At 50.6% G+C, this 104,134-nt stretch overlaps 3 protein-coding genes across 7 annotated transcripts; 2 read left to right on the forward strand and 1 right to left on the reverse strand.

Annotated features, from left to right (window-relative positions):
- Nucleotides 1-2,054: 2,054 nt before the first annotated feature.
- Nucleotides 2,055-27,819, forward strand: LHX6 (LIM homeobox 6). 4 transcript variants are annotated; one of them, XM_072748712.1, is made up of 11 exons: nucleotides 2,055-2,114; nucleotides 2,280-2,434; nucleotides 3,583-3,654; nucleotides 4,062-4,244; nucleotides 4,601-4,722; nucleotides 13,546-13,766; nucleotides 16,545-16,645; nucleotides 16,857-16,952; nucleotides 17,256-17,430; nucleotides 20,772-20,875; nucleotides 25,605-27,819. In XM_072748712.1, the coding sequence occupies exons 2-11, from the start codon at nucleotides 2,351-2,353 to the stop codon at nucleotides 25,623-25,625; spliced, it is 1,179 nt and encodes a 392-aa protein (XP_072604813.1). In that variant the 5' UTR covers nucleotides 2,055-2,114; nucleotides 2,280-2,350; the 3' UTR covers nucleotides 25,626-27,819. The 4 variants fall into 4 exon arrangements, with proteins under 4 accessions (XP_072604813.1, XP_072604811.1, XP_072604814.1 ...); XM_072748710.1 differs by lacking the exon at nucleotides 20,772-20,875 and having other exon boundaries at nucleotides 2,067-2,114; XM_072748713.1 differs by lacking the exons at nucleotides 2,055-2,114; nucleotides 2,280-2,434 and adding an exon at nucleotides 2,573-3,267.
- Nucleotides 27,820-29,523: 1,704 nt separating this feature from the next.
- MORN5 (MORN repeat containing 5) lies at nucleotides 29,524-58,018 on the reverse strand. Of its 2 annotated transcripts, XM_026009247.2 has the most exons (5): nucleotides 57,870-58,018; nucleotides 54,491-54,638; nucleotides 52,768-52,879; nucleotides 49,670-49,801; nucleotides 29,524-29,724 (listed from the first exon to the last, which is right to left on the reverse strand). In XM_026009247.2, the coding sequence occupies exons 1-5, from the start codon at nucleotides 57,914-57,916 to the stop codon at nucleotides 29,645-29,647; spliced, it is 519 nt and encodes a 172-aa protein (XP_025865032.1). In that variant the 5' UTR covers nucleotides 57,917-58,018; the 3' UTR covers nucleotides 29,524-29,644. The 2 variants fall into 2 exon arrangements, with proteins under 2 accessions (XP_025865032.1, XP_072604815.1); XM_072748714.1 differs by lacking the exon at nucleotides 52,768-52,879 and having other exon boundaries at nucleotides 57,870-57,979.
- Nucleotides 58,019-58,035: 17 nt separating this feature from the next.
- Nucleotides 58,036-71,422, forward strand: NDUFA8 (NADH:ubiquinone oxidoreductase subunit A8). Its single transcript, XM_026009246.2, has 4 exons — nucleotides 58,036-58,237; nucleotides 63,499-63,662; nucleotides 67,105-67,270; nucleotides 71,104-71,422. The coding sequence occupies exons 1-4, from the start codon at nucleotides 58,082-58,084 to the stop codon at nucleotides 71,239-71,241; spliced, it is 624 nt and encodes a 207-aa protein (XP_025865031.1). The 5' UTR covers nucleotides 58,036-58,081; the 3' UTR covers nucleotides 71,242-71,422.
- The last annotated feature ends 32,712 nt before the right edge of the window (nucleotides 71,423-104,134 follow it).

A 104,134-nucleotide genomic window follows, 5' to 3' on the forward strand; every position in this document is an offset into this window, starting at 1 on the left:
CTGGCTCAAGAGTCTCTCACTATTGACATTAACACCTCTTATTCCAATTTTGATTTCCTGCGTACCTAATCTGAACTCAGGAGTGGAACTGCATAGTAGGTGAGAGTTTGGTTTCTGGAGTCTGAGTGCTACAGTCTGAGATGGGGCTCCTGCACATTTGTTTCCTCAACTACAAAATACATATAATAACAGGGGGATCTGGCTGACTCAGTCAGAAGAGCATGCAACTCTTGATCTCCGTAGTGAGTTCGAGTTCCACATTAGGCATGGAGCCCACTTTTAAAAAATAAGTATAATAACATAACCTCCTTGTAGTGCTGCTGCAAAGGTTAAAGAGAATAATATAGTAGTTGAGTTTACTCGGTGCAAAGAGATAACTAAGGGGGAGGCAATTATTCATCTGTGGTTATGTGGATGTTTAAGGGCGCATGTGTATGTGTGTGCGCATGTGTGTATATGCACACATCTCACTAGCTTTCACACTGCAATCATGCTCTTCAAATAAAGATTAAGATTCAGAGAGAAACTCCTCACTCTAAATTTCTGGGTCCGAGAGCACTAAATCACTAGGTGGGAGTGGGAGATGGCATTGGATGGGGCTGGGGCTGATTCTGTGTATATTGGTGTCTATAAAGGAACAGTATTTGCATCTTTCAGGGAGACAGCTGTGGGTCTTTAGTATGACACCGGTGTGCAGATACCCTTGTCTGCTATTTGTGCCTGTGTGTGTTTGCATGACTGAGGCTGTAACTATCAAGAATCCTGTGCCTGCAGAGCTGTGTATACTGTTTCTGCCTATAAACGGTAATTTTTCTATCTGTAGGGATGTGTGGGCATATCTGTGGGTGTCTGAGTGGAGGACATGAGGTTTTACATGGGTTTGGAGCTCTGTAGGTATCTGTGCTCTCTTGAGTACACTTGTGAGTACAGGTGTAAAAACAGTTGTGTGGGGGTGCACATCTGTAAATGAGGGCAATCAGGGGTTGTGATGATCCGCGTGATGGTAGGGGGTGAGGTGTTGTGATGTTTATAAGGTTGGATCTAAGTCTGAGTGTGCATATTTGTTTTTCAAAGATGATGTGTATTTACATGTGTCTCTCTAGGCTCAGTTTGTGTGTGGAGAAGGGGGCTGGAGGCTGTGAGTGTCCACTTGTGTGTGTATAATGTGGAGTCTTAGTGTGGGTAAGCCTCTGTATTTGAGTCTGAGGGGTGTGTGTGTGTGTGTGTGTGTGTTTAGGGGCTCTGTCCCCTAACCACAGGCCTGGGCTCCCCCTGCGTCCTCAACTTGTCTATCAGTAGAACCCTACAGAAGGTGAGGTGTGCGTTAGACTGGATGGCTCAGCAAATCCCAGAGGGAACCTGGATATCCCAGGCAATCCCTCCCAGGAGAATTGAGGGAGAGAACCGCCCCCCACCCATACCAAATAACTCCCCATCCCCCACCCAACCCAATCCCATTCAGTCCTTCGGAGCCAGTACGCTCTCTGGTTGTTATGGAGCAGAGGCATTTGTGCAGGTGTGTAGTGTGGATGCCTTGTGCTCCTGCTCCTGTAAATGATGTGAGCAGGTAATCACTGGCATCACTGTGTGCACAAATGTACCAGGAGTGGGACCGCATAAACAGAGCGTAATGTGTGACTTTATATGGACTCCATCTCCGCCCGAGGTGTGACCGTGGGTTCCTCTTGTACCTGCGAGTGGGGCTGTGCCCTAGGGCTGTGGGTGCCCCTGAGGGAGGGACGGTTCCAGAGCTGAGTGGAAGTAGGGGTGTTGGTGCCTTTGTACGTCAGCTCGGAGTCTCTGTCAGCAGCTCCCAGGTTGTGTGCGTCTGTGTGTCTGTGTGTGTGTGTCTCTGGGTCGCTGCCTCGCTGTGTGTGTCTCGCTCTGCCTTGGCGGGGAGGGGATTGGTCACGCATGACTCATCTTGAACCGAGCGGGGCTCCAGTGGCAGGGGCGCCGCCACAGCTGGAGGGGGAGGAGGACCAGGAGGAGGGAGAGGAGGAGGAGGACTACCAGGAGGGGGAGGGGGAGGGGGAGGGAGAGGGGGAGGAGAGGGCGGGGGCCTCTCCAAGTTTGTCGGGACCTTCTTCCGAGGCGGCGGCAGCAGCAGCCAGGCAGGCCGGGGCTGCGCGCGGGCCGGGGCCGGGGCCGGGGCCGGGGCCGGGGGCGGGGGCGGGGGCGGGGGCCGGGGCCGGGGCCGGGGCCGGGGCCGGGCCCGGGGCGGCGGGGCCGGCGCCTCGGCCCTCCTAGAGCTCCTGCTTCGGGCTCTGCTCCCGCAGTGGCCGTGGCCCGGCTCCGCGCGGCTCTCCGCGCTGCGTGCCCGCGGAGCCCGCCGCGTCCCGGCCCATGCATGTACTGGAAGCATGAGAACGCCGCTCCGGCGCTGCCCGAGGGCTGCCGGCTGCCGGCCGAGGGCGGCCCCGCCACCGACCAGGTGAGCGAGCGAGCGGGCGGGTCGGGCAGGGGCCGGGCCGGGGCCCCGCTGGGCCGGGCGGCGGGCGGCGGGCGGCGGGCGGCGGGCGGCGGGCGGAGGAGGGGTTCGGGGTGCGCCCGCGAGGGTGTGTATGTGAGTGTGTGAGCTCGCGCGCGTGCGGAGGGGGGTCGCGGAAAGCGGGAACACATTATGCAAATGTTGGAGGAATTTCTCAAAAAGCGATTTAGCAAAGACACAGGCGAATCAAGAGGAGGCGAGGCGGGTATTGTCCGTCTGAATAGGCGCTGATAGCGCCGATGCGCCGGGGGTTGTGCTGGCGCAACGCTGAGAATCCCGACGCGGGGCCGGTCCCGGGCGCGCCGAGGGGCTGGCGGGCGCTCGTCCCTCTTCTTGGACGCCTCTTTTCTCCTTTTGGCCCCACTTCCCCCCGGACCTTGCCCCCATTTTGCTCGGGGTTTCCCTCCTCCTGGCCCTCGAAAGGCGCCTGAATTCGTGTCAATCTCGCCGCATCCCTCTCGCAGCGCTGGGCTGGCGAGCTGGTGCTCCCAGCACTCCGGGTTTTATTTTCCTCAAACGCCCCCTCGTCTCCTTTTTATTTTCTTTCTTTCTTTCTTTCTCCCTTTTCTCCTTTTTGCATTTTGTGTCTAGAGGAGGAGAAGGGAGCGAGGAAGGGGGGTGGGTGGAGGGAGAAAAAATTCGATTTTTAATTACTACCATTAAAAAATCAAATTTGCAATTCTTTGGGCGGCCTGATGGATCTCACTGATTGACAGTTGGAATTGACACTCTGGCTACCTCTTATCTTGGGCATTCACGACAATTTCTAATTGCAGGTAGTTTGTGTGTGTGCGCGTGTTTTTTTTTCCCCCTCAGAGGCTTGGATTGCAAGGGAACTAAGCGATTACTTCAAGAGCCACGGGTTAAGTGCAGGGAGAGGGGGAGAGAGAGGGAAAAAATCCAATCCAAATTCAAATTGCTTCATTAGAGAGACACCGCTTTTGTGGGGAAGGGCTTTAAATGCCCACTACAAAGTTAAGACTCATTGTTCCGCGCCGGTTTATATAACAGGCGCGGGGAGGCGCTGGGCTCAGGCTGCGCGGAGCCAGTTCTGCAGCCGCCACCGCCTGAGTTCCCTCCCCCTCCCCCAGGTGATGGCCCAGCCAGGGTCCGGCTGCAAAGCGACCACCCGCTGCCTTGAAGGGACCGCGCCGCCCGCCATGGTGAGTTTGTCGGGTCCTGCCTTCGCCCCCCGTCCGCCCGCTGCCCGGCCCCGGGGACCTTGACCGGCTTTCCCGCCCCGAGCCGCTGCCCATGCGCCGGGGGCGACTGCGGGGAGGCGCCGCCCCTCCCCGAGCCTCCGTTCTCCCGCCCGGAAATGTAGACTTTAACTGTCCCCAGCACCCGGGACGCGCAGGTTGAAAGTTTGGGCCGTCCCCTCCTCTCCAGTAGGCCCTTCCATCCCCATCCTGTAGCCCAGTAGCCCACGGCGCGGCGCCTCGGGAGAATTTCGTTGTCGACTGATGCGCTGGGGCCCCAGGTTTGGCTCGAGGCGGAGGCAGCAGCAGCGCGGGGCGCCTGGCTGGGCGCTCAGCTCAGCGTGCGGTTCTCCCTCTGCCCCCGACTGCAGGCTCAGTCGGACGCCGAGGCCCTGGCAGGCGCTCTGGACAAGGACGAGGGTCGGGCCTCCCCCTGCACACCCAGCACGCCGTCCGTCTGCTCACCGCCTTCCGCCGCTTCCTCCGTGCCGTCCGCCGGCAAGAACATCTGCTCCAGTTGTGGCCTCGAGATCCTGGACCGATATCTGCTCAAGGTGAGACGGGCGCGGGATGTTGCCTGTGTTGGCGGGGTGTGGGTCGCAGCCCTGAGGACCCCAAAGGCGGCGCCAGGTCCACTAATTTCCTAATCCTGGCTCAGCCGCTGCCTGACTGTGCAGTTTTGGGCAAATCTTAGAGCCTCTCTGTACCCCCCCCCCGGGGTTTCCGTCTGGAAAATGGGAAAAGTTTAATTCTAACTTCCTAAGCTCCCTTGGTACAGAAGAAAAGTAGGGAAGTCACACGCACCTTTAGACCTCCAGCTACTGTATCAGCAAATGGGGCCGGGGAGGCTGGGGCCGGGCGGGGAAAGAGGCCAGCTCTGAGCCGTCTTCTACCTCTGCCCCCTCCCCAGGTCAACAACCTCATCTGGCACGTGCGGTGCCTCGAGTGCTCGGTGTGTCGCACGTCGCTGAGGCAGCAGAACAGCTGCTACATCAAGAATAAGGAAATCTTCTGCAAGATGGACTACTTCAGGTAGGCTGCGGCCGCCGGGCCAGCAGTGTCGTGGCAGGCAGGCCGCCCTTGCGCGCGGAGGATGCCTGGGATGCGCGTGGTCTCTGGCGCTGGAGCCCGCCCGAGCGCACTCCCTGCGCGGCCCGCGGGCTCGGCCTGCGGCTCTCCGCGCCCGGAACGAGGAGCTCCAGGCCGCGCGCTGGGGCCGGCACAGGTCGGGGCCCGGGGCCCGCCCTCCGGTTCCTGCGGCGCACTCGGTTTTGGTCGCGGCTCTGGCTCCGTCTCTGGTCTTGCAGTGTCTGGCTCCAGTTCCGACATCAAGCGCCTCGGTCGAGCCCTGACATCCTAGATTCTGGCCCCAACCCGCTCAGATCCCAGCCGCCGTCTGCACCACCAGTGCACTCCAGCTCTGGGTTCCAACCCTACTCCGACTCCAGCAGTGCCGGCGTCTCTACCGGCCGACCCTGACCTGGGCTCCAGCCTCCTGCACCGGCTCTGCCCTTGGCTCCTCCTTGGGTCCGGTCTGGTGAAGCCCCAAGCGTTAGCCTCGCAGCAATCAGATCCTGTCCCATAGCCAAGCACCTCGCCCTAAGCTCCAACCTCTCAGGCTCCGCCGCAACTCAGAGCCCCGCGCCGGTCGAGCGTCGCATTTCCAGTCTGGGGTCCTGCCCGGGTCCCAGGCGCCTGTTTCAGCCTCCATTCCGTCATCATCTCCGTCCGGAGCTTCAGCCTCTTCGGGGTCCACGCTCTGACTCTGAGCTGCTGCGACAGGAAGGGGAGAGGGAGGGAGTTGGGCCCAGCAACCAAGGCCCGGAGTGGGATTACCCTGAGCTGGGCTCTCCACCCTGCGGAGCCTCTTCCTTGCACCTCTCCACAGCTGCCAGGCTCCCCCTCCGCAGCATCGCTGCCTCTCTGCCTCCTGCACCAGCTCCTAAACAGGGCTCCGGCCTGACCTTGTCATGGAGTCGAGGTCAGGGGCACAGCAGGCCACAGGCCTGATACTGGTGGGAAGGGTGAACCTGACCTGAGGCCATGCCACCAGGCTTACGGAGTCCAGAGAGTGGAGTGGGACTGGTTTCTGGAAGGGATGCTTGTTCCCAAGGGCTTTGTCAGGAAGTGGAGTAAGCTATTCCCTTATAACAGCCCCAAAACCCTCAGACATGCTTCTCACCCTTGCCTCTGCAGGGATCATGTCTTCAGTCTTTCTAGAAAGACCCCTGACCCAGAAAGCTCCTGAGAGTCAAGGAAAGTGGTGGAAGGTAATGCCTGCCGCCTTGCCTCTGGCTTTGAGTCTCCTGGCCCTTGAAAAGAGAGGATCTTGAGTCTAGGGTGAAGCTTGCAGTGTTTGGGGCTGGAGTAACTCTGGGGAAACCATAAGAAGCCTGGTTTCAGAAGTGGATTCTTCTTTTGTGTATGGATGTGAAAGACTGTGCACCTGGGATGTGAATGGAGAGATGGGGGTCTACCAGGTGGCCTGGGACTCAGCATGCAAGGAGTGTCTGTGTGTCTTGTGTTGTCTGGATCTGTGCAGTGGCACTGGAGGAATGTGTCACTGAGCAAGTTCAGGGGTATGAGGACAGCGTGTGTACTCCTTTATAACAAGTATTTGTCTTAGTTTATGTGTGTCAAGAGTGTGTCTCTCTGTGTGAATGTTGCGACTTTGTGTGTGTGTGTGTGTGTGTGTGTGTGTGTGTGCAAGGTAGTCGGGACAAGATTACATCTGGACAGGAACCCAGAGGTGACAGGGTGAAAATTCTGAAATCCCATAATTCCTACTCCACTTCTTCTCTGAGGGGTCATTGAGGAGCCAAGGGTATGATCTGGATGTGGATTTGTGGATGTGGACTGCTACATGCGTGCGTCAGAGGGGGTTATCACTGTGTAGTGGGTATGTCTTTCTCCAGTGTTCCCTCTGACTATTGGCTGGCCAGGGCAGGAAGTAGAGGTTAAAGCCCCTGTCTTGCCACCTCCCTGTTCTATGCCTGCCTCCATTTGATTAAAAACAAAATAAAACAAAACAAACCAATAAGAAAAAAACTAAAACCAAGCCAACTGCTGTTTTAGGGGCTCATCACTAGCCAGGAACAGGGCTCCAGCCTGAGGAAACCAGCAGGATAATATCTAAGCCTCTTTCTGCAGAGTAGGGCAGGGGGTAGACCCCTCTCCTGGCCGTCCTGGTGACGGTGGAGCTGGCAGCTTCCTCCCTGCTTCTCCAGCCTCACCTCATGCCCAGGTTGTACCTAGCCTCCTTGGATGCTGTGCTTTACTAGACTTTCAAGGATTCGTCAAAATTTAGATCCTGATCCCATTGTTCAGAGCCTCCACTGGCTCTGGAGTCCCGCCTCCCACTGCCGTGGGGTGGAGGATGGGAAGTATAGCTATTGTGGGGATAGGCAGTAATTGGGCTCTATCTGGCCAACAATGAATCACTGTGTGACCTTGGGCAAGTGACTACATCTCTCTGCCCTCTATCTCCTACTTCCAGGGTTGTCTGTCTGAGATGCCAAGGAGACCAGTATAGGGAGGAGGGCTCAGTAGTCTCCCTAAACGGCAGGTGCTATGGATGCGTCTATTATCTCCATTGTCGCCCTTGGCAGAGTGGATGCTGGGCACAGTAAATCCCCTGACGGCATTTCCTCTGGCAGTTTGAGGAGCAGTGTTTCCCTGGAGGGATGGGCCAGGCCATTTCTGGTCAGCAGGTTCTGAGTGTAAGTCCTTTTCCAGTGACAAAAGCTCCAAAAGCAAAACTAAAACAGATTTTGGGTTAGGAAAATGGACAGGATAAAAGCTCATATTCCCTGGGATGAGGGAAGACTTGTGGCTTTCCTAATCATTTCTACCCCAGCCAGGTCTCCCTGCAGGCATAACCCATCCCTGGCAGTCCCACCTGTAACAAAAATAATAAAGTCCACAAAAAGGGGAAGAAAAAGCTTCAGAGTGTCAGGCGGGGATTATTGTCTGCTCTCAGCAGCAGCCCAGGCTCTAGGTCGCTGCTTCGAAGGAGCTTTTCCTGGGGAAAGCATGAATGGTGGCATGTGAGGCAGAGCCCTCCCTCAAGATCTGGGGCTCAGAGAGAGGCCATGCACTGAGTTTCTTACTCCTCTGTTTCCTGAAGACCAAGGTCAAGGATCTGGTGGGATGTAGACTGGAGCATTTTGCCCCAGGAGAGGCCAAAATCTCCCAATAGGGTAGGGAGAGGGAGGAAAGAGCCAAACCTCATGGAGGGGACACCAGGGGGCTTTCATGGTCCTCTGGTCTTATCCGTCAGGGAAGGGTTTCTCTTCTGTTCCATCCTTTATCTTGCCCCTCCTTGACACCATCCTGTAGATCCCCCATAGTCTCCCTTGGCAGAGCCTGGTGTTGCTGGCTCCAGAAGTTAGAAGTTAGGAAGGTCCCCCAAACTCAGCAAGGAGGGAGGCTGCAGAGCATAGGAGGATGCCCTTGGCAAGACTGCTGGGCCTCTCTCCTTCAGTCTCTTCCAAAGAGGGATCCCATCAGTCCTGGTGGTTTCAATCAGATTCCAGGTAACCCTTACTCCCTGAGTCCTAGCAGGCCACCAGGGAAAATATGATACTGCTTTTAATTACTTTGCTTTTTGGGTTAAGACCACTTTTCTTTCTGTTTTCTTCCAAGAAGTGAAGAAAAGTCCTGCGGGGCGGGGGGGGGGGGGGGGCATGGAGTTCCTTTTTTGGCCCACTCATATCCCTAGTGCCCTCAGCAACCACAACCTTAGACAGCTTCCTCCCACCCACTGACCTGCAGCAGCTGCCCCCCAAACAGGGCACAAACTGATCTGCAGTGCCTCCTCTTTTGGTGCCCCCAGCATCATGCCCATTGTATGACTGGGGAGACTGATGTCCTGAGGGAGAGGAAAGAGGAGCCCCCGCCATCACTCAGTGAGAGAGTGTAAGAGGGGCTGGGCAGGGGTGAGGATACTGCTCACCAGAATGTATAGAGCTCTTCTCAAGCTCTATACATGATAGGAGGGGACCTGATGTCTTGAAAGGTGAGGTCATACAGCTACTAAGTGGCAGATCCTGGGTGAGGCTCCTGGCTGCCTGACTCCACCATCCCTGAGTCTAAACATTCAGTACTGTTTTATAGGTGAGATATGTCAGCAGCTGCTCTCTACAAGGTGAGGTCCATGGAATGGCAATGACTTCTCTCTCCCTGACCTGAGATTCCTTGCCCAGTTTCATTGGCTTCGCACAAGGAGAAGCCACTCTGTGCTCTGGTGTGTGACCTGGCTGGGTCCTAGGATCACTAGGACAGGAGGGACCTCCTGTGGGGGGGGGGGGGGGCTGTGACTAGATCAACTTTGCCAGGATCAGGTCGCCATGGTCCCTGGCCCTCTTGCCTCTGGCGCATGGCAATGGGGAGTAAAGGGTTAACTCCTGCTCCTGGCGTTTGTTCGGGTGGGGTTCAGAGAGTGTCCTGGGCTGGGCTGAAGGGCAGCAGCAGGCCTAAGTTCCTGGTCCCGAGCTTGGCCCATGTGACTTAGGGCAAGCCCTCAGCTTTCTCTGGCCTTCCTCCTAGAACCCAAGCTCCCAACCACTGGGTCTAGCGGGAGAACCCCACCCCCCTCCCCCAGAGCGAGGGTCCCCTGGGAGGCTCAGAGCTGGGAAGCCAGAGGCCCCCCACTGCGGTAGAGGTGGGGGAGGGGGTCCAGCGGCTGCCAGCTGTTGGGGGACAGATGCTGGGGGAGCGGAGAGAGGAGTTCTGGGGAGGGGCCTCCGACTGGGATCTCCAAGGAGCTCCAAGGAGCGGGGCGTTTTAACCTCATAATTGCTGGTTCTGTTTTTTCTGGATTCTTCTCCTAAGAGTTTGCCTAGAAAGAAAGGAACAGAGGGGATAGGAGGGGCTCCACCACCAATCCACCTTGTTGGCTTCTTAGAATTTCTCTAATGCAGTCAAGTGAGTGTCTTGGACGCAAAATACGTGAATTTGAGTTTGAGTTTCTGCACTGGCTCTCCAGCTTCCTAACTAACATTGGCCTTTCCATTTGTAGCTTCGATTTAGCTTCTGGTATGGTAATAAGGGGGAACGGAGAGGTAGTGAAACTCCAAAAGGCTCTTTCGTTGAGGTTCATTCATCTAACAAATAATGAACACCAACTCGGTATCCAGAGGAAGTAGGCCAGGAGAGTGAGCTCGACCTGGTGGAGCACGCACAGCTCCCTCCGCACAACCACTAGTACCCAGATGCCTCTATTCCCTACTGGGGAAGAGAGGGCAAGGAGATGCATGGTGGCCACCCCACTCCTTTCAGCTGCTGCCAGGATGCGTGGCATATGACAGATACCTCTCCAAGCCCAAAGCCTGTCGGTTTTTTGCGCCTTTACCCCACGGTGTACACCAGGACCCAGGGAGGGACGCGCACAAGGCTGGGGGTGGAAGGGCAGTAGCCGCGCCCCTAATCCCTTTGGCGCTCCCTCCGCAGCTCCCGAACACCCCATTCTTGAAGTTTCGTTGTCTCGCGCCTATTTCGCTGCTTCCGGAATCCGGCGGCTCGGGCCTCGAAGCCCGCCTGGGAAGGAGTCTATCGGTTTGTCAGAGAGCCTCGATCGTAAGCCTCCTCATGCTCCCTTGTTTGTGTCACTGACCCCTGCCCTGGGTGGGGGATACATTTCTGAAGCGGCCGGCAAACCTATCCAAAACTGCTTAATGACCCCCTCACCCTCATCCCAGGATCCATCACAAAGGTGATTTCGTTGACTGGGCCGAACTGCGGGGAGCCCGGGGAGATCCTGGGTCTGGGAACAGCTCTTGTCATTTGGGGTGACACGTGGAGGGAGAGCAAGTTGGTGAGAGATCACTCGCGGGGTGCGCTTGGCAGCAAGGCGGGTACGATGCACTGTGTAGGCGCAGAAGGCGCCCGGGCGTCCCGGACTCGTGCAGCGGGAAGATCAGGGGCGTGAGGGTGTCTTGGACTCATCTCCGGTGAAAGACGAGGAATCTGGCACAGCTAAGCGTGAGGATCGCGGGTGGTGTACTCTGGCGCGGAACACGGGCCGGCGCTCGGCGCCCAGAGCACAGGTTGGAGACGCAGCCGCTCTCATCCCGCCTCTGAAGGCCGGGACCTTCCCTTCCCCGCTCTCCCCTCTCCCTGGGAGCACTCCTCGCCTTCCTGAGTCTGCTGGGCCTCAGGCCCTATGCGTGGGACTTTGCAAGGACCCGTGGCTGGGAGTAGGGACACCACGGGGGCAGATCGGGCCGGTTACCAGTTAATACACCTGGGATCCAGCTCTTATCAACTCTCGCCCCGCTGCTTCCGCAGGTTCTAGGTTCCTTTTGCACCTCAGAACGGACCTCAACCCCAAGCCCCACGCTCTTTGTGGTCTTGGGCAAGTCACTTGTCCACTCCGAACCTCCCATTCCACGGGTGCACAATGGGTGCCGGAGTCTCCATCTCACGGGGTTGCGCGGAGCCGCGGGTGTGCAGTGAAGACGTTGCGCCCCGGGAGCTGGCGCGCCCTGCCTGCTCCGCACTCGGCTGCCGCTCCCTGCCCCCCGAGGCCTGGCGGTGCCCCCAGTCCGCGTACAGCCGGCCGGGCCGCGGCACTCGGGGCTGCTCCTCGGCGACAGTGGGCAACACTGGGCTGGGCGATCCCCTTTACTGAGCGATTGGGAAGGAAACCACGGGCTTCGCTAGGCTGTCCCCTAGGGAAGCCGAGTTTCCGAGGTCCGGAACCGCCTGAGTGTAGGGGGCGGTGGCCCAGCAGAGGCGCGCAGCGCAGCCTCCCTGAACAACCGCGCCGCCAGCGACAGGCTTCCCTTGCGCTCCTGGTCAGAGACCGTGGCGTTGGCGTTCGTCTGGGGCCGGGCGGCCGGGGCCTCCGCGCTCCCGCACTCGGCTCAACCCAAGAGGGTTTATGCAGTTGACAGTTGCCTGCCTTTGCCAAAGCAGGCGAGGCTGTAACCAGAGCGCGTTTGCTAGGCTGATCTTTGCACACACTCACAGGCATTTCCGAGAGCTCCTCTGGGTGGAAGTGTGCCGGCCGGTGGATGGCAGAGGCACATCTTCTTGGTCCTCTCCCAGGAACGCAATGGAACACAGCGGGTGGGAGGGAGAGCCAAAGAATCTGACGGGCTGACGGTCACTGCCAGCCTGGTGCAGGGACTGAGGGACTCTGCAGGGAGGGGTGTGTGTGTGTGTGTGAAGAGCACACAGTCTGTGCAAAGGCCTGGGCTGGGAAGGTGCTTCAGAGGGGGCCATAGAGATCTGGCACTGACCTTAGATATTAGCTGCCTGGGACTCCTGCTTGGGAGTGGGATGGGGAAAGTTAGGGAGGAGATGAGTCTAAGAGATTGTGGTTTGCTGGGTATTGTAAACGCCAAGGATCTTGGACCAGATCCTGAGGGTAGAGTGGAGTCAGCAAAGGATTTTAAGCAGGGCAGGACCAGATTCACGACGAATGTTGGAAACTGCTGGGGCCACTGTGTGGAGGAATGGTTGTTGGCTGGGGGTGGCACTGGAAACAGGGAGAGCAGGGCATATACTGGCCTAGGAGAACAGCAAGTGGCACTAGACAGGGGAGGATTCCCAAAGATACTTAGGGAAAAGAACCAAATGCCAGATGATTGGTTAGATGTGGGGTGGAGAGGAAGGAGTGCATGATTTAGGTTTCTAAGCTTGAGGGGCTGGATGAGTGGTGGCATCATTCCCTGAAATAGAGTGTGCACAGACTGAGGGTTGGGACAGAGTCATCTACTTAAAGAACAAAATTTCCCTGGTGCTCAGAGGTCAGGCTTTACGTTGACTTCTGCAACAGGGTTAACCAGACTCAGCTGCTTCCTGGAGGGGTTCCCAATTTGCTAGTGGAGGCAGCCACACCCAAGTAGCCACACTACAAGTGGGGAGATAGATGGGGGAAAAGGCCCAACAAGGAAGGCTTATGGGGGAGGGGACATTTCATCTGGGTCTTTTGTTTATTTGTCTTTGTAACATTTACTGCTAGAATGTCCTGGGGCTCTGGAGTTGAGAGTCTGGGACTGCCTGGTTCTTAATAGATTGAAAAGTACTAAGCAGTAGTCACTGCTGTTGTCACGGAGCTCAGCTCATGGCAGGGAAAGTGAGAACTCTGAGGGGTTAAACAATTTGCTCAAGGGCACAGAGCCAGCAAATGCATATCCGTCTATGCTTCCAAGAAACTCTGAGCATGTCTACAGCTGGGGTACAGTTTGTTCATCTTGTTTTTTTTTTTTTTAAGATTTTATTTATTTATTCATGGAAGAAAGAGAGAGAGAGAGAGGCAGAGACACAGGCAGAGGGAGAAGCAGGCTCCATGCAGGAAGCCTGACGTGGGATTTGATACAGGGTCTCCAGGATCAGGCCCTGGGCTGGAGGCAGTGCTAAACCACTGAGCCACCCGGGCTGCCCCTCATCTTGGGTTTCTATCCTTGCAAGCTATGTGACCTTGTGCAGGTTACTTTAACTCTCTGGTCCCCATTTTCCTCATCTGCAAAATGAAGATTAATTGAGATAATCAGAATAAAACACTTAGAGTCTTTCTGGGCATGTGGTAAGTACTCAAAAACTTGCATGTTATTGTATTATTATATTTTCCCAGCACTTAAGATACATTTTCATGAACAGATTCATTACATACAAATATAAGGGATCACTGTAGAAAATTTGGAAAACTCAGAAAAGCGCCAAGAAGAAAATAAAAACCACCCACCAGCTCAGCTTCAGATGAGCTGGTGCCTGCAGAGGTGTGGAGTATGGGGTGGATCCAGGCAAAGAGAACTGTATGGGTGCTGGCGGGCCACTGGGATTTGGTGGGGGGAAGGGGTAGCCTGTCTGAGCCTTGCCACCCCCCTTTCCTGTCCCGGTGTCCCACAGCCGATTTGGGACCAAGTGTGCACGGTGCGGTCGACAGATCTATGCCAGCGATTGGGTGCGGCGGGCACGCGGCAATGCCTATCATCTGGCCTGCTTCGCTTGCTTTTCATGCAAGCGCCAGCTGTCCACGGGCGAGGAGTTTGGCCTGGTGGAGGAGAAGGTGCTGTGCCGCATCCACTACGACACCATGATCGAGAACCTCAAGAGAGCTGCTGAGAACGGTACCCAACCCGCCCCACCCAGCACCCTGCCACACCTTTGTGCCCAGCCCTCTCCCACCCCACCCCAGCACCGGAAGGCACTGACCGCACTCCTCTAGGAGCAGGCACTCCCTTTATCACTTGGAGCCTGCGAAGGTGTGGGGCTGTGCATGGAGCATGCACTTTGGGCTCCATTCTTTGCTTGGAAGTAGGAAGTCAGTCTGCCTCTCCAACTGTTTCCTCATCTGTAAAATGGAGTTAATGATAAGACACCTTCTCAAAGATAGATGAGCTGATGTGTTGTAAAGCCAGGAGGCGCTCAATGAACCCTAGAGATGATTCTCATAATGGGGGCAGCTGGCTCCACTTTGGCTAGCTCTGGTTGGCCTGAGGACTGATCCCCTTTGGCTGCCTGGAATTGGCCGTAGGCCAGTCCTGGAGAGATAATTCGACTCTGTTCTCCCAACTCAAATGCCAGCAGCTCCAAGCTAGAGGCTTGGGGGTGGGGGTTTCATCCTGGATTGTAAGGAAAAAGGCCTTTGAGTCTGGAGATATGAGCTCCAATTTTGCTTCTGGTATGCTGTGCTGACATATGGGGTTTCCTTTCTTCTCTGGGCCTGTTTCCCCATCTGTGCAAGATAGATGGTCAACTAGAAAGATCCCTAAATCTCTTCTGGCTCCAATACCTTGTTTCCCCAAGACACACAGACCAGCAGACAGGGTTCATATTTTGCACGGATTGTGAAGGCTGAGTCACAGTTGGGTTGGCGGCTAGAAAGGGGTAGGAGTGGAGGTTGGATGAGGGCAGAGTCAAGGATCCTTTCCATAATATTCCTGTCTGGGTCTTTGGAAGCTGCTAACTTCTCTGTAATGTGCATTATTTTGTGTCATCCTTACAAAAACCCTGAGAAGTAGCTGGTGTGTCCCCATTTTACGGATGAGGAAACAGGCAGAGGTTATCTGCAGTATGTGATTTACCAAAGGTTACATACTGGCAGGACAGCTTGACTCCAAAGCCCAGGCTTTTAACCACCATACAATACCACCCCATTCCCAAGCTCCAGGGACCCTCAATCAGACCTCATTAAACAAGGGAGGCTGCTGAGATGTGGCTGCCCCTCTAAGTTTCATTTTCCCATTGAAAAAGATGGCACATCAATCCTTGTCCTGCCTGCTCACCTTTGGGACATTAATAACACAAAGTATTTGTCCCATCTTCAGGGCCTCTCCGGAGGTATATGGACCACCCTGCCTCAATTTCTAGCCTGGGAACTAGTCAGGAATTCCCTGAGAGTTCCAGCCCAAGGCCATCACTTTTTCCTGCCAGGATCAGGACTAAGTAGCCTAGGTGGGAAGCAAGTAAGGCTGGTGGTGTAGGAAGTTACCTGCAGTGGTGAGCAAGTCAGTAGTGGCACTGGGATGGAATCCCAGAAGTCAGGGCTCCCCTATACCATGGCTCATCAGTGACCCTAGGCTCCTTCCATATCTAGACCAATCAGGACCACCCCTAGCTACAGCCTTGCCAGTTACAACTCTTGCTCTCACATCCAGGCCAACCCCAGACTCCTATCACGCGGGGGAGCTTGAAGGCCTGGGACCTCAGAACTCCTTTACTGAGCAGCCCTCAGTTTGGATTACTGTTTTACATTTATCTATTTATTTGTTATTTTTAAAATTTTAAAATTCAAGTCCCATGCCTAACATGGGACTTCAACTCAAGACCCCAAGATTAAGAGTCACATGCTCTACCAACTGAGCCAGCCAGGCTCCCCTACTGTTTTACCTTTAAACTGAAACACACACCCATCCATCATAGAAATTTTAGAAAAGACAGTTAAGCAAAAAGAAGAAAATAAAGATCACTCTAAACGTCACTACCTCTCATATTTTGGTGTCTATCTTCCCAGATTTTTTTTTTCTCTGTATATATGGTGGCATATTTGTTTGGTTCGCCCCCAACATAGTGTTTTTCCCAATTAAAAACAAATACAACTAATTGTGAACAGTGGTGGAATTACTGGTCATTTTTATTTTCTTCTTTGTGCTTATCTGTATTTTCTGAGTTTTTGATAAGGAGCATGTATGACCTAGAAAAAATGAGTCATTCAAAATGAAACGGTATTGTACTTGGTGTGATTATAAAAGTAATATAAGCGGAAAGAGAAAGGCTAACATATACTCCAGTTAACAAAATTAAATTTAGGGAAATAAAGTGACATGATCGTTGCAAAAACCTCAAAAGTAGGCTTTTGCAACAATCATGCAATATTTCAAAAAATTGAAAATAGAGTCTCCCTAATTGCACTCCTCAGAAGTAACCACTGCTAACACCTCGGAGTATATCGTTTCAACCTTTTTTGCTTCCATACATTTTTATAAAGTTAGGATCACAGTTCTGTCACCTGCTAGCACCTTACCTTCACCAGCCTTTGGTTTTTCCAATTTAAGCTAAGAGGGACTCCAGTTTGGCGCCAGACAGCTGTAAGCCACTAGGCGCGAGCATGCATGGTCCTGGGCAGAGATTTTTCTTTGAGCCTCAGTTTCTTTCCTCTGCTGTAAAGTCGGGCTGTGACACAGCCACAAAGGACACGCCAAAAGAGCAGTGTCTGGTACTGAGCAGGCGCCCAGAAATGACAGCCCCTTTTCTCAAAGGGCTCAGGGACTAGGGCCCTGGGATCCCCGCTCGGAGCCAATTCCGCTCCCGACCCTTCCAGGGACCAGCTGCCCCCACCCCCGTCCTTTCCAGGATGCCACTAGAAGAGATGGGGACGCGTGGTCAGCCACTTCTGTCACCCCCAGGGAACGGCCTCACGCTGGAGGGGGCAGTGCCCTCGGAACAGGACAGTCAGCCCAAGCCGGCCAAGCGCGCGCGGACGTCCTTCACCGCAGAGCAGTTACAGGTACCGGGCGGCGGGCGGCGGGCGGCCAGGGGTGTGGGCGGGGCCTCGCGGTGGGCGGGGCCTCGCGGTGGGCGGGGCCGAGAGGGCCTCTGGGGGGCGGGGAGGGACCGCAGCTCCCGGGGGCGTGGCCTCCGGGCCGGATCCTCTGATTGGGCCGGGTCTGGGAGGCCTCGGCGGGTTCCGGCTTCCCTGCCCGCTTTGCTCCGCGTAGGTGATGCAGGCGCAGTTCGCGCAGGACAACAACCCGGACGCGCAGACGCTGCAGAAGCTCGCGGACATGACGGGCCTCAGCCGGAGGGTCATCCAGGTGGGGCCGGGGCCGGGGGCGGGGCCTCCAGCGGGGGCGGGGCCTCCAGCGAGTGCGGGGCCGGGGGCGGGGCCGGGGGCGGGGCCTCCAGCGAGTGCGGGGCCGGGGCGGGGCCGGGGGGCGGGGCCTCCAGCGGGGGCGGGGCCGGGGGCTCGGGGCTCGGGGCCAGGGCCAGGGGCTCGGGAGCCCGGCGTGGGGCGCACGTGCCGCCGGTCCGCGGGAGGCGGCGAGGCAGGCCCTCCTGGGCCCCGCGGCGGCGCGGCGACGGTCCGCAGGCTGAGGCTGCCGAGGCTGTCGTTGCAGGTGTGGTTTCAAAACTGCCGGGCGCGTCATAAAAAGCACACGCCGCAGCATCCCGTGCCGCCGTCCGGGGCGCCGCCGTCCCGCCTCCCCTCCGCCCTGCCCGAGGACATCCACTACTCCCCGTTCAGCAGCCCCGAGCGGGCGCGCATGGTCACCCTGCACGGCTACATTGAGAGTGAGTGACCCACCGCGACACCGGGGCGGCCCGGCCGGCGCGGGGAGGGGCCAGGAGCGCGGAGGAGCGCGCGGGAGCCGCAGGCGTGGGAGGCCTTCTGGAGCCTTCGGGAGAAGACGTGGAGTGTGAGGTGCCGCGCACCTGCGGGCTTGCGGAGAGGGGCTGAGGTCCCACTCTCTGCTTTACTGAGTCGGGACCGTCATAGAGAAAAGCCGTTGGGCCATTCAAAAGATACTTTCCAAGTAGGCACTGTGTGCCGGGGCTCAGGGACCAGGGAAAGAACAGGATGGGCAGACTCTTTGCCTGGGTGGAACCTACGTCCTAATGGAGAGGCAACACAGCACGATAACCAGACGGACGAGAGCATGGCTTATTTATTTATTTGTTTGTTTGTTTGTAAAGATTTTCTTTATTTATTCATGAGGGACAGAGAGAGAGAGAGAGAGAGAGAGAAGCAGAGACACAGGCAGAGGGAGAAGCAGGCTCCCTGCAGGGAGCCCCATGTGGGACTCCATCCCCAGACCCCAGGATCTCGCCCTGGGCTGAAGGCAGGTGCTCAACCGCTGAGCCACCAGGGCATCCCGAGAGCATGGTTTAATGGTGATGATGGCTATCAGAAAGGAACTGGATGCGAGCTTGTGGAGATGCTGCCTCTCAGCAAGCTGAGACTGGAAGGATGGTCAAGAATTAGTGAGATTCATGGATTGGGGAGGTAGGAGTGCAGGGCAGCAGAGGAGCTGCATGCAGGCAGGCCATAGCTCTGGAAGCATTGTGGCATGGGTGCATTTAGGGTTGTTGAAGACAGCAGTGTGGCAGGAGTATGCAGAGCTGGGAGGCTGTGGGCAAATTACCTGCCCTCCTTGAATCTCAGTATCCTCATCTGTAAACTGGGACATTAATAACGCCTGCTTCAGGGGGTTAAAAATCCATTCTTGTGTTCAGTAAATACTCTTGAGTGCCTTCTGTGCTGAGCACTGGAATACAGTGGAGAACACAGTAGACCAAAATCTGTGTGCTCCTGAGGCTCACATTCCACAGTGGGACATGGGTGGAGAGATAATCAACTAATAAAGGAAGGAGGAATGGCATGTCAGTGGGGAATGGGTGCCATGGGGATGCTGGAGTGGGTCATGATAGAGTGACCTTTGAGCAGAAGTCTGGTGGAGAGAGGGAGGTAGCCTTGTGGATTTCTGGGTGAATAAACATTCAGTGAATCTGCTATTGAGCAGGTGCTTATTGTGGATTTTCATCCCATTTGAGTGTGTTTGTTTCCCCAAAGCTGGGCATGACCAGAAAAATAGAAGTGGCTGCAACATACCCACAAACACAAATCCTCCCTTTTCTGGCTCCAAGTAAAAGGGAAAGAGAAAGGGGAATGGGTCAGAGAGAGCCCTGCTGCTTACTGGGCCCCTGCCATGTGCCAGACACTATACTAAGCATGTTTGTAAACATCAGAAACCACTATCTCATTGTACAGATGAGGAAACCAAGGGTCTGCAGCAAGTTAACGGGAGCCAGTATTCTTTAATGGTTGATTGTGGTCTTTGAGGTGAGACTGTCAGGCTTCTAATCCCATCCCTGTCACTTACTAGCTGGGTGACATCAGGCAAGCTTCTTTGCTTCCCGGAATACCAATTTCCTCATCTGTGAAAATGAGGACGATGAGAATACTTATCTCAGAGCAGTGTGTTAGCAGCAGATGAGATCACTGACTTCAAGTCTCCAGCATTGAGTAGATGCTGGAGAAGTATTAGCTGCTCTTGTAATGGTGGTGGTGGTTCTAGCTGGCACAGCTGGGAGTGCAGAATCCTGCCTGCTGCACCAGGCAGCCAGTTGGAAACCCTGTCTCTTTGCATGGTTTCATTTCTGAACCATCTGCTCTGTAGGAGGGGCTTTTCTTCCTTTCTTTTCTAAATAATGACTTATGTTGAGGCTGCACAGAGCCCACTGAACATCTAGATCATCTGTTAAAGGGGCCAAGGACCAGGAACTCTCTAGGTACCAGGAGTCTGGGCCACCAGCTGTGGAGTTGGTAATGCATCTAGGTGACCCCTTTGGGAGTCATGCCAAGACTCTCCCTACATACTTTGTTGATGAAGCCTGGGTGTGTCTTAGATGCTTAGAGATGGGACTGAGGTGCAGGTGCCCTTTCCTCTTGCCCTTGAGGTGGAACCCAGTGTGGGGCAGGAAGTGTCAAGGGTGTTTGGACCTGTTGCCTCTTGCTGCATGACTAAATAACACCTCAGCAGTTTGCTTTGCAGTTAACTAACATCACAGGATTCTGAGTTTCCTGGGGCCTTGGGGCTTGGAAACTGATAGAAAGCTGTGGAACCAGAGCCCAGAAAGATGCACGTATGCACATAGTTTTCAGTGTAATCCTAAGATGTTCATGGACTCCTAGAATACCCCAGGTTAAGAATCCCTAATTTAATACAACTGCCTTATTCTACAGATGAGGGAACTATGGCTCAGAAAGGTGCAGTGACTTGTACTAAGTTACATATTAATTGTAGGTCTCTCTATAGGCTGTTTCCCCTGTGACCATGTGACCTAAGAGAAAGAAGTGTAGGAACAAGAGAAGCCATGGACTTTTCCACTGTAGTGGTGAAGCCCTGAAACAGGAAATTTGAGTCAGATATAAGGATGGACTTCCCAGACAGTTTTAGATGTTGGAATAAGGTACAGTGATTCATGCAACCAATATTCAGAGTGCCTGCTAGGTGTCATACCTCATTCTAGGTACTGGAAATCCATCAAGATCTAGAGTCTGGAAAACAGACAATTCCTGCCCTTGTTAGAGCTTGTATTCTAGTTGGCAAAGACAATGCCAAGTCAACAATAAAAATATACAGTAGGTCAGATGATGGTAAGCACTAAGGAGGAAAAAATAAAGCTGGGAAGGAGGATAGGGAGGGGAAAGGTGAGTGTTGGGCTGCAGTTATGAATAGTATGGTCAAGGACAGCATCATTAAGGTGAAAAGTGCCAGACCCTCTAGGAGGTACAGAGTAAAGCCCGAGAGCTACCTAGGAAATAAGAAGGTACAGGGCACCAAGAAGGATCCTAATAATGGGGTACATTTTTGCATGTCAGTGTTAAATACATATTTGCTTAGGAGTGTTTATCAGAGAGCTGGGCAGTTATAGAGTAGCACTTTATAGACTATAAAGATTTTCAAATAGAGCATTTCAACCAACCCTGTTGGAGTTTGGTGCAAGGCCGCACACAGCCATTAATGGCCCAGGTGAAACTGGTCCCAGGGCTCCAGCCTGCTGAGCACGGGGCAGGTGGGCTCCGGCATGGAGGCTGCAGGATGGGCTCCAAGGCATCCTCTCATCCACAGGTCAGGTACAGTGCGGACAGGTGCACTGCCGGCTGCCTTACACCGCACCCCCCGTCCACCTCAAAGCCGACATGGATGGGCCACTCTCCAACCGGGGTGAGAAGGTAAATGGAGCCAGATTGGGTGTGGTGGGTAAGAGCCTTCCTGCCCAAGGATGGGCTTCTGGCAGGCAATGTGCTGCCCTGTGGCATACCCCTCTGCCCAGCATGTTTCAGCCCCCACCGCGCTCCCAAGGCAGTGGCTTGAGCAGCGTGTTCTATGTACAGGGGCCACTTCAAAGCCTCCCTGTAGGCCCCACCCTCACCTTCTCCCCAATAGTTGGCCTTCTTTTTTTCAGATTTGTGAATTTAGTTGCTTTGCTCTCCTTTTGTGGTTCCAAGTAAGGCTTACATCCCACACCACCCTGCAACCTAGCCTGTCACCTATTCCTCTCCCTTCCTGATTTTCATCCCTGTCTGTTGAGTGAATACCCCTATCTGATGGGGCCCTGGGATAGCAGGTGAGCAGGTGACCTTGATCAACTGGCAGGGTCTCCTTTGTGGAAGCGGGATCTCTGGCTATCTCAAACATCAGAACTGAACAACCAGAAGGGTGCTTAGACACACACTCCCCCGTGCCACCGGCTTGAAAGCTTTGTATTTAAGCACTGGCCCTTTTAAAACATTTTTTTTTTTCCGTGACCCATAAAACAGATAAAAGTAGTTAGAACTGCTCCAGGTGAAAACTCTGAGTGGGTAGGACCCACTCCCACTTGGCTCCCTCTCGGTGCCAAGACACCTTTCAGTTAGCCTTGCAGACCTCTGTCCTAGGAGGACCCTTTGTTTTAGGAGCGGAGAAATTGAGGTACAGTTTGCGCTAGGTCCCAGAGCCTGTATGGGAACCCATGTACGTCCTAATTTATTCAGCAGACTGACTTTGCTGAGCAGCCCCGAGTCAGTTGCCAGGAACATGGGGATGAGGAAAGAAGGGTTCTTGCTCTGTAGGGGCCACAGTCTGGAGGAGGAAACACAATACAATCACAACACAGTGGGATCAAACTGACAGAGGAGCCCAGGGAGCTGGAGAGTCGGGGCACACAGCTCAGGAGAAACCAAAGAGGACTTTCTAGAGGAGGGCACTGTCTGCGCACATGCCTCATGGCTGAATCAGAGATTGTCAGGGAAAGTGTGAGCCACATTGGCTCTCAGAGAACCCTGATCAGTTCAACACTGCTGGCACGCAGGCTTGGGAGGAACAGCGAGGGGGGGAGCTCAGGTGGAGGAGTCTGGACTTTGTCCTGGGGCAGCTGGGAGGCCCTGGAGGCCTCTTTTGTATTTTATTTTATTTATTTTTAAGGATTTTATTTTTTGAGTACTCTCTACACCCAATATGGGGCTTGAATTCACAACCCTGAGATCAAGAGTCTCCTGTTTTACCAACTGAGCCAGCTAGGTGCCCTTATTCTATTCTGTTCTATTCTGTTCTAATTTTTCTAGTTTTATTGAATGGATGCCTCTTTTAGAATAATCGCTGTAGCAGTCCTCAGAGACGCAGGGAACCCCCAGGAGTCAGCAGGTGTAGTGGGCCAGGAAGATTGGGCCAGTTCTTCCCAGCTGGAAGGGCCTCCAGGGACCTTCCAGGCCAGCAGAGCACAGTTTTGGCATGCCTCAGAATCACCTGGGAAGCTTGTAAAGAAGCAGATTCCCCAGCCTTACCCCTAGAGAGTCTGCTGGGGAGGCTTGGGGTGGGGACCACTCCCGTAGGATACCTCTGCTTACCCTGCATGAGCACCTGCTGTGTGCCAGGCTCTGCAGGGTGCTGTGGGGCAGGTATATGGTGCAGACAACCGAGTTGGACAGATGGATTTCTAAGTAAGCCGTAGTGTGCGATACAAAATCCCACAGACCTGGTGGTGGGTGAGCATGCCCCAGGAACACCCAACAAGATTGTCCTGCTTAGAGCTAGAGCTGCTGTTGCTCCAGCAACTCATCCATTCACAGCAGGTGCTTTACACAATTTGTCCGATTGATGCCTTCCAAGCACTTTGTGGGTGTGGGGATGGCCTTTCTCATAGTAAAAACAAGGGAACCGAAGCTCAGAGAGGTGATGTGACTTGTGCAGTGATGCTGCCTGTCTGTTGGGCTCTGAAGTTCCAACAGGCCACTCATCATTTCCTTTCGGAGCACTTTATAGTTGACACTGTGCTCTCTCTGACTTCACCCTTCACAGCCTCACTGGGAAGGTGATTCTTTTTTTCAAAGATTGTATTTATTTATTCATGAGAGAGAGAGAGAGAGAGAGAGAGAGAGGCAGAAACACAGGCAGAGGGAGAAGCAAGGCTCCATGTAGGAAGCCAGATGTGGGACTCGATCCTGGGACTGAGATCACACTTCGAGCTGAACCACTGAGCCACCCCGGTGTCCCTGGGAGGGTGATTCTGATTGGCTCCAAGTCACACATACAGAAACCTGGGCTCAGAGCAGCAGCTCACCAGCATCACACAGTGAGTGGGGGTAGAGCTGGCCTCCGCCTTGAAACCGCCCATCTCAGAGCTGCCACTTGTCCCGTCAGACCAGCACAGGGACTGCACAGGCAAGCTGGCATCATCCCTGTCCTCAGGGAGCATGTGAATTAGAGCAGGAGGTGAACAGGGTGACAGAGCAGGTGAGCTGAGGGATGAAAGTGGCCTTTGAGGACCCAGAAGAGGGGGTAATGAGCTCCAAGAGAGAAGCAAGGAATGGGAAGATGGGTGTTCCATGTCGAGAGAAGAGTGATGCAAAGGTACACAGGCAAGAGGAGCCTGGGTGTGAGGGACCACAGGGCAATTAGTGTGACTGAGGCCCAAGGAAGTGACAGGGGTCACAAAGGAGGGAGGGAGCCAGGGCTTCAGGCTTTATATGAAGGGCAGAGGGGAGCCTCAGAAATGTTTAGGGCTGGGCTCTGCTCTTGGAGCTGAGCCTTGTCTCCTAGTTACTCAGCAAGGCTTGTGGTTATGTCTGGTTCAGTTATGTCTGGTTCAGTCTGAAGGATGAGCCAGTCTCGGGTCTGGCAGCTTTTGCTCTAGAGGTTTCTGGCCCCTGGGTTTGGCTGCCTCACCAGAGTTTTTCTCTTGCTGGGCCTCATCTCCAACTTCACATCCAGCAGCTCTACAAAAAAATGTCTCTCCCTCCTTCATGACCTCCCACTTTCTCACTGTCACTCCTTCCTGCCAGCTTCTGGGGACCTTTTCTGTCCACTTCTTGCCAAACCCACAAGGATGGCCTGGTGGGTTGTGTGTGATCAGCACAAGACTGTGTGTACTTTCTCCCAAATCCCTCCAGGCCTGACTGGCCCAGCTGTAAGGAGACACAGTAATCCCTGGGCAGGCTCCTGAACCCACTCAAGACCAGGACTGGTCTGGCCAGTAGGACAGAGCTCTGAGCATTTGCAGGGAGCACCCCCTGCCTCCACCACATCATCATTTGGCCACACCTGCTTGAATGTTTCCGGAACCACCTTTCTTCTTGGCCATATCCTCTGATTCCACAATTTCAGAAGTTGGAAAGCTCTTAGAAACCAGGGCCATACTGTCATTGATCAGACCTGGAGAGACTGAGGCCCACAGAGGGTAGGGTCTTACCAGAGTTTTATCTCTTTTGAGGAAGCTTCTCTTGATAAGAGCCCAAAGTCAGGCATCCCAGAGGTCAGAGAAGAGCATTGGCCAATGTTGGGTGAGACAATGTGGTGTCAGCCCTGGAGTCGGGCAGATTCTGAATTCCAGCTCTGCCACTGTCTCACTGTGAGACCTGGGAACACAATCCACTTCTCTGAGCCTCCATTCCCACCCCCACAAAACAGAGATAGTAACTGTTGCCACCACCTAAGGTTGTTGCCAAGAGTAAATGCAATAATGATTGGGAGGCATGTAGCATGGTGCGTAGTACACAGAGTGTGCTCCACAGATGTTGGTTACCATGATTGTGCTTAGGGAGATCATCACCTATGCTCGCCTCCAGCTCCTCCTCATCGTAACCAATCTGGGCAAGGAATATTCCTGATCAGAAAATGGAACAGCCATATGGCCATGCCCACTGGATGTCCCTGGACCCCTTGCAAGTGCCTCCTGATGTATTATTGGGACAAGTCACCTCCCATTGACCAGCCAGCCAGTCATCCTGTGTGGGTGGCAATGAGAAGTCAGCCCATTGCTTTAGGTGGAAGAGGGTGAGGGAAAGGGGCAGACGGTTCCTGATTACCCACTGTGTGTCTGGTACCTGGCTGCCTTCTGGCTTTATGAAGATCAAGTGAAGTGCTGGGCCCATTGCCCAGGGTATAGTAAGCATCCATGACTACTGTCTTTGTGGCCTTGCAGCAGTAGAGGCAATGGGTAACAACAAAGAGAGCTTGGCCTGGGGCCCGGCCTGGGTCCACCGCTTCCCAGCTGTGTGATCACGGGGCCTACTGACTTTCACCTCTCTAGGCCTCAGTGCCCACCCTGTAGAACAAACATAACGGCAGGACACACTGATGGGGCCGAGGCTTCTGTTCCGTAACGTAAGTAAGGCACTTTACGCAGTGCTGGGCACAGGGAATGGTGCAGTGGACATGTCCTGCTGCTCCTGTATCTCACTGAATCCTCACCATTTTGAGAGAGAGGTTTTGTCAATCCCATTTTACAGATGAGGAAACGGGCTCAGAGAGGCACAGTAAGTTGTGCAAGGTCTCACTGCAAGTAAATGAAAGAGCTAGGATTTGAACCCAGATCTGGGCCCCAAGTGGTCCTCATTCTTCATGCCTTCGAGGACCTGGAGGGGGGAGCACTGCCAGGTGTGGCAGGCCCCCAACTCAGCCACCTCCTATGCCCTCCTCTTGCAGGTCATCCTTTTTCAGTACTAATGCTGTCTGTCCACGGGCACCCCACCACTGCCCCACAGCCGCCGAAAGCTGGTGTCCAAGCCACTGCCAGGGATCCACCCGCGACACATCCGCCCCTCACCCGCTGTCCTGATCGCCTCTGGCTGGACCCCAGGGCCTGGCCTTCCCTTCTCCTGCTGAGAACCAGAACCTGCCAAGGCACCACGGAGTCCTCCTCTCAGAAGGCAGAGCTCCCTGAAATTTGGAATCAGGGTGAAAAACAACGGCCTGTTTTTCCATTTAGACAGGAGTCATCTTCAACTTAAGCTGATTACAATAGCAAAAGGCCAAAGGCCAAATTGAATCATGCAGCGCCAACAGCCTTCTAATTTACAGGTTTTCTTTCTTCCCATCCTGGCCTTTATTTACTTCTTCCTTGCAACCATCTCTGAATTCCGAATAGCCGACAACCCCCAATGTTATCCACTCTGTTGCTTTTGTCTGGAAAACTCTACAGTGTTTGTGGGATGTCCCCAAAGGAAAGCTATGTTCTAATTTTATCATTTCCATCTGTCTGGTTATGTCAAGTTAATTCAGAGAGAGAAGAGACACTGACCAACCCTGAGAGGCCCAACGGGGCAGAGATGGAGGCCGGTCCAGACCAAGAGGCAGGGGGATAGGCAGGGGCTGGGAGGGGGGTGGCCAGGACTCCCACTGGAGAACGACGTAGCATTTTGGGTGTGGGAGGCACTAACTATTTTAAGGAGAGAGAAGAGAAAACTCGGGGTATATATGGGGAGACTCTGTTCCTACCTAGTTATCTGGCATCCATACAGGACAGCTGGCAGAAATGTTATTTGATATGTATGAGGGCATTTCTGAATGCTCGTGCGGGTTAGAGTCAGGGGCCCTTGTTGGCTACTTGACTCCTGATGGGGGCACTTGGGCCCCCAAGCGCCATGGGGGATTCCTTGGAGGGAGGGGCCCTTCATGGGGGGAGCTGGGGAAATGGAGCCCGGGGACATGGTGGTAAGAATGCTAATTCTGGACCCATTTCTGAGTAGAGAGAAGGTGCTTGCTGCTTAGGTGAACCTGCTGAGCCCAGAATTGCAGGGGGCACTGGTGGGCTTCCCCAGTACCCTTGTGCAGAGCCAGCCCCTTCCCCCACTCGGAAATGTGGAGGCCAGACACAGCTGTGCTCACGACCACCCTATTCTGCTGCAACTCTTCCACCCCAAACAAAAGGGCTTGGGCTGTACAAGGCCATGATTTATGTTTTCAGGAGACGCCCATTTGTCCCAAGCTTATCCTGTAATTTCAGAATTACTTAGTGTCCTGATGCATTACCTATTAGAGGCTGCTAGTAAGCATGTTCTAGCCCAAGTCCTCCCTCCTGCTTTGGTTAACCCGATACATTGCTTTTGGAAGGAGACTCTAGGACCGGGAAAGCATGTTCATGGCACATACGTATCTGCTGTCCCTGCTTTTGCCCATGGTGGACACCGCTGATTGATTGCATCACTCTCAGAGTCTGGATAAGGTTTCGGAATCCAAATGCCTGAAGTTGGCCCTTAAAACGAATACCTACATGCCTTTCTTGCTCTGGGACCTGGAGGAGGGCGAGGTACAGGTGTAGCCTGAGAAGGGAACCTGCTTCCTTTCCCTTCCAAAGACAGTTCCATGGGACTCAGAGCCAAGCGAAGGTAGCACCGGAATGCAGTCAGCGCAGCCCTGTTCATCCCCTGAATAGCTGATACCTGGCACTGCACAGGATGCTGATGTTAGCAAGAGAAGCTTGGGCCTGATCCCTGGTGAGTGGGGAGCTCTCATGTTTCCTTTGATTTTTGCTCCTGGTGATAGAAGCCCTGAGCACAGCCATGTGGTAAGTGGCCAGCCAAACCCTGCCCAGGGTCACCTAGTTCCCACTCTGCCTTGAGCCTCCCGCCTGAAGGTCTGTTCCTTGCGTGGATCATGTGGTTGTAGCATGTTGCCATTCAGACATGTCTCCACTAGCCTGTTAGAGCAGCCTGGGAACGCACAGGCCACGAAGACTATTTATTTAAATATAAAACAGAGGGAGAAACACACACACACACGGAAAAAAAATTGTAAGCACTTTTTTGGTAAAACCAATGTCTGTTTTGTTACATACCTTTCATGTTGTGCTTTGTAAATGTCCTATTTGTGTAATAAATAAAGTTAATGCAAGTAGAAGTGCTGGCACTTAAATCCAGAACATGATGGGATTCTGTTTCTTTCCTGCTCTCTGGTTAAGGGCTCAGGCCCCTGGCCTGTAGACAAGTGCTTCCTGGACAATCGGTGCTATTTCCCAGTTAGTCAACTGTGCTGCAAAGGCATGACGGTGAGTTTCTTCTCCAGTCTAAGCTTTGTGGGCAGTCAGGTTGGCCTCCTCCATGTCACTCCCAAACAAATGCTTTTTGCCGGGCCCTATGCTGGCTCTGCAGACATGGTGACAGGCCTAGCCCACCAGCCCTAGAGGAGCTCGCATTCTGGCCAATGCTCTAACAGACGGATCCGTCCAACAGGCTGTGGGGGCTGGGATGTTAAGCCAGATCCTATCAACTGAGAGGACAGTATAGGTGCAAAAGAGGAGATGCTGGGGGACTAGGGAAGGAAGCACAGAGGAGCCTGTTTGGAAGATGCAGGAGAATTTTGTCCAGTGAAGTGAAGGGAATATGGGATGGGAGCCAGGGAGCCAGGAGACGAGGCTTCTGCTTTCACACCAGTCTGGGTCTCATACTGGGCCTTACTGGGTTCCAGAGCCACCATAGAATCTGGGGAGTGAGAGAGAACATCTTTCTGCTCATTGGCAACTTTTCTTTTAGTAGCAGAATTGGTGATTAAAGCCAAAGCTCTTGAGGAGGGGAGTGGAGTGGCCAGAGTTGCTCAGAAACCTCAGCTCAGGATGTACATTGTCCTCACCCCTGCAAGGCCCCTGTCTGGATTAGTTGTTTCATCTGCCATCTCTGATCCCGTCTCTGCCACTCCTCCCTCCATTCTTCCGATCTACTTATCAAATGTTGATTTAGATATATGTATATCTTTTTTTAAAAGATTTATTTATTCATGAGAGACAGACACGCAGAGAGAAAGAGGCAGAGACATAGGCAGAGGGAGAAGCAGGCTCCTCACAGGAAGCCCAATGTGGGGATCACGCCCTGAGCCGAAGGCAGATGCTCAACTGTTGAGCCACCCAGGTGCCCCTAGATATATGTGTATATCTCAAATATAGTTTAAGTTATGTGTATGTACTTTTTTACATGAATGTGCCTTCTGTTTCTAAAGCACAGCTTGGAAACCCCTTTGGAGCTCAACCCTGTTATTCTGCAGAGGTGACTGTTGCCCTAGAAGGGAGAGGTAACCCTCCAGGATCCCTCTGTGGCACAGCTGAGTGTGCACAGGCCACCCTCTGACTCCTAACTCTGCCTAGCATGCCAACTCTGGGTCACTGGTTTGAAGGCCACTTTCCTTCCCCCCGCCCTCCCACTACAGACCTTGTCAGAACCTTCATAGGCCTGCCTTCTCCTGGCAGCTCTTGGTGAGCAAGGGACAAAACATGGGGTGGGTGGGGCTGGGCTGGGCTGTGGGATCTGGCAACCTCTAAGGAGGGACAGTTATGCAAAGATCCAGGATGCCTGTGGCCAAAGTGTTGCCCTGGAACATGTCATCCCTTCTCTTCTGGTTTTCTGCTGACATGTGATTTTGGGGTAGTGTTGAGGAACACCTGGGAAATAAAAATGCATCAGGAAGTGGCAGCCAGGAATGCACACTGCTAGACTCCATTCCCAGAGATTCTGATTAGCATGTCTAAGGTGGGGCCCAGAAATAATCTAATTTATAATTTTGCCCAGGTGATTCTGATGCTGGTGAAATGAGGATCCCCTAAGAAATTGTCTCAGGAAAGTACACTTGGGGCCACTGAAAGCTGCAGAAAGACTTTATTCCTGAGTTAAAAGTCAGGGTCTGGAAGTTTAGACTGCCCTCAGGGCCAGCTGCTGCCAGCAGTGTAGAGAAAACTCTGGTGGAGGTGATAGCAAAGCTCACAGCTTCGGTCGGTGACCCACAATCTCGTCCCAGCCCTTGCGACACGTCCTGACGATCCACTCATGCTCGTCATCATCTGCAGGGGAAGAGGAAGAGCTGATCATGCTTGGTGTTCGCCTTCTCTGGGCTGGGAGATCGGCAGGTGGGGTCCAGGGCCTGGGGTGCCTTCCAGCACAGGGGTGTGGCCTCAGTGGCCAGTCAAGCTCTGTGTTGGGAAGGAACCCACTTTTGCTGAACCCCAATCCTTTGGTTGCCTGGGCTTGGGGAAATTGAACACAGTGGGGTGTATAGATGGCTGATATCACTGAGGGAGGCAGGCATGAGGTCACCTGGCCATTCTGAGCTGGCAGCCCCGACGGGCACCCAGAGAGCAGCTTGCTCGGGCCTTAGCCCTCTCTGCCCCCCACAAAGGGTACCCCCAGAATAGCCAGCCCAGGCCTTGCTGGTCATGCCAGGAGCCAGAGCCTTCAGGTCTTCTTCGTTTCCTTTCTGGGTTTTCCACTGTAGACCCTTATAAGAACCCATGGCTCTGCAGGGGAACCTGACTCCCCCATAGACTCAGATCCTTTTGGTGGGGAATAGAGAGGAGTTGCAGATACTTCTGTAGGCCCTGTGCTCCTTTAGCTTCCTTAATTTAACCCTCATGAGCACCTGCTGGCAGCAATCCCACTATTGTACAGATGAACAGGCAGGCTCGGAGAGATCAAGTCACCTGTCCGCAGCCACAGGTCAGTAGGTAGGAGTGCCTAGAATGTGAACCCTGGTTTGTCTGAGTACAAAGCTTGTACTGGTTTATAAGCCTTAGAGAGAGGGAATGGAGCACAGTCTTTAGGCCCCCGACACCATAATCATCTCTCTGGGCCAGGGAAGGCTCATCTGGGGGCTGACTTATTTTCCTCCATTATCCCCCAAACCCATACCCAGGCCCTCCCCTAACTCTGGCAGAGACCCACTTTAATGGTGGGATACATACCCCTAAAAATGCAGGCAGCTCTGTAAAATGTGTGCTGTTGTTTTGTGTGGAAATGTGGTTTTAATTTACCACCATAAATGGCATTGTACTATGAATTTCATTGTGTCTTACTTTTTTCACTCAACACTACATTTTCAAGATCTATTCTTGTTGCTAAATGCACATCTAGTTCTTTGCTTCTTACTGCTGCCTAATACTTGGTGGTGGCTTCTGAGATGTTCTCTTCCCCATTGGGGATGGGTGGAGTGGGGAGGGTGGACATCCAAGGGGGCCACCTCCCCTGACCAGAAGTTCTGCTGGGACCAACATTCTTGGGCATACCCCTTCATGGACTCATGAAGGAGGGTCGTGGAGTCATGAACGCACTTCATTAACCAAGACTCCCAGCTGAGCCCAAGTTCTCTTCATCACACCACCGTAGCTGGCCCTGCCTCGTTTCTGCTTCACTTCACCGCCATTCGTGTCAGGCCCTGGGGACAAAGAGAACTAGCCCAAGCCCCTGCCCTGGAGCGGCTCTCCTCCTGTCTCCTGACCTGCCTCCCCTCTGACGGATGGGAGACAGGCCTACCCATCCTCCTTGTAAACAAAAAGCAGTAGCCAGGGAACCAGTGTACCCCCTGAGAGCTAGCCTGAATCCTGCCCTCAAATCAGCACCCCCCCCCCCCCCGCCCCCTTCCCCTTCTACGAAAGCTCTAGGCCCAGAATCAGAGAGGTGGAGACTTCTTGACAACCAACTGTGTGCCCCATGCTTTACAAACATCCATCTCATCGAGTCTGTGTGACAGTCCAGGAGAGGGGGAGATCACCCCCATTTTAGACAAGTAATGAGCCTTGCCCCACCTCCACAGCCCCTCGAATTCAAACCAAGGCCCATCAGACTCCAAAGCCTGACCATCCCCCCAGGGCTGATGCGACCAGAGTGCTGGAAGGCAGGCCGCCCCCACAGAGCTAGTGTCCTCTGCCTCCTCCCCACTGTTTCTTTGTCCATAACCTAAAGGAAAGAGGCTTGCTGCCCAGCATGCTCTTGCCCTTGAGGACTGCCGGGGAGTCCACGCGTGGCTGTCAAGCCCTGGGGGCGGGGACAGCAGCGGCACACAAGGAGTTAAGCGCTGGTGAAGCCCACTTTTGCCACACCGCAAGCAGCCTGGTTGATAATTACAGTTTTGAAGTCTCTGGGCTATTCGAATCTGTGCAGCTGCAAGCTCTTCAGTGCTAACCCCTGAAACCAGACAAACTGAGTTTATTGTGCTAAACCAGCCCTCGGGCCCCTCCCTGATCGTTACAAATTGACAGCAATGGACTTAACAGCCTCTTCACTACCCCTCTCGCACTCTACCTGGCGGCACAGCCACCAATTTGAATCACAGATGCCTCCCCTCCAGGCAGCTGCTCACCAACCCTCCCTCCACCTCCTCTGCGCTGCTCCGCTGCTCCCCGAGGCTCCCGTGGCCCCTCCACGCCAGGGTGAGGCTGCCGAAGCACATTTCATCAATATTTAAAATGGAATTAAACCTGCAGCTTTGATTAATGCCTCCCAGATTCTGGGAGTTGTGATTACTATTTTGCAAATTGCAATTGTTGGAATATGTTAATATGATTGTCTGAGAACATCTTCACCTTCTTAGATAATTTTACCCCTTTTTGTCAGGAGGGGAGGGGAGAGGAGGAGAGAGGAAAGGGGGAAAAGATGGGGGGGGGGAACACCCCGGCAAACTCTTTAATCAATTGTAAATTATTACCCTGGGCACAGTTGCTGGTGGTTCAGAGGGGAAGGGGAGGGAGGGAGATTTCTGGTTTGGTGCATTTATCTTGAAAAGTTTTGGTCTTGTTGGCTCATAATTCCACTCTGGGACACTGTCCTAAGGGAATAATCTATTTGTCTCACTATTATTTAGAACCAAGGAAACTGAAATAATCTATGTTTCTAAAACAAGAGAATGATTTCTCTGTTGTATATTCATATAACAATTAATTTCTAACCGGGGACCATGGGCCAGGTATTGTGCTACGTTTTATGACAGAGTGGGGGTGGGAGGACAATGGGATTTAGCAGCTCTTGAAAAAGTAGGGCTATGAAGTCTGTATAGCAACACAGAAATGTTTTTGATTTGACAAAAAAGGTGGGAAGAGGCAAGAAACAAAATTACATAATATAATCTGTAAACACTGTGCTCAGGAGAAAAATTGTAAAATAACACATTGAATGTGAATAATATGCATCTCCCAGCAGTGGAACGTGAGAGGTTCTTCTGCTTTGGGTATTTCCCAAATCTTCTTAATGTGTATTGGCAATAGAAAAAATGAAAAACAATTATCTTTTTTTTTCCTACCCTCCAACTTAATGCTTTGTTAATTTCATGTATTTTTGGTCATTGGAAGAAAAATATTTCTCGGTTCCTAGAGACACCAATGGGGTTAATTTCTACAAAGTAAAAGAGCCAGCATTAAAATATTGGTTAAAAAATGGGAGAATAGACAAATTTCCTGAGCAGAAGAAATCCAAATAATTTCTGTGAATGCTCTGCCCTCAGGGAGGTGGAGCGTAATTCCCCTTTCTTGGGTGTGGGCCGCAGAGTGACTGCCTCTCCATCAGGACAGTTTAGGAAGGGAGCAAAACACAGCAACAAAAAATAGTAGCTTTGGCTTGCCTTAATCACATCAGCACTCTTTCCCTGAGAACTGATTTCTTGGCAACCAGTGCACAGCTCAAACATCACTTTCTTGGGGATCCCAGTCTGCCTGTGACCCCTCTTCACCTTCTCTTCATAGCACAGGCTTCTTTCTGTAATTGTCTTGTTTATTCCTGGATTGTCAGTCTCTCCCATCCAAACTGTAAGCTCCAGTGAGACCAGGAGCCTCATTGGCTTGTTCAGTGGTATCACTGGTGCTTAGACAAGTGTGTGGCATCGGAGGTGCTTAGTCCCTATCTGCTCAGTGAATGAAGGAATGAGTGGATCATCCAGTCCTATGGCCCACCCTGTGCCCAGTGCTAGGGGAGGGGTAGTGGACAGAGAGGGTAGACAGAGACCTAGCAGGGGGTGTTTGCCCAGAGGTTTGACTCAGATACACTTCAGGTTCAGGTCTGTTTGCCTTTGGGCGAGAAAGATTTCTTTATTCTGGTCTGAAGCTTTAGAAGTGACCTCACTGCCACATGCAACTCCCTCCCCACCATGTCACCCCCAGGAATCTCACCAATCACTAGGAGAACTTGGGCTCCTTATAGAGAAGAAAATGAGCTTTCGGGGAGAGATAGACCCCAAATCTGACCGTGAACGCTCCTACTGAGAAGCCTTGCCTGGAAAGGGTCCCCACTCTTTCCCCTGGACCCCAAGGCCCTCCATCCAGGTCTTTCTGATCTCCAAACTGCCTCCGACCTTGGACCACCCTGGAAAATGCAGCCAACCTGCTGTACTGTAGTCACCATGTGTGCATGCATACTGGGGCCTCTCCGCCTGTCCATATACCAGGCTGGGGGCAGGGACAGGGCCTCTCAGAGCACTCCCCATTTCGGGGCCTTAGTGTATATAAAAGTGAGGAAAGGACTAGATGAGAGTATAACAATCGCAGTGTGGTTTAAACACGTATAATTAACAAATGCTTTCCACATTTGTTACACACACAACCCAATGCAATATAAATGTGTTATTCCAGGCTGTCGTTCAAGGCAGTGTTAAGCCCACAGCACAGCTAATGGTCGAGTTCTCAGGAAGAGGCTGTGAGGTTGGCGTTGTCTGGTGAACATGGTCTTTCAGTGCCGCCATACTCCGGACTCAAGGCCACTGGCAAATGTGTATGGCTGAGCCCAGTGCCCTCCTGGATGTCACCTTCCCTGACTCAAGCTGAGGTCATGGTTGCCCCCACCAACCTCCAGCAGGTGTGACTAATGTACTCCTGGTCCTCGGAACCTGGTGCAGATCCGGCACTTAAATATGCTGAATGAATGAATGAAGAAAGAAATGTAACGTTGGGGACATAAGAGTAACAGGCTTCCCCTGTGGGATTTGGAAAAGGGGGAAGAATTTCTTCCCCACCCTCAGCAAATGGAGCTCCGCAGAGGGGGCAGAACAGATATGCCATATGCAAGGCCAAGGCTGCTGTTTCCTCTTTTGTTTTTTGAGGTCATAGGTGGAGCAGCTCCACCGCACAGAAAGGATGGGTTGTTTGGGCTCGTTCTGGGGCACCAGCCACAATTTCGAAGCCCAAAGCCCTGGCTGGCCTGGGGCCTGCCTCACAATGAGCAGGGGAGGGCAGGCCTGCACAGGCCACCAGCAGGATCACAGACTGTGTCATTAGTGCAATCCAGGGTCAGATCAGTGCAGTGCAGGGGGAGGAAGAGATCCTGAAAACCTCCCAACAGGTGCAGGGCAATATGAGCTCCCAGGTGGTTGGCAGGAAGGCAGCAGCATAGTGGTTAAGAGCATGGGCACTGAAGTTTGGCTGCCACTGCCACTATTGGGAGACCAAGTGGTCTCACCCCTCTCTGGGTCTCATTTCCTCATCTACCAAGTGCCCCCTGAGAGGTTTCCTATGAGGATCAAGTGAGATCATTCCTGAAAAGTGCCTAGCACAGTGCCTGCTACACAGGGAATGGCAAAAACCAAAAGAAAGCCGGAGGTTGTCTCTTCAAGGTGAGACTTCAGGGTCTGTGCATGTGACAGCACAGCATAGACTAGAAGGAGTTCTGGGTCCAGTGCCCAGCCCTGGTGCCAACTTGCTGGGTGATCTTGGACAAGCCACTCTCCCTCTCTGAGCTGGGCTCCTTGTCTATACAGGGGGTTTGACCAGACCTCCTGCACAGCCAGGATGAACAGCACCATGTTGGCACCCAGGAAGGAGGATCTGTGATCACCACTTTGATGGCTCTCTAATTCCCTTACTGGATCCTTTCAAGAGAGTGTTCTTAAGGGACTCTCTCAGAGCACCCTGGGACTTCTCCTTTCTTGTGGGGAGGAGGGAGGACCAGGGGCAGAGGAGGTCTTTACACAAGGATCAGCATCCTAAGAACCACAGCTCAGTTAATGATTTTTTGTTCAAAGTGAGATGGGCAGGCTGGGGCAGGAGAGGGCAGATGGGTGGATTCGGGTTATCAGGCTCCCACAAGCCAGATTCTCTTACCTCTGGGCGTGCCTTTGGGCTGAGCATACCTGTGGTCACCTCTGCTACGCAGCAGCCTCCCCCTGGGACAGGGAGGGGGCCAAGATGAAACCAGGGAGGGGAAGAGGTTCACACTGGCAGAGTACCTAGGAGGTGCCTGGTTCTGTGGAAAGAAGGTCATGTCTCTCCTCTCCGCAGCAAGTGACACAGGTCATCCCCATTTAAGACAAGAAACTGAGGCTTTAAGGGGGAAACAAGTTGCCCACTTCATCTGCCAGGGCAGAGGGGATGGGCTCATGGTCCTGATGCAAAGGCCACACTCACGCTGTGTGTGCACGGCCACAAATGGGAGTGTTTCCATTCAGTTGTGTGAATGGGCATGAGAACCTCCCTAAGTGTGAGTGTGGGTGTGTGCACAAGTATGAATACGTGTGAACTGTGAGTGTGTAAGTGGCTGTGTCTGAGGTGCTCAGCGTGTGTGTGGCACTCAGAGTGTGACAGTGTATGACTACCTGAAGTCTGAGTGTGTGCTTGAGGAGCTGCCAAAGGAGGCGGCACATTCATCCCTCCGTGACAGCCTAGCGCTCACCCACAACACCATGCCAGGCCTGACTCTATCATGAGGGCTGCCCTCCTTTCCTGGGGTCAAGACCGACTCACACGGCTCCTGTGTGATCTGGGGTTCCAGGCGGGTTGAGAGGTGCCCCAGCCCCTGGGCAGTGCCATCCTCAAAGCCCAGCTCCACCCTCTGTGCAAAGGCAGGGCCGTGTGAGCAGGTGGGGCAGGGCCAGAGCAGAGCCGGTGCCTGCAGGAAGGGCGGCAATGCCCGCACCTCCTCATCACAACTCCTGACAAGCAAGAGGCTTTGAACTTTGCTTCAAGTGCTGGTGGCCAGAGGCCAAGGCTGTGGCATGGCCAATATTGACTAAGGGATAGTTGCCCAGGCAAAGCCTGCCAAGGGACAGGAGGGGAAACTTTGGGGCCTGCTCTTGATTTTCTCTGTAAAAGAGCATTTTCTGGGCTGGGTGGGTGGAGGGCTCGGGGGCAGAAGGTGGTGGGGAGGTGGATTAGGCCAGGCCATTTTACCCACTGGGAACTAGAGGTGCAGGGCTCAGCACCCACAGGTTTCAAAGCCTGTCCAAATGTGAGAGGTTTGGGGAAACCAAACCAATCTTCTGTATTTCTAAAATACAGAAAGGGAAACTGTAAAACTGAAATTAATAAATGTTATAATTAATGCATTCAGACTTAATTATTAAACTTGGAGATCAAAACAATTTCATCACACTTGAAATTAGTTTGTAGGCTTGCTTTCCTCATTTTGCAAGAATTCTCTAGTGTGCATGTGGCTCTAGAAATCACAGCCCGACTGGTGGTAGGCCATTTACCAAGCAAAATTTTAAAAAACCTTTCAAAGTTTTAACAGCAAGAAATTTATATTGAATATGGGAGTGCGGATGCATTTTGTTTTAATATGTTGAATACAACAGGGTTGAGGTCTCCAAAATCAGACCTAGGGCTGGATTAGGGCTGTGCCTGGAAGGAGTGAGTCTGAACCAGAGCACGGCCACCTGGTGTTAGGAAGCACTTGCACGTGCCAGGCGCTGAGCCCTGCACTCCGCACGCCTGATCTCACGCAATCCTTGTAAACATCTGTCATATACACAGCTGGTGTTGTCTCAGGTAGGAGTTTTAGGTGTTCCAGCCAGTCGGTGGAAGGGAAAGTGCCTTGAGTAATAACGCCCCTTGGGAATCTCTTAGGAAAGCCCCATAGTGCGGAAGGACATCCCAGCCAGTGTTAAGCAGTTGGTATTCTGGCGCTGTTGGAAGAGAGAGTCATTTCTGCTGTAGAGGTCCAAATGCACAGCTGGCTTATTAAAAAAGACATATCCCTATATATTAGAATCATCCTGCATGTGGCGAGGTGCTCATACGACAGGAGGCACACACGGCCTGGGGGCCTAAGGATTCACAGCAGCAAGTGTTGAGTGTGGGTGCCAAACCTCACACAGCTTGTAATTCTTTTCTTCTTGCTTCCCCCACTTCTGTTTTTCAAGTACGTACAGTTGAATGTGTGTTCACTGCACATGTTCATGATGCCTAGCTGCTGTACACAGGCAGCTCAGGGGACTAATGTGCCAAGGCAAGGCTAAGGTCACTCAGTTCGCCTGGGCCCTGTAGCCTCTGCTCTGACCGCTGTTCCCTTCTGCCCCAGCTCTCCAGTTGTGTGTGGATGACAGACTGCAGGGGACAGGTCTGGTAGTTGGGACCTCTGTCCTCTGGCTGACAGATGCTGAGGGCTGAATTAAGGCTTTGGCAGTGGGGCCCGCCAGGAGGGGTGTTAGGATGGTAAGGATCTGCAGAACACACTAGCAGACTAGAACCTAATCCTCAGAGGAATCTTAGAAAGTCACTGTCAGCATCCCCATTTCACAGATGAAGGTCCTGAGGCTCAGAGAGGTGAAGTCATCTGCTCAAGCTCATCCAGCCAGCAAGTGGGCCCCAGGGCAGACCCAAGTCTATCTCTAGACCTGCAGCCCTTAGCCACTACCTGTGTCACTGAAAGACCTGTCTGTAACTGCCATGCCTTTAATCCTCACTGCCTGAAGGATGGCATTCAAGGCTCTCTCCCCTCCACACTGGGTCCCTATGCCTCGAATGCCCAGCTAGGATGTACTCCTACATACCTGTCAAAGCCCAGTCTGTCCAACACTGCTTGAGGGAGACATCCCTTGACTCTTCTTCCAACCCCCAACACAAGAGCCGGTCTCAGGAGCTCCACCTTGGGTACCCTCTGTCCCTACACCTCTCTCTGCTTTGTTCCTTCCATCAGCACAATCAATCCACTTCTCATCCTTGACAGCCTAGCCAGACACTACCTTTTCCGGGATAGCATCTCAGCTACCCCTGGGGCATATCCATGCTCTTGTCTTGGCTCCTCCAGCATACTGTGCTTCTGGCTCCTGGCACTAGCAAAGCAGAGGCACTCTCGGTGTTTTGGACAAAGAATCTCCTATTAACATAAATATCTTAGGAATATAGAATTCTGCTAGACTTCTTTCCACATATTTTTGGGGTTGATGTTAATTTCTGAGCTATATTTTTTGGGGTAGGAGGTTCACTACACTTAGACTCCCTGAAGGCCCCATGCTTCTGGCCAGAGAGCACCTGCCCCAGATCCTGTCACTGTGTGTGCATCTGCTTCCCCTGCCCTGCACTGGTGCTGGTTTGGAGGGGCAGATGTGGAATTCGGGCCCCCAGGGAGCCCCTGGGGAAGACCTGTGTCTGGGGGTAATCTTAGAGGTGTTGGGCTCTAGGTGGATAAGAAATGATGAAGATGAGGAATAATGCCAATGGGTAGATAGGGAGATGGGGATCCTGCAGGCCTCCAGCCCTGTCTTGAAGTCCCCATCAGAAGTGGGATGGAGTCCCACATTGGGGTCCCTGAATGGAGCCTACTACTCTGCCTATGTCTCTGCCTCTCTGTGTGTGTGTGTGTCTCTCATGAATAAATAAATAAAATCTTAAAACAAACAAAAGAAGCAGCTGGGGATGCCATAGGGCAGTTTGCCACCATGAGGCCAGCTCCTCCCTTTGGGGCACAGAGTTAAGGAGTTCTCCCCCTCCCCCCACTTCAAAGACCGCCCCAGGGTGTAAGGGATCACAATGGTGATCCCTGCGGTACTTTAATCTCCTCATGGCCCTGGCATTGCTTTCTCTGTATGCCCTGTATCATCTCAATAATGCTTACCACAACCCTGTAACAGAAGTCCTATTTTCCTCCTCCGACTTTTTTAGGTGAGGAAACCGATGTTCAGAGAAGTTAAGAGATTCACTCTAGATCATACAGAGAGCAAATGGCAGAGCCGGGGTCTGATGGGTCTGGCTCTAAAGCCCTGCCTGGAAACCTGCCTCTCTCTCCAGGAGGTTGAGCAGGACTTTCAGCTAACTGCCTCCAGTTCCAGAGCTGGGCTGAGGAAGGGACATGAAGCTCCTGCTCCCTGGACTCTGGCCTTGCATTCACTTCTATTGAAGGGCACAAAACAGGGACTCCTGGGGGGCTCAGTTGTTGTCTGCCTTCAGCTCAGGGTGTGATCCTGCAGTTCTGGAATGGAGCCCCACATCGGGCTTCCCTCAGGGGCACCTGCTTCTCCCTCTGCCCATGTCTCTGCTTCTCTCTCTGTCTCTCATGAAGAAATAAATAAAATCTTAAAAAAAAAAAAATAAATAAATAAAGGAGAAAAACAAACCATTGTACTGACTAGCCCGGGGTTGACTCCAGCCATGGAAGGAGAAAGCTGTGTCCTTTGGATGCTTCCAGGAGACTGCTGTGGGGTTGGGGACATATTGTTACCAGAATCTGGCACAACAGCTGGAAGAGGAATTTCCAGGCCTCTTAGAATTGGAGTGAGGAGCGAGGCAATTTGGGCAGGCCAGGGACAGAAAGCCCCTCAGGCTGTTTTCCCTAGAGCTCAGACTTCCATCTGGGTCTGATTCCGCCCTCTGTAGGCAAAATTCTGTTGGCAGGTAAAAGTGTATTTCTCTGGGGAGAAGTTCTATAGCTTTGCCGAAGTTCTCAGAGAGATTTCAGAAAAGGCAGAGATTTCATCTCTGTTCAGAGCATGGCCTCTGGTGTCAGAGAGGCCTGGATTCAAATCCTGATTCCTCCCTTCACTAGCTGCACCCATCAGTAAGCCTCAGTTTCCCCAGCTGCCAAAGAGAGGCAACAATATATTCCTCAGAAGATCGGGAGGTGGTAAGTCCCTGGCACAGCAGAGGCTTTCAGTGCTCATCATTTCTCTTCCTATCCTTTTTGCTTAAAGCAGATGCCCAAGTCTGCTGGCAGGGATGTGTGATCTGTGCAGGCATTTTATTTGGCAGTTACAAGTGTGATATTATCCCTCCACAAAGCCTCCATTATGGCGCTGCTAACAATGCCACAGATAAGGCAGGGATGCCCCTGCGTGCCAGCCTCCAGGTGATTATCACATTTGGGCAAATTGCCTTTTGTGTCACAGAGAGAAGACGGCAGGAGGGCCTGTGCAGGGGACTCGCTGGGCCATTTTGCCAAAACCACGAGGGAAGCATTGTGGAGAGGCAGCCCGGGTCTGCTGCAGATGGAGGTCTGGCAGGCTGTGCAGGGCCGGGCAAGTGATCTGCCCTGTGCAGGCCTCAGCTTTCTCACCTGTCAGATGAAGGCAGCAGTGGCCTCAACATTAGAGGAGTCTTGGTTTATCGGTGGCATTGAAAGTCTTGTTCTTTGGCCAGCTTTGGAGCAAAAAATGTGGTCAGAGAACTATCCAGGGAAAAAGACCTACCACTGCAAGCTTACAAGGAAGGTTGCCTGGGTCTTTCTTTCTTTCACTGGTAAACTCCAGAACCCACTCGAATGTCATCATTAGCTTTCAGGCAGGTAGACCTGGGGCCAAGTTCCAGGTCTACCGCTTACTACCTGTGTAACTTTGGGCAAAGCATTTCTCCTCACCTCAGTTTCATCATCTGTGAAGTGGGAATAATGAAGACAGCCATTTCACAGGGTTACTGTGAGGATGAGAGGAAATGAAATAAAATCAACCATGCGAAATGCTCAGACCAGTACCTGGAAGACAGTAAGCCCTCAGTAAATGCTGCTGGTTTTTATAATCCTGCTTTTCCCTCTGAAATAAAGTAACGTACCTTTATATACCAATCGATCCATCCCTGGACTGCCATTTTAGGGGCTGCCCTGGGTTTATTATAAGAATACACCCTGTATTATTTATTTAGTTCCCTTCTGTTGGACATTTGGGATATTCCCAACTTTCAGGTGTTTAATAATGCCAGAGAACTTTAGACGACCAAGTGGTCTTTCATTTCTAGATATTCACTGTGCAACTTTTCTAAAGTTAGGCAGCAAGCAGATAGGCGATGTTTGGAAGATGACCTAGGAGCTGGCCTGGCAAAGTGGAAAAACCTCTGGAGGCAGATGAGCCCAAGTGTGAATCCCAGTTCCTGCCATTTCCTGGGGGAAATCCTTTAGCCTTAGTTCTGAGTCTCAGTTTTCTCCTTTGTCAAGCAGAGATCACAGGAACAATACCCCCCCCCCCCCCATTTTCCCCACCACCACCGTCTTAGTTGGATATCTGGTGCATGGGAAATGCCCAGCCAATGTCAGCTCTCACCACGGTGTGAGGGGAAAGCCAGCCAGCACCTCCCAAAGACTTCGAGTCATACCGTCCAGGTCTCTCTCTAGACCCCAATTCATATTCCTTCCCCCGTTGTCCATTTAATTGAAAATATATTCAAATGAGGCTGGCGATCTTGATTTTAAATTCAGTCTGGAACCCACAGGTTCAAATGCAAAGGGGCCCTCTCTGCAAATAATCACTGGTATGTGATATTTTTAAGAAGCCAAACCCATTGTTTCTGATTGAAGGAAAGTTGGTGCTATTTTGAAGAGCAGCACGATTAAGCGGTGGCGTTATCTCTTTAACCATTGGGAATTATACGCTGTTTGAAAGATTTGTGAGCTCTAGGACATTTGCCAGATGTGCTTGATTCGACATTTCAGACAACAAAGAGGATAATGTTGGCGGGAATCTTGACGGCATTTCTGATGATCAGGATATTCTTTGAGGATGGTACTGAGACCTTTCGGGGAAGAATTTCAGCTTTTACATAAACTAATTTGGGATGCTCACTCTCTGTCTTCCACAAAGCAAATTTAGTTCATTGTTAGTTGTATATGTTAAAATGGTTACGAGGGTTTTTTCCTTTGAATATTAATAATGTGCCTTTCATCTGAGACACTCGCATGGGGTGTCATTAATTGCAGGGAGGGAGTAAGGATTAGTGGTGCAGTTATCTTGCAAATTATCCCTACCAGTAACGTTGAGGCAAGCAACCGCTACAACGCTACAACACAACGAAGAGACACACGAGAAACTGCTAACACGAGTCTGGCTTATCCTTCCTGAGCAGAATGAGAGGGCTGGGCAGGAGGGTAAGGGTTAACTTCCCCGCTTCCCACCATATTAAAGATAATTATCCCAAATATCTTCCAAAGCTCCCTTATTGGCCCACAGTATGTAAAGGACCCTTTATCAAAAAAGGTAGCGTCTCATTATGGGGACTGTAGTGTTTTTTTGTCTTAAGACTCTAAAATGGGCCTTTTCATCCATTTAGGAACATCACTGAGCTCCCTGGGGGTCAGAACCCGTGCTTCGTGGAGGGACAACCATGCATGAGGCCTAGCTCTGTGGAGGAAGGGATATGGAGGAGTAAGGAATAAACCAGGATGTGAAGCTGAAAAGAACAGAATTTGGGCAAGAGTTGGGATTATCTCTGACTCTGTCACCGGCGAATGACTAGGGCAAAGTATTGAGACCAGGTGTCCTCTTTGCAAACTGAGGGAGGCACTTGGGTTGGCAGAGAAGAGCAGAGGAGATAAGCAGGCACAGTGCTGAGCAGGGGCCTGGCAAGGATCCTCCGCAATTCATGCCTTTCTCTGCTTCCCTTCTCTGAGCTGTGGATGCTCCGGGAGTGCCCTGTGCCATTCTCTCATGGCCTCCTGGTACATGCCCAGCACAGAGCGGTGGGAGGACTGTGACGAGGGAAAGACATCCTGGGCTGGAGGAATGTGTGAGGTGGGAACAGAGGTGTGTTTACCAGCAGAAGCTGCTAGTCTGCTTGAGCTGGAACGTGGGGTGGAAGAGACAGGACGGTGGAAGATGAACCACAGGGTGGTCTAAACGCCATAATCAAGAGCCTGCAGCGCCCAACATTTCAGTAGCATTTCGTTTCCCCAGGAGAACCCCCAAGGGGGCTGACAGCATGGCATACCCAGTCTCATTCCTCCCTTCCCACAGCCTCCCTGTCTCTCGAGCACCCATAAAAATCTCAGTGGATCCCAGGGCCTCCCTCTCTTCAATTGTCTCCAGCCCGAGTGAGGAATCATCCAATAACAGTCACTGAAGCCTGGACACGGACGGGCCTTGTGCCAGGTGTTGTACATACTTAATCTCATTTTTCCTAACCGCAACCCCTCCAGATTCAGTTAACTACTAGAACACCCATTTTAAAGATGAGGAAACAGAGACTCCAAAAGGAGACAAGAAGCAAAACTAGCCATGGTCACACAGCTGGCCAGTGGTAGATCCAGGACCAGGGGCCAGCCAGAGGTGTGGATTCTAGATCATGGGCTTGTAACCGCCACACAGCCTGTCCCTCTGACCTCTCCCAGCCTCCGAAGGGAGGCAGGTCCTAATGCCATCTCTATTTTGCTTTGTCTCAGCTGTATTATTGGAATTTTGCCTGCATTGACTTGCTGCCTTGTGTGGTTTTACGGTCCCAGCAGAGGCAGCTGCAGAGTGCAGGAGAATGGCCATGGGCCTTGCAAAAAGATGGGAGTGGGTTTGAGTCCAGCCTCCCCTTCACTGGGCTGTTAGACATCATGCATTATCTAGTTCCCTAATCTCAGGCCTCCCTGTTCCCAGTTTACTGGATGTGTGGGGCTGTCCCAGAAGATAGAGTGCTCATGAGTGTGAGAACTTTCAGGTGGCACGAGAAATGACTGCCACCAACAGGGAGAGGTGGGGACCTGGAATTCATGTGCCCTGCGGAGGCGCCCATACGCAAGCAGTTTCAAGCACAGGGCCAGCCAAACAAATACTACACAGATCAGATTTGGCCAGAGGTTTGTGGGCCTGAGAGTCTTGATGTTGAAGTTTTTTAAAGCTTTTCAAAGCTTAAGTGGCTTTGAAAACTTGGGGGTGTGGAGAAACATAATAGATTGTTTTGATTATTCGACATAAGAAGTTGTCTCTTATGTGCCAGGGACTACATTTTGTATAATTTGTTGAAGAACATGAGGGGCTTGTAGGTCCTCTGCCTGCCTGCCTGCTTTTCTTCCAGAAACATTGAATTAGCTGCATGTGGGAGGTGCAGGGGACCCAGGGGTGAATCAGGCATAATTACATGGTCCCTGCCCTCAAGAAGCTGTTTGTCTAAGGAGGGAAGCTAGGCAAATAAAGATCATCTACAGCTATGGGCTGAATGCTTTCGAGAGGCTTACTGAGGAGGGATATCTAACTCAACAGTGCAGGAGAGGGAGGCGATGGGAAAAGGTGGGTTAGGGAAGGCTGTCTGAGCATTGATCTGTCAATGGTGGGTCCCAATCCTTTTGAGGGTTGTGAAATCCATTTAGTGTCTAGCAACCCGCGTTTTTAAAAAATAGAGAATATCCTAGTATATTTTACATACAAAGAATATGCACCAATGTGTGTGTGTTTGTGTGTGTGGTGGGTTGCTTACTTTGGGCCAGGGTCCAAAAGTTTGAGACTTGTGGTCTGAGAGAATTCTTGCCTGCCCAGATCCCCAAGGCCTGGCACCCTGTCTGCACTCAAAGGCTTTTTGATGCTTGGAAGGATGAATTTAGGTTCTCACCACCATCCAGCAAGCAGGTACCAGACCAGCCTCCCCAGGTAAAAAAGGCATTCTCAAAGCCCAAGTCTAACAAACCTGGGTTTGTCCAGCATGCTTGCCACTCAGCAGTTTGTGGTTCAGGGGGCTAAGGTTTTCAAGTCAGGCCTAAAGGAAGCTTCTCTGCCTGGGGAGAGTGAAGCCAGTGTGAGGTGGGGGAGGAGAGGCCCGAAGGTGAACCGTGAACCAAAGGCAACCCTCCTGCTGGTGCCCCAGCCCATGATCTCCTATAAAAAGAGTATCCCCGAGTGGCATGCACTTCATAATAGCAGTGGCTCAGTCCACTCTGTTTATCCCAGGACTGCCTGGGGCACCACTGTGGGCCTGCAAAGCCAGCAGCCCTGTACCTTCAGAATGCCAACATGAAGCACTGTTTGTGGAGGCAGACCAGGGCCTTGGAGAAAATAGGAGATGGACAGAAGTCCAACTCAGTCCCCAGCAGGATGAGGTGAGTCAAAGGTAATGACTAGGTGGCCATAAACAGAGACTCCTTTTAGTGGTTTTCAGGACACTCCACAAACTCATCTGTCCTATAATATCAGGACTAAAATACCCCGTGGCTCCCTTTACTCCTCCATTGTAGACTCTTAATGTCAGAAGGACCCTAGAAATTATCCAGCCCGACTCCCTCATTTTACAGATGAAGAGAGCAAGGGGCCCAGAGAGGTAAGGCGCCTGGCCCATGGTCAGCCAGCAGGCAGCTCCAGAGTGGGGCCGGGTTGGAACATGGGTCTCTGGCACACAGCACTGAGGCCTGGGGCTTTCGGATGCCCCTCTCTTGCCATCTCGCCAGCCTTCCTGTCTAGCCTCATCCTAGTCTGGCCCCTTCTTTCTGTGCAACCAGAGAAATCTCTAAATGATGAATCCATTGCTACTCTGCCTGCCTGAAACATTTCCTTGTTCCCCCGCTGCCCTCAGGTGGAAGCTACTCCCCACCCAGGGGCCTCCTCTCTTGCTCTTCTGCACCTGACATACTGTTGTCTCATACTCCCAAACAACACGTAGCCCCTAAATGTGCACTGTTCTCCCCCATCTTATCCTTGGCACATGCTGTTCCCTCAGCCTTTTACTTTTCCCAACCCTGCTGTACTTGTCTCCTCTTCTTGAGGCTTCCCATTAGATCCCGCTCTTTCCAGGGAACCTCCCTGGCCTGCTGACCCTGCCTCCAGGTTAGGTATCTTGACTATGCTCCCTCATGGCAACTCTAATCCACTATCAGTTTCTCCTGCTCCCTGAGAGAAGATTCTATGATGCTGTCTCACCCAAAGTCAGATCCACAGCAGCCAGTTAATAAATGTTTGTTGACCAAATAGTCAGTGTCCATCCTTCTCCCAACCTCCTAAGAACGGCCTTCCCTTCTTACGATGCATTTTTCAAAAGGCTGTTTTTATTAGAGCAATTTTCAGGTTCACAACAAAATTGAGAGGACGAGGGGCACCTGAGTGGCTCAGTGATTGAGCATCTGCCTTTGGCTCAGGTCATGATCCCAGGGTCCTGGGATCAAGTCTTGCCTCAGGCTCCCTGCATGGAGCCTGCTTCTCCCTCTGCCTATGTCTCTGTCTCTGTGTCTCTCATGAATAAATAAAACCCTAATAAAAAATTTGAGAGGACGGTACACAGATTTTTCTGCATTGCCCCCTATGCCCATGCCTGCATGGCCTCCCCATTATCAGCCCTCTCCACTGGAGTGCTGCATTTGCTGAAACTACACCGACACCTCATAGTCATCCAGAGTTTCCAGGCAGGCTCATTCTGGGGCAGTACATTTGATGGGTCTCCACGTCAAATACTCCACATCAAATACTCAATCTCACGATTGACAGTATCTCCACTGCTCTCAAACTCCCCAGTACTCTATCTGTTCATCCCAATAAAAGTTTCAATTTTATTACCAAGCATGGCTTTTGCCCCCAGGATTCTGGGAGCCACAATTTCTGATTCCTCAGTCGTGACTTTTTTTTTCATGCCTCTGTGTCTTTGCATGTGCTGTTCCCTCTACCTGGATGCCCTTCCCCGACATGCCTGCTAACGAAATCCCTGCTCATTCTTTAAGACCCATCACTTCTGATACCTTTTTCCTGACTGGCACCCTGCATCCCAGCCAGATAATGAGGGTGTCCCCCACCTCCCAGCTCAATCGCCCTACGGCCCTTCATCCCCCAGGCAACCCCCAGTAGGGGAGAGGGGAAGGAACTCGCCCCTTAGAGAAAAGGGGAGAGCATCTTTGTAGTCACATGAAGGATACTTGCAGCCTATTACACAGAAAGGCACACACGTGATATCTTTATAGGACAGGGGAGTGTGTGTGGATGCTGACCCACAACAAGACAGTGGGGGCTTTGTGCCAGGGGCCCAGCTACTCTTGGCTCCAAACCTACCTTGCTATTCTCACATTGCAGTCGGGACTGGGACCCCACAGTTAGATGCTGCAAGGCACACACGCGGAGACAGAAGGGACCCACTCCTTTCTGTGTGGCTTGTTGCTCATGTGAGTGTTATGTCAGCAAGGCTGACTCACTTCCAATTCCTGTTCCCCCCTACACACCCGGCTTCTACAGGCTCCCTCTCCAGAGAACCCGCTGGGCAGTGGGCCCTGCTCAGAGGTCTGGGCTGCCCCTTCTCGGGGGGGGGGGTCCCTCTCTTGACCCTGTAGGCTTTCGTATCCCAGTCTCTGGTTTCCCCTCCAGGAGAGGGTGGCTAGCTGCTCCCGGCTGTTACTCTCTCTGTGTCCTCGATGTCCTCCCCTTGCTTCTTCCGTTCTCCAGTATCCCCTGATGCTACATTCTCTCTGTTTTCCTGACTGGACTCTGCCTGATACAGAGACAGATAGAACTCCTGCTCACGTGGATCTTCCAGTCTGGGGGGAGAGACAGACAGCGATTCTTGACACAAAGGAGGACTTAATTATAGCTGGGAAGGAAAGTACCAAGTGTATGGCCCTGGGAAGCCCTTCAGTAGCTGGAATGGTTTAGCATTATTTATAACTGTGCATCTCTTCAGTTTCCTTGATCCAGAAACTTCATAGGGAGCCTATTGACACCCAGAAGAATTAGTGCTCTACACAGTCCAGTTTATTAATGGAAAAGCGGAAGGCATTCAAGAAAACTGCCAGGGGACTTGGCGTGTGAGCATCTGCCGTGTTCCTCCAGGAGCACCAGTGGGGCAGGGCTATCTGAGCTCCCAGCCCCAGCATTGAGCCACAAGAGCAGCTGACAACTCCATTTACTCTCATGCCAGTGCCACGAGGCAACCCTCTTTTTTTGTGTGTGCTACATTTTATTTATTACTATTATTATTATTTTTATTGGAGTTCAATTTGCCAACATATAGCATAACACCCAGTGCTCATCCCACGAGGCAACCTTCTGATCACCACCAACTCACCAAGGAAATGTCCCTGTAGGGAGAGGAGGCTCTCGTCAGCCAGTCTGGGCCTCCTGGCCTTTCTGGCAGTTTTTTTTTCTCTCATTTTAGAGCAGAGTTTCTTGACCAGGGTCTTTAGAAGAACCCCCTTAAGACTATGTAAAATGTGCATGCACATGTGTGCATGTGTGTGTGTGTGCGCGCGCGCACATGTGGGCAGTTTTCTAGGAAGAGGGTCTGCAGTTCCCTTATTCTTTGTGGGACTGTGACTCTAAGAAAGAAAAAGTTTAGGAATCACCATGCTACAGGAAAATGTTCTCATTCTTATTTGTACATTGGCCTCCTGTGCATTTGGTTACTATAAGTTTCAGTCTGATCAGCTTACATTCACTTACCAACAGAAGTTCTGGATCCTCCAAGGTACGCCCCTGGCTGTACCACATGATATCACTCACTTTCTTGACCTTTACCTGTGCTGTTTCCTCGTTGGAAAACCTCTTCCCATGCCCTGTGGTCAACTCCCAGTTTTTCTTTGGGTCTTACTTTAGCTGCCATTTCCTTCTTGAAAGCCTCTGAATTTCCAATTCTGGATGACGTACCCATTCTTTGTGCTCCCACAGCATCACTCTCACCTCCCTGGGACTCCCCATCTTTACTTCTTCCCCTACCTTCATGTAGGGCCATGTTTTTCCCCTTTCATTGTGCTTTTCCCACAATGAAATCAACCCTTTCTAGTACTTGTCTGCTACCTGTAAAAACATCAACTCCATGTGGAAGGTGGTTTGTGTCTAGCTTTGTCCAGCTTTGCTGCCCACATTGAACAGTGTCTAGCATATAGCCAGTGTTCATTAAATACTGGCCAAAGGATAGCATGCAGAAATCTGTACTTTCATCTGTTTAGTGCTGTACTCACAGTTAACCACTAATGTCCTTTGTTTCACTCCACGATTGTGTATAGACTCATCAGCCATGAGAACCCCTGACTGTGAAACCTTCAGATCATAATTTCTGTCTTTGGTCGGCAGAAGTTTCTTTCTTACCAAATGCATACGTGTGTGCACACATATGCACACACCTAAGTGTGGACAAGAGAAGAGTAAACGTGTGTCATGGGGTGTCAGAATGGACATACCTGTGTTTCTCAGAAAGCGATTCCTATAGTCCTTGACAACCCTCGTGGTCGGGTTATAGAAGCCATCTCCACAGTCATAACAGCCCTGAGGGATCTTTCTAGGTGGGTCCATGTTGGTGAGTTGAGAGATCCCTTGAAAGGATACAGTGGATAATTAACTCATTACCAAGGCCAAATCTAATCCCAGGCTCCCGAAAGTCCTCTTTTGTCTGGTCACCCATGGGAATATCTGGTTACCACTGTTGGACTATGGAGCAAAACCAACAGGAGAGGTGCCTCGGAGCAGCTTCCTGAATGGGGCTCTGTGAGCAGGGTCTTGGGGACTTCTAGTCCCCCACCTTCTTCCCTCAAACCCGTCCTCCATTTCTAGTGACACCATGACAAGGACATAGATTGTGGAGGCAGAGAGACCCCAAGGAGGCATCGCAGTCTGCCATGTGGATAGATGTGTCTGGAGGAGGGAAGGCAGGCAAGGGGCGGGCAAAGGCCAGAGGCATGAGCCCTCAGGCCTCACTCAGGAAGCCCGGCAGGGGCGGGACCAGGTGTGTATCAGGAGAAGAGCAGGAAGAAATGGGTCAGGTGGGCAGGGATCAACTTTGACTCAGCAAAATTACCACCATGGCTGCCATTGAGAGTGCTTATCCTGTGCCCAGAAATTCATTACATGCTTAACTTAATTCTCACAGCAGTACTGTGGCCCCATTTACAAATGAGAAAACTGAGGCTCAGAGAGGTCAAGTAACTTGCCCCAGATTCTCCAGCTAGGAAGCAGCGAGGCACCCAGCCATAAAAGCTCTATGTCAGGCTGCTGACCCTGGAACCATCTGCCCCATAGGTCACACTGTAGGTCATGCTGCCCTGTGTATTGTATATCTTGGAATGCGGAGACCTGAGTAATGGGTACAAGGCTGGAATAAATAACTTCTCGGGTTCTCTCTAACTTGTGTTTCCTGTAAATCCCTGTCCTCTGGACGGAGGGCTAGATGCCCACAGAGCATAGCATCCTGCTCATGGTGTAGGGTTCAGCCCTGCACACAGGGTTCAGATGCTGGTTAACAATAACCCTGTGTACACGAGTGCCCAACAGTTCCTGAGCTCTTCCTCTATGCCAAGCACTTTCCAGCCATCCTCTCCCCGAAGCCTCATGCTCGTGCCATCTGACAGATACTCAGAGAGGAGGGGGAAAGGGCAGCCTTAAGCTTCTCCCTGCCCCTGAGGTGGAGAAGTGGCTGTTGCAGGGCTCTGCCAGGTGCTCTGTGACTTGGGAAGGCCATGGATTACTTAAGATAAAGTTGCTGTTTTGGGAGTCACTGGAGGAGAAGGGTGGGTGTGGGGAAGGTCACTGCACTGTTCATGAGCCTTTGACAAAACCAGCTACCATATGACAGCTGAGGGCCTGAGGCCAGGGGCTCTGTCTTCACCTACAGGCTTCAGTGGGCCCACGACAAATTCCAGGCTCTGTCATAACTAACCCAGGAGGAGCCATTTACAAGATTCTTGAGTGGCATCTAGACTGGCAGCTCCGTGAAGGCAGGGGCCCCTGCCTGACGCAGAGTAGGTGCTCAGGAAATTAAATGTCATTGCCTTAGCTCCCACACCCCACCTCCCCCTGCTGTGATGTCTGTATTATCCTCCCTGGGTAACTCTTTACTGAGCGCCTGCTATGTGCCAAGCAATGTGCCAGGTGCTGAGGACACACCAGTGAGTGAGACAGAGCCCCTACCCCATAGCATGGAACATGGGGGTGCTCAGGAAACAATTTAATGAACGCATGAGTGAATATATGTAAGAGGTAGAATCCACAGGACCAGGTGGTTGCTTGTGCACTGGGAAGGAAGAAAGCAGGACGTGGCCCATCCAGGTGGATGGGGTGATAGTCTCTGAATCCCTCATGGGAGAAGGGGCTGGTAGGGAAGGGGATGAGTTCCATGCAGGCAAGGGAAGGGATGCCAAATACAGGTGTTAGGGAAGCTGGCTGCAGGAATCTGGGGCTTGGGAATTTTGAACTCCGTTTGGAAGCTGATGATATAAATGAAGGCTTAGAGGTGAACTGGCTTGTTTAGGGAGAGGACACAGAATGTTACCAAAGAAGGCTTAAGGCCAGAGAGCTCTGGAAACCCCCAAATTAATAACAGTGCCAGGGGGAGGAGCTGACAAAGGAGGCAAAGTGGGGAAAGGCTCACCTGGTCAACTATCTGATTCAAGGTGACACAGCCACAGTTTGAGCTCAGGTCTGCCTGACTCCAACCTGGGTGCTTTCTAGAGGTTTCTGCCCTCAGGGAGGCTGGCTTGCCCAGGCTCATCCAGCTATTGAAAGGGAACTTGGAACTCAAACTCAGAACTTCCAGCTCCAGCCTCTGTCAGCTATACAACATCATGTCATGACTTAGGGTTTATTCTTACAGCATGCAAAGTCATTTTCCTGTTTGTCATTTTGGATGTATTGTCTCAGCTGCGCCAACAGCTCTGCTCTTGAGGTGCAGCTGACCATGCACGAGCCCCGGAGACACAGATGAACCCCTTCGGTGGCTGCTCTCCGAATCCAGAGCCTTGGCCCATGTCACCACCCATGATGGAACATGATCTCTGATGCTACAGGGGACACACCGAGGAAGACCTGGGCTACCCCCCAACCCTGGGAGCTCCCCTACCAGGAAGCAGGTCTGGACTCCCAGGCCTCGGCTTCCTCCTATACAATATGAGACCAGAAAGGCAGGCATGGCGGAGTCATCACGAGATTCTCGTGACACAGGATCAACACAGAACCTCAGCCAGAGCCTGGAACCCAGGGCACATGCTCCTTCGGTGCTGCTTGATTTCCGTGCTATAGCTGGTATTAGGAGTAACAAACAGCTGGGATGGGCTGTGCACCCACCGCTGGAAACACTTTCCAGCATTATCTTACTTATAACAGACTTGTGAAGTGGACGATACTATTGTCCCATTTGGCAGGAGAGAAATTGAGACACCTAGTGGTGAATGCCCTGCCTGTGGTCCCCGGGTGGTATGGAGGGGCTCTCAGGGTCACTGCAATAGGCCAAGGCCCCTTTGTTTCCCTCTCGGTCTGGTTGTGAAGGAAAGGGAGGGTGCCCGGGTACCTGCAGGCTTCAAGCCGTAGCAGATCTCAGTGTAAAACCTCCTATCATAGCTGTCACAGTAATGCCAGTGCTCCGCATCATACTGTAGCCCATCTGAGAACGTGTATGTGCCCTGGAAGACAAGGAACGTACATGCAGGTTTGAGAAGGACGGATGTCATGGCAGGAGGTGGCTTATTCCTCTTCTCATGGCCACAGAAGAGAAGTGATAGCTATCCTGGTTATCAGGGTGCTGATGATTAGAAGAAGTGGCTATAGTGCTGAGCTCTGTGACTGGCACTCAAAATATGGCAACTCTGTGTGATGCTGGGCAGATGACCTAGCCCTTGGTTTCCTCATTTTGTAAAACTGCATAGTCATGGTATATATTTAACAAGGTTGATTCAGTGAGGCAGTACAGGCAAAGTGTTCAGCACAGTGCCTAGCATATAGTAAACATTCAGTCATGGTTAAAAAGGTCATAGCCACTGTCACAGCCCTTTGTCCAAATATGTACATTCTGCTTCTGCTGCCCCAGTGCTGAAGGAATCCCCAGGATGTAGAGATCGCATTGGTGTGGGCATCAGGAAATGTAGGTGGAAATTCTGATACTGTTAATTCACCGTATGACCTTGGGTAAGTCACATCCCCTTCCTGGGGCCTGGATTCTCCAAGCTGTTAAACAAGGAATATTCCTTAACCTTTTTAAAGGTGGGTACTAGTGAAACCGATGAAAGACGCAGATCTTTCCCCAGAGAGAACCATAGTCCCAAATACACAGAAACTCTTGCATATAAAGTGAGAGGTTCTACTGCGCTCCACCACCCCCATTGTATGCATGGCCCACAAATCCCAGGTGGGATTAGATGGGTTAGATGATTTGTCATGATAGTAGCAGTAGTACTGAGACCTAGCACTGAGTGCCTGCTGTATGCCAAGTACTGAGCAAAGCGCTTAAGGATATCACCTCATTTACACTCACAACCACCTAGGAGGTGGCTGGTGCTATTGTGGTGGGCTGATTAATGGTGCCCCAAAGATATCCACATCTACGTACTGGATCCTATAAAAATGTTAGCCTTATATGGCAAAAGGTACTTTGCAGATGTGATTAAGTGAAGGATCTTGAAACAGGAAGATTTTCTTGGATTATATGGGTCAGGCCAGTATAATCACAAGGGTCCCTCTAAGAGGGAAGCAAGGGGGTCAGAGTGATAGAAGACAAGATGATGACTAAAGCAGAGAAAGGCAATGTGATGATGGAAGCAGAGTGATGCATGGCCACCAGCCAAGGAATGCAGGAAGCTTCTGGAAGATGGAAATGGTAAGGAAATGGATCTCCCCTACACCTTCTAGAAGGAATGCAGCACTGCTGACTTATTTTAGACTTCTGGCTTCCATAACTATAAGGTAATAAATTTCTATTGTTGTAAGGCATAGCATTTATAGTAATTTGGTATAGCAGCAATAAGAAGTACAACTATTGTCCCCAGTTCATAGGGAAAGCCATGGGCCCAAGGTCACAGTTAGTTAGTGGCACAATAGGATTCAGACTCATCACGGCCTCTCCAGGGGCCTTCTGGGTCCAGAGGAGTGGATTTCAGAGGTCTGGGAGATGACTTGGAGGGGAGCAGAGGGAATGGAAAGAGGTGGGCACCAGATGGAGAGGTCAGGGTCCCCCACAGTAGGGGCTCTTCCTGTCCAAGGTTTTATCCTCTGCAACCACCCCTCCTCAGGCTGATCACCTTCACAACCAGTCCCTTTTCCCAAATGGCGTCATAGCGGCTCCCGCTGGGGAAGTACAGGGTTCCTTGGCCATGAAACATGCCATCCTTCATCTCCCCGACATATTTCGTTTTGGTAGGAAGGATATATTCAGCTTCACCCTCCATCCTGCAAGGACAAAGGGAAATCATTGGGTCTTGCACGGTGGCTGGAGGATCAGTGCTGGCAGGTGCAGGAGGATCAGAGCTGGCAGGTGCAGGAGAGCAAGTGGGAACCTCATCCTTAGAGTCCTCAGATGTTAGTGTCCCAGTAATATTCTGTTCAAAACAAAATTTTTGTTTTGTTTTGTTTTCCTCAAAAACTCAAAAATTAGAGGGTCTTTGTTGTTGAAGGTGGGGGGTGTGCCACAGAGTTGTGTCTGTTTGTCTTCTCCCTCACCTAGAGGTTGTCCTGGGGTTCACACATCCATAGCACACCCCTTGGTAGGCCCAGAGAAGGAAGGGATGTACTCAAAGCCACACAGTAAGCACTGTGGAGCAGAGACCAGGGTCAGGGTTCCTGGCAGTTGGTTCTGTGTCTGGCCTGTCCCCCATGACCAGCCCACCCCTTTTTACCACTTATAGAGAATTTGGACAAGGATGAAATTCAGACAGGGCACATGGGTTTAAATCTTACTTGACTGTTTTCTAGATGTATCATCTTGGAGGCCTTCCTAAAACTTTTTGTTTTCCCTCTTTCCTTCCTTTCCCCAACAAATCTTTACAGAGCATCTACTACATATTAACACCTACCGTAAGTGCTGAGTCTGGTTTGCTGGATGCAACCAGGGTGACAATAGTGATCAAGGCCTATGCAGTCCCTGCCCTTGAGGGGGCTCACAGGCTAGTGAGGGACACAATTAAGCAATTACAGAATATGTGTTAATTGCCATGCAGAAGGAAGCAGACCCAAGAGGAGCACAGGCCAGGGACACCCAGCTTGACCAGCCAACTGCTTACTTCATGTGTGAAATGGCTGAGATGAATGCCCAAGATCAAACCAGATCATGTATAACGATTGTCCTAGTAAAGGGCCTGACATGTAGCGAGTGTCAAAGGGAATACTATCCTTCATTTCTTTATCCTTGTATTCTTTCTCTAGTCTCCCCTGCTAGCTAGATGTCTTCTAACTTGAACTTCTTTTGGCTTTGGTTTGTACTTCTGTTGGACGCTCAGCACGTTCTGCCTTGTGTTATAATTGTATACCTCATATTCCCTATTTAATCAAAGCTTCTGGAAAGGAAGACCTTCGTACCTTCAGTTCTTAGAATCATGATTCTGTATGAACCGGTGCCCTGTAAACAGCTACTGTGTAAGGAATGAAGGGAACAGAAGGGGCCAGTGAAGTGACTGGAGGGATGACAGAAAATGCCACTGTTGCACACAGGCTCCAAGTAGAAGAGTGCTGAGATTGAGGCACAATTTCTGAGCCATGTATACGTGGAGTCAGGAAGCCTGAGCCAGGCCTGGCTCTGCCTCTGTGCCTGTGTGATCTTGGGCCAGCTCCTTTGCCTCTCTGAGCCTGAGTTTCTCATCCGTAAAATGGGGATAATGACAATACTATCCCCAAAGTTGAGATAATTGATTGAAATAATAGCTATAAAACAATAGCAGAATCCCCATAGAGAGTAAGAATTCACACACCATGTTGTGTTTATTTTACTGCGAGACAGAAGAGGAGGCAGAAGGCCTTTTCTCCTTTATGTGTTTATTTGAAATCACATCTACCATTTCTGTCTCCATCAAAACCCTTCTCTGAGATTCAACTGCATCCACGCCCTTTTACCTGTAAACTGGATATCGGTGTTAAGACCTTCTACAGACATCCCCAGCTCACCCCAAATGAAACTCATCCTCTCTTCCTCCAAAGCAGCCCCTCCTCAGAGTTCTCAATTTCAACAAATGGTACTAGAATCATCCAGATTCAAAGCCTAGAGTTAGGCACCAAACCTGAGACTGGAGGCAGTCTCTGAATGAGACTCTGTTCTCTGAATGAGCCTCAGTCTCTGAATGAGCCAATCAGTTGCCAAGTACTGGCAATGAAAAAATTTCCAAACTTCTACATCTTTCTCTTTCCTGCAGCCCCACTGCCTCTGGTTCAATCCAGGGTCCTGCTGCCTCTTACTAGGACAACTATGGTCTCTGACTTGATCTTGCCATCTCTATTCTGCTTCCCTCTCTCCTTCTTTCATTTCTCTTCCTCTCTCTTTCCTCCCCTCCCATTTTTCTTTTATTCACTCAAGGCAAAAAGCCTTCATTATAAATTAAAAGTAAGTTAAAAAGAACAAAGGGATAAAGACTCCAATCCATAGTGAGGATGTGATTACCATATCTCAAATTTTATTCATTCATTCATTCATTCATTCAGCCAATATTTACTGAGTGATCTACGCGCTATGAAGAGGGCTACAGAAATGAAATAAATTAGATTTCTTAATGCCCAGCCTCACCAAGGATCTATCTATCAGTGGCTCCTCCCACCCACAGAATTGCACACAGTACTCAAATCTCTCTATGCCAGAGCACAGATCCACCCTTCCAGCTCTGGCTCCCATTCTCCTTTAGACACATCCAACACTCCAGCCAAACTGAACTGCCTGCTCTTCCTCTTGTAAGTCCTCTGAACTATTGCTCATGCTGTTCCCTCTGCCTGGAAACATTCTTCATCTTGCATCTCTACTCATGTAAATCCTACCCAACCTGCAGGGCCTGTCTCAAATATTTTCTCCTCCAGAAAGGCTTCAAGGACTGCCCCAACTGGTTGTGTCCTTTGTAGGAGCTCAGGAGCAGGACTGCACAGTAGAAAGCACATGAGCTTTGGAGTCAGGCCTGGATTTTGATACCTGATCTGCTCAATGCCAACCAGATGACTTTGAGCAGGCTAAACAGTTACTCTGAGCCTCACTTTTCCCACCTGTGAAATGGGGATATCTATTTCATAGGGTTGCTGTGAGGAGGGGGAGATTCAGGCAAAGCCACTGTCTGAAATTATTTTCTCATTTCTTTGTTTATTGGAAATACACTGACTGGACTGTAGGGTCCATAACAGCGAGGATCTTGACATTTTTCATGTTTTTATCTCCATATCTAAAACTGGCAGATAGCAAACACATGCCTATATATGGAATGAATATATCCCAGCTCTGTGCTTATTAGATATGTGTCCTTGAGCAAGTCACTTTGTTTCCCTGGATCTCATTTTCCTGAGCTGTAAAATGGGAATAAACAATCCTACGTGAAAGGCTTGTCCTGAAGGTTAAAAGCAGTAAAGTTTGTGAACGCGTCTGGTGCAAAGGCCAAAAGGCAGCCGTCTTTCCCCAGTCACAGACACTCAAGACAGTGAACCGGATGAGGCCCTTACCTCCCGTCTACATATTCCCCAATGTATTGGCTTCCTGTGTACTCCATGGTGCCAGCCTGTAGCTTCGCGCCCTTGGGATCCTGCAGTCTCAGCGCGTCCCGCCTCGCTATGACAACCGAGATGGGCGGGGCCGAAGCGAGCCTCAGGCCCTCCGCGCACTGCGCACGCTCCGCGGCTCGCGGCTGGGCGGCGCAGTGCGCCTGCGCGGCCTGATGCGCAGGCGCAGGCGCGAGGCGGCTCTGGGCGGTCGGAAGGGGACTTCAAGGAGACGGCGGCGAGGCTGCGGGCGCCTCCTCGGGTGTGGGGCTGCCGCCGTCATGCCGGGGATAGTGGAGCTGCCCACTCTGGAGGATCTGAAAGTGCAGGAGGTGAGGCTCGTTCGGAAGCCAGGCCAGCGGGGCGTTGGGCCGCAGCTTTTCGGGCCTGGGCCCAGCCTGCTGGGTCTCACCGGCCTGTGGGCCCTGGGTCCGCCCACGCAGCACCGCCCCCGCCCCGCCCCCGCCCCGCAGACACAGGGCGCTCCCCGGACGCCCCCTCGTCTCCTCCGGGAATCGCCGCGCCCCACCCCACCCCGCCGTGCCGTGTCTCTGTAGCATGGTCTTCCCCTCCCCCACCATGACCCCAAACGGCGATGTTTGTCCTTTACGAGAGTAACAGTGATACCTTTTATTAAGCACCAGCCAGGGCCACTTTACTTACTTTAGTGTCCCTTAATGCGCAGTCCTCCCGGCGAGGTGAACACACCACCCCGGGTGCTCCCCGCTGAGCGGAGCGGAGAGTGGCTTCCAGGCTTCCAGGCTTCCAGGCTTCCAGGTGGCCCCCGCCCTGCGGGGCCGCAGCGGCGCTGGGAAGCCGAAGCAAAAGGAGAGGATGCCGGGGAGTGGAGTTACTAACAGCCCGGGGAAGGTGTGTTCATTTATCCAGGAGGTAGTATTGAATAATTGCCGCATAATACCCCTACACTGGAGAATAAGAGATGATCCCTGCCCTCATAAGGCTTATGCTTGAGTGGGGAGACGGATAGAAAGAGGCACTTAGAGTGAAGACAAGACAGTGCGTACAGATTACAGCAAGTACAACGAAGCCTTCTATAGATGTCATGCAGGATGCTGATTGATTACTTCACATACATGAATTCATCAAATCCTGCCAGCAGCACTATGAGGCGGGATATTACTGGTCTCTTCATGTGAAAGACAAGAAAACAGGCCTTGAGAGTAGAAGTCATTTGCCCAAGGTCATGTAGCTCGTCAATTTGGCGGAGCTGGACTGTGAATCCAGTTCTGACTTTAAAGCCCGTGCTTTTAAACTCTTGCACTATGGGCAAAGCTGAAAAGAGTGAGAATAGTTAGCAGAACCTTTTGTGTCTGGGAGACAGGTGCTGTTTGATGTGATTCTAGGGTTAGTGGGAAGCAGCCGTTGCAGAGCCTGGAACAAGTGCCTTGGACTGGCAGGACTGGGAAGTAGCTTCTGCAAGGCCAGACTTATAAGTGAGGTGGAGAGGAGAAGTGGAGGGTTTAAAGGCAGAAGAGTGTCATGGCAGGGCTGGATAGTAGAAAGACGAGGCTACATAAAAGGAGAAGGAGGGCAACACTAAAAATTATATGCCAGAAATTATATCCCGGGCACTGTGTTAAGGGTTTCACTTGCATGATTTCACTTAAACCTGGATGGCTGTGAGAATGGCAACTATTATTTTGCACAGATGAAGAACTTTTTACCTAATCTTCAGGAACTTTATAGTATAAAGTGGAGGCATCCAGTATTCAGTCTGGTTTCTCGTCCCATAGTGAAGCTAGGTTAGCCTGAAAGTGCTGTATTTTTCATAGGAACCTTAATTTGGTTTAGCAAACATCTGAGGTTCTACTTCCTGCAAATATTCTATATCTGGAATAAATTTGCCGTTAGCATTCATACAGTTGAATTGAAATACAGATAATTACATAACTAGAATACAAGACAAAGTATAATTAAATGTTATGGAAGAAGGGCAGACATGGTTTAAGAGATGAGAGCAGGATTTGAAGTTGGATCTAAATTCCAGGCCTAACTGCTCAGTTACCTTGATTAGTCACTTGTAGCATTTGCAGACATAGTTATTTTATTTGTAAGATGAAGTGATTCCAGCTGTATAATTCTCTGAGGCTATAAAGGGAACAGGGAAAGCACTTCTTGGGCATAATGTGAGACTTGGCTAAATGGCATTTGAAGAATAGCATTTATAGGCCAAGATGGAGTGATGGGCTTTCTAAGCAGGGGTTAGAGCTGAGCAAAAGTAAGGAGATGGGAAAATGCAGGGGGCCACAGATGGGTTCTGGGGACTGTGAGTTCAGTGTTCTGAGACAGCAGCAAGTCCCTTTTTGGAAGTGTCTTGTTGAGTTAGAAGGCTGGATCCAGAAGGCTTTGAATACCCTGTAAAAAGTGTAGGCTTTATTCTTCTGTGAAGCCTGAACACTTCCAGGGCTTGGTTGCTAATTTGTTTGTAATAGAGTACAGTAAGAACTGTCTTTTAGGAAGATCACCCTGGCAGCTCTGTGAAGGTGCATTGAAGAGGGGAAAAGAAAAGTGGGGAGGTTAGTCTTGGTGGTTGTTGAAATAATGAGGAGGATATTAATGACCCTAACATAATTGGTGACTGCTCACAGAGTGAAAGAACAGTTTTATCTGGAAGTGATCAGACATAGAAGTGACTTAGGTCTCACAGCCGGGAAAGGTAGAGGAGTCTGTCAGATTTCTAACCTGACAATGGGCCTGGGGAGGCCAGAGGGAGCAGGTTTGAGAGACTAACACATTTTGGACCTTGTTGACTTTGGAGTTAAAACACATCCCTATGGAAGAAGTAGTCAGAAGCTTAGGCTGGAAACTCCTTGTACACATGGACAATTTTGAGTGGAGAAATTATAGCTGCTAGGCACATCATAAATAAGAACAGATAATAGCAAATATTTATGTTCTTATAAATAAATATTTCTTATTTATAGAAAAAATATTAATATTTTTATGTGTGTTAACTCATTTAAATACTCAGTGGTCCTGTCAAATGAATATGATTATCCCCCATTTTCCATAAGTAAAACGGAAGGCACAGCATAAATTAAATACTGTAGAAAGAGGTGCAGACATGGTTTAAGGAAGAGAGCAGGACTGGAAGATTGGTTGTAGATTGTAAGACTTTCCACACCTGCAGATTGTATAGACTTGCTGTGTGGAGAGGCTGTCATGAAGGTAAATGAGGAAGGTGCTGGAACTCTGTGTTCTTTGAGACAAAGGGAACTGAATGAATTTGAGAAGGTATTCACAGTAAGCAGCTGTGAAAGGATGTTATTTCTGTTGAAACTCATCAGACTTCGTGAAGAAGCAGGTGAGGGGAGATGGTGACATCCAGAGTCTTTTGCCACCTCAGGCAGGTGATATAATGCAAAGAGGCCTGATTGAAGGTTACCGTCTGTGAATTCCAGTTCTGCAGTTGCCACTGACCTGCTGTGTCATCTTGAGCACATCTCTTTCCCCAGGAAAGAGATTTAGTGAGTGGTTATTATCCTTTATTTCCCTGTGACAGAGCATATTTTACATGCTCAACAACTTGTGTGTGCCTGGATTTTGATAAGGCCTCTACATTTGTAGGAAAGTAAGGCAAAGAATGCCTTAACTTTTTTGGGCATGATCGCTGTGAAGACATTTGAGTAATTAAATCAGCCATTTCAAGGTCTTTTAAGGCATTTATCAAGGAGGTAAATAATAGCTACCTTAAAAATTTAAATATATTAAGCTTTAAAAAGTTTGAATCTTTACTTTTTTAAGAGACAGAGTGCGAGTGCATGTGTGCAGAAAGCCCGATGTGGGACTTGATCCTGGGACCCCTGGAATCAGGTTCCAAACCAAAGGCAGACGCTCAATCTCTGAGCCACCGAGGTGTCCCAGAAGGAGACTTCCTTAATGAGGAATATCCAAAGAACTATATCCCAGACAACAGGAGCAAACATTGTACCAAACTGTGCTTTAAAGTCCAGAGAAAGACCAGAGTGCCTACTGCCGTTGCTGTTTATCTGTATTATCCTAGGGTTTTAGTCAAAGCAGTAAGATAGGAAAAAGATACAAATATGAGAAAGGAAGGGCAATAGTTTTGACTTGTAAATGGAAGTTTTTCCTCTTAATCCTCATTAGTTTTGTATCAGACTTGACAGAAGTTCAGTAAGATTTGGCTAAAGAGAAGATAGTATACAAACAAGCAGTAACCAATTTGAAAATCTAATAGAAAAAATATCCTATTAAACTAGTATGAAAAATGTTAAAATACTAAGGAATTAAACAAGAAATGCACAAGGTTCCTACATGACAGAAACTATAATTTTAACCAGAGCATAAGAATGATCTGAATAAGAGGAAGGACATACTATATTTTGGTGAGAAGGCATATAATTCATGTCATCTTGTCTCTTCCGTAACTGTTGTACCCCTGATAGCTGGCACACAGTGAGTGCTCAACAACTACTTTTGCTAGACACTATTTTGGGTGCCTGGTGAGCTACAGTAAACATGACATTTAATTATAGCTTCCTTTAGGGAGAATCGACATCTTCAGTCTAGGAGTTCTGTTGGAAAGAAAATCCCTACCCTCTTGGAGCTTATGTTCTAGGAGTCACAAATGAAGTGACCATTAATGATAGTTTTTATAGTCATTAGGAAAATATCCTCTGAGGATATAAAATTTGAGCAGAGACCCAGTATTATAAACATGCTCATTCCCTTCTAATTTAATACATAACTAAACTTCATGTAGTTCCAATGCAAATTATTGGATGAGGGGGTTCATCTGAAAGAATAGCCAAAGTGATTTTGAAAGGGAAGAATAAGGAGGAGGGTGATCCTCCCAGACAACAAATGTTCTGTCTAGATTATAGCAATGAAAATGTTGTGGTGTTAGCACAGGAAAAGGTAGTTACACAAAAGAGGCCGGCAGGACCCTTGCTTCAACAGCAGTTAGATGGGCCCTGTGAGGCAGCTGTAACTACACTGTTTCTCAAGAAAATGTACTGGGAGGCAAGTGAAAGACTGACATAGTTATGGGATGACTACCTTGAATATAGTCTGTAACTGTGAAAAATTAAAAAAAAAATAGTACTTTATCATTAGTAATAACTTTCTGGACTGCATGCCCTCTTACTGATCCTTTCTAGTCTCATCTTCTGTGATTCTGTAATCTTCTGGGAACTTTATGTATTCTATCACTTTTGTTTCTATAAAGGAGATTCATCAAAGCTCCCCAGAATTAGTGTCTCCCCTTCCATCCCCAAGGCCTCCATCATCCTTTAGAATTCCACTTTCTCTTATAGAGAGCGAAGGATTCTGTTACAGCTGCCATTTCCTTATTTTTAAAATGGAGAGAGTAATGTCAGCCTAATGAGGTTATTATGAAGGTGTAGAAACTCATGTGTGTGAAGAAGCCTTGTGATCTCTAAAGCAGTGAGGATCACAAAGGATTATTATGGCAGCCCCCCTCCCCCTCTCTTGGTAGAATCAGACTGGTGCTACTTTTATGTTTCCTGTTTTGAGCAGCAGGAGGTAAAGATGAGAAAGTGATATCCTGGTCACAAATCTGTGGTCTGTCTCCCACTGTTCCTTTCCCCAGGTGAAAGTCAGTTCTTCGGTGCTCAAAGCTGCCGCCCATCACTATGGAGTTCAGTGTGACAAGCCCAACAAGGAGTTCATGCTATGCCGCTGGGAAGAGAAAGACCCCAGGCGGTGTTTAGAGGAAGGCAGGCTTGTCAACCAGTGTGCTCTGGACTTCTTCAGGTAAGAATCTTTCACATCAGTGCCTAGGGGCTGAAACATCTAGGTAGGTATATGTATCTTGGTGAACACCCAGCTAATAAAGTGAAAGGAGAGTTTTAGTAGGAAATGCAAGACCTTGAAATCAGACCAAAATAAGCCCAAAGTAAATGATGCAATTATTTTTGTTATTTAGTCTGTTCTTTAATATCCATGAATCTTAATTTCCAAATTATAGAATAATATCTATCTTATACAGGACTGTTATGAAAAATTTGTAAAAGTACATAAAAACAACTAAGCACAGTGCTTGCTAACATGAATTCTCTAGAGTGATATTACTACAGAAGACTCAGTTATTATGGAGAGAAAAGTGTGTACAGAGTCAAGGTATTAAGTAGGCCATTATGCATTATACTACTATAAGTAAAAAAATATCCAGATTGTAATTGTAGAAAAATGGTTTGACAGACTCTGTTATAAGGGACAGAAATTGCACTTGAAGGGAATTGGCTCATGTAGCTGTAAGGTCCAGAAATAGGACTGGCATCAGGCAGGGCTGGAATCAAAGGGATTACATAACTTCATAACTACTTGGTATCTTTTTGCCTCTCTTCTCCTCCCCCAATCTCTTAGTTCTGTTTTCCTCTGCCAGACTCATTTTCAGAGATTCTTTCCTTACTGTAGCAGAAGTGGCCACGTGGCTGTGTTGTTTGTCAGGTAGACGTAGGCCAGTGGTACTGGTTGTCCAGTGGTATGAGCAGAGGTCCTGGACTGAGTCTCATTGGCCTGGCTGGTTGATTTCATATGCGTATCTTTGAGTCAGGTGTGTCTCAGGAGATAAAATGCTATGTTTGGTCAGGCCTAAAGTGGGGAGTAGACTTAGATTCATCTAAACCACATTGCTGAGAGATAGGGAGGGATTATTCCCCAAAGGAAATGCGAAGGATGTTACAGAAGACAGGAGACGACTGCTGGCTAGGCAAAACCCACAGATGTCCATTATAATGACGGTAGAGGGAAAAATCAAATTCCTTCACATAATAGCTGCTTTCCTTCTTTCTTGGTCTGCTCTCTTTGTCCATATGCAAAGGCATTTTTGTGGTTAAAGTCAGTGTGTGGTTTAAAACTTATTTTTTACTGAAACTGTTGGGAACATTCTTTCACTCTCTAGATTGTCTTTGTCATCATTTTTACTGGCTATATAATATTCTACCAGTCTGTCAACCAACCATAATTTACTGGACCAGTTCCTGTTATTAAATGTCATTTTTTATTCCAGTTTTAGATAAATCTGCAGTGATTACCTTTATGTGTAGATCTTTTTCTCTTTTTAATTAATTCCTTAGGGCACTTGGGTGACTTAGTTGGTTAAGTGTCTGCCTTTAGCTCAGTTCATGATCCTGGGGTCCTGGGATTGAGCCCCACATCAGGCTCCCCATTCAGTGGGGAGTCTGCTTCTCCCTTGCCCTCTGCTCCCCCCCCCCCCTTATGCTCTATCATGCTCTCTCTCTCTCAAATCTTTAAAAAAAATTAATTCTTTGGCATAAATTTCCCATCAGTGGGATTATTCTGTAAAAAGGCTTTGAACATTATTTATGGCTCATGGACTATTGTTGCCATTTTTTTTAAAGTAGCTGCCCTCAGCAGTATATCTTTTTATACCTTACCAGCATTGCACATTATTCAAATATTGAATAAGTACAACAATATTTTATTCTTGCTTGAATTTGCATTGGTTGATGGCTCACAAGATAGAACGTGTGTTTACTTGTTATTAACATTTCTAAGAGAACTTTGGAAAAGCATTTCTGTTTTGGCCCAGAGGGAGTATATTTAAGTGAGAAAAGTTTGGATTTCACAAGCTCCGGAGGTGTCCCAGCTGCCTTCATGAGAGGAATTTCTTACTGAAGTGGCTTTTCATAGGTGTTAGTAGGTAATTGTTGGATGTGGGTACCAGGGTAACAGGGTCCAGAACAAAGCCTAAGTACTACAAATAGTACTAGCAGTTCTCCACTGTACCATGCTGGAGGAATAAAAAACTCACGTTGGGAATGGTAGCCCATTCCCAGAGTGATTCTCAAGTGAGGTGGGTATAATTTTCTGTACTGTGGACATACCGGTCAGTGAGGCCAGAGGCAATTCAGAAAAGCCCTATAGGGCTTTGATCTTCCTTCTTCCTTTCCACGCACACCCTACCACTCATAGTTTACAGTAGGGTCCCTTGGAAGGGTATATAAGAAATTGGTAACATTAGTTGCTTCCTAGGAGGGAAACCCAGCAGGAATGGAAAGCAGATTTTTCACTGTGTATTTCCCCCATCCCATTTCTGAGGTTCCTTGTGAGCTGTGTTAAGTAAGATTCCTGTGTTGAGTGTAGCTAGATTCTTGGAGTATGGCAAGTAAGCACTTCCTAAGCAGGATTCCTTTGAGGGAATAAGGGTGCTATGCATTTCTTCCACTGCCTCATTTATGGCTTTTACATAAAATAGTGGTATTTATTCTTCACTGAGTTGGCATTTATTGGATTAACAGCAAGATTGAATGGTAAGAGAAGGAGAATTTTGCCAAATAATTGAGGCTTATCTCTTACACACAAAAGTTACTGTTTCTTCAGCCAGTTTTGGCAGTCACAAAATGATTTACCTGCTACCTTGCTTCTTAACAGAGAGCACCAAATTAATTTAATTTTCTTCTTCTTCTTCTTTTTTTTTTTTTTTTAAGATTTTATTTATTCATGAGAGATACAGAGAGAGAGAGAGAGAGAGAGGCAGAGAAGCAGGCTTCATGCAGGAAGCCAGACATGGGACTCGATCCCGGGTCTCCAGGATCCCAAACTGGACTGAAGGCGGCGCTAAACCGCTGAGCCACCCGGGCTGCCCCTACTTTAATTTTCTTAATGGCAGAGATTAATCTGTTTTTGTTCAGTGCATTAATAGAGTGAGGACTTTGAACCCTGGGGAGCATAAGGTCATTTGCCTCTGTACTGAAAGACCCCAGGATCTTCCACTTGTTAGTTTTTGTATTTGCCTTTGATAATTCTGTCTCTTCCTTTGCCATGGTCTGTCACCTCTGACTTTTGTCAAAATGCCTATCTTGGAATTATGCCGCCTCTTCTAAATTTGCTAAACTGCTAATCTTTAGAATTAGATCTAACAGAAAGAATAGATAAGCCCTAAGTGAGGAGTGTTCTGTGTAGAATATATGTGCCTTAGACCACAGTCTTTGCATTTCAACTCATTTATTTTTGCTACATAAAGAAATTAGATCTTATTCCTCAGCAATCTTTTTCTAGTTACTGGTTCTCATCTGAGGATCTCCAGGTTGTCTTGTAAATGAGATAAGACCATCTATTCTCCTACCTTTGAGAAAGCAAGGCGTATTGGAGGTCTGTACTAATTTTTCCCCACTTTTCTGTTTTTCATTATTTTGCAAGGAGCTACCCCTAATCTAGCCTTCTTTTCCAGGCAGATAAAGCTTCACTGTGCAGAGCCTTTTACAGACTATTGGACATGCATTGATTATTCTGGCCTGCAGTTACTTCGTCGCTGTCGCAAACAGCAGGCCAAGTTTGACGAATGTGTGCTGGACAAACTGGGCTGGGTACGACCTGACCTGGGAGAGCTGTCCAAGGTAAAAAGTCTCCTGCTGGGAGCCCCATCTTCTCACTAAGGGGTGGGTAAGGGCAGGAGGTGGTCAGAAAAGGATCTTCTCTGAGTACAGATATGATGGGAGAAATCCGTATTTACCAAACAGGTTAATGAGGGAGTAATTATACACAATCCAGAAGGGAGTTTTTTTTAATAGAAATATTTCTTTAAATAGATCCTCCAGCATCTGCAGATTTGTTTTTGTTTAATTACCTAATTGGAGAACAAAAGGGAGTAGATGAGGATAAACAGTGTTAGGGGCATTGGCAGTTGAAAGCATTGAAGTCATTGTGGAATTCAGAGAGGAAATCGGATCGAGGGTATGCCAGATTCTTCAGGCCAGATTTATCAGTACCTAGGATTTTTAAAAGTCTGTCCCTATAGTTCAAAAAGCATGTTTTCCGACTCTTGGTTCTGTATTTCCTCAGTCATGACCTCACCATCTCTTGAAACATTAGAAATCTGAATGTCTTTTTCCTTCATTTCCTACTCTTTCTCCTTTTATACAGTCATCAATTCCTGTAGGTGAGCTTTTCCTGGATTATTTTTTGAATCCACTCACTGTCCCCACATTTTGAACAGGAGTTCTTAACTTGGGGTATGTGAATGTCTGGAGGGGAGGGTGGTTCAATTCAGATTTTAGGAGACCTTATATCACTGAAACGGAAGCTTTTAGGATATAATTATGTTTTCATTATAGGCATTATCTGTATGGAAAATAAATATCACTTTATTTTTAAAACTTCGGGGGCTTGCTCTTGGTTGCAGTATTCTAGCTTACAAGGCCCTTTGTGATCTGACCTATCCCTGCTTTTTTATTTTTTATTTTTAGAGAGGGGTTAGGGTATGGGTAGAGGGAGAGAGAGAATCTCATTATTCTCACTTGGGGCTCGATCTCACAACCCTGAGATCATGACTTGAGCTAAAATGGAGAATCAGACGCTTCACCAACTGAGCCACCCAGGTGCCTTTGACCTTCTCCTGCTTCTTGAACCTTATCATCATCCATTCCCCCTGGGACAGATAGGTGTCAAGGTGTGGAGGGAAAACTCAGGTTTGAATGGAGAAAGATAGTACTATTGAATCACTATGGGATTCTGAGCAAATTGCTGACTATTTCCTGTCCTACCGCATCTACAGAGTAGGACCAGTATTCATCCCTAGTTTTCTGTAAGGAGTAAGTTCCTAGAGAGTCTTTGTGAACCTCTAGCCTAGTGCCTGGTGCATAGGTCCACAATTAGTCTTTGTTCCCTTCCCTTTATGTGCGATATCTATGAATAGTTGGATCTTTTTTTTTTTTTTTAAGATTTTATTTCTTTATTCATGAGAGACAAAGAGAGAATGAGAGAGAGGCAGAGACACAGGCAGAGGGAGAAGCAGGCTCCATGCAGGGAGCCTGATGTGGGACTCGGTCCCGGGACTCCAGGGTCACGCCCCAGGCCAAAGGCAGGTGCCAAACTGCTGAGCCACCCAGAGATCCCCAGCTAGTTGGATCTTAAGCTTGGTGTCCTAAGTAGATGAATGGCTTAGCAATTTTGTTTTGTTTTTTGTATCCAGCTTGATTATCTTCAGATATCTTCTCTTGCTGCCCTGAACAAATTACTTCATATTGTTGATAACTTTGTGCTGGAAAACACTGGGACCTATATGCATTTACTAATGAAAACAACCTTTTCTCATTTCTCTTCTCATGAAAGGAGAATTAACAAATCATGCTATTAAAGCAATATTAATTCCTGAATCATTGTGTTAACATTTTTAAATTAATTAATTAATTTTTATTTTTAAAGTTTTGTTTATTTGCCAGAGAGTGAGAGAGAGTGCATGAGAATGGGGAAGGCCAGAGGGAGAAGGAGACTCCCCACTGAGCAGGGAGCCTGATGTGGAGCTTAATCCTGGGACTCCTGGATCATGACCTGAGCTGAAGGCAGATGCTTAACTGACTGAGTCACCCAGCCCCCACCTCCCTGCCCCCCTTTTTTTTTTTTTTAAGATTTTATTTATTTATTTGAGAGAGAGACTGCATAAGAGTGGGGAGTACATTTTTAAAAACATATAAAATATTGTCCTAACTCTTTTCAAAAGTTTATTTTTTTAAGAGGATTATAAATTTTAGTCATACTTAACATCAAAATCCAGTCTCTTTTTAGAAAGGTGATGACCAGCTAGATGAAGCCTAAATTTTAGCTTTATTCACTTCTGCATTCTGCTTCCACCCAGTTGCCCCTCTTCCCTCTATACCCCTGGCCAATTTCTACTCACTCCTCTGTCATCAGCTTCCATGTCAGTGTCCTTGAAGTTTCCAGCCTTCCTAAGGCAGATGGCTCTCTCTCACCCATAATTCTGCCATCTCAGTAAGGGTAACATTGAAAATAACTTATGGAGCACCTGCTGTACCTTACATTTGACCATGTATTGTCCTTTTTTTTTTTTTTTTTTTTTGACCATGTATTGTCCTAATAGCACTGTGAGAAGTGGTCAGTCTCCACCTCTGACATGTATTTTTATCATGGGCAAGCTAGCCTCTCTGGTCCTTACCTGTGAACTACAGATAATAATGCCTTATGAGGTGGTTATAATAATAATTGTGCTGTGAAAGCTCCATTCACAGTAAATAGTTTTTGCATTTGTGCATATGGGAAGACTAACCAGTTCTATCACATGGAATGGCTTGAAGATCAGACCACTACGTAACAACACTGTTAATATGGCCTTGCCTTTCCATTTCTCTGTATGTTTCCTCATCTTTAAAGTGAGAACAATTTATGCTGGGTTTCTGATGGAGATATTGTGACCACCAGGGATAATGTGGACATGAGCACCTTCCGTCTCTTTCCCTGTTACCATCATGTAGTGCTACACCATCTTGCCAGGCCTCTTGATTTGGCTCTCCCAGTTCTGGTCCTGTCCCTCTGTAATCTAGCTTCTGTACCTTCCAGCCTGCAGATGTGCTTCAATTGCTTCCCTACTTCAGTGGCACCTATTACCATTGGGTTAAAATTTAAACACTTCAAAAAATAAATAAATAACATTTAAACACTTTTTGCACATCATTTAGTGTACCATCATCATCTAGTCCTGTCTTCTAGTATAGTATGTTATTTTAAAAGTACAGGCTTTGGAGTAGACAGATCCAGCTTCGAGTACTAGTTTTTCCACTATTATTAGGTAGATGGTCCCAGGGAACTTCTGCAAAATGATCTCATGGGAGTGTGAAAATGAGATGGAGTAAGGTGCTCAGTATCACTCTGACAAGCACTTGCCTATGTGTTTCATGCAATCTTTGCCTTGGCCATTCTAAAGATATGCCTCTCTGTCTTCACATGTATTGTTTTCGTGGAATGTCTTTCTCCTGCTAATCTTCCTGCTGGGCTCATGGCATCCTTTAAGATGAAGCTAAGTGTTACCCCCTCTGAAAGTCCAGCCACTAGCCTTCAGGATGGGCTACATGTGGAGAGCCCTTGCTCTAAGTCTTAAGTCACAGCACTTAGTTGGTGCATCAGTTGTGATGATTTGGTTGCTTGTCTGGCTCCCTCAGTAGTAGTAGTAAGTGAGTAGTAGTGAGCCCCTTGAGGACAGGGTGTGTTCTTGTTACCTGCTGTATCCATAACTTCTGCCATGTGGAATGACCCAAAGAAGGCTTTCTTAAATGTTTGTTCAAGGATCAGATGAGTCTAAATGTGGTTTGCTGGGGTTTGAAAAAAGAGGGGTAGTTGGGGCAGCAGGAGCAGAGAGGAAATGCTGGGAGGTGCGTTCTTGGGCTCAGACTGTTCCACCTGACCTCAGCCTTGCTTCTGTCCTCTTCGCCCCTCACAGGTCACCAAAGTGAAAACAGATCGGCCTTTACCGGAGAATCCCTATCACTCAAGACCAAGACCAGAGCCCAACCCTGAGATAGAGGGAGAGCTGAAGCCTGCCAAACATGGCAGCCGCCTTTTCTTCTGGACCATGTAAAGATTGGTCCATGGCCCACGCTCAGTCACACGCCCAGACAACCACTGATGAAATTCCCATGCAGTTTGCATCGGCTGTTTGAGTGTTCTTTCCGGGATCACAAACTGAACAAAAAAGTTAATTTATGTGACTTGGCAGTTATTCTATACCATTTCCTGGCCATTAAAACTTTTAAAGGAAACAGTTGTATTTTATTATGTTTTATATAACCTTTTGGCCTTTAAAGATGACTTCCCTTTACTTGTTCTTCTTGTGGTCCTGTGTGTTCCTCTCTCTCTGCTTTAAGTCAGCCGGGGGAGCCACGTTAGATCAGGCAGAAAGGACTGTGTAAAGGAAAGGCTCCCTTACCTGTCTGTGTTCACGCATTTTGAAGTCTTACCACTCTCCCCATCCAACATTACAAATAGCTTTCCTTAAAGGTCATGCAAGGAAAGTGTCCAGGATAGGAGAAGTGAAGAAATGTTTGAGCCTTGTGACTCAGGCCATGGGAGGGGCCTCCTGGCTAGGTTTTAGGCAGTCTTGCTCAAAGTTTCTTAAAGAACCAAACTTCCACCACTTCCCCTTGATAGCCCATCCTCAAGCATTATAACCCAGATGTTTTTCCTGATAGACAAGGGAGGTGGAGGCTGAGCTCCCAGCTCCAAAGCCAGGAAGTCGGGAGGTCTGAGTGTCAATTCCAACCTTGGGTGTGTTCCTTAACCTCTTGTGAGAGGTTGAATTTGAAGACAAACTAAAGACAACATGCTTATCTACCTCCTGGGCAGGTTAAAGCGACAAGTATTTATAAAGCTCGGGCTCAAAGCACTATTATGTCGTTCTTTTCCCTTTCCTTCAGTTCCTTTTTCACTAGCAGGTCATTTCCTCTACATCTCACTGGGTCGCTTTACACCCTTCTGCTTGTGGCCTTTAATTGCGTGTGGCCCCATGTAAGTACAGGGCAGCTCCCTGGGCCTTAGTTTCCCTCTGTGGAGCTCCAAAATGCAAAGTCGACTTGTCTTTCCAAAGACCTTTCCCACTCTAAAGATTCTGTGCAGGGAGAGTGCTGGGAGGCATTAGAAGAGGGGCAGGGCCTGTCACCCAAATCATCAGTATAGTTCAGAGACTAAGTTCTGTGTGATTGGCTTTGCCCCTCCCCTACAGTTGGGAGCACTTTGGATGAACCTCACTCTTACCTGTTCTGCAAAAGTTCCTGACCAGCTGCCTTTGCCTCATTGTCAAATTTAATGTAGAAAAAGAATAGATTCCTTAATTTTATTTTTTTTTTAATATTTTTTTTTAATTTTTATTTATGATAGTCACAGAGAGAGAGAGAGAGGCAGAGACACAGGCAGAGGGAGAAGCAGGCTCCATGCACCGGGAGCCCGACGTGGGATTTGATCCCGGGCCTCCAGAATTGCGCCCTGGGCCAAAGGCAGGCGCCAAACCGCTGTGCCACCCAGGGATCCCGATTCCTTAATTTTAAAAACAGCTGAGGCAACATCCATGAACCTTCTTGGTGGCCAAGGAATTAGAAGTCACCCCGGTGGGGAAAGTATGAGCATGGTCACAGGTTAGCATTAATGTGCTACCTCAAGCACATGCGTTTGCTTCTTAGATTCTGCAGAAGAAGCTGGGACCTGCATGAAAAATAAGTATTCATTGAGCTTCACATGTGTCAACGCTTTGCTCAGCTTTTGAACAAATTTTTGTTTGTCATGTCCATTTCACATTTTGTAACTGTAGCTTGGGGAGAGGTGAAGAAGCTCCAGTCCTCAACAATAGTTGGGGGATGCAGATGAAGACTGGCTTCAGTCCTCGAAGTCAGTGGTTCTCAGCCTTGGGTGCATATTCAAATCACCTGAAGACCTTGGAACACTGATGTCTGGTTCCTGCCCCCACCCCCTGAGATTCTGATTTAATTGGTCTGCGGTAGGGCCAGGGCTGGGAGTTTTTGAAAGCCCTCAGGGTTATTCTAAGGTCCAGCTAGGGGTCACTGATTGCGTACATGAAGCAGATCCAGGTTAAGTGCTAAGTAAGAAGTGGCTAAGCTGAGATTTAAGCCCAGATATATCTGGTTCCAAAGTCCATGCTCTTAGTATATACCACTGCATAGAAGTCACATGAGATCTTAAAATGAAGATTCTGGTTCAATAGGTCTGGAGTAGGTTCTGATTTTTCTAGTAAGCTGCTTCTTGGTGCTGATGCTGCTGGTCCGTGGACCATAGTTTGGTTAACAAGGGAGTAAACCACATTACCTTTCTGACTGGAGCACCTATATCTGATTACCCTGCTGCAGTGTCTAGCACCAGTTCATCCCTAAATGTTAATTCACCTTTTTAGAATCAGAGCCACAAGTCTTGAACTGTTAATGGCTGCAAATTCAATAGTAGGATGTTTTAACTTTTGCCCAAGTTGGACAGAAGTTCTCGTCTTTCCCCCTCCCCACCTTGCTTTGAATTCCTTGAACAAAGAAACTAACATTTGGCTTTCCTGCACTCTTGATGGAATTCCACACCACATCATAGCCTCCTAGGACCAAAGAGTCCGAGTGAAGATAGAATTCCCCAATCTCTCAGAACAAATGTGTCTCTCAATTCCAGTAGGTAAAAGGTCACAGAGCAATTTGAAAGCAGTTAGTGTGAAGGATCTCTGAGCAGGGTTTCAAATAATAAGAAAATCTTCCTGCTGGCTTGAGAATAATGAGACTAATTCCTCACTTTTCCAAAGGAAATTTATCTATCCCCTTTCCTCTGCCCTGCCTGTTCCTGTCTTCCCTATCTGAGTGAATGGTGTCTCCATCCTTCCAGAGTCAAACAGGAGACTTGCCTTTTGACTCTTGCTCACTTCTCTGTGTTCCCATCCACTACTCGGCCCTATTGCACTCCCTCCATAACCTCTCACATTTGTTACTTCCGCTTTTATCTCACTGTCACTGTCCTAGCTTGTTTTTGTTCCCCTTGCCTGGATTGTTAACACTACTTCCTATTTGGTCTCCTATCACCACATCACCCTCCAGTCCCTCTTCCGACTTGCTACATGTGCCTCTGCTGCTCAGAATTCTTCAGTGGCTCCGGAGTGGCTATTGACTAGAACCCGAATTCTTACTGGCATCCTGACACTCCACAACCTAGCCTTAGCCTAGCCCATTTCCTCACCATTATCTTCTCCTTATCCTGTGCCCTGCAGTCTCCCAAATGCCTTTCCCCAAGAGTGTTCTCTGATGTCCAAATCTTCACTTATGCTGCCATCCACTTGTTGGGAAACAACCCTTCCCCCATCTCTGCCTTTTGAAAGTCTACCCATCTCTCAAGGCAAAACACGAATGCTGTCTTCCCCAGGAAATGTCCCCTTCCTACAGCCAGAAGTGGTCTTTCCTGCCCCTTTGTTCCCATGACACAATATAACTTACGGGTTGAGCACAAGGGCTCTGGAGTTGGGCTGTCTAGATCTGAATCCAGGCTCTCATTTGATAGCTGTGTGACCCTGTGCAAGTCACTTAACTTTTCTGTATTTTATTTTCCTCACCTGTAAAATGAGGGGGACAGTCATAATACCTACCTCCTGTAATGGCTCTGAGGACTTCATGAGTTATGCACATGAGATGCTGAGTACAGTGTTGACAAATGATAGCAATCGTTAACACTCTGAGTAACACCAGTCATGGCACTGGGTGTGTTGTATCACCCTCTGGACTAAGTACTGTGAGATCTGAACTTCTATCTTATTTGTATTTCTATATTCTAGTGCCCTGTGCCTGACAGACATCCAGGAAATGATTAACTGTCCATCATGTTTATTTTTCCAAAGAATTTCCAAACCCCCTCCTTGTTACAAAACAACAAACACATTAATCTTTGAGGTTAAACTGCCATCGTAATAGGTATCAAATCCTAGCTGAATTGCGTTGGATATAAAAAAGATGCATTCTTATGCATCTAAAGGGATCATAACATACTTGGGTTTTAACATGTAGGAAGTCTCAGCTTGGGGTTGGGACATCTTTTTGCATCTTGATCATTTGTAATATGTGCCACCAGTAATTTGAGTAAAATATTGAGATTTACAAATATATTTACTTTAAAAAATAAAATGGATTCAAGAGATTGGGGAAGGTTAAGTAAGAAGCCCCAAGTTTGATGTGTGAGAAGCAGGTCTGTTAGTGGTAAATCTGGGCATCAAATGGAGGTTGTCTGATTCCAGCGGCCATACTCTTGACCTTCAAAGCCACTGAGTCTCAGCCTCAGATGCACACTGGAATCACCCAGAGACATTTAAATAGTGATGTCTATCTGGATCCCATACTTCAGATATTCTGGCCCAAATGATCTGTGGTATGCGCTTGGGCATACAGATTTTATAATAAATAATATTGCTCAAATATACTTTCTTTGGTGAAAGAAAAAAGAGTATATAATTACAGCTAGCATCCTTAAAGTACATGGATGAATTCATTCATTCAATCAACAAGTATTTTCCAGCTTGCTGTGTGCTAGTTAAGCATGGGTGATGAACAAGGCAGATGGAGTCCTGCTCTCATGGGGCTTCCATGTGGTGGGGGGCAATAAACAGGTCAATACATGAAATGTGAACAGGATGGTCTCAGGTCGTGATAAATCCCATGAAGTAACCAAACAGGGTTAATATGAAAGTGAATAGGGAGGGGTGGGGGAGGATATGTTTAGGAAGAGAGGCCATGGAGGTCTTGGAGTGGTATTTAAGCTTGCCTCCAGATGAAAAGGAGCCCACCAGTTAGATAGCTGATAGAAGAGTGTCCAGTGTGAGGGAATAGCAGGAGCACACCCAAGGGCTTGGTGTACTTCAGGAATGATCTGGATGGAGTGTGCCTTTGTGGGTATAAGCCCAATGCAGCAGCTTACCTCTACCTTTAATCTGATGGGGACATTTCCTGTCATAGGCGATTCTGTAGACTGCTGGGTAAAGTCCAGACTCCTCTGTGTAACAGTCTCTCTCTCTAGCGTCTAACTGAGACCCCTCCAGCTTCCTCTCCCACCACTGTTCCCCCCCGCCACACTCTGCTCTTGGCCAGTTCAGACACCTTTCCTCATGTGCTCCCTCTGCCCCAAAGTCCTCCCCCACCTCTTTTTGGTGAACCCTTCTCTCAAGATGCAACTGAAACTATCTCCTTTGTGAAACATCTCTCAACTACCCCCAGAGTGAGCCCCACCTTCCCTTCCTCCATATTCAAGAGCATCTTGTCCATTACAGCTATCGTGCTCCCGGTGAGCAAGAATCACATCCTATTTTCCCCAGCATCTACCTCATGTTATGGTGGCTGCTGGATAGTCAGTGCTTAATAACTATTTGTTGGATAAATGTTACACAGCCATTGGCCTCTCCAAAAGGGAGTAGCTTCATTAATCATAAATGTGTATCCCTTTGTGTAGAACAAACATGAGAGTGTTTTCTGTTCAAAGAGAGGCTCTGGTTTCTACTGTAATGATTTAGCACCATTGAAGAAAGAAGGAAACTCTCAGATTTTTTGCTTTTTTTTCCCCCCCAGAAAAAGCACAGAAATCTCTTTCACAGTCTCAGTGAAAATGCTGTCTGTGAACTAAAGGGAGAATGCATAAAAGGTCAGGTTAGGGTATGGTAATAAGAAATATAATTGCATGCTGGTATTCCTTTAATTTGAGGGTTGAATGCAAATGAAGCAGGCATGCCCTTTCTGAAAGCCTTATTTTAATCAATTCTGCTGCTCTAGTGTAAGAGTTGAAGCTAAAAAGGATGATAATAATGTTTCTTTCATTTGCTGTCTGAAACTACGGTATTAGGTGTTGTGATGGTAGTTTGATGTACAGGCTTCATTCCTTCATTGATTCTGATTTTCTGTTGACCATGCATTATGTGGCTGGGTTCCAAGGATCTGAGGTTCCCAGCAGTGAACTCACCCCCATGAACTTTCGAGTAAAGCCTTTGGAATCTTTTCTTCCCTATCAGTGTGATAGGCAATGGGCACAGTTGGGGATGGTGGTGGGGGTCCTGTTGCCAGCTCCATCTCTGATCTTGTTGTGTAGCTTTCGCAAAACACTTCCCCTTCTGAGTCAATTTCTTTAGCTGTAAAATGAAGTATTGGACTATGATGGTATCCAGGCTCTTTTCTATGCCAAGAGTTATATGAAATGTCGTTTCTCTGCTTGCCAACTTGTTGGGAGAGATGGTGGAGTTTTGATGATTTGATCTAATCACCTGAGCAGTTCATTCCAGGAATTTCACTAAAATGAGAAGGGCATTTCAGGCTTTGTTTTAATAAATAAATCACCTACAGTGACATTTAAAGGACATGATATGGAAGACACTGAGGGAGTTTGTCTTCTATTTAGAAATTGTTTACTGTAACTTTGTTATTTGAGGCTGAGTTTTGTTCAGAGAACTATTATGAAGACTTTGATCTTAAGAGTTAAAAGATGAAAAAAAAAAAAAGAGTTAAAGGATGAACTTTTTGGAGACCATCCGCTGTTTGGACTGCCTTCTGATTGCCAAGTCCAGCCTGAAGCACTCTGCCCTTGTGGGTTCAGGTTGGCTGAAACCAGAGGCTGGTGCAGGGTGGAGGGTGGGAGCAGAGAGGTTCACCTTTTGGAGTGGGCAGGAGTACCCAGAATATGAGACCAGACCTGAACATCTGAAGCCAAAAGGCCAAGAGTGGGAGAAACTGAGACAGAACCAAGTCAGAGTTTAATAAGTTCTTTATAGATCTTGGAAACTAGCCCTTTATCTGATAGGTCATTTGCAAATATCTTCTCCCATTCTGTAGGTTGTCTTTTACTTTTGTTGACTGTTTCCTTTGCTGTGCAAAAGCTTCTTATCTTGATGAAGTCCCAATAGTTCATTTTTGCTTTTGTTTCTTTTGCCTTCGTGGATGTATCTTATAAGAAGTTACTGTGGCCGAGTTCAAAAAGGCTGTTGCCTGTGTTCTCCTCTAGGATTTTGATGGAATCTTGTCTCACATTTAGAACTTATTAAACTCAACACCATAGAAACAAACAATCCAATCATGAAATGGGCAAAAGACATGAACAGAAATCTCACAGAAGAAGACATAGACATGGCCAACATGCACATGAGAAAATGCTCTGCATCACTTGCCATCAGGGAAATACAAATCAAAACCACAATGAGATACCACCTCACACCAGTGAGAATGGGGAAAATCAACAAGGCAGGAAACCAGAAATGTTGGAGAGGATGCGGAGAAAAGGGAACCCTCTTACACTGTTGGTGGGAATGTGAACTGATGCAGCCACTCTGGAAAACTGTGTGGAGGTTCCTCAAAGAGTTAAAAATAGACCTGCCCTACGACCCAGCAATTGCACTGTTGGGGATTTACCCCAAAGATTCAGATGCAATGAAATGCCGGGACACCTGCACCCCGATGTTTCTAGCAGCAATGTCCACAATAGCCAAACTGTGGAAGGAGCCTCGGTGTCCATCGAAAGATGAATGGATAAAGAAGATGTGGTCTATGTATACAATGGAATATTCCTCAGCCATTAGAAACGACAAATACCCACCATTTGCTTCGACGTGGATGGACCTGGAGGGTATTATGCTGAGTGCAGTAAGTCAATTGGAGAAGGACAAATATTATATGGTCTCATTCATTTGGGGAATATAAAAAATAGTGAAAAGAATTAAAGAGGAAATGAGAGAAAATGAATGGGAAATATCAATGAGGGTGACAGAACATGAGAGACACCTAACTCTGGGAAATGAACAAGGGGTGGTGGAAAAGGAGGTGGGCGGGGGGTTGGGGTGACTGGGTGATGGGCATTGAGGGGGACACTTGACAGGATGAGCACTGGGTGTTATTCTGTATGTTGGCAAATTGAACACCAATAAAAAATAAATTTATTATTATTAAAAAAAAAAAGAACCAAGTCAGAATGGTTGGGAGGCAAACACCCTACTAGAATCATCTACAAAAGTTATGGGCAGGCAGTTTGTGGAAGAGAAAATCAGAATGGCCAATAAACATATGAAAAGATGATTAATTTCACAAGGAGTCCGAACAGTGCAGATTAAAGCCACAGTGAGATGCCATTTTATTAGTTGCCAAACCCTGAAAGGTTGGTGACATCAAGCATTGACCCAGACGTCGGGAAACGAGTGTTCTCCTAGCCTGCAAGTAGGAGCATAAACTGATACATTGATATATACGTTGGGAGGACAATTGCTACATCTACCAAAATACAAAGTATGTGTAACATTCCATGTCTGTAAAAAATTTATAAGACAAAAGTGCTTATTCAAGTGTTTTAAGACGTGTACAGGGATGTTCATTGCGGCATTATTTGTGGAAGTGGACAGAAAGAGAGAGAAACTGAAATGTCAGGCAGTGGAGGCAGAGCAGTTGCATGACTTGCAACAGAGCCACGTAGTGCAATCCTGGGCGGCCAGGCAAAGGCCTCAGGTGGTTCTCTGTGTTGCCAGGGGGAAGATTTCTAGGTAAGATCTTCCTTACCTGTCTGTCTAATGACATGGTGATGATCTGTCTCCTGGTCTACCTCCCTTTCTTGACTTGAGCTTCTTAACACCAGAAACTATGTGTATTTTATCTCTGGCAGAAGCAAAATCAAAACCCTGATTGGCTCTAAAACCTGGGGTCATTGGGACACCTGAGTGGCTCAGCGGTTGAGCGTCTGCCTTTGGCTCAGGTCATGATCCCGGAGTCCAGGATTGAGTCCCACATCAGGCTCCCCACGGGGAGCCTGCCTCTCCCTCTGCGTGTCTCTGCCTCTATCTGTGTCTCTCATGAATAAATAAATAAAATCTTAAAAAAAAAACAACCCTGGGGTCATTGCTCTGCATGGAGCTATGAATAGGGGTTGGTGAGTGACTAGAGATGGAGGTGCGAGGAGAGACAAGGAGAGGAGAGAGGGAGGGAAGTGATTTGCCCAAAACCACATAGTTCTAGGGCTTCCTTGCAAACAGGGTCCAAGTGGCTTCTCTGGCTGGTGACTACTGAAATCCCACCTCTGTGGGACTGGAGAACGCACCTCATGCCTTTGAGGTTTAGCTCCCTCCTGAGCAATGAGGACAACCATGGTACTTCCCCTCCTGCGTGGTTTTGTTGATTCAGTAACAAGATGAGTGTACATCGCCAGGCACCATGTAGGTGTGCAATAAATGTGACCCTCTTAAGGTGTAGGTGCATCCACCTTGGGGTTGTGAGACAAGCGGGACAGACAGTGGAGTCTAGGATTTCCAGAGAAGTGGGACACGATACTCGCTTGTTCCCTGTGAGTCAGCTTCTGGTAATTGGTTGACAATGGCACTAATGGAAAGGCCATGTTCCTCGACAAAAGTACCCACCCAGCTCCCAAGCCTGGAGACAGCTTGAACCAGTTGAGTGGCTCTCATCTTTTGGGGAGGGCTCCAGCCTGCTGGTGGACGGGGGACACAGATGCCCTTTTGCCCCAGGTCTGGCCTCCCGCTCCTGGCCCAGTCCAGTGCCAGGAATCTAGTTTGGGAACTGATCTATCTTGGGGAGCATCAGAACTGGCAAGACTTGTGGGATCAATAAATTCTCTTTACTTTAGAAAGAGGGAAACTGAGGCCCACAGATGGGAAGGGCTCGGAGAGTCGAAAAATTAGAACTAAATCTAGACTTCTGACTTGTTCACCCCTGGCTACCTATGGGGCTGCAGCAGGTAGGAGAAGGTTGTGAAGAGCTGGATGTGGGGCAGTGGAGGAGAAGGCTGCAGACAGGGGACGATACGAGCAAAGGTATGAAAGGGTGGGCTGTGGAGGCCCATTGTGGAGACAGTCATAACCACAGCTAACGTTTATTGCACCAAATGTTTTACATTTATTGGCCCATTTATTCTTCACAATGATGCCATGAAATAGGCATTCTTGTTTTTCCTGTTTTGCTTTATTTTATTTTATTTTTTTATTTTTTAAAGATTTATTTATTTATTTATGATAGACATAGAGAGAGAGAGACAGAGACACAGGAGGAGGGAGAAGCAGGATCCATGCAGAGCCTGATGTGGGACTCAATCCCAGGTCCCCAGGATCACACCCTGGGCTGCAGGCGGCGCTAAACGGCTGTGCCACCGGGGCTGCCCATATTTTGCTCTATTTTAGAAGAAACTGAAGCTCAGGAAGACCATGTCATTGTCCCAGGTCACACAGTTCCTACATTGACAGAACTAGGATTTAAACCCAATATTGTCTGACACTCAAACTGTCATTCTTTACCAGTCTTAACACATCATACACATTCCACATGCATATGGAAATGCTTGGCACTTAGTAGGCTTAAAAAACGTGAGTTGACAATTTCTGTGATTCAGAGTCCCAGTCACATTTTTCAAATGCCTACTATGTGTTGAGCATTTCCTTCTGTACCATCTGTGTGCAGTGCTGTCAGCTATTACTACTGTTGTTACTACCTGCTTCGATCCACATGCATATTCTGCTAGGTAAGGATACATTCCCCAAGTTTTCTTTCTTTTTTTTTTTAAAGATTTATTTATTTATTCGTTCAGAGAGAGGCAGAGACAGAGGCAGAGGGAGAAGCAGGCTCCATGCAGGAAGCCCGATATGGGACTCCATCCTGGGTCTCCAGGATCACACCCCGGGCTGCAGGCAGCGCTAAACAGCTGCGCCACCGGGGCTGCCCTTTTCCCCACCTTTTCCCCAAGTTTTCAATGGGGAGCTGAAGCCCAAAGAAGTCAGGTGGCTGCCCGCAGACACACAGGCGGCTGGGGACAGAGTGAGACATGAGACTCAAAGAGATAAGCATAAGGGATGGCCTGGCCAGGTCTCAGGAGGTGGGGAGGGATGGGGCAGGCCCAGGCCAGGGCAGCAGCCCCTTCCTGGCTTCCTGACAGCGCTATTGTTTGAAGCCGGTTCTTGAACATCCAGGAAATGGGCGACATCACTCCCAACTGAGAAGAGGAAGCTGCTTGAATGTTTCAGCTCCACCTCATGCGCTGGCTCTGTGGCTGGAGACAGGAGCCAGGCCAAGGCTGCTGACCCCCCTGCTCAGCAGGGCCACCCAACCCCCACCCTGGTGTCTGGCCTGCTCCTGAGCCTCTCTGCCAGTCCATACCCAACCCTGTAATCCCTGACCATCTGCCTGCCCTAGGAGGTGTCTCTAGAACTCCACCGAAGCCCTTCTTTCTGAGGTCCACAGCCCCTTGCATCCTGTGGGTTGGGACTTACCTCCCACCGTGCTCCAGGCAGGATGGGAAGCTGCAACTTTAATTCTCTAGGACCGGCTCTGCCTCACAGGGCCTCAGTTTACTTATCTGTAGGGAGGGAAACTGGTCAGATAGAGCTGGTCTGGGCCAACACAAAGGGCACTGTCGCCTCTGATGCTCCGGAATTCTGAGTTGAAGCATCTCTCTGCCTGGATGAGGGAAAAGGGTATCAAGGGCAGCATCTGGGGCCTCAGATAGAGGAGGCAGAGGAGTTCAGAGGGCAGAGCTCTTAGTGTGGGTAGGACAAGGCGACTGGGTAGAGCAGAAATCAAGAATGGTTCTTTCTACTGGGCTCTGGAATCAGCCTGGGTTCCAATACCCCTTCTACCCCTTACTGGCTGTGTAACCTTGAGCAAATCACACACCTCCCTGAGCCTTTGTTTTCACACCCATGAAATGCACACGGGAAGACATAATTTGCAGAGTGCTAGCAGGAATTAAACGGGGTCATGGACACAAGAGGAGCACGAGGCACGTGGGAAGCACGTGCTGCCTTTCCCCTCACTTGGGTGATGTTTCTGGCAGCAATTGGCGCGAGATGGAGAAACAGACACTGCAGCATCCGAATTAAGACACTCAAAGTTCTGGTGGAGGTGGAGAACAAAGGCACTGTGTTCTGTTTCCTGACTCTCTGAGAGAGTGGGTGGATGAGGTCTGTGCCTGGCACTGGGCAAACTCGCAGGTCACTTTCGCCCAGGGTTGCATGTCCCGTGAGCTTGTCTGGACACAAAATGGAAACCACAGCCTGTATGAGTGGCATGTGCCCTTGGGGGTCACCTGCTGGTCTACAGCACCATTTCAGGAAACCAAGAGATAGATGGCAAATGATTCCCTCTCCTGAGGTCACAGCAGCAGCCAGGACTGGAACACAGGCCTCTTACCTCCCAATCCGAGGAAGGCCCTGGGACCTGAGAAGCTCTGCTTTACCCCCAACTCCATCTCAGAAGATGAGAGTCAGACTCTTGTCAGGGAATAGGAGGGAGGCAGAGTCATCTGTTTTTGTGATAGCAGAGAAAAGATGGTCCCAGGCCCTATCCCTCCCAGAGAGTTTGCTCCTGGGGCTCCTAACCTACTCCCTCTAGCTGGGATGGGGACTTTGAGCCTTCTCTCCACTTCTTGGACCTCAGGCTCCTCTTCTGTTAAACTGACATTAAATACCCTTCTCAAGAGTTGCTGTGAAGCAGCAGATGGGAAGCACTCCGAAGCCCCATAAAGGTGAGGGGTTGTGGTAGCATTAGTTGAGCACCTAATTTGGGCCACATCATTGCCACAGACCCCATAGCAACCTGCAAGGGAGGCATCTCATGGATAAGGAAACAGGTGCAGAGAAAGGAAGGATCTATCCAAAGCCACATAAGGTGCCAGTGGCTTATTTGAGACCAGAACTCCAGTCCCGGCTTCCAAGTCCAGGGGAACCCTCCTTCAAATATTCTGCTGTCCCAGCCTGGCAGCCCTGCCATGCTATCCTGGGGGCAGGGAGGGGGGAATGGAGAGAAGAGACGGGAGTGTTAGGAGCCCCCCCCCCAGCCTCCCACCATGGGGAACAAATCTCCAGGAAGCCCAGCAGGAGGCCGGGTCCCAACACTGATTACAGGAGATGGCACCAGGGCCAGGCGGTTGCCATGGCAACTTGCTGACTGCAGTGCTGTTCCCGCTGAGGCTTTGGGAAGTGGAAACATACCTGGGTAGCCCCTACACTGGCTCGGCCTCTCTGAGGGGGAGGACACATGGGTTTGTGGCACGGAAATCCACACACACGTGAGGGAGCTATGGCAGCAGCCAGCATGGAGCTGGAGTATACACATGGGCCTATGATGCAGAGATCCACTTGGGACTGGGTACAAACCTTCCTGACAGTGAGAAGATCCAGGGACGGGAACCTGCGAAAGAACAGGGGAATCTGGGAAGGTGTTCTTAGCAGAGGGAACAACAGGGAGGCGCTAGAGAGCAGCTAGGGTTCAGCTGGGCAGGAGGATGAAGTGGGCAGGGTCAGATCACCTGGGGCTCTGCATGCCAGGCTGAGGAGTGTGGACCTTCACCTGGAGGCACTGGGGAGCCAGAGATGGCTTGGAAGCAGGGAGCCAGCATGGTAGGACCTGAGACGCTGCCAGCAGCCCATGCAGGGTTAGTCAAAGGCGGGAGAATACAGGCAAGGGGACCAGTGTGGAGTCCAATCTTCCTTACCTGGGCCTATTTTTTAAATTAGCATTTATACTTTCTAACACATAGCCATTTATCTATAATATTTATTGCTTATTATCTGTCTTCCCGACTAGGCTGTCTGCTCACAGGAACAGAGGGATTTGTGGGCTTTGTTCATTGATGTATATTAAGCACCAAAATAAGTGTCTGGTACACAGGTGCTCAATAAAGACTTGCTGAATGAATGGATAGATGGATGGATGGATGGATGAGTCCTGGATAAGAGTGGCTGAAGGGGTGGAGAGAGGTGTAGACTCTGAGAGACACGTATAAGGTAAAGTGGTTGGTTGGATGAAGGTTGAGTTGGTTAGTAGGTGGACATGTGCCTGAGGCCCCCTCCAAGTTGGTGGGTGTGGCCCCATACAGGTGCTATTCTAGCCCATGAATGAGGCTATGGGGTGATTCCCAGTGGGATGTAGGATGCTGGGACCATGAAGGACTGGAAAGCCAGATGGGGAAACTGAAGTTGACCCCACAAGCCATGCACTGGGCCAGAGCACAATGCCCTGGAAGGGAGCTTTAGCTAAATGTCCAGGATCATCCCCTGACTGGGGTTGGGGTCTGTGGCATCTTCTAGACCACTGCTCTGCAATAGAGACATAACACAGGCCACAAATGCAAGCCACATAGGTCATTTTAAACATTCTAGTAACACAAAAGTAAAAAAAAGAGGCAGGTGAGGTTCATTTAAGAGCACACTTTACTTACCCCAGTGTGCCCACAGTGCCATCACTCCAACAGGTTATCAATGTAAAAACAATGCATGAGATATTTGATATTCTTTTTCTGGTCCGAAGTCTGAAAATGAGTGAGTATTCCGCACTTACAGCACATCTCAGTGTGGACTAGTCACATGTCAATGCTCAAGAGCCTCACATGGCTGGTGGCTACTGCACCAGCTATCTAGGCTGTGGAGCCCACCCCCTGGTAAATGAGGTCCTGGGTGGGGCTAAGTCCATAGAGGCAGCCCAGGGACACTAGTGGATTGAGGTGAGGGTGGGGGAAGGGGACACCTGGGTCAGCTCCAGCCTTTTTCTGCTGCTTTCTTTGGGTTCAGCCCTGTCACTTGCTAAGTCATGTGATAGCCTTTTGTTGGGTACTTGCTATATGTAAGGCACAGTGGTAGGTGCTAGGACTAGAATAAGGCAATTGGGCACAGAGAAGTAACTCCTATTATACTAATATTCCCTTCTCCGAGATGGTGAAGCTGATGATCAGAGAAGCTGAGTGCGTTTCTGGAGGTCACTCAGTTACTAGCATCTGAGCCCTTCCCCCCACCCCCACCCCCGCATTTGCACAGGTCACTTAGAAGTAAGTAAAGCCTCAAGGAGGGAGTCGGGTACAGGAGGGGTCTGCAGAGGGACTTCCTCAAGGAAACCCATGCCTTTGGACTGTACGCCTCCCCAGGGACAGGCTTCCTTCCCTCCTCCTGAACCTCCTTTCCCCCAGCTGCCTGGGCTTTGATGCCAGGGCCTTGAAACCAGTAGTTCCTGATGAACCTGCACTTAGGCTACCTTCTCCCTGAATCACATACAGTCCAATGACCCTGCATAAGGGGACAGCGCTTGGTGACTAGTGCTGACCCGGCAGCTCCAGAGGCTAGGCTGGGGCCAGCCCAGGTGTCCCCAACCTGAAGGCCCATCTCTTACCAAGGCAGCAGAGGGGTGGGACAGGATGTTATAAGCACTGTTCTTGGTGCTCGAAGACATAGGATCAAGTCCTGATAACTATTTACCAGTTAGTGACCTTGGGGAAGAGACTTTGACCCTCAGGGCTTTGGGTTTTGCCTCCAGAAAAGAGCAGGTTAGCTGACTACCCAGGCTGAGGCCACACGATGGCCCTGAAAGCAACATTGTTCATAAGAAGGGTCACGCAGGGCTTGGAAAGGGACCATTTTTCAAGAAGGATAAATTCGTGTGACTTTGGTCTGAAGCCCTGATCCAGTCACCTCCAGTAGCGGGGAGCCTGGCAGGGCTTCCTCATGAGCGTGAGCTCCAAACAGTGTCTGGGGGCTGGACCCCAGGACTAAATCTGGCCCAAGGGGTCTCTTCCTATGAGCTCTCTGTCCTCTAAGTGCCATGTGTGTGCTGAGTAAGTTAAACAGCCCTTCTTTACAGATGAGGAAACTGAGGCACAGGAGGGTCTGGCCAGCTGCCTGAGGTTGCCCAGCCAAGAGGAAGCAGAGCTGGGCTTTACATCTTGGCCTCCTTGTCCAAAGCCATTGCCTCTGGCTTCTGCCCAGCATACTGAGGTACCACGACTGTCCTCCAAGAATCGCTCAGGGCAGCTGCCTTCTGCACAGCCTGAGTCCCTTGCAGGCCACGGCCAGCCAGCCAGCCATGCAGCAAGACACACAGGAGCAGGGAGGCCTTAGGGCCAGGCACGACCGGATTCACAGGTTGAAGACTGTTCCTCTGGCCTTCCGGGCTCCGTGCCTTCTCCTGCAGCCCCTTCCCCGGCCACCTCCCTTCCTGGCCTGGTGCTGGGGGTGACCGGCGGGTGGGGTGGCATCCGGGCTGGGTCTAGAGCTGTGAAGAGGGTGTCTGGGCCAAGACCAATGGGCTGTCAGTTGGCTGCCGGCACATCCTCAAATTCATTGTCTCTGTGCAGAGCTGGGATTATACAGGGGGTGGGGGTGGGGCACTACAGAAAAGGAGGAGTGGGGATGGGGGTGGTAAGTGGGAGGGAGTGGGACATCTCCGTGGCCTGCTGCCTCTGCTCTTGGCCAGCCCTGAGGCTTGGTCTGGGGAGTGTGGGTGTACAAGTGTGTGTAGGCACATGTGTGTATATTTATGTTTGTGTCTGCAGAAGTCAAGACCCTGACCCCTGCTTTGGAGTCAGGCAGGCAGTTCAAATCCTGGCTCTACTCCCCACTTGCTGGGGGACCCCAGGGAGGTCTCTTTCCTGTTTAGTGTCCTAGACTTCTGTTTCCCCATCAATACAATGGGTCTGTCCAGCCCTAATATGCTATTTATGTAAAGCTGAGCTGATTAGAACATTTGGATCTGAAATTCTGGAGGCCTAGGGGTTCTCCTGATGGAGGAAGCAGCAGGGGCTGAGTCTCAGACCTGTCTGAGAGAAGCATTGGAGGGGGCTGTGTAGGTGACCCCCCCCCAAACCCCCACCAACTGCACAAGGCTTGCCAGGGGGGCAAAAGCTGCTCTTCTCCTCAGCCTAGCCATCCTGGCTGACTATGCATGGTGTGGGGCTGATGGAGGGGTGACCAAGGAGGAAGTGGGGAGAACAGAAGCTGTGATCTGCCCTGAAAGAAACAGCTCCTAGTGCTTGGGCCACCCAAATACATGGTCTAGCTCCATATCCACAGAGACAGACAAACCCCATCCCCCTGCCCCCCAAGTCACATAGTCCTGCTCACACAGCTTTCTCTCACACGCTCAGTACCTGACATTTAGTCATCACTGGGCAGCCACACTCTGCATCATGGTCTCATGAGAAGCCAAGAGACTGAGCACACAATACTAGCCCACCCCACTCACACAGGTATGTCCACAAACAGACTTGTACACATGTACACAGAGTCCCAGGGCACACACAAACACAACCACGTAGGCACAAAGCCCTTCTCCAGTCACACGCTGATGCAGCATCCTAGGAGCCCTGGGGCACACCAACCCTGCTGCCAGCAAGCATGCGAGTTCGCGTGTGCATGCATGTCCCTTTGTGGGTGAGCCCAGGGCTGTGCCCAGTTCTTTGGAGAACCTCATAGACACACCCAGTGTCACAGAGCCTGTTCTGGTTGGGGCTGTGCAACAAGAAGACTTCTGTGGGCCCCTATGCCCCCCTTAATAAAAGAAGCTAGATGGGCCCCTTCCCTAGCACCCCCCAGCCCTGCTCCAGCACCCTCGGCTCCCCTGAGCCCCAGCATCTGAAGCACTAGGCATCCTTTCTGCTGATACCCCTCTAGTTCTGTGGGGTGCGTGCACTTAGTGCATCTCCCAGAGGGCAAACAGGGTGGGAAGGAGCCGGGGGGGGGGGGGGGGGTTGCCCAAGGAAGGAGCCAGAAGGCAGATTCGAACCCGGAACGCGCTGCCCCCCCCTCGCAGTCTCCCCTGCCGTGCACTCCCCATCCCCATCCCTTCCCCGTCCTCGTGGCCTGTGCCCCCCCCCCCCGTGCCCCCGTGCCCCCGTGTCGCTCCACCCAGCGCACCACGGCCCCTGGGCACAAAGCCACTTGCCGCCGCTCGAGGGGGCGCGCGTGGGAGCGCGCGCGGGGGCCCGCGCCTCCGGCCAAGATGTTCCCTCTCGGCGTGATTGACAGGCTCGAGTGCCGAGAAACAAAATTGTTTATGCGCTAATGAATAAGGCCCTGATTGCAAGATCCTGTTTGGAAAATTATAGTGCGGCGGCGGCGGCGGCGGCCGCGGCGGCCCAATTACAGCCCGCGCTGCATATTCATTTCGTCTCTCCTCTGCAGCGCGATGAGCGGGCGGCCCCGCGCCCTGCAAAGGCGACGCCAGATTTAGTCCCAGGTCCCGCACCCCTCGGCGCCATTGTCTGCCCCGCCACCCGCCACCTGCCTCCTGCCGGCCTGCTTGCCGGCCACCGGGTCCGCGCCCTGCCCCGCGCCCCCCATCCTCTACCTCCGGGCCCAGGCTCCGGGGCGGTGTCCCGGTGGCCCCGGCTCTCTCCCTCTTGGCGCTCTCCTTCCTCCGAGTGTCTCACACACCTTCTGCCTCTCTCTAGGCTCTAAGTCCGGGTGCGGGGCTCTCTGCCCAGAGCATGAAACACACTGGATGTGGCAGCGCCTTCCCCTGGGCCCTCTCCTGCTGTAGAGAGTCTCTGAGGTCCCGGGTCCTAGGGGGACAAGAGGGACCATAATGGGGACCTGTCTGTTCTGTGGAGGCAACGGAGATAGGAGGTGGATCCGGCTCATATCTTGGCTTTGGAGATGGGGTGGCTTGGCCAGTCCCCCAAACCAGGCTGCTCATGCGGGAGGAGGGGTCCTTCGTGTGGGCACCTCTCCTACCTCCCACAGGCATCACCCACCCACATCACACGGTCCTGCCACCTGGCCTGGCCCAGCACACCTTTGCACCTGCTGGTCTTTGGCTGTTACTCCATCCTGTCCTCCAAGGCCCTTCCCAAGTCCATCCTTAGATGTCTTCACCACCCCATGTGGCAGGACAGCTGCCTTCCCCTGAATACCCTCATTCCCAGGCATGTCCTTCTGTCAGTGGGGAGCAGGGGTGCATGCACACCTTCTCCAGGGCCACGAACCATGAAGCCTAGGGACTAGGGCTGAGTTACCCTGTTGCCCTGCTGTCCAATTGAGGCCTGACCAAACTAACACACCTTCTCTGTGATATGGGGGTATACTCACCCCATCCTGTTGTAGAGTGTTGGTAGGCAGGAGTGAGTATGATGCTGGGAGGGAAGGCCTGGGGGGCTCCCAGCCCATGTGGGCCCCAAAGCCCAGGGTGGCCTGTGCCTCGAAGCCCTAGGTCTCTAGCTAGCAACAAGGACAGCTGCCCCTTCTCACTGGGGTCATTATCCCATTCAACAGGTGACAGAGGCCCATGTGTGGCCATTGAGGTCTCTGGTGATGGTGATGGTGATGGTGGCGGGGGCTTCTTGGAGGGTGAGCATCATGTGCTGAGTGAGGCTGTGCTCCTTGCTGGCCTTCCCTGAGGTCCTCAGAGTGATGAAGACACTCCTTCCTGGAGTAGGGATTGTGCACCCAGATGTGCACAAAAAAGGACAACCACATGCACCAGCTGGCCTAGCAAAACACCTCCATCCAGAGACACACAAAGTAGTACACTCACACCATCATTATATACACCAACACACACTCAGATTCAATCCAAAGTATCCACACCCTCTGAGACACAAAGACATTACCATCTGGAGGGTTGTGTATGGGGCAGCACTGCCCTCTGGTGGCTATTCTGGCAACCTCTCCACCTGGCCTGGACTGGTTTCCTAGAACAGCTGAGCCACCACGGGAGGCACCGAGACTCAGGGAACTGGGACTCCCAGGGAGGAAAAGGCAGTGAAGCATCCCTGACGATGAAGGTCTCTTGAGTTCTAGTGGCCTGCCCCAACCCCATGGACTTCAGGAGTCAAATATGCTAACAGTAGGGCCTGTCCAGGGGTGGTGAGAGGGAGGGAGTTCCCCCTCATGGGACGTGTACATGCTGCCCGGGCACGCCCTGCAGGTTGGTGGCCTTTAGTGGCAGATTGGACAAACTTGGAAGTCATCACCAGCATCATCCAGACTTATCCTACCCCTATCCAGTCTGGACACCCTCTTGCTCAGTTTATTCATCAGACATCAAACTTTGAGACCCGCTCCGTACTTGGAGCATCAATGTGACATAATTGGTGGGAAATGGGGTTGCAGAGGGAGGTAAGGCTGCATCTTAGGAAACTTCAAGGCCAGTCTTAGGAGTAAGGACTGTATTTGGGTGTAACAGGGATCTGGGGACAGGCTCAGACAGGGAAGCAACATGATCAGATGGGCATGGGAGAATCAGTGATGAGAAGAGAATGGGAGCAGGATGGCCAGCCAGGAGACACAGTGGTGGCCCCAGCCAGGATAAAGGCAGGAGTAGGGTGGTGAGAAGGAGGTGGATTCCAGAGCTACTAAGGCGATTGACTCAGCAGGTTTGGTGAAGGGTTGGCTGTGGTCGGAGGGAGCCAGAGGAGGTGAGCATAATGATGAAGTTACCCAAGGGGACATCACTGCTGGAGGAGGGAACCAGACAAGAGATGACGAGAATGATTTGGATCTGTCAAGCCTGGGAGCCACTGAGACATTGGTGGGAGGTCTCCAAGGGGCAGTTGAAATCAGGTCTGGTGATATGCACATGGGATTTGGGAGGTTATAGACAGCTAGTTAAAAGCAGTGAACAGATAAGATCACCCAGACAGGGCCCTTAGAAGCCCTGAGCACTACAAAGATGGTGGTGCCTGCCCTACATCTATCAGTCTAAAGGAAGGATATTAAATTGTAAAAAACATATCACTTAGGTGTCTGACAAAGATTTCATAATTACCAAATGGATGGGTTAATAAAAACTAACGTTTTCCTACCTGTCTCCCTATTCTGGCGCTCCTTGTCTGCTGGTGCCCCGAGGCTGCCTGTCTACCTGCCTGCCTGCTGGGTGATCCAATCCCAAATCCAGGCAAGAGCAGTGATGTCAGGGGCCCAGGAAACATCACCATTCAGGGACAGAAGGGAGCAAATGCCCACAAAGTCTGAGAGGGAATAGTCAGGGAGGCAGGAGGAAAACCAGGATCGTGTCTCTTCAGGGGGGCCAAGGAAGGAGAATTTCAAGAAAGTTATGTAGAAAACCAGAGGGGGTAAGGAGGTGAGAGCTAAAGATGCTCTCCAGATGCGTAGGTGGGGCTGCCAGGGGGGGCCCAGAGCAAACCACTCACTCAGCATCACGGAGCAGGTGTCCTGCTCTAGGGCGGGGAAACTTGGGTGCCCTTTGACTGTAAGGCTCCTCCAGACTGAGAAACAGGGAGGGGGTGGTACCCCTGGGTAGGGGTAGAGGGGAGCTGGCCTGGGAAGGAGAAAGGGAGAGGGATCCATCCGTGAATCCCGACCCGGGAGGTGCCGGGCAGCTGGCGGCAGTCCTTCCTCCAACCACAAGGGGGCAGCACGAGAACAGGTCATACCTGGGCCCAGCCTTCTGCATTTCAGGACTGTATTTCCAGACCCTTTGGTGTGTCCTTGAACAAGCTGGGTCTCAGTTTCTTTTCCTGCAAAGTGGGTCAGTTGGACACCATAATTTCTTGGGACCCTGAGGAGATTCCTTTCGTCTCATATTGTCCCATCCTTCACCCACTTGGACCTCCAGCTTTGCGGAGACCAGTCCCAGGACAGAAGACCAGTGTCGGAGGCCTCCCAGCTGATGGCCCACGAGTGTGTCAAGTGTTGGGCGTAGACATGGAATGTGAGTGAGAATACAGAATGCTGGTTTGAATGAAGCCCGCGGGCCTATGCCAGGTGGGCCAAATGACTGCTAAATAATGAGACGTGGGTCGAACCTGTCTGTAACAACAGTCTCTGAGGTGGCTCCGCTTCCTCTTCGGGGTGTGCTCGCTCTGCCCCTCTGTCTGTGCCGTAGACTGGATGATCCAGCTGGATGGCCCGAGCCTGGGTTCCTGGTCATGCCCATTGCTGACCCCCTGCATCACCTTGTCCATATGTGGCCCATTCCAGGCCTCGGGGCCCTCTGGACAGTGGTGGGAAGAGGGCACGAGATCTTCCTCATCACCTCGCCAACCTCCCCATGCCTCTGAAGCCGCCCTGCCCTACCCTCTGACACCTCACAGTGCTTCCCCAGGGGCAGTGGCAATCTGGAGGGTCAGGACAGCTGGTTTCTGGCCCTGGTGCTGAGGGCTAGTCTTCAGAGGAGCTGGCATGAGGAGTTGGGCCTGAGGTCTCACTGCCGTATCTGACTGAATATGGCCTTAGTTGACCACTTCTGGAGGAGTGGCAGGTTGACCAGGGTGGCCATGAGCAGTAATGTCTGCCTAGGGAGACAATGCCTCGCTGGAGGGGCTCCTTCCCCACAGAGCCTGTGCCAGCCCAGGGTAGCCTGTGGAGAGTAGCGCAGGAGAGCACTCAGGGACCAGTTGGGCAGTGCTAACTCTCCTGCTGTGTGACCTTGGGCAAGTGACCAACCCTCTCTGGGCTCTGGCAGGGGCCTTATGCACAATTCTAGACAGTATCTTACAGGCCCAGAGTAGCCCCAGGATCAGGGTGAAGAAGGGCAGGCAACCCAGGCCACCCACCTGTCTGTGGGGGCCTAGTCCCTGGAAGGTGGCCTCATGGAGCCCACTGGGGCTCTAGGGGAATTGGGGATCTGACTTGGTTAGATACTAGTACCTAAATTTTGGCTTGGGGAGTAGGAAAGGGTAATGAAGAGACTCTGCAGTCGTGTGGGTATGGCCACTCCTAGACAGGTGAACTTGAGCAAGTCCCTTCCCATCTTGGAGCTGCCATTTGCTTGTCTTTCTGCATTCTGCCCAGAGCAGGACCTGCAGTGTTCCCAACTCCCGCTAGGCCCACGACCTCCTAGGCGGGTGGGCTGAGTAGCCCTCTCTTCCCTAGGTGGGCCCCAGGCTTGGCTGTTCAGGACCTGCCATGCCAGGTACATGGGTGCACAGGGCTTGGTGGCCTGAGCCTGGGCCTCCCCGTGGGCCACTGTGGCAGCACTTAGCCAGGCCCCAAGGACCTGTGCCTAGGCAGCTAGTTAGGCCTGGGCCCGTGGGATAGGAGGGGGTGATCTGGCCCCCACCCACTCAGCTCAACTGCCCATTAGCTTCTTTCACTCCCACAGCTGCAGGAGTTGAGGACCTGGAGCCATGGCCTGGGGGGCCCCCAAGGAGAGGAGAGAGGGAGATGCTGGGGGACAGGCTCTAGCAGGTATGTGTTTGGTGGGGGACAGAGAGCTAGAGACTCCAGATGGGAAATACCTCCTCATCCCTGTTCTGACCCCTAGCCCAACTGTTTATCCCTCACACCTGTATCTGCACACCTGGAGGGGCCATCTTAAGTAGCTTGAGGGAGTTGGAGCCAATGGCCTGTCTGGGCCCCCAGGATCGGGGATCTCTGAAGCTCAGGGGTGGTGGTGGTGCGGCTCTTGTCGGTGATGGTGATGCTGGGCATCCATGCCATCCACAGTGGGTCACTGGCCCAGTCTGCCATGTGCAGTGGGGGCACTGGAGGTTGAGCTCATGGTAAACCTCAAAGGTCAGGCCCCAGTTCTCACCGCCTGCTTTGGTTTGTGCACACATAGAGCAGCCATGTATGTGCAGATGTAGGGGTTGGGACACATAAGCACAGCCCCTCAGGATCAGGCAGGTGGGAACAGCTTGGCCACAGATGTGCAGCCACGGCACCAGTAGAATAACATGGTCAGCCACATGTGTAGACACATGTACATGCCTGGTGAACACGGATGTGTGGACACCCACAGGTAGGTCTGTAAAGGCCTATGTGTGCACGGTCATACACACAGGGAGAAGCACAGACCTACAAATGTGCACAGACCCCATGCCAACAGCATGCATACACATATGTGTACACGCACACACCCTGACTACACAGGGACATATGCTCATGGGTGTACTCACTGGAACTTGCAGGTCCTCGGGGAAGTGTGCATTACTCGGAGCACACATCTCTCCTCCAGGCCCTTCCTCCAGGCCCCCCGGGTGTCTAGGGCAGGCCCTGGCTTAGGGTAAATGAAACATAGGCCCAACTCCTCAGCAGGCAGAGAAGGGCTTGGGGGAGGACTCACCTTTTTCTTGGACCAGAAGACATGACAATGGAAGGTGTCTTGAGTATCATTTTGGCTGATGTAGCCAAAATCATGGCTTAGGCAATCAAGACACATGTAGAAGATTCTGGAAGAGAGGGAGGTACACCGTCTGACCTACCCCTGGCAACCACCAGGCCCTGCGGGAGCTGGTCTGAGCAGATTGGATACCCAGGGGCTGAGGCTGAGCCTCCCAGCCTCCAGACTTGCAGACAGACAGGGTCACGCAGTAGTAGGGCTGAGCCCTAGTCCCTTGGCAGGTCTAGTCCCTGAAGAGAGACAGTGGAGATGAGAGGCCAGCCCCTGCCTGGGGCAAGGGTCATGGGGTCCCTGTCTCTCAGGCAGGAAACCAACAAATGTAGGCCAGGCCCAGCAAGGCTGGGAGCAATTAGGCAGTTGCCGAGTTCTCTCTGGGTCTGAGGTCTCTGGACACCAGGGCAGCTGTAACCAGCAGGGAAGCCGCCCCCACCCCTGCAGATCCTGACCAGAGCCAGACTGGTGGTGGCCTTGGCCTCTGTGGGTATGAGGGCTCCCTCCAAAGGGAAGAAACCCAGGCTGAAGGTCCGGAAGCCCCTCCAATTCCAAGGAGGAGGCCAACCCAGCTGTGGCCAGGGTGCTAGGAATGCGCCTTGTCTGGGTGTCCTTTGTGGGCCTGGTGCTTTGTAGCCCATTTCTCGTGTGAGCTTCATCAGACAACATGCCGACTGGGCATGGACATTTCTGTTTCAGAATTTTTTTAATTGACATATAATTTACTTACCATAAAATTCACCATCTTAAAGTGCATGATTCACTGGCTTCTAGTATATACACAAATCTGTGCAAGGATCATGACTACGTAGTCCCAGACCATCTTCATCACTCTGAAAGAAATGCTGTGAGCAGTCACATCCCATCCCCCAGCCCTTGGCAATCATCGATCTGTCTCCGTGGATTTGTCTAGCTGGGACGCGCCACACAGATGGCACCGTAGAATATGTGGCCTCCTGCATCTGGTTCCTTTCAGTTTTTAAGATTCTGTGCTTCCATCTTGTAAATGATGACCCTGAGCCGGACACATGGGAGTGTCCCAAGTCACATAGCAACCAAAAAGTCTTTCAAGGACCTCTGCTTGGGGTCTGTGCCTGGTAGGGGCTGTGGACAACAGAAGAGCTCACAGCCCTCTAGCTTGGTGGCTGTTCTCAGCTCCCACTGGTGTTTGCTGTGGGTGGGGGAGAATGGAGGATCATCGTTGCCTGATACTAATTCTAGTAAATAATGATAAAAATAATAATCATTAACATGTTGACGGCTTCTTTTGTGTTTAGTGCTGTGCTTAAGAAGTGCTTTGTAGGCACTTTCTCCTTTAATCTTCATGACAAATCTGGAGGCAAGTACTGTTATTATCCCCATTATACAGATGAAGACAACAGAGCACAGAGAGGTTGAGTAAGTCATCCAAGGACATCCAGCAAGTTAGTGGCAGGGCTGGAATTGGAACCCATGTGGCCTGACTTCAGAGTCCCTGCTCTTATCCACCTATACAAGTGTACTTACTACCTCTTTCAAAATTTCAGAGGAAAGCAGTAATACAGGATTTAACATGAAATATAATCATTTTATTTTATTATTTTTTAAAGATTTTATTTATTTACTCATGAGAGATAGAGAGAGAGAGAGAGGCAGAGACACAGGCAGAGAGAGAAGCAGGCTCCCCACCAGGAGCCTGATGTGGGACTCGATTCCAGGACCCAGGATTACACCCTGAGCCAAAGGCAGATACTCAACCTCTGATCCACCCGAGTGTCCCTGAAATATCATTTGCCAAATATCCTAATTCAGGTGTCCTTGAAATATCCGTTGCCAAATATCCAAATGTTGGCAACTAATCACAATTGTTTGCAACAATTGTTTGCAGCCTGCCAGCCTCCCATCCTGGAAAGTTTGGTCTAACACAAAGGAAGGGGACACCCACCATGGGTTTCTTCCTCAGCATCAATGCCACTCAGTCCACTTCCTTCCTCCTGACAATTCTGGCAGAGGCAGGGAGAACCTGTTAGCACCACCCCCACGTGGGCCCCACCGAGGGCCATGCAACAGCCGGTCACCACCCAGCCCATTGGTGGCCTGGCACCTGGCAGAGTGACTGTGGGCCAGGCCTTTCTCCTTTCTGAGTCTCCATCTCCCCTCTGCAACCGGGAGAGAGAACTTTCTCGTGGGATCAAGTGCAGTAACTCTGGCACAGAGTAGTGGCTCCATCGCTATTAGCGGACTCAGAGTCAGTTACAGAGACAACGGGCCAGCGTCCTGGTTGGAGAGGCTTGTCAAGGCCAAGCACAGCATTTAGTGAGCAGCTGGACCGTTCCCACACACTATACACATGTTGCCGCATTCAGTCCTGACACTACCTGTTTGGTTATGGGCCTGGGGTTCCACCTGCTTGAATCTGCTGCTTCTTAGCTGTGTGGCCTTGGGGAGTCACTCAACTTCTGAATGTCTATTTCTTCCTGGTAAGATGGGGAGAATAATGCCCATCCTTAGGGCTATGGTGAAGTGCCAATGAATTAAAGCCTAAAATGCATAGAGCACTTAGACTATTGCCTCACAATCACTAAGCATTTACTCCAGGTGGGCTTACCCCCTTGTCACTATTAATTGTCATCTTACTAATGGGAAAAGTGAAGACAAAGAAAACTGAGTGACTTGTCTAAGGCGGTGGCTCTCCATCAGGGGTCATCTTACTCCCTGGGGACATTTGTCAATGTTCAAGGTGTTTGTGGTTGTCACATCTCGGGCAGGACTACAGGGTTGCTCATGAACCTTGTTGATACACAGGACCCCCTACAACACAGAACTATCCAACCAGGGATGCCAGGAGCACTAAGGTTGAGAAGCTCTGGTCCAAGGTAACTCAGTTGCAAAGAGACAGGATCAGGATCTGTCCTCTGCCCAAGCTGGGGACTACAACTGGCCGTGACTACTGTGCTCTATGCCCCTTAGGGTGTCCTCAAGAGGAGTCTCCAAGTGAGAACCTCACTGCCCAGACTAAACACTAGCTTCTGGAAAGCAAGAGTGGAGTAAAGTCGCATATCTGCAGCACAAGCTCCTCACCCACATCTTGCTCCTACACTTCATAGGGACTTTAGTGAAGCAGGAAGTGGCACAGTTAGAGTTGATGTTAACCACAGGACAGACTTCGGGCGACATCCTTATTTCACAGCCCAGCACATCAGAGCTGTGAAGTTTGGAGAGAACATTGGTCCTAGCCCTCATGGGACAATGGAGAAACAGGGCTCTGAACGATGGTCACACAAGCCCAAGGCTGGAAGCGGAGCCAGGACCAGATGCCGGCTTTGGGGACTCCCCACCACGGCCTTTCCCTTCTGTCAAAGCCATCAGCCAGGCACCCTACCAAGCAGCAGAGGCTCACATGATGTGTGAGCATCTCCCCCTCTCAGTAAATCCACTCACTCCACCCTGCAGCACAAACCCAATCATTTAGAGAGCTAAGCTTTGCACAAGAGTGGTGCTCTTCCTCCAGACTCGTTGATCCAGGGGCCTCTGCAGGATCCCTGGGGTGGCTCTGAAGAGGCTGGGATTGCTGCTGGTCAAATAGCAGTCCTGGGGCACTGGCTGGGTGGCTGCCAGGAAAAGGATGTCTCCATCTCCCAGGGAGCTGGCACAGAGGGGCTGTCCTGGGCTGGCTGGCAGGAGGGGCTGCAGACAGCTCCCTGCAGAGTCTGAGGCTCATCTGCCCAGGCAGCCCCGGAAATAAGTTGCTCAAGGGAGACAGATCAGGAAACAAGCAAGGGGGGTGATGGATGGAGGGACGGCCAGGTCTGGGGAGCCGACAGTGACTCACATTTGGCTGAGGGCAAACCACTGGACACCCTCAGGAATATCAATCACAAGGAACAGAAATGCCCACAAGGGCCAGGAGAGGGGATAGCATGGGTGGGGCAAGGCGAAAGCCCACGTGGCCACTGAGAGGGTGGGCAGCTGGGGTGGCAGGCCCTGCAGAAGGTGACTGGGACTAGTGAGTGGGTCAGGGCTGATCTAGGAGGCAGGGGCTGAAGGAGGTTCTTGAGCAGGGAGGGGCAGGTTGGAAGGTCAGTCTGCCACGGAGAGAGGGAGGCCGAGTAGGTGGGAGGCTCCAGCCTCGGTCAGCAGTGAGGAGGCCGTGAGGAGATGGCCTTCACACATCAGGCTGGAGGACGAGGCCTGATCCAGGGCAAGGGCCAGAAGAGGGAACCTGAGTTCAAGTTCATAGGACCTCTTAGCCCAGTGCTGTGAGGGAGGACGTCTGTGTCCACATGGCAACGTGCAGGAAATGACCCCTTCCAGAAGGGCGTGCCCTTTGTTCTTACCAAAGCCAGGTCTCCACAGCAGAGGAGTTGTCAGAGGCACCCCTGCGGAGGCTGGGTTGGGGTGCTGGGGGTGGACATGAGAAAGGCCTGGTTTCCCCATTCTTAGACCCAGCCTCTGTTTTCAGAGGAACAGAAGGTAACAGAAATAAAAAGGAAAGAATGACAGAGAAACAGAGTCAAGCAGAAATCACAACAGGTGCAGACAAGCAGCATGGCAAAGCACATGGGGACGGAGATACACACAGGGAGACGTAGGGGGGTACACTACACGCGGTAGCAGGGAGGGACAGAGATGGAAGCAAGGAGGGAAGTGCAGCCACCAGAGAAAGAGGGAGGGGGGAGCTGTGGGGTCCCTACCCAGCCACTGTGGGAGGCAAGTTCAAAAGCCTTGGGGGAGGCAGGGGCTGGCACAGGGCTGCATGCTGGCTGGCCAGCAAGGGGGCTGTGCTCTCCTCTCCTCCCCTAGTGCCAGGCTAGCTCCTGCCTGTCTCTCCTTCCCCCCTTCGGGTCTCTGCTCCAGGACAGCCCTACTGCCACAGGAGCCATGAACGTGGAGCTCACCCATGAGTTCCACAAGCCTCCTGCATCATCACTGAGCACCTACTGCTTGCCACCACGGTGCCTGTGTTACCTCCCAAAATCCTCTCCACAACCTTACCAGGAGGCTCAGAGAGGTTAGGCCTCTGGCCCGAGGTCACACAATAAGTATACCCCGAGATAAAATTCAAGCTCTGATCCATCTGATGAGCCAAGGATTTTTTTTTTCTGCTGCTCTGCGCACCCTCCAACTGCATGGATTTCAATGCCTCTGTCTCCGAATGTGCTTTAGTTGGTCTTAGTATTTTTAGGAATTGTTCCCTCCCCCACCTCCCAGGTTTGGTTGGAAATAGAGGGGGCAGAGGTGGGTGTCAGAGGGGACCGAGCCTTCCATGGAAGCGTGGCAGCTTCTCCAGGCACACTTCCCTCCCTCCCTGCATCCCCTGGCCTCTTAAGAAGCTGGAGGAACAATTGGTAATCAGCTTCTGAGAGAGTCTGGGGAATGAATGGAGAAGCCAACAACACGCCTCAATTGCTGGCAGCTGGTCCCCTCCCCAAGCAGCAGCCCCAGCGCTGGCTCCTATCTCCCTTCTCAATTCCAGCTTTTCCTCCTTCCCTATTTTTCTCAGGCCTCTTCAGATTCCTCCCTCAACCTGATGAAGCCATAGGCCTTGAGAGACCTCCTTCCCTGAAACATCCCCCTCACTTACTACTCACCGCCCATGTGATGGTCCCAGCATGCTTTCATCTCTGAGCCATTGTCCTTCTGCAAGGACAGCCCTACTCTAGCTGACAGACTCCCATGCATCTTCTGAGGGCTGGCTTACACACCCCCACTTTGCGAAGCCCACCTGGACCTCTCCCACTCCTGCAGGCAAACCTCCTCCCCTGGGCTCCCATAGCTGTACCCATACTGTGATATTTGTGGCACAGCCTGTCTCTCTAGTGCCTAGGACAGGGCCTGGCCATACGGGCAGTCAGTATGGTGACATGGTGTGGTGGGAAGATCACTGGACTTGGAATCCATTGGGTCCAGTCATGGCTCTGACTTGTGGTTGGGCTAACCTGCATTTACCTGGCTGCCTCCCACCCTCCTTGTCCATGTCTCAGCTGCTCTGTCCTTCCTTGGGTAGCCTTGTCTGACCCCTCCTCATCTCCTCTCCGGAGGGGCCTCCCTTTCTTCCCCTGGTCCCACTAGAAATGACTTACTAGGCATCCTTGGGCTCCTACAGGGCATCGGTCCTGACTGCATGACCACACTGCAACCCCAGCACTTGGGGAATGATGAATGAATGAATGAAGAGAACCTTGAGTTTCTCATCTGCAGAATGGGGACAGTAATAATTCTGCCCTCCTGGGGCCACTGTGAGCCTTGGCTAAGATCCATGTTTGCTTTTTTGCCAACTCATTATGATGTAAATGTTTATTAAAGGGAAGCCAAATCCCCCAGGACTGTTCTAAGGGATTCCTGCAAGCAGAGCACCTGGTGGGCTCCTCAGAGGAACAGCCTTTCTGCTAATGGGGCAGGGAAGGATGTGGAGGGGCTAAAGTGTTTGTAAAGTCAGGTTGGAGGCACAGACCCTGAGAGTCAGACTGGTCGGCCTGGGGCATCTGTCCCCCTCCACCCCAAACTCCAGACTCAGCCCCAAGTTGCCGCTGCTGACACAAGGGGCAGAGGAGTGCTGGGCAAGTGGTGGCTTTAGCACCCCCTGGGCCAGGAAAGGCTGGATGGGGGCCTGCCACACAGGTAGAGCACCCAGGGCTTCCGCTGTCACAGCCCGGCCCTCTGCCAGTGTTCTCCGGCTCCTCCACTAGTGGTGAGCCCCGTGAGCACAGGGCTGGGTGCTGTCTGCACGTGTCACGGTCTGGAGGTGAGAGAGAGTGAGCCCAGCATGCGGGAGGAGCTGGGGCTAGGAGCGACGGCTGGAGCAGAGGGTTAGGATGGTGGCATGGGGCGGCTGGATTCCCCCAGGGCCTGCGGACCTCCCCAGGGTGTTGCTGGGGACCTGAGATGTGGCCCATTGAACCGGGTGCCTCAAGCCCACACCTTGCTCAGAAGACTAACATCGGGTGGCAGCTCCAGGGCAGGGGCAGCTGGGCATGGTTGTGGGTGGGGCCCAACCACCTCAGCCACCAGTGGGTCCTAGATGAGACCCTCAGACCCAGCCATGGAGAGTTCCAGCTGAGAGGAAGGCCGGTTCATGTCCTGCCCCTGGGAGGGAGGCCTACAGTTGGTTAGGGCCCTTCTGAAAACAGAGCCTGGAGCTTGGAATAGCAGGTGGGGCAGAGCTGGCGTCAGCACGGAGGGCTGTGGGCAGATGGCACTGGGCTGAACTGGAACAGCCGGCCTCCTTATTTTTGGATGGGGAGGCGGGTGAGGTCCCTGCTGTGGTGTCACACAGGCCTGTATTCAGGTCCCAGCTGCTCCTGTGACTGGCCATGGGACATTGTCAAGTACATAGCTTTGTGTCCCTCTGGAGGTCAGTGCCACCCCCCACCAGGGCCCGAATGAAGAGTCGGGGGGGGGGCACGTCATGCTCTAAGCACGGCACCTGGCATGTTGGAGGTGCTCTTGGTACGTTACCTGTTGCAAGGACTCTGATGAGGGTCTGCTGTCTGGAGCAGGCAGCCTATCGGGGCAGGTTGCCTTGACATGAAAAAGCCTGAGATCAGGGACAGAAGAGGGATGTGGGAGCTCCGAGGAGGAAGCATCATTCTGAATTAGGTGGATGTGGGGAGAGAAGAGGAGGTGCAGTCAGGGTAGGCTTTCTGGAGGTAGCAGCCTCTAAGCCCAGCATTGAAGGATGGGTGGGATTTCTGTGGGCAGACAGGGGTAGAGGCATCCCTCGAGACCTCAACGGAGATCTTGGGGGGCCAGTGTGAGCGAGAGGATTTATCTGGGTCCCCAAGGCATCTAGCAGGGTGCCCCTCCTGGGAGGAAAGAAAGGAGGCTTGACCAGGTGTGGGAGCCACCCAGATGGGGGAGGGTGACAGCACAGCCCCGGCCTGCAGATGTCTGACAAAGAAGGTGGCGCAGAGCCGAGGAGGATGTGCTATGGGCAGCCAGTGTCTGGGGGTGGGGTGGAGAGGGGAAGGGGCCTCTCTCCTCTGTTCTTGACCTGTCCCTGATCCTGGCTCCCTTCCTCTTCCCTCTCAGCCTGGGGCTGGATAGGCCTCCCCAAAGTCTCAGTTCTTGGGCTTTAACTCTACTTTTGGGGTCTCACAAGCTAGTGAAAACAAATGCTTCAGTCATTTAGTGAGTGGTTGTTGCAGTTTCGGTCTCTCGATAAGAACGTTACGTGGATTATCTGGTTTGATCCTCACCTATTTTCTCAGTCCCATTTTACAGAGAGAAAACGGAGGCATCTACGCTCCTGCTCCTTGGCAGGCCTCTCTTTGGAGGTTGGCAGACAGTATTGAAGTCTCCCCACTTCTCTCCAGATTCCTCCAGGTTTCCTTTCCTCCCATCCTGTCTCCTCTGTACTGACAAATTCTCATGGGTTTCCCCAGGTCCCCAGCACCCTTGGGACCCCTTGGCATCCCCTTTCTCACACCACCACCAAAGCTCCATTGGGAGAAGAAACAGACCAGGAGAAGCCCCGAAGGCCAGGCTATTGCCCCCATGGCATAAATGGAGGATTTAGGTTTGAGATGTCCATGGACCTAGCAACACTGAACTCACTGTTGTCCCCCAAACCTGGTTCTCTTTCTGGTTCCATGTAGGGAATGGTACCTCCATCCTTTGGTCAGGCAGCCTGTGGACAAACTGGGGTCACCTCAGATGTGCTTTCTCACTTGCCTTCCAGGCTCCTCCCAACACCTCCAGCCACCCCCGCCCCCCGCTTCTAACCATGCCCAGCACATAGTAGGTGTTCAGTGAAAGTGTCTTGAATGATGGAAGGAATAGGTCAGGCTCTCACCAGCTGCTTCCGGACTCCCTGCCTCCAATCCATCCTCCACTCAGTACCCAGAGCGACATGTTGAGAAATGTCAGTCTAACCCATCCTGCTCTGGTTGCAAACCCTCAGTGAGCTCAGGATGGTGTTCACGCTCCCTCTCCTTGCAAGACCCTGAATAACTTGGCCCCATTCGCCTCCCCAGCCTCCTTTCCCCACACTTGTCTATATATAGAGATGTTCCAGCCATAACAGCGCTTGTAGGCGGCCAACTGCACGCTCTGTCTTTGCGCATGCCGGTCCTTCTGGCTAGCAGTCCTCCCCCTCTCACCCATCTGCCTGGTGAACTCTCTGCTTCAGGATCCAATTTAAAGGTCATCCCAGCTAAGAGGCCCCACCTGACTGCC

The sequence above is a fragment of the Vulpes vulpes genome, chromosome 2 (genome assembly GCF_048418805.1).
Source record: "Vulpes vulpes isolate BD-2025 chromosome 2, VulVul3, whole genome shotgun sequence".
In the NCBI taxonomy this organism is placed as follows: domain Eukaryota; kingdom Metazoa; phylum Chordata; class Mammalia; order Carnivora; family Canidae; genus Vulpes; species Vulpes vulpes.

Coding starts and splice junctions, on each gene's coding strand:
- LHX6 (XM_072748710.1), top strand. CDS start 2,351: ATGTACTGGAAGCATGAGAACGCCGCTCCGGCGCTGCCCGAGGGCTGC. Junction 3,655..4,061: donor GGACCGCGCCGCCCGCCATG/GTGAGTTTGTCG, acceptor CCCCGACTGCAG/GCTCAGTCGGACGCCGAGGC. Junction 16,953..17,255: donor TCAGCCGGAGGGTCATCCAG/GTGGGGCCGGGG, acceptor CTGTCGTTGCAG/GTGTGGTTTCAAAACTGCCG.
- MORN5 (XM_026009247.2), bottom strand. CDS start 57,916: ATGGAGTACACAGGAAGCCAATACATTGGGGAATATGTAGACGGGAG. Junction 54,639..57,869: donor GGGGAATATGTAGACGGGAG/GTAAGGGCCTCA, acceptor TTGTCCTTGCAG/GATGGAGGGTGAAGCTGAAT. Junction 52,880..54,490: donor AAAAGGGACTGGTTGTGAAG/GTGATCAGCCTG, acceptor CTTGTCTTCCAG/GGCACATACACGTTCTCAGA.
- NDUFA8 (XM_026009246.2), top strand. CDS start 58,082: ATGCGCAGGCGCAGGCGCGAGGCGGCTCTGGGCGGTCGGAAGGGGACT. Junction 63,663..67,104: donor TGTGCTCTGGACTTCTTCAG/GTAAGAATCTTT, acceptor CTTCTTTTCCAG/GCAGATAAAGCTTCACTGTG. Junction 67,271..71,103: donor ACCTGGGAGAGCTGTCCAAG/GTAAAAAGTCTC, acceptor CGCCCCTCACAG/GTCACCAAAGTGAAAACAGA.